Source organism: Podarcis bocagei (genome assembly GCF_964188305.1).
Source record: "Podarcis bocagei genome assembly, chromosome: 16".
Lineage (NCBI taxonomy): Eukaryota > Metazoa > Chordata > Lepidosauria > Squamata > Lacertidae > Podarcis > Podarcis bocagei.
In genome coordinates this window covers 27,358,222-27,497,629 of record NC_138142.1, presented here as the reverse complement: position 1 = coordinate 27,497,629, position 139,408 = coordinate 27,358,222, and the positions used below count along the sequence as shown (strand labels likewise).

At 46.7% G+C, this 139,408-nt stretch overlaps 6 protein-coding genes and 2 long non-coding RNA genes across 11 annotated transcripts; 3 read left to right on the top strand and 5 right to left on the bottom strand.

Moving 5' to 3' along the window:
- The first annotated feature begins 41,120 nt into the window (after positions 1 to 41,120).
- Positions 41,121 to 42,305, top strand: LOC308576278. The gene is made up of 3 exons (XR_014003163.1): positions 41,121 to 41,636; positions 41,868 to 42,037; positions 42,283 to 42,305. It is a non-coding gene; the product is annotated as an uncharacterized lncRNA (long non-coding RNA).
- Positions 42,306 to 45,756: 3,451 nt separating this feature from the next.
- TXNIP (thioredoxin interacting protein) lies at positions 45,757 to 52,390 on the bottom strand. The gene is made up of 8 exons (XM_081175465.1): positions 51,918 to 52,390; positions 50,397 to 50,469; positions 50,142 to 50,289; positions 49,599 to 49,701; positions 49,035 to 49,291; positions 48,321 to 48,480; positions 47,901 to 48,052; positions 45,757 to 47,502 (listed from the first exon to the last, which is right to left on the bottom strand). The coding sequence occupies exons 1-8, from the start codon at positions 52,165 to 52,167 to the stop codon at positions 47,467 to 47,469; spliced, it is 1,179 nt and encodes a 392-aa protein (XP_081031591.1). The 5' UTR covers positions 52,168 to 52,390; the 3' UTR covers positions 45,757 to 47,466.
- Positions 52,391 to 52,550: 160 nt separating this feature from the next.
- On the top strand, positions 52,551 to 58,702 carry LOC308576277. The gene is made up of 4 exons (XR_014003162.1): positions 52,551 to 52,803; positions 54,835 to 54,873; positions 55,052 to 55,128; positions 55,250 to 58,702. It is a non-coding gene; the product is annotated as an uncharacterized lncRNA (long non-coding RNA).
- A 2,631-nt stretch (positions 58,703 to 61,333) lies between these two features.
- LOC308576271 (intelectin-like protein) lies at positions 61,334 to 69,137 on the bottom strand. The gene is given in 9 exon segments (XM_081175474.1): positions 61,334 to 61,722; positions 61,955 to 62,058; positions 63,389 to 63,509; positions 63,976 to 64,134; positions 65,549 to 65,629; positions 65,631 to 65,797; positions 66,850 to 67,014; positions 68,400 to 68,464; positions 68,981 to 69,137. Coding segments are annotated over 8 exon segments (1,011 nt in total). The 5' UTR covers positions 68,461 to 68,464; positions 68,981 to 69,137; the 3' UTR covers positions 61,334 to 61,569.
- A 3,767-nt stretch (positions 69,138 to 72,904) lies between these two features.
- On the bottom strand, positions 72,905 to 75,802 carry LOC308576246 (interferon-inducible GTPase 5-like). The gene is made up of 2 exons (XM_081175424.1): positions 75,599 to 75,802; positions 72,905 to 74,265 (listed from the first exon to the last, which is right to left on the bottom strand). Exons 1-2 carry the CDS (start codon positions 75,603 to 75,605, stop codon positions 72,947 to 72,949), a joined length of 1,326 nt encoding a protein of 441 aa, XP_081031550.1. The 5' UTR covers positions 75,606 to 75,802; the 3' UTR covers positions 72,905 to 72,946.
- A 2,715-nt stretch (positions 75,803 to 78,517) lies between these two features.
- F11R (F11 receptor) lies at positions 78,518 to 109,393 on the bottom strand. Of its 2 annotated transcripts, XM_081175469.1 has the most exons (9): positions 109,084 to 109,393; positions 94,718 to 94,777; positions 92,563 to 92,670; positions 90,910 to 91,053; positions 88,480 to 88,682; positions 87,162 to 87,264; positions 85,201 to 85,312; positions 81,372 to 81,423; positions 78,518 to 79,674 (listed from the first exon to the last, which is right to left on the bottom strand). In XM_081175469.1, the coding sequence occupies exons 1-9, from the start codon at positions 109,376 to 109,378 to the stop codon at positions 79,639 to 79,641; spliced, it is 1,113 nt and encodes a 370-aa protein (XP_081031595.1). In that variant the 5' UTR covers positions 109,379 to 109,393; the 3' UTR covers positions 78,518 to 79,638. The 2 variants fall into 2 exon arrangements, with proteins under 2 accessions (XP_081031595.1, XP_081031594.1); XM_081175468.1 differs by lacking the exons at positions 78,518 to 79,674; positions 81,372 to 81,423 and adding an exon at positions 82,544 to 82,732 and having other exon boundaries at positions 85,205 to 85,312.
- A 2,805-nt stretch (positions 109,394 to 112,198) lies between these two features.
- LOC308575742 (immunoglobulin superfamily member 11-like) lies at positions 112,199 to 124,012 on the top strand. Its single transcript, XM_081174598.1, has 7 exons — positions 112,199 to 112,332; positions 115,316 to 115,476; positions 116,786 to 116,990; positions 119,237 to 119,392; positions 121,038 to 121,160; positions 122,179 to 122,335; positions 122,899 to 124,012. The coding sequence occupies exons 1-7, from the start codon at positions 112,251 to 112,253 to the stop codon at positions 123,203 to 123,205; spliced, it is 1,191 nt and encodes a 396-aa protein (XP_081030724.1). The 5' UTR covers positions 112,199 to 112,250; the 3' UTR covers positions 123,206 to 124,012.
- A 563-nt stretch (positions 124,013 to 124,575) lies between these two features.
- Positions 124,576 to 139,127, bottom strand: USF1 (upstream transcription factor 1). Of its 3 annotated transcripts, none has more exons than XM_081174399.1 (11): positions 138,912 to 139,127; positions 135,444 to 135,531; positions 134,092 to 134,141; positions 133,745 to 133,863; positions 132,000 to 132,101; positions 130,627 to 130,825; positions 130,049 to 130,136; positions 129,802 to 129,860; positions 128,136 to 128,230; positions 126,926 to 127,054; positions 124,576 to 125,623 (listed from the first exon to the last, which is right to left on the bottom strand). In XM_081174399.1, the coding sequence occupies exons 2-11, from the start codon at positions 135,449 to 135,451 to the stop codon at positions 125,537 to 125,539; spliced, it is 936 nt and encodes a 311-aa protein (XP_081030525.1). In that variant the 5' UTR covers positions 135,452 to 135,531; positions 138,912 to 139,127; the 3' UTR covers positions 124,576 to 125,536. The 3 variants fall into 3 exon arrangements, with proteins under 3 accessions (XP_081030525.1, XP_081030527.1, XP_081030526.1); XM_081174401.1 differs by having other exon boundaries at positions 133,745 to 133,857; XM_081174400.1 differs by lacking the exon at positions 138,912 to 139,127 and adding an exon at positions 136,621 to 136,749.
- Positions 139,128 to 139,408: the final 281 nt, after the last annotated feature.

Here is a 139,408-nt window from a genome sequence, read left to right as displayed (position 1 = left end):
GATTGCCATGTGCATTCTAGAAAGAGCACGCACACACGGTCACGCCCTTTGAGGTGGGGCACAGAGGCAGCAATGTTTCCTGCACATCGTATTCCAGGAGCAGTTTATTCCTCCAAGGCGGCATTGTTTCCATAAGGTTACATAACTGTACCGTCCTTCCAGTACTTCTCAGAACTGCCCGGCTGTTTGCTTTCACTAGGCAAAACGCCAGGCTCTTCGTCCCATTGATGTACGATTACAGAGGGAGAGCGGGAGCATTTGCTATCCTGGGCCTAAAGACAGACAGCTATATGTAGGCTGTTCCCTACAAACCATTTTATCAAGCTTCACTCTGTACAGTTTTGCATTAAGTTAGTGCAGATGATGAACATTCGTTCTGAGAGATAGAAGATAGATTAGATAGATGATAGATAGATAGATAGATAGATAGATAGATAGATAGATAGATAGATGATAGATAGATAGATAGATGATAGATGATAGATCAGAACGAATGCTCGATCAATATGTTGCACAACATGTTGCACGCGCACGCACGCGCACACACACACACACACACACACACACACTGTTCATAAAAGGTTAGATCCCTTAACCCACTGTAACTAATGCTAAGAAAAATAATTGCAGATTCCACGCCGCCCCCCACCACTTCTGGTCTGCCTCCCCCCCCCCATCTTTTCCCCCTTTTTATCTCGAGTTTTTATAATCTCCTTTGGGGCATTCCCTTGTCCTCTTGCAACACGTTAACCGCCAGGCGCAGCTGATGGTGCCAAAACAGACAAAGAAGCTATAAAACATCAGGGTGAGCAATAGATTAGGCATGCAGCTTGATCAGGCCTGTCTGAGATAACAGAGCAAAATCCTGAATCAAGGTCACCCAAATTCTATGGAGTGCAAAAGCAGCGGCCTGCGGCTTGTGTTTATATACCACTATTCATTTTTAAAAAGGAAAAAATAAATACCAGAGTGGTATACAGTACAACAATCCTGTGTAAAACCACCCGGTAAAAAGCATATAAAAATGCTGAAATCGGCTAACTTATTGTGGAAAGGTATATTGTTAATTGCCTGCAGAAGCCTGACAGAATAGGAAAGCTTGCAGGAGATGTCTAAAGATGGCACAGAAGTAGGGTTGCCATATTTCAAAAAAATATTTCAGAAATCCCCCCCGGACATCAATTCTGCCTTTGAAATCCCAGTAATGTCCAGGAAAATCTGGACATATGGCAGCCCTACACAGAAGATACCTGCTGAATCTCTACTGGCAGAGTATTCTACAGGACTGGGCACATGACACTAAAGGCTTCTTGTTATTATTATTAATATAATTATTCAAGTAATTTCAATTAAAACAAATAAAGTGATGCAAAAAAAGAAGGAAAAGTGAGGGGGAGGGAGAAAAGAACAAACTAATATATAAGAGAAAATATATTTACAAAAATACAAGATACTCCCATACATCCTTATATAAACTGATGTTGTGTCATTATCCTAATGTTTAAAGGGACCCCTGACCATTAGGTCCAGTCATGACTGACTCTGGGGTTGCGGCACTCATCTCGCTTTATGGGCCGAGGGAGCCGACGTACAGCTTCCGGGTCATGTGGCCAGCATGACTAAGCCACTTCTGGCGAACCAGAGCAGCACACGGAAAAGCCGTTTACCTTCCCACCAGAGCGGTACCTATTTCTCTACTTGCACTTTGACGTGCTTTCGAACTGCTAGGTTGGCAGGAGCAGGGACCCAGCAACAGGAGCTCACCCTGTTGCAGGGATTCGAACTGCCGACCTTCTGATCAGCAAGTCCTGGGCTCTATGGTTTAACCCACAGCGCCACCCGCGTCCCTATCCTAATGTTTATGTAAATATTAATTTACATTCTGTATAAACTCATTTCAAATGTTATCATAAATATGATAGCTAAAGGCTTGTTGATGTCAGATGAGCCTTGGCAACTCAGGGAGCGATAATCAACATCTCTCCTGCACACAATCTCAGTGATCAAGCTGGGATAGAAGGGTATCCTGCATTTGCAGCAAAATTGTATGGCGTTTCTCAGCATTGCCATTATCCCACATTGTCCGGTCACTTTTCCCCATCACTTTTTTTTACCGCAAAAATAATCTGGTTTTAAGAATCCAGGGAAGGTGGGTGGGAAGGAAGTAGGTTTGGTGAGCAAGGGCCCAAACCCACTTTAATTGTGCAAGCTGAATCTGCTGCTAGACAATTTAATGATACCCACAACATAATGACAGTCTGGAAGTGGCCTGAGTCTCTCTCCTCAATTCCCCAAGGAGTAGAAAGCCAGGTCAGCTTTTAGAAGAGTCGAATTTCCTCTGGAGGAGACAGAAGCAGGCTTTATGGCGGGGGGGGGGAGGGGGCTTGCAGCCCTCCAGGGGTCAGCAATCCCTGTATGATCTAGGCCCTCAAGGGTCAGCAACCCGCGGCTCCGGAGCCGCATGAGGCTCTTTTACACCTTTGCCGCGGCTCCGGGGCGGATACTAGCGAGGGGAGGAGGCGCATTGTGTGCCCCGACACTCCCCACTGTTTTAAATGTCGCAATGGTTTTGCGGCTCCCAGGTTGTTTTTCTTCAATCCAAGTGGCTCTTTTTGTCTTAAAGGTTGCAGACCCCTGAATTCTAGGCACTCGCCTGATAAGAGTAAGAGGTGACATGATGGAAGTTTATAAAATTATGCATGGCATAGAGAAGGTGTACATAGCAAAGTTTTCCTCCCTCTCTCATAGTGCTAGAACTCGTGGGCATCCAGTGAAGCCAATGGTTGGAAGGATTCAAGATAGAAAAAAGAAAGTCCTTCACACGGTACATAAACTACAGAACTCCCTCCCACAGAAAGCAGCGATAACTACCAACCTGGATGGCTTTAAAAGAGGATTGGACAAATTCATGGTAAGGTAAAATGTTAAGGACCCCTGGATAGTTAAGTCCAGTCAAAAGTGACTATGGGGTTACGACGCTTATTTCGCTTTCAGGCTGAGGGAGCCAACATTTGTCCACAGACAGCTTTCTGGGTCATGTGGCTAGCAGGACTAAACCGCTTCTGGCACAACCGGACACCATGACAAAAACCAGAGCACACAGAAATGCCGTTTGCCTTCCCGCCGCAGCAGTACCTATTTATCTACTTGCACTGGTGTGCTTTTGAGCTGCTAGGTTGGCAGGAGCTGGGACAGAGCAGCGGGATCTCACCCTATCATGGGGATTTGAACCGCCGACCTTCCAGTCGGCAAGCCCAAGAGGCTCAGTGGTTTAGACCACATTGCCATAAGGCTATTGGTGGCTGCTAGTCACAACGGCTATGCTCTGCCTCCACAGTCAGAGGCAGCAATGCTTATGAATGCTAGTTGCTGGAAGCTGCAGGAGGAGAGGGCTCTCTTCTGTGCGAATCCTGCTTGCTGGTTTCTGTTGGCCTGACCCAACAGGCTCTTCTTATGTTCTTAGAAGGCATAGGTGGTGTTGGGTGGGAGTGCTGGGGGGACAAAAAACAAGGAGCTGGCCCCTCTACTTGCCACCTCCCGATCACTGCACTCCTGTCACCACATACATGTACTGCTTTCTTTCTGATAGCTCAATATGTGGCACGCAACTTGCCTACTTTGAAATAGACTTTGCCCCTTCTGTGCCCCACTCCACAAATTTCTGCCACCAGCACTGAGTGCAGAAGAGCAAAACTGGACAGCATTGCCTCATGGTTGGAGGTGATAGTCTTCCCCACACACCAATCCCTCCTAGTCTTTTTCTCTTCTTATGGCAGCTGTTGGCCAGCTGAATACAGTGGTACCTCGGGTTACAGACACTTCAGGTTACAGAATCCACTAACCCAGAAATAGTACCTCAGGTTAAGAACTTTGCTTCAGGATTAGAACAGAAATTGAGGCGCAGCAGCAGCAGGAGTCCCCATTAGCTAAAGTGGTACCTCAGGTTAAGAACAGTTTCAGGTTAAGAACGGACCTCCAGAACGAATTAAGTTCTTAACCCGAGGTAGCACTGTATGAAGATTAGCAACGCAGCATTTCCAAGAAACGGGAAGCAATCCCAAACACTGCTAGCTCCTGTGTTTGGCTTTCTGCAGAAACCGAGCAAATATTTTGTTCTCTCCTGATTACAAAACCTCTTGCGGTTTGAGACAGGGAACACCACAAACATGTGACTGAGCAACCAGTCGGTCGGTTCACGGTGAGAACAAACTCGAGAGACCAAAACGAGAAGGGAGGGAGAACAGCTTGTGGTGTGCTAAGAAAACAAGAACATCTTATTTTGATGCAGACAGCACAACAGGCACCGACAAGCCTTTCGTGTCAGAGGTTGCTTGCGGGGGCAGACTCCAGAGGCTAAGGCATCTGGCATGGATGCTTCAGTTGAGATTCCTGCATTGCAGAGGGTTCGACTAGATAACTGCCAGGGGTCCCTTCCAGTTCCACAATTCTATGATTCTATGGTCCCAGTTTACAAAGGGCCATCTCTGTTCTCTGGCCACCTGTCCCTGACCCTATTTTCAGCTGTTATATAAGTCTTGTGAAAAAGTTGCTGTGACTCGACTTCTGTTTTTGGAGAGTTTTGCTCCCTTCCCAGGAATTTCTGGGTGGCAGGCAGAGAGATCTCATTCTCTATTGCGTATGCATGAAAGTGCTCACACATGGACATTAAGGGGACAGGGAGGCCACTGTGATTTTACATGTTTTTGGGGATAACCTCCCCAAGTTCTATTTAAAACAATGTTTTTAAAGAAAACAATAAAGTATGGTTTAATTTACCGTATTTTTCGTCCCATAGGACGCACCCAGTTTATTGGGGGGGGGGAATAAAGGAAAAACATTCCCCCTATATTCCCCCCCAAAACCAGGTCGGGGAAACCGAACCAGGTCGAGGAACAGCGGGGTAGTGGTGCTGCGCCTCCCTGCTGTCCCCCGAGCTTGTGGGGCTGGCCGATGTCTGCCCGGCGCACGGGGCGCTCTGCTTCAGGGTGCCCCGTGCGCCGGGCAGCAGGCTGCTATCCGCACTGCTTTCAGCGCGCCTGGCGCTCCGGGAAGAAGGCTGCTTTCCGCAGCCTAGGCAGCCCTGCGGGAACTCCCACAGGGCTGCCTAGGCTGCGGATGCGTTCCTGAAGCGCCCGGTGCTCTGCTTTCAGCGCGCCCGACACTCCGGGAAGCAGGCTGCTATCCACAGCCTAGACAGCCCTGCGGGAACTCCTACAGGGCTGCCTAGGCTGCGGGTGTCTTCCTGAAGCCTGGAGAGCAAGAGGGGTCGGTGCGCACCAACCCCTCTCGCTCTCCAAGCTTCAACGAAAGCCTGCATTCACCCCATAGGACACACCCAGATTTCCCCTTCATTTTTGGAGGGGGAAAAGTGCGTCCTATAGGGCGAAAAATACGGTAATCACATGTGTATATGTCAGGGGTTCAGGAGCAGAGGCAAGGGCAAGGGAGGAAACAGAGAGCGAGGGGGAGGAGGCAGAAGAAAAGATGAGTGATGACGACGGCCCGAGATCTCCGAGCCTTTCCAGTGAATCAGAAGATTCACAGAAAGGGGCACCAGTGGTCAGGGCAAGGGGGGAGCCTAGGGGGACACCCCAGGAAGATAGAGCCAGAGGGGACTCCGAGGGGAGCAGTTGGAAATCGGGACCAGCGTCACAGCCAGAGAGCAGGGAAGAGGAAGAGCGCCAGAGATCAAGCGCTGGCAGCTCGCAACAGGGGGGAGGGCACGAGTCAGGAGTGGCCACACCTCCATCGGGGAGCGAAGAAACGGTCAGACGGAAAGTGGAAGGTTGGGCGCGCGCGCCAAGTTCAAATGCACAGGAAAGTGACGCAGTAGGCAGCCAGGAGAGGGAGCCAGGTCCTAAAGCCCGGCGCAAGGAGACAGGGAGTTCCGGGGGGTCGGCGTCAGAGGAATCCCGGAGGGAGGAGACCCCGGGGGGCAGAGGGACCCAGAGGAGAGCAGTCAGGCGGAAAAGGTGGAGCAGGGCTAGGATATTAAGTTGGTGCACAAGGGGCGGAGACTCAGACGGAGCTTCGCCGATCTAGCCATTAGACGTAGAGTTGCACGTAGCAGCTTGAGAATGGAAACTGTAACTCAATAAAGACTTTTACTTAATGACCGCTGGCTAGCGTGATCCTCTGTGAGCTAGGATCTTGAAGCAGCTCTGACAGTAAGCTCCGTCTCCAAAAATTGTGGGCATCTACAGCCTCGAGGAGAGGAGAGAAGCAGGTGCCTACTAGCTAGCTCACAAACGGCAGACAACATGACGGCTGAGCAGCAGATAGAGGAACTCAGAAAAGCAGTGTCACAACTGACTGCCGAGGCTCTTGCATCCAGGAAGAGAGAGGAGGAGGCAGCTGCCGCCTGCAGGGATCTCCAGGTCAGGTTGGACATGCTTACGAAGCACGGGCAACTGACACCCAAACAGGAGGGAATTGGGTTGGCGAGACGAACAGGCGGGCTGGTCTCTCACTTCGATGGGAATTTGCAACAGTACCCCAATTTTAGAGCAGATGTAATGTGTGCACTGCAACTGCTGGACAAAGACTTTAGAGATGAGCAAGAGAAAGTGGGGTTCATCATGTCCCATTTGCATGGGGAAGCTAAAGCATGGCTACGCAATTTGTGGAGGGATAAGGATCCGGCGCTCCAAAATGCGGATGCCTTTATTAAAGCGATGGATGGGTGTTTCTTATCAAGCATTGACGTGGATCTTGCTCGGCAGCGGATACATGGACTTAAACAAGGAAGGGCCAGTGTAAGGCAGTATCATGCCCGCTTTTTCGCTTTGGTCAGTGCTCTGGAATGGGACAGGGATTCGGCTCCTGTAAGAGACCTGTTTTGGGAGGGATTGCACGGCTCTGTGAAAGATGAAATTGCGAGGGGGGAGAGACCCCGGACCACGCAGGAGATCGTTCAGAGGGCGCTAGCCGTGGGGGTGCGGCTGGAAGAACGTCCGTGGAGCAGGGACGAAGGGCGTGGAGGGCGCGAACCAGCCAGGGGCTCCTCCTTCCTTCCCAGAGAAGCAGCGCGTGCGCAATCCACGCCTCCACAAGGAGGAGGTGGGGAACCTATGGAGGTGGGAAGTGCAAGGGCTCAATCAGCAGCCAGAGCCCTAGCACCGACAACAGTGAAAGCGAAGCCTCCTAGAGGGAACAGGAAGTGTTACATCTGCGAGGAGCCAGGGCATATGGCGAAAGAGTGTCCCCAGAGGCTCCACAAGCACACTGCAGCCTCAGCAATGGTAACTGCAGCAACGCAACAAGGAGGACCACAGCAGGGAAACGACGATGTCTGGCTGGAGGAAGAGGCAATGGGGCCCAGCCAGACGTGTCACTAAAGAAGTCCCCGGAGATTTCACAGCCCATGGACCCCCTCCCGCCCAAACCGGTAGTGCGGCTCACCGCATCGATCCAGCTGCCCAATGGAATCACCATGGACGTGCCGCTCACCATTGACTCCGGAAGCAATGCGGACTTTATAGGGCAGGACTTTGTAGACCGGCACGCTATACAGTTGCTGCCGGCCACGCTGCCCCTGCAGGTGGTCACGGTGGATGGCAGGGAGCTGCTAGGGGGGCAAGTGGTGAAGCAGACGCCACCAATGGTGATGCGCCTTGGGAATCACAAGGAAATCATCAGCTTCAACGTCACTCGACTGTCGGACACGCCCATTGTATTGGGCATGAGTTGGCTGGACAAGCACAGCCCAACGCTGGCTTGGTACCAGAGGCAGCTGACCTTCGGCTCTTCCTTTTGTGCTGAACACTGCATCGTCCCCCGGCAGGACGGGGAGGAAGAGGAGTCACAGCTGCTGCTAGGCACGCTGCAAGCGATTCCCCACAAGTACGCAGAATTTTTGGAGGTTTTCTGCGAGAAGGAGGCGGACAGGCTACCCCCCCACAGACCATATGACTGCAAAATTGACCTGCTGCCGGGGGCGGCGCTACCTAAAGGGAAGCTGTATTCCATGTCTGAGGACGAACTACAGGAACTCAAAGAGTTCATAGATCATAATTTGGAGCGCGGTTTCATCAGGGAGTCCAAGGCAGCGGGGGGCAGTCCGGTATTCTTTGTTAAGAAGCGGGACACGCCCCAAAAAAGACTGGTGGTGGACTATCGCATCTTAAACAGTGTGACCAAGCCATCGGACTTCCCCATGCCCCGGATCGACGACCTCCTCGCAAAGGTACGGAAGGGCAGCGTGTTCACCAAGTTAGACCTGCGAGGGGCGTACAACCTCATTCGCATGCGGGAAGGAGATGAGTGGAAGACGGCCATGTTCACGCCTCTGGGCACCTACGAATATAGAGTTATGCCTTTTGGATTGCAAAATGGCTCCCACGTTTTTCAAGCGTTCATGCATCACGTGTTGGCGGGGCTCCTCTACAAGACGTGCGTCTGTTTCTTAGATGACATCCTGATCTTTTCGGAATCGCAGCAGGAGCATGACAGACACGTCAGAGAAGTGCTAAGCAGGCTACAGCAGCATAGGCTCTACGCCAAGCTGGAGAAGTGCCAATTCGACGTGACGGAGGTGGATTTTCTGGGCTACAAGTTGTCTGACAAGGGGCTCGCCATGGACAGCGCCAAGGTTCGAGCGGTGTTGGACTGGAAGAGCCCACGCAACCGGAAGGAGGTCCAACGGTTTGTCGGCTTCGCGAACTTCTATCGCAAGTTTATCAAAGGCTTCGCTATGCAGACAGCGGCCATCACGGACACGCTTAGCTCCAAGAAAAAGAAATTCATCTGGACAGAGCAGGCGGAGCAGTCCTTTCAGGCACTCAAGCGTCTCTTCGCGTCGGAAGAGCAGCTGCTGCATGTCGACCCCAGCAGGCCGATGAGGGTGGAGACAGATGCCTCGGACAGAGCCGTGGGAGCAGTCCTGCTGCAGAAAGACCCGCAGGGGGTTTGGCGACCGGGAGCGTTTTACTCCAGGAAGCTCAGCAAGTCCGAACAGAATTACACCATCTGGGACAGGGAGTTGCTGGCCATTCATGCAGCATTCAAAGCATGGAGGCACTTCCTGATCGGCGCCAAGCACGCAGTGCAGGTCTGCACGGACCACAAGAATCTGGAGCACTGGCGCACGGCACAGTTCCTGAACCAAAGGCAGATACGTTGGGCTGAGTTCTTTGCGAACTTTAACTTCCGAATAGAGTATGTCCCGGGGGACACCAACATCATGGCGGACGCTCTCTCTCGTAAGCCACAATATCTGGAGGACGCCAAGCCAGCGGCCGCCATGCACATCTTCGCACCAACAGTGTGGGCGTGCGCTGCGGCAACAGTGGACCTGGAGGCGGTGCGGCGAGCGTTGCAGGATGACTCCTTCGCGCAAGCGAAGATGGCAGAGGTGCACAGGGGCACGGCAGCGACCAACGAGTTCCAGCTGAGAGATGGATTGCTCATTCGTAAAGGGGCCATCTACGTGCCGGGAGACGAACTTCGCGCCAAGGTACTGCAGCAGCTGCACGACGCGCCCACTGCCGGGCACTTTGGCAAGGAGAAGACGGTGGAATTAGTCGCCAGGGACTTCTGGTGGCCCGGAATGAGAGGGGAGGTCGCGGACTACGTGGCGCGGTGTGACACCTGCCAGAGGGCCAAACCGGTGCACAAACCGCCGGCCGGACTGTTGGAACCGCTGCAAACTCCGGTCGAACCATGGGAGAGCGTGGCCCTGGACTTTGTCACGGATCTGCCCAGCTCGAGGGGCAAGACGGCCGTGCTGGTGGTGGTGGACTTGTTCTCCAAGATGGCACATTTCATTCCGTGTGCCAAGGTGGCCACGGCGGAGCAAACCGCCAAACTGTTCATAGACCACGTGTTCAAGGTTCACGGTCTGCCACGGTCTATTCTGTCCGACCGGGGGCGGCAGTTCATCTCGAGTTTCTGGCAGAAGCTAATGGGCTTCCTGAACGTCAAGATCAACCTGGCGTCGGCGAGACACCCGCAGACCAACGGGCAAGCGGAGCGGGTCAATGCCATCATGCAGCAGTACCTGAGATGTTATGCGAATCAACAGCCTGCGACGTGGGTGGATTACCTGCCGCTCGCCGAGTTCGCCTACAACAACACGAAGCACGTGTCCACGGGGGTCACGCCGTTCTTCGCCAACAACGGGAGGCACCCCAGAACCTTCCCGGGACTGGAAAGAGTGGGGGAGGGGGAGCCGCAGACAGCAGATGCGTTCGCGTCGGAGTTGCAGGAAGTCCACGATCAGCTGCGGCGACACCTGGAGCTGGCCAAACATGCATACAAGGTGCAAGCGGACAAACACAGAAGGGTTGGCGAAGAGATCCATGTGGGAGACTGGGTCTGGTTAGCAGCCCACGCAGTGCCGGCCAGGTCGTTGGCCAAGAAGAAGCTGGGGCATAAGCAACTGGGGCCCTACCAAGTCGAAGAGCAGGTCAACCCGGTAGCTTTCAGGCTGGCGCTTCCGGAGGGTTCCAGAATGCATCCGGTGTTCCACAGATCGGTGCTCACTCCCTACAAGGCACCGCACAGGTTTCAGGAACCCGGAACGGCACCGAGTCCGCTCAGAGAAGGAACCGGGCACGCGGGAGTGGCACAGAAGGAACGCATCAACGAAGTCACGGAGATTTTGGACTCCAGATGGGGGGAAGAAGGGGTAGAATACCTTCTCGCCAAGGAGGGCACCCCGGCCAGTGCGAACAGCTGGGTGCCGGGCTACGCCTTGGACGAACCTCTGCTCAAAGACGAGTTTCATGCCCTCTTCCCACATAGACCAATGCCAGCAGACTTTTTCGACGACTGGCTTTTCACGCCAACGCTTTCTGCCAGCACGTTCCGGGGGTTCGACTCGGACGAAGACCCGATACGAGACGCCCGTTCCACGGAGGGATCACCCTCGGGATCTGCCTCAGAACCCTCGTATTGGTGGGCCGATAGACCAGAGGAGCAGTGGCGCAGGAAGTGGCAGGAAGGTCCAGGACGAGCAACGCCGCCAGGAGGAAGTGAGGGAGAGACGGACATGGACGTTTTCGGGGACGACCCTGGTTTCGAGCACGGCGGCACAGAGATGGAAGCGGAGGTGACCGTCGTCGACGAGAGCAGGGAGGCAGAACCGGGAGACTTCAGATGGAGGCCCGCCACGGGAAGCGAACTGTATCCGACGTTCGTCCCTCTGACACAGCAGCACCCAGTTCCCGCACCGGAAGGAGGGGAGGGGGGAACGGGGGGCTTCGAGGGGGGGATGGATGTCAGGGGTTCAGGAGCAGAGGCAAGGGCAAGGGAGGAAACAGAGAGCGAGGGGGAGGAGGCAGAAGAAAAGATGAGTGATGACGACGGCCCGAGATCTCCGAGCCTTTCCAGTGAATCAGAAGATTCACAGAAAGGGGCACCAGTGGTCAGGGCAAGGGGGGAGCCTAGGGGGACACCCCAGGAAGATAGAGCCAGAGGGGACTCCGAGGGGAGCAGTTGGAAATCGGGACCAGCGTCACAGCCAGAGAGCAGGGAAGAGGAAGAGCGCCAGAGATCAAGCGCTGGCAGCTCGCAACAGGGGGGAGGGCACGAGTCAGGAGTGGCCACACCTCCATCGGGGAGCGAAGAAACGGTCAGACGGAAAGTGGAAGGTTGGGCGCGCGCGCCAAGTTCAAATGCACAGGAAAGTGACGCAGTAGGCAGCCAGGAGAGGGAGCCAGGTCCTAAAGCCCGGCGCAAGGAGACAGGGAGTTCCGGGGGGTCGGCGTCAGAGGAATCCCGGAGGGAGGAGACCCCGGGGGGCAGAGGGACCCAGAGGAGAGCAGTCAGGCGGAAAAGGTGGAGCAGGGCTAGGATATTAAGTTGGTGCACAAGGGGCGGAGACTCAGACGGAGCTTCGCCGATCTAGCCATTAGACGTAGAGTTGCACGTAGCAGCTTGAGAATGGAAACTGTAACTCAATAAAGACTTTTACTTAATGACCGCTGGCTAGCGTGATCCTCTGTGAGCTAGGATCTTGAAGCAGCTCTGACAGTATATATTAAAGATAAAGACAAAAACCTTTTATTCCAATACGCTGTGATGTGAAATGCTTAAGACAAGTTATCAATTTGTGGCTATTTACACTGATACATTTTATAATATCTCCCCAACATTTTGATATTGATATTTTTGATACTTTTTGATAATTCTGTTTTCAAGATAATTTTAATGAATTTTGATGTTTTAAATGTTTTTAAATACTTTCCCATCGGACGAGGATTAAGGGGGTGGGGGGATATTTGCTGGCTCAGGCCAGTGGCCATCTAATCTAGCCTCCTGCCCTCACAGTGCTAACCAGATGCCTTTTTAATGAGAAATCTACAAACTGGGCCTGAGCACAAGAGCCCTCATCCCTCCTGTGGTTTCCAGAGACTGGTATTCGGAAGCATTTCTGCCTCCGACTACTCCCCAAATTTATCCAATCCTCTTTAAAGCCATCCGCGTTGGCAACCATCGCCGCCTCCTGCAGCAGTGAGTTCAATTTTGCATGCAGTTTTGTGTTTCAGTTTTGTGTATTGTTCCAGAAAGTGCAAGAGAGGTAAGTTCACCTGTGTATTGGAACTTAATCAGATTTCTCCCACATCCCAAACCCTCCAGGTCCTAGAATCATAGAAGGGTAGAGTTGGTACCCCAGTGGGTCATCTAGTCCAACCCGCTGCAATGCTGGCATCACAGCTAAAGAATCCCTGACAGTTTGCCATCCAACCTCTGCTTAAAAACCTCCAATGAAAGAGAGTCTGCCATCCTGCTGGACCATAACTTCTTTCATCCCTTGCCCTTGGTGATCTCAGCAGGTTCCCCAGCCCTGCATTAAGGAAAGGAAATAGTTTTCTTTTTATCATATGGCTTGTAGTGAGGTTAAAGCTTACTGGGAAATGATATATAATGAATTGAAAAGGGCTGTTTAAAATAACATTTGTAAATAATAATAATAATACAAGAAGCTTTTCTTTTGGGAATTATAGGGACAGAACTACCTAAATTCTATAGAAATATATTTATGTATGTGACTACAGTGGCCAGAATACTACTCGCCCCAGAATGGAAGGAAGCAGAAGTCCCAGCAAAGGAAGAAACTTACCAGAAGAATAAGAAATCAAGATAACAAACTCTTTTTTAAAAATAAAGGAATGGAAATGGTTTATTGAATATTTACTGATAAATTGTCAACAGATAAGAACATTGGCAGGATTATTGTAATAACCTGCAGTTTCATAAGAGTATATATTTAAAGTCGAAGAATAAATGAGAAAATTAAGTTAATTTGGATATGCAGAAGGTATTAAAAATAAATTCAAGGAGCCGCAGAAAGAGGGGGGAAGGAAGTCATGTTTTGAAATGTTAAAATGATTGTAAAATTAGTGAAATGTATAAATCTGAAAAGCATAAATATTTATTTTTATTTTTTAAAGGAGAGGAAATAGTTCAGCCTGAAATCAGCAAAAAGAAAAAAAAAGTCATCTGTTTACTGTTGCTCACGCGCTGTTCCATCTTTGACCTCTTGCCTGTGTTTTTTATGGGGCATGTAGGTTAATCGCTGTACTAATAATATGTGTGTTTCAAACAGTATTGACTCACTTCACAGCACATATGACAGGCTGCCAACTTTGCAATCCACCCTTTGTAGCTGGATGCTGAACAGTTCCTTGATGTGCAGACGCGTAAACAGGTGATCATGTTTCTCTCCATGCTGAGCAAAGCGCTTCAAGATGCTCAGATCCGTTAAGTCAGACTCTGGGTTTTTTCTTTTTTGGCAGCAGCAGGTGGGCGGAGTGCCAGTTTTGTCAAACCCGCTGGTTTCCATCCGCTCAGCCTACCCACTGGAATTTGCAAGGATGTTTCACGGGAATGAGATGCATTCCATCGCTACAGAACATCCCTGTGGCAATGATTTTGCTATAACCTCAGGACGCAAGTCACGGGACTTATAGCTCACTTATAGGAGCACCGACAGGTTAATTTCATGCCTGAGGCAGTAGAATAAAAATAAAAATAATGAGGCAGTGAGTTCCAAGGGTGAAGGAAAAGCCAGATTCTGTGCACAGATTTGTAGGCGCAGATCATCCTCTAGAATAAAATACCTGACTAGGGAAATGCTGAAGTTGCCCTTTGGGACGCCTCAGGGTCAATTTTTTATGGTAGCCCAAATCTCAGTTGTACAGGTGTATGTATATATCTCAATTTTAACTCATGAGCTATTGCTTCAATCTGCTCTGATTGTATATTTTATCTTTATGAACACTGTTTTTATTGTGTTATGTTATGTGAGCTGGTCTTTGACCGTAATAAATTATCTAAGACTGTAGATTATGCGTATAGAAGAAGCCATATCTATTCCTTACTTTCCTCATTTCATAAGAAATTTACATGTCCAAACAGGTTGCGATAGAGACAAGTGGGTGGGCCTTTTCCCATCTTACCTGGCTGGATGTCATGGCAAGGAGGGCTGTGTGTGTGGGAATTGTGTGCTATAATTTTTTCTTAGTGATGCTCGAAGCTGGAGACACAGAGACATGTCTGCTCTGTGCTGGATTTTGGGCTCCTCTGGAAACCTAACAGAGAAACAAGGATCTGCTGGGGTGCTAATGCTGCGAGCCCTCCCATGCTATGCTCAGGTTGCAGATATGTGTAAATAAGCAACATATTCTAAAGGTACCACAGACTCCATTGTCCTTCATTCCAAGGAAACAGAACCCCAGATAAGTGCAGACATTCCTGGAGTCTCTCATCACTCGCAGATTGGGGTTGAGAGTAACAATGTATCTCCTCTTTAGAAATGTATTATTGTAATTGATTGCATGTAATTGACTAAACACTTTCTAACTGATCATATTTCATTTTGATCTGGGTATCGTAAAATGTTTTTCTCAAGCGCTATGGCTGCCCTGCTGAATAAAACATACCTTTTATTCACCCAAAACCTGTTTGCCTTTCTTGCAATTTAGTTCTCCTTTATTTGCAAACAAAATAAAACGGCCGACCTTGATGATCTCACCGGATGTTTATCTACATAGAGGCTGCAAGGCTAACAGGCACGTTATTTTAAAATTGCTGCTTAGCTATTGCTTTGGGTGGTGGTGCAAGGTGAGTCATGGCAGGATTCAGCCCAAAGAGGCATTCCAGTCACATCTGGAAGTGACAACACAGCTGTAGTGCAGCAGCAGGTTTTGAGCTGAAGGAGCATCCCCAGCCTGGAGCCTTCCAGATGTTTTGAACTTCCACTCGCATGATCTCCCATTAGCACAACCCTGCTGGCCCAGCCAGTAGTGGCTGGGGCTGATGGGAGTTGGAATCCAAAAAGACTGCTTTGGCTAAGGCTGATGGGAATTGTGGTCCAAAACACCTGTGCTGGCTGAGGCTGATGGGAGCTGTAGTCTAAAATGGCCGTGTTGGCCGGGGCTGATGGGAGTTGGAGTCCAAAACATCTGAAGACACCAAGTTGGAGAAAACTCCATAGCAATCGGTGACATAGTGGCTCCAACTCTGGAACTTTCCTCATGATTGTTGCACCAAGGATGGAGGGGTTCAGCCACACACTGTTTCCTTAAGCACAACTCATTGTCCATCTTCTCCCTCTATCAATATTCATTTATTTATAAATATACCCCCCCTTTCACCATCTGGGTCTCAAATTTACTTCACAACAATAAAAATATAAAACATTCGAGATGTAAAACCTCAGAAACGGAGCAAATTCATGATGCAAAGGCTTCGGGAAATAAAATGGTTTTAACCAGGCAGTTTAAACTCCACAGCGATGAGGCCTGTTCCTCAGAGCTGGGCCCACAGCACTGAAGACTCTTTTTTTGACACAAGTCATGCATTTAATGGTCCATGAGGAACCACTAATAGTGCTCCGATTTCAGCCCCCAGATGGCTGGATCAACTTGGGACATACAGGGTACAGGGGGTCCTGAAAGTATGCCAGGCCTAAATTATTTAGGACTTTCTACACTCACACAAGATCCATGAACCTGGCCTGGTAGCAGTTGGGAAGCCAGTGCAGGTCCTATGTTGGTGATGGTGTGTTCCCATCGCCAGTGTAGCCACAGCATCCTGCACCAGTTGAAGCTTCTGAACTTCCCTCAAGGGCAGCCCCACACAAAGTATGTTGTAGTAGTCCAGCCTTGAGGTTAACCAATGCATTTGTTACATTTTTTCCCTATCCTTGGAATGTCTTCCAAGAAACCTTGGTGCAGGCCCATCTTGAGAGCCTCGCCTGGAATCTGTGTGCAAACCCTGTTTAAGAAACTTGTTACACAATGAGCATTTAAGAGCAGAGAAAATAAAGCACGGATCCAGTTTGAATCAGGCTTGAAATCTGGACAGAGAACCATTTCAAGTCAGTAGTGCAGGGTCCCTTCATGACAATCACTGCCCTGCCCCTGGTAGCCATGCTCCCTTCTAACATTATACAACCTTCAAAGATTATACAATAATAATAAGGTTGCGCTGATTATAATAATTAGACGTGCCCTGATCATTATCAATGCAAATCTCCACGTGTTGCCTTTCAGCTAGATCTACTGTTTTCTTGCAAGCAAATGATTTGGAGTGCTCCAATTATCTTCCTTTGGAGTGACTTAAGTTGTGTTTTCCTTCCAGTCTGCGGCAGAACTTGCACACCCTTCTCTTGAAACTGAAGTGCTTTGCATTTTTAGTGTTCTCTGTGTGGAACCCTCTAGGGCTGAATTATGCCCCTGTTCAACTACTGTTTCCTTATGTAGAAACTAGTTGTTTCTGGCTGTGCCTTTTTCCTAGCCAGTTTGTAGGGGCGATAGGGGTTCCCAAGAAGGAAATTCTGCATTCTGGTCAACCGTGGCTTCCTCTGCATGGCCATCCCATAGGTTTTTGTTGTTGTTGCTCTGGGCAACATAACATTCTTCTCCCTCTTAGTTGCAGCTTAAATGAGTGCTGCATCTTTACAACCATGTCTATGTCCCAGATAGCCCTAGATCCTATCATCATCATTCCTAGCACACCACTTTAACTGTGGGTATGTACACATGGCCAGCTCAAAATGCATTAGATCTGAATTCGGATTGAAGTTGGTTTTGGGGAAACCTATCAAAATGCAGTATATCCTAAGAGGATAAATTCAGAATAGGCGTGGACTGTGACTAATGTAATCTGTACACACTGCTTCCCAAACCACTGCTGTGAGTGCGTACACAGCCCTAATTTCCACCTCCGCTAATACAAATGTGGCCCTCCAGGCATCCCTATCTGGCCCCCCGAACTCTCCCACTCATCCCCCTTTTCTTCACTACTCCACTTAAATTTTTGGACACACTCAGGTGTTACTCCCCCAGCCCGGCCCACCCAAACCTGTGCTATGCTACCTCTTTAAAATGCGTGCAAGTCCAGGAGGGCTGAAGGACTGAAGGACACTTGGAATTTGGCTGGCAAAGTCCCCTACTCCTGAATAGCCTGCCATGAGGCAGTGGAAATCCTGCACCCCTTGGCCTGGATGGTGGGGAAGAGGCAGTTGCTGCTGGGTTGGTGCTGGAGATACAAGGCTGGAGATGCGAGGTCACTAGGCACAGTTGTCGAGTGACGTGAGTCAGGTTGGCAGCCCCTAGTAGGGTCATAACAGCGGGGTGTCTCTGGGGATTCTATTAACAATAAAACCCAGATATTCTGTCTATTGGGGAGGGGGGAAGAAAGTGGATACTTTACAGCAGTGGGGCTTAGATTGGGGGTCCCCTCCCAACACCTCGAAGCTTCAGGGACTGCAACAATTTGGATTTGTTATCCAGCTGTTCTGTAATCTTTGTACTCCTCACCTTTATCAACGGGAAAGTTTCTGCCGCAGCACATTGCAAAGAGAGACAAGAGAGAGAAAGGCAGAGGGCGAGAGGGATATTCTCTGCTTTCCCTATATCAGGTTCCCAAGGCAACAGCTCTGGGCTCTAAGTATAGCTGGATTTTAATTGGATTTGGTGCCCGCCCTCTTGGCTCCACGGCGCTTGCCATCGAGCCAACGACTGTTCCTGCTTGGCTGTGCCAACCCACCGTTTGAGTGAGTAAATAATGATTATCTCTGAGCCATAAAAAAAAAGCTCCACCTGCATGACAAAGGCAGAACAATAGAGGCTAAGGGGGAAAGTTGGCAGCCCAACTGTCAGGCAAGCCAGACCTGAGGATAAAATAGATCTGAATTTATCCAGCTGCTAGATGGGGACAGCGGCCAACCAGATGTCCCAATGGGAAACCCTCAAGTAGACGCCTGAGTGTGACAGCAGCTCTGCCCCCTTGTGATTCCGAGCAAATGAAAAGACTTCTTTGTGCAATGCATAGTTAACCTGTGGAACTCTCTCCCACAGGAGGCAGCGATGCCCACCACTTTGGGCAGTTTTAAATGCATGGAGGTTATCAATGGCTACTAGCCACAATGGTTGTGTGAGCCATTCTTCAGAATACCAATTGCTGGAAACCAAAGGAGGTGAGACTTGCTCTTGGGCTCAGATCCCGCTTGTGAGGTTCCCCCAGAGTCATCTGCTATGCCACTGGCCTGATCCAGGATCTGGACACAATTCAGATCTATTCTATCCTCAGGTCTGGTTTGATCCAGCAGGCTCTTCATATATAAGGTAAAGGGTAAAAGGACCCCTGACCATTAGGTCCAGTCATGGCTGACTCTGGGGTTGTGGCGCTCATCTCGCTTTCTTGGCTGAGGGAGCCAGCGTACAGCTTCCGGGTCATGTAGCCAGCATGACTAAGCCGCTTCTGGTGAACCAGAGCAGCGTACAGAAACGCCGTTTACCTTCCCACCAGAGCTGTACCTACTTATCTACTTGCACTTTGACGTGCTTTTGAACTGCTAGGTTGGCAGGAGCAGGGACCGAGCAACGGGAGCTCACCCCATCGTGGGGATTCGAACCGCAACCTTCTGATTGGCAAGCTCTAGGCTCTGTGGTTTAACCCACAGCACCACCCGCGTCCCTCTTCATATATATACTGTACTAATATGCTCCCTGAGCAGAGCATTCATGAGGCAGAGACGAGTGCAAATTGCGCTTCGCAGGTGTTAGCATCTCCTCTGCTCACCTGTGAAATATTGGACAGCGTGTCACATTTTGATGAGCTTGGTGGTGCTCATTTCTCTGGGGAATGATAACTGTCAGCGACAGCTGCTCCTATCTTTCCTCTTTTCTTTTATAATTAGACAACCTCTCCGTTGCCCATCTCTTTAGGCTGGATCTTTTTAGATTTGCAATATATGTATTTTTTAATTGCTTCTTCGTTTCCAGTTTCTGCCTTTGATGGGGAGGGGGTTTCCTTTCAAAGCCTGAGTAGTCCAAGGGTGGAAAGCGCCCAGACAGACCAAAGCCCAGGAACCCACACGCCTGACGGCAGCCCAGAGGTATCACGCACCCTGCGAGTGGCTGATCATGTGAAGTGGCCCTGCCAGCCAATCAGGGGCGTCCGGGGATGCTCTCCGGCCAATGGCAGGCCTGGGACAGAACGTGACTATTTGGGAGGCAGGTGGGTGGAAGGAAGGAAGTCGCCGGCAGCTGGACGGGAGCCATCGGTTTCCAAGAATGAAAAAGTGTTTAGGGTTCTTGGCGCGTCGCAGCTGCAGACCGGAGCGCACCAAACAACACCGGTTTTGCTTTGTACGCATCGAAAAAACATCGAGGCTCACGTTAATTATTAGTATTAAAATCGATGCACGTTATTTATTGTTTGTCTCGTGAAATTTATGCATCGCTCGATTGTTTTAAAAAACAAACAACACTTTTATGGAGAAACTAACCCCAAAATGGAGAGTTTTACGTGGCACTTCGAAGACAGACGCATTTACCTCAACTTGGAGCTCTGTTATTAGTTGTGCTGATAAGGAAGACAATTCACAGCATCCTCCCTCATGCTATGTAATAATTTGGGACGCTGAACACCTGAATTTTATGTTTTAGTGCAGTATTCCCTTCTGGTTCATTGCACATACTGGCCATGATCTTTCCCTTTTATACCTCGTCATGTAAACAGTTTCCCTGGCCTTATTTATCTTCTTTGTCTCCCACTTGTAATCCAGTTTTGCTGAAGTGTTATTTTGGAGGATACACTGTGTGTGGACTGCTAACCAAAAATAGTAATTTTATTTTGGTTCGGGGTCTCGTGGGGGGATATGATTATTTGTTCTATAGTTAACTTGATGTATTGCGTTCATCAACCTTTGCAATGCCTGTTACTGATTCAAAGATGACACATATCTGTACTTTTGAAGACATTTTTATTATTCTGTGCCTAGATACTCTTGAATATGCATACACCCCCCTTCAAAGTGGTTTACAAAAAGAATAAAACAATAAAATTATCAATAAGGAGAACTAGCAATATTTTAAGATTTTCTAAAAGTTAAAATAATAATAGACTAAAAGCAGCTACTGATAGTAATACCTTGAACTTGTCCTGGGAGCAAATCAGCAACCAGTGCTGATCTCTGTGCAGGGGTGTGAAATAATAACTATTATTATTATTATTATTATTATTATTATTATTATTATTATTACCCCGCCCATCTGGCTGGGTTTCCCCAGCTACTCTGGGCGGCTCCCAACAGAATATAAAAAACTGATAAAACATCAAACATTAAAAACTTCCCTAAACTGGGTTGCCATCAGATATGCTCTCAAGGCTTCCCTCCTGTCAGCAACCTCACTGCAGCATTCTGCGCTAAATGCGGCTTTCCGCTCAAGCGCAAAGAGTGCCTTGCCTGTAGCAGTGTTGATTTCCCTCTATTCTCACTTTGCATTTTTTTTAAAAAAAAGGAGAACCACCTTTCTGCTTCTCTCTGAACTCATTGCCTTCTGCAACAGACTAACGTAGCTGCCCCTCTGGGATTGCCACACATCCCATATTGTTATATAGCTCAGCGGAAGAGCGGTTGCCTTGCATGCAAAAGGTCTTCAGGTTCATTCCTCAGCGCTTCCAGGTAGGACATTTTAAAGCCCGGAGAGCTGCTGCCGGTCAGTGTTGACACTACTGAACTAGATGGACTAATGGTCCGACTCCATATATGGCAGCTTTTGAAGGGCTGTGGCTCAGTGACAGAACATCTCCTTTGCATGTAGAAGGTCCCACCTCCAATCCCAAACATCTGCATCTGGGCCCGGGATGCTCCTGACCCGGTAACTCTGAGACATGGAATTCACCAGTGTGTGGAGCAGCTTCCTGACAACAGGCCTTTAATTGCTGCCCTCTCTCTCCTCTGAATCTTATCAAGCGCCTTATCTCATACCTGTAATCTTATCTCACAGCACTCCTGGACTCCTGTGACCTGGTAAACAAGACTTTCTTCAGAAGGGAAGTTTCTAGAGCTCGCAGTGATTCAGATAAAGGGCAAGAGTATGATGGGATTACATGGGATAGATACCCCCTGGCTGGGGCCAGCCTGCCCATGAAGCATGGTGAGGTGGTTGCCTCAGGGTGGCAACCTCCAGGGATTGCCTCTGACAGTAGAGGCAGACCATAGCCATTGTGGCTAGTAGCCATTGATAGCCCTCTCCTCCATGAATTTGTCCAGTCCTTTTTATTTTTTATTTCAAGTCTTATTTATTGATTTTTCACATTAAAAAACTTGACAATTTTTTACATAGATCATAAGTTATTTTATCCATTGACTTCCCGTCCTCCCCTTCCTCCCCTTCCATATTTGCCCTTAAATGCTGCATACTTGACGTATACTATTCAATACAGTGGTACCTCGGGTTACATACGCTTCAGGTTACAGACGCTTCAGGTTACAGACTCCGCTAACCCAGAAATAGTACCTCGGGTTAAGAACTTTGCTTCAGGATGAGAACAGAAATCATGCTCCAGCAGCATGGCGGCAGGCCCCATTAGCTAAAGTGGTGCTTCAGGTTAAGAACAGTTTCAGGTTAAGAAAGGACCTCCAGAACGAATTAAGTTCTTAACCCGAGGTACCACTGTGCATCCATTTTAACCTATTTGTCTTAATAAATCACGCTGTTTCAAGTCCTGCTCGCATTTTCTTTCGCTATAGTAGTTCCTTCAATCCTCAATAAAAAAAGTCTCCAGTCCTCAGTGGATAATTTTATTTGCATTTTGGCCTGTAATCTTTGCTGTTAATCAATTCTTGCTAGTTCTGCATCCTTCATCATTTTCTAAAGCCAATGTTCCTTTGTTGCAACCTCTCCTTCTTTTGTGTCACATCATTTGTTTTAGAGCCGTCCATTTTCCCTTTGCAAAATAAGAATCTATCCACTGAGGTGCGTGGCTCTTACGCATGGGTAGGAAAACTAAGGCCCAGGGGCCGGATCCAGCCTTCTAAATCCGGCCTGCGGGCGGTCCGGGAATCAGCGTGTTTTTACATGAGTAGAATGTGTCCTTTTATTTAAAATGCATCTCTGATTACTTGTGGGGCCTGCCTGGTGTTTTTACATGAGTAGAATGTGTGCTTTTATTTAAAATATATCTCTGGGTTATTTGTGGGGCATAGGAATTCTTTCATCCCCCCCCCCTCCAAAATATAGTCCAGCCCCCCACAAGGTCTGAGGGACAGTGGACCAGCCCCCTGCTGAAAAAGTTTGCTGATCCCTGCTCTTACGTAAGATCCAGTCCCTGGGCCTTAGTTTTCCTACCCATGAGTAAGAGCCACGCACCTCGGCAGATAGATTGTTATTTTGCAAAGGGAAAATGGATGGCTCTAAAAAAAATGACGTGACACGAAAGAAGGAGAGGTTGCAACAAAGGAATCAGCACCTCTTTGAGTAAGGCTTACTCAAAGAGATGCTGATTCTCGCCCAGAAGAGGAAGCAAGAATGAAACCAGCTCTTTGATCCTAGTGAGAGGATTGCTCACCCTTTGCTTGGGAGTGACTGAGGATGAGCTGGCCCCTGAAACAAAGGTCTAGTTCTCACTGATACAATGCACCTACCACCTGTGTGGTGTAAGCACTCCTATAGCTCACAGGATCGAATGCCCCTCTACAAACAGCTCCCCTAGCTGTATTCCCTGCAGCTAGAACTCTAGCACACGAGTAAGACAAAACTACCCCAGCCATCTCCTTGACATGCTAGATTTCTACCTGCAGTAGCTTTTTTTTGCACAAAGAAGCATTCAGTTCAATAACCTTCAGCTACAATCAGTTGCCTGACAGCATGGATGCAGCTCATTGCCTCGGTGAAAACTACCGTATTTTTTGCTCTATAAGACGCACTTTCCCCCTTCAAAAATTAAGGGGAAATGTGTGTGCGTCATGGAGCGAATGCAGCAATAGCAAAGCGAAGCCTCCTAAGCGCAGAGGGAGAGCTCCCCCCACGCTCCGGAGGCTTCACGTTGCTTTTGCTGAAGCCACCTGAAGCACCCGGAGCTCCCACAGTTCCCGCTGCGCTCCGAAGGCTTGCGGATAGCCGCCTGAAGCCTGGAGAGTGAGAGAAGTCGGTGCACACCAATCCCTCTTGCTCTCCAGGCTTCGCTTCGCTGGAGAGGCGCTGCACAGTTTTCCCTCTCTGCGCAGCGCCCCTTCAGCGAAGCGGGAGGAGAAATGGAAGGGGCTCCGTTTCTCCTGCCACTTCGCTGAAGAGGCGCTGCACAGAGAGGGGGAGAATCCCCCCCCCCCGTTCTCCCCCTCCTATGGTCCGGTGCGTCCTATAGAGCGAAAAATACGGTAGATGCCTTGCATTCCTGCCCTGCAGAGGGTTGGGCTAGGTTACTCTCAGGACTACCTTCCGACTCTAGAATTCTATGCTTCTATGGCTCTCTGGCCTTTATGAGCACCTCAGTGAAGCCAGAGATCCTTTGAGGTGCTTCCTTCCTGCTGCTCTGTAACCTGTTGCAGCAGACTGGGGCCGATGGGAGTTGTAATGCAAAACAGCTGGAAGGCACCAGGTTTGGGAAGATTGAACTAAAAGGCTTCTTGCCTCTACAAAATGCACAGTTGGCTGAGTCACCGGAGAATTTGAATACGGTTCCAGGTAGTGAAAGGGAATGAGATGGGCGATATTGCAGAGCCATGCCAGTTGCTCAGACATGTCAACATATCCGGTGCATTTGACGTATTCCCTAACCTATGCCTCCTCCCTCTCTCCCAGGACTTCTTGAGCCTTTGGCTATTTGAGAAAGACAGATACCTTATACTATGGCTCACTGACGTCAGCAGAGCCAGCTGAAATTCAAAAGAACTGGGCAGCCTATTTTTCTGTGTCCAAGAGGGTTGGGAGGCCCCTATTCCCTGTTCTGCAATATGACCTAGCAGCAGAATACTCTTGGAACTGGGGGAATTGTAACTATACAACCATGTTTCAGGACTGGAAGTTGGGTTTATCCCCTCCTCCTCCTCCTCCTCCTCCTCCTCCTCCTCCTCCTTCTTCTTCTTCTTCTTTGTGTTTTCCTCCAAGAAGCTCAAGGCAGTGCACAGGGTTCTCTGCCTCCTCATGCTATCCCCACAAAAACCCTGTGGGGTAGGTTAGGATGAGAGTAAGTGACTGGCCCAAGGTCACACACCCAATGAGCTTCATGGCTGAGTGCTGGATTTGAACACAGGTCCTAGTCTGACACTTTAGGCCAGGGTTTGGCAAGGCTTACCGGGCATGGGCCAGGTCACTCTTGCGGAGATCCTCCATGGGCTGGACTGGTGCAGTGTGATGCCGGAAATCGCATCTGCACATGTCTGTGGCGCTGGAAATTGCTTCTGTGTATGGCCAGATGCTGAAAATCATGCCTGTGCAGAAGCGATTTTCGGCATCTGGGCACGTGCAGAAATGATTTCCGGCACCACAGACATGCACAGACACGATTTCCAGAGCTGCGGAAGAGAATCCCTGCGCCGCGCTGCACTGGTTTAGTGCAGTGCGGGGGGACTCGCTGAGTGGGTGGCTCAGTTCGGGGGTGTCTCATGGGCCGGTTAAGCGGCCCTCATGGGCCGCTTCCAGCCCATGGGCCTTAGGTTGCTGACCTCTGCTTTAGGCATTATGCCACAGGCTGGCCACCACCAGTTAGGTAGCCTCATGTCTCTCTTTGCAGAGGACTGTCCTCTGTTTGGAGGAGCCCTCTATCTGATGTCTGCCATAAAGAGAAAGAACCATCAGAATGGAAAGCACATGTGTCACAGTTGACCCTCAGCAGGGTCATAGTCTTTCCCTGTATGGTAAGATGTATTGTATGTCTACATAGATTGTAGTCCAAAACATATGAAGGGCACCAGTTGGGCGGCGGCTGTTCTCTATTTTATTAATATTTGATATGGTTAAATAACTTTGACTCTGGATTCTCTGAGGTCCACCTGGATTCCTCGCACCCTCGTGCCTCGCCAAACTTATAAGATTTCTGCCTATGGGCCTGGCTCTTGGTTTATTTTTTATTTTTGAAGCTGAGGCACAGTGCCCAAAGGGTGGAAGATTAAAATAAAAATAAACAATAAGACTGCATACACCCTGCATACCTTTAAAGCATGTTCAAAGTGCATTCATTTCCCCCCTCAGAGAATTCGGAGCACTGTCATTTGATAAGGGTTGCTGGGAACTGTGAGGGGCAAACTACAGTTCCCAGAATTTGATGTGTGTGTGTGTGTATGTGGAAACGTGCTTTAAAAGTATAGTGTGTACACAGTCTTAAAATCAAGTGTGTGGCTTTTGGGTGATTTGAATTGTGATGGGATGTTGAAGCTGCTTCCAATGAACCGGGTTTCAATCAGATTTTGAGAACAGTTGGAAACGTATTGCTTGCCCTGTTCCAAGAACTATGTCTGTGCCGCTAGGATTTGTAGGGAAAGCAATAAGCTCCGGTCTCTTTTTCAGAACACTTTGAGGTTGATTATCTTGAGAATGTGGCATTTCTCACGGGGAAGACAAAAGGAGCACAGGGCGAGACTCAGCCTTTCCCACAGGCAGGCTGGATTTCCTGGCCTCAGCGCTTTGCTAACACTGAAGCCAGCTCAGCAGAGGATGCTTGGGAGAGGCAAGGGGGCTGATTGGCTGGCTGCAGGGATCACGCAGCACCTGATTGGCCAGAGGCCTTTTGCACACAGCAGCCACGCTCCCTGCGCCTGATCCCTCCTGCCTGTGCCTCCCACTTACTCAAGATGTTTCATGAGCGAGCCCCGGTCCCTAGAACACACAGTGCCTTGCCTCATCTGAGTCATAACCAGATGAATTATTGCTATCTTACTGCTAGCTCCAGAAGAAAAACTTTGGGAAACTCCAGGGCAGCTAGAAGAACCAGTTTTAGACCTGACTGAAGTTTAGCAAATGCGGTGAGCAAGCTCCCCTCCACCCCAATTCGTCTCACATTTAAAGTCAGCTTTTGAGTCACACAGGACGCTTCTTCAGGCCTTGATGTTTAAAGTGTATTTATACTTACTTTATCAACAGTTAACAGAGCTTTTGCTGAATTCTGCTGGCTTCTTTTCACACTCAACTCTCTGTTTTCAGAATATGACACACCACAGGAGTGTAGAAGGTGGCCCACTTTCTTTATCCAGGCCAGGCACGCCTTCGGAAATGGGTTTGAGGCATGACTAAATAAAGGAGTTGCAAAATTTACTTGCTTTTCAAAGAAAAAACACAGTCCCCAACAAACAACCTTATTGTTTTCATTCAGATAAATTAGGCAAATGATTTGCATCTGAAGGAACCTTCCTTAACATTAATTTTTCTGAGGGCAAATGCTGGAATTTCATATTCCTGAATATTTTCTGAGTAGCTGAGGGTTGCCTGAATCTCAGGGTCTGGTCTGAAGTTTCAGGATTTTATCCTCTTTCTCAGGGGTTTTTGTTGGGGGGCGGGGAGAATAATAAAATCACAGTTAGCCGAAGTCAAGGGTGCAGGTTATTTTTCTACTTGGCTGTGTGTTCAGTTATGTCTTTATTACATTTTATATTCTGCCTTTTTCTCCAAGGAGCTCAAGGTGGTGTACATGGCTCTCCCCTCTCCTCATATAATCTCCACAACAACCCTGTGAGGTAGGTTAGGCTCAGACTGACTGACTGGTCACCATGGTCACCCAGCGACCTTCATGGCTGAGTGTGGATTTGGTCTCCCATGTCTGAGTCTGACACTCTGACCACTACACCACACTGCACCTCAACTTTACAAATACCTTGCTTTCAATGGTCATGTAGCTTTAGGAGCAAGAAAGAGATAGGTCCTTGCCCTGAAAACCTTACAATCTAAGACTTTGCGCAAGGAAGGTAGTTGGTGTGTGGCAGGGGGTTAGATGACAGCGTGTGTTAACTGAGAGAAGATGCATTAAAGCACACCCAATGCACACATATCAAGCACATGCCTTCTCCCAAAGAATCCTGGGAGCCATAGTTTGTTAACTGGGTGCTCAAGTTGTACCTCTGTGAGTGGAAAACTACAGGTCCCAGCAGTCTTTGTGGGAGTCATGTGCTTTAAATGTGTGTTGGATGTGCTTTAAACACTGTGAAATTATAGAGGTGTATACACACACACACACACACACACACACACACACACGGTAGACAGATGATAGATAGATCAGGCATAGGCAAACTCGGCCCTCCAGATGTTTTGGGACTACAATTCCCATCATCCTTGACCACTGCTCCTGCTAGCTAGGGATGATGGGAGTTGTAGTCCCAAAACATCTGGAGGGCTGAGTTTGCCTATGCCTGAGATAGATAGATAGACAGATCATATTTTCTGCCCCAGAAAAGTAGCAACGCCACACGTTAGAACACCTCCCTTTTGCTGGTGAGAGGGGGGCATTCCGGTGGCAGCGGAAGTGGTGGGGAAGGTGGGGTCCTGCCTCTCATGGGCCGGCTCTGTTTCACACATTTATGGAGGAGAATAAGCCTGTCAAGGGCTACTAGCCTTGATAGCTCAATAGAACCTTCAGGCTCAGTGGCAGTCTACCTTCAAATACCAACCCGGGAGAGTTGTCGCTTTCCTGCCCTGCTTGTGAGTTTCCCAGGAGTAACCAGATGAGGGCAGAGATGATGTACCAGAAAGATCTCATGGTCTGGCCAGTGCTTAACCACAGCTTCTTCCCAGCCAGTGATGTCCCTATCTTCATCGGAGAAATGTTGGAGGGTATGCAGCTCTGATGTGGAGTAACAGCTGAAGAGGGTCTCTGAGCATGCACCAAGTGCCTTGGGGGGGGATCTCTGCTGAATACCCACAGCTCGACTTCTCCTTGTGGGATCCATGATTGAGCTTCAAGTGAGGGAGTTGCTGACTCTGGGACTGAGAATGTTAGTCACCGTCCTATTCAGAATTTTAAAAATAGAATTTTTCCCCTGGAGGGGCAGTTCCCCGCCCCCGTAGGAAGGGTGGGGGTGGAGGTGCTGATGCTGATGCTGATGAAAAAAGGGGCCAAAGGATACCCTCAAGCAGTGCTGGATTTCCTCCTCACCCTCCTTAGTCAGAGGAGCATGCTGCTGGCGCATGGATGTGCACATGAAAACGGGCCTCCTCCAATCGCCAGCCGGCTGTTATCTCTTCCAGCCAATCAGGGCGACTTCCCTTTACTGTTGAGAGCGTGTGTGAAATTGCACTTCATCATAGCCTCATGTTAGGAGCAATAAGCAGGAGTGTCAGTTTTCAAGGAAAAGAAAACGGCCGGCTGTTTTGCTACCCTGTCTTCCTCTTGCAACTGAACCCTCGCCCCCACAATTTCTGGTTCCTTATTTTCAATCCCACCTCAGCATCTCTGCACACCCCACCCGCCAGATCTGGTGCAGGGCTCAATTTGACCTGGCTGCCAGCCAGTCTCAGCTCCAGAACCTCTCTGGTTGGGGGAAGCTGATGACTTGGATCCATTTCGATCTAGCTCTTCAGGCCTGCTTGAGGTACTGAAGCTGCCTTGGTCATGGATTCACAGAAGGGACCCTGGTTGGTGGCATTTATCAGGGGACAGATGTGGGGAGGGTGACCCTGCCCATTCCCAGCATCTCCTGATCTCTAGCCACTGCATTCTGTGCTCTAATAACTTCCAGACTGTATTATTTCAATGTGTTCCTTGTGGGGCTGCCCTTGAAGACAACTCGGAAACTTCAATGGGTCTTAAATTCAACAGCCAGATTACTGGCCAGGGTTCCATTTAGATCTCATATAAACACTGTTTTGAAACATCTGAACAGGTTGCCAGTTTGTTTCTGGGCCCAGTTCAAGGTATACACATTGGTGTTTAAAGCCCCAAACAACTCAGGCCCCAAATACCAGACCCTCCAAGTGCCCCTATTTTCCAGGGACTGTCCTGGATTTACAGAAGCCGTCCCAGTTTCTGATTTGATCCTGGAATGTCCTGCTTTTCCTTAGGACATCCCTATTTCCATCGCAGAAATGTTGTTGTAGCAGGGTATGGAATTATCCGATTCCCGAGCCACCTGAAGGCAGCACTGTATAGGGAAGTTTTTTTAAATGTTAAATGTTTTATTTTGTTTTTATATATGTTGGAAGCCACCCAGAATGGCTGGGGCAACCCAGTCAGATGGGTGGGGTATGAATAGTGAATTTATTATTATGGAATAGGATGTCCCTGTTTTCATCGTAGAAATGTTGGGGGGTATTTTATGCCTGAAAGACGCCCTCCTTCCCTACAGCCTCTCCTGGGTGCCCAAATCAGCAGAGGGAGCCCTCTTGGTAGTTCTCCCCCCCCCTCGGAGATTCAGGGGGTGGAGGGCCTTCTCTGTAAAGGCCCCTAAGATGAGAAGTACCTCCCCAAAGGGGTGCATCTGGCTTAACCATTTTTTCCTTCCCCACTGTGTTCTCCACAAAAATGTCCACCTCCAAACTGTTAGCTACCACGTAAACCCTGGAAGGGAATCTGGAATATTAGGGATGTTCCTCTCCCCAGCACTAATAGGATCCGTGTGTGTGTGTGTGTTCCTTTCCATTGTTGGGAAGGAAAGAGTTAAACCTCTTTGTTGGGAAGGAAAGAGTTAAACCGCACGGGCTGCGCAGCCCCAGGTGCTAGAGAGGGTTTGTCTGCCACTGGACAGTGGATATGATTTTCACTACTCGACAGCTTCAAGAAAAATGCAGAGAGCAAAACCAACCCCTGTACCCCTGTATATGGCTTTTATTGATGTGACTAAGGCCTTTGACACTGTAAATTGTAATGTCCTGTGGACTATCCTTCTGAAAATTGGCTGCCCAGATAAATTTGTGAACATCTTTCGGCTCATCCATGATAATATGACAGCAACAATCGCAGATAACAATGGCTCTCAAAGTGAACCATTCACAGTGGGATCAGGTGTTAAACAGGTTGTGTTATTGCCCCAACTCTATTCATTATTTTCATTGCCATGATCCTACACTTTGTCGAAGGGAAACTCGCCACCGGAGTAGAAATCATATATCAAACAGATGGAAAGCTCTTTAATCTGAGTATGCTGAAAGCAAAGAGTAAGGTTACCATAACTTCCATCATAGAGCTTCAATATGTTGATGACAACGTAGTGTGTGTACACACAGAGGATGACCTCCAAACCATCCCAAATGTCTTTGCAGAAGCTTACGAAAAGCTTGGCCTGTCGCTCAACATCCAAAAAACCAAAGTGCTGCACCAACAAGCACAAAACAACCCCTCTGCAGTGCCACAAATCCAACTCAATTGGAAAGCGTGGCTGGGGTGGCTGGGGAAACCCAGCCACATGAGTGGGGTATTAATAATAATAATAATAGCATCAATCACTTCTCCTACCTGGGCAGTTATCTTTCTACAAGGGTTATCTTTCTACAAGCATCGCCTGAGCTCTGTGAGTGCAGCTTTCTCCCAATTGAAGTGCAGAGTTTTTGAGGTCCAGGACATTTGCAGGGAAACCAAAATGCTTGTGTACAAAACTATTGTACTACCAACCTTACTGTATGTTTGTGAAACATGAACCACTTATAAACACCATCTCCAGCTCCTCGAAAGATTCCTTCAACAGTGTCTCCTAAAAGTTTTACACATCACTTGGGAAGACAGGCGAACTAATGCCAGTGTACTGGAAGAAGCAAAGACCATCAGTGTCGAAGCAATGATTCTTCAACATCAACTTCATTGGACTGGTCCTGTTGTTTGGATGTCTGATTATCGTCTTCCAAAGCAATTACTCTATTCTGACACCTTCCCCAACCAAGGGCCTGCCAGATATTTTGAACTACAGCTGCCACTGGCAGCAGATGGAGCACCAAACAGCCATGCTCACTGGGGCTGATGGGAGTTCTGGTCTAACATGGCCGAGCTGCAGCTATGGAATCTGTAATCAAATATTTGGAGGGCTTGGGGAAGGCTGGTTCTGTGCCATATCTGCCTTGGCATTCAGAAAAGTAATTACTGGCTACGTTAGGGTGGGAACTAGGCTGGCACCACTAGAAAACTCACGCAGACAAAATTTCAAGAGTAGTTTACCATGGACAGAGGACATAGACAGGCGGCTGTCACTTGGTTCCCTGGTCATTTGGGACAGCTGGACATCACAGTGGTCTTTTAATTATGGGAATAATATAAGATGAAAGATGGAGCAGCAACTTCCAGTAAAAACTTTTGCACACGAAAGCTTTCCCCCCCAGAGGGAATTTGTTATGAATCGTGCCATGAGACAGGGAAGGGGAAAGGACCTTCGCCTTTCAAGCAAGGGCTCTGGGGGCTGAGGAAGGGAATGGTCACACAGTTGGAAAGTCTTCAGCGATTGAGTGCTCATGAGGAAAGACAATGTGCAACCTTTATCCTAGTTGGCCTGGCGACAGGAAAAAAGCCTGCAGGAAAACAACTAATATTAACTCTGACTCTGCGCCACGGCACATGTGCTCTCCAATTTTCTTTCTAGCTATCACCTGCCTAATTTATTCTGCATTTTATTTTATTGCCACCTCACTCTGGCGCACCATGTGCAGCCTCTTACCATGCAAAATGGTAAAAGCGGCAGAGGCTGGTGTCACCCCCAGACAACCTTGTCCTTGGAAGCATTCATACCAATTTATTTACTTATTTATTGGATTTTTATCCCACCTTTTTTTCTCTCTCCAGAGGGCGCATGTGGGTCTCCTCCATCTCATTTGATTCCCGCAACAACCCTGTGAAGTAAATTAGGCTGAGAGGAATAGTGACTGGCCCAAGGTCACCCAGGGAGCTTCATGGCCGGGTGAGGAGTTGAACCTTGCCCTCTCCCAGGCCCTAGTCCAACATGCTAACCATTGCACCACCACTGACTCTTGTTTGCATCCTGATTCATGAGTTTTGAAAAAACCTATGCAATTAAAACAATTTTTAAAAACAACAACTCTAGGAATGCATTAGCTGTTTACAGACTTTATTCTGCAGCTTGCTGCTTTGATGCTCTGTGAGCAGGAACAGTGACAGGGCCGTCTTTACCTGGGGTTGCAAGGGGTGCGGGGCACCCGGGTGCCGAATTCTGGGGGGCCTGGTGCCCATCACTATTCCTCTCAGCCTAATTCAAATCAGGGGAAGTAAATACAGTAAATGGACAAAAGTACAAAGATTCACAAAACGTTTAGGGGTATGCGTCCCCCTGCATCCCCCAACAAAAAAAGCACTGAATGTATCAAAAAAAGAGAAGATGGGACCAGAGGCTAGGTTCTCTTAACAGGAAAAGGCAACCTTCAGGATTTTGTCTACTTCATTGATATAATCTTTGCCTTAGACAGTCCTGAACGTGCAAAAGATGTACAGTTTGGTAAGCAGAAAGAGTTTGTTGATGCCTTAAGGTTTTCCTCATGAATCTCACCAAAGTCTGCAGATGCTGGAAATCATGCAGTTCCTTGATTTAATCAAAATGGACCACCCTACTGAATGGGGAAACTTGCAGAACAAAAAGTTGCTGGAATCTACCATATATTTGAGAAAGTAGTTTGTCTGTCTGTTTGTTCTCCATAGGTTTGGATGCCTCTTGAGATATCACCGCCAAATTCAGCACAAGGCTACCTGAGATGGAGGCAGCAGCAATTTTCATCAACATCTTCACTCCAAGCACCATCTTGAATCAAGATGGTGGACTGAAACATGACTTTAGTGTGACTTCACATAATTTTTGGCATAAGGGGTCAAAATTGCACAGATTTCAAAATTGGCAAGAGGGTTCCTGAGGTGGGGTGGGGTGTTTATTTATGTCAAAGTTGAACCATCAACTGCCATTTTGAATCAAGATGATGGACCAAATTAGCCCTAATTAAACAATAGCTCCTCCCAAAAAACATGATTCAAGGCCAAGTGAGGTACTCTCTGGGTCAGGTCAGAGCCCTGGGTTAGTGTTGCTGTGTGTGTGTGTGTGCGTAACTTATTTAAGTTATGCACAATATGTTGTCATTATGTTATTCCACCGCATTCATTTCAGTGCAAAGGAAACACAATGCAAATGGGGGCAGGTGGGGTGGATACATAAACATGTTTTGTTTTCATTCAGAAAGCAGCAACAGCAGATAACAGTCAATATTCACTGGACTGATTTCTGTTCTGGGCATTTGGACAAATAAGCAAACACTAGCTATTTTTTCCATGCCCATTTCCATCAGAATTCTCTGACTCAAGTACGGTAAGTCTGAAGGATTTGCTTACAAGAAATAAAAGTGGAATTTATGTATGGATCTTTAGCGGCGATTCCTCTTTCGAACTGCAATCAGCTACTTTGGGGGTGGGGGCAACTTGCAGGGTAGGTTAGGTTGAAAAGCATCACCCAATGATGTAGAGAGCCATGTATGCCCACCTTGACCTCCTTGGAAGAAAATGTGGCATATGAATGAAATAAATGATGATGATGATGATGATGATGATGATGAGAGAGAGAGAGAGAGAGAGAGAGAGAGAGAGAGAGAGAGAGAGAGAGAGAGAGATGATAGCACTGGGGGCAGAGCAAAGAGTAAAAGCTGATCAATAGCTTCCTACACAGTGGTGCTGTGGGTTAAACCACAGAGCCTAGGGCTTGCCAATCAGAAGGTTGGTTCGAATCCCCGCGACAGGGTGAGCTCCCGTTGCTCGGTCCCAGCTCCTGCCAACCTAGCAGTTAAAAAGCATGAAGTGCAAGTAGATAAATAGGCATCACTCTGGCGGGAACGTAAATGGCATTTCTGTCTGCTGCTCTGGTTCGCCAGAAGCGGCTTAGTCATGCTGGCCACATGACCCAGAAGTTGTACACCGGCTCCCTCGGCTAATAAAGCGAGATGAGCGCCGCAACCCCAGAGTTGTCTGCGACTGGACCTAATGGTCAGGGGTCCCTTTACCTTTTACCTAATTTTTTTACTCTTCACCAGTGCCGAATTACCAAATAGGCAGAGTAGGTACCAGCCTATGGGCCCCACAGTTCCTGCCCAGAAACCTATGTCCCCACTGCTGAAGGATGTGTGAGTTCAGAATTGGCCTCCACAGTCACTTATGGACACACCATTAAGACCATATTCACAGAAGACAGTCTTACTCGGCTATGAGTGATCGCCAAAGAAGGAGCCCCACAACAAGGGATCAAAATAATATTGATTTGATCTTGGAAGAATATTGCAAAAACGCATTAGGAGTTAATTTGCGAGGGCCCCACCCCCTGATTTTGACTGCCTAGCAGCCTCCACAGGGTTTAATCCGGCACTGCCCTGAGCTTTTAGCCTTTCCCTGGAGACAACCCTGCACATGTTTACTCTGAAGTAAATCCCTCTCTGTCCAATGAGGCTTCCTTCCATCCTTGGCTGCCATTGTTGCTGACTCTTCTGGGCTTATGTAGGGCACTGTTTAATGTCAATAACCAAGGGCATCATTTGCCCTACATTTCCTGAAAAACAAAACAGGCAGGAAAGTTATATACCTTTTGAGTCATTTGTTTTTAAAGAAAAGTCCAAAATAAAACAAGTTGGAATTTCTGATAAGTTTAGTATACAGTGGCCAGTGCTTTGATTTCCAGAAGAGATACAGATGACAACATCTCTTTTTAAGGTTGGACCAGCTTTTATGATATAGCAATGGGAAAGCTTTTGAGTGCCCTTGCTCTGTCCTGATAAAGAGCTCTGTGATAGCCCCAAAGCTTGCATACAGTGGTACCTCGAGTTAAGGACTTACGGTAATTCCTTCTGGAGGTCCATACTTAACCTGAAACTGTTCTTAACCTGAAGCACCACTTTAGCTAATGGTGCCTCCTGCTGCCACTGAGCCGCCGGAGCACGATTTCTGTTCTCATCCTGAAGCAAAGTTCTTAACCTGAAGCACTATTTCTGGGTTAGCAGAGTCTGTAACCTGAAGCGTATGTAACCTGAAGAGTCTGTAACCCGAGGTACCACTGTACTTGGTACTGCCAGGATTTCTTTCTAGTGTCCAAATTTTTACTGATGGGTGGACAATTAAGCATGGCCTTGATCCATCAGCTAATTACTAGGTGATCTTTCATAAGCTCCCAGATTGGTAGCCAATAGTCGTATTAGCCTGTGACCGCAAAAACAATCAAGGCAGCAGATGAGCGTGTCTCCACACCCACCCAATGACCTTGTGGGTGGGCAGATACCAAGATCACAATCACCACGTCCTTCATTCACCTGGGGCATGTCCAGGGAGAGAAAGACGTGGGCGAACTAATAAAGGGGAGCGTTATCAACTGCCTATCAAGTAACCACACCCACTGCAGGCTTTCGACTCAATCTAGGGCGAACGCAGCTGGTTGAATCATAGAACTGTCGAGTTGGCAGGGCTCCCAGAGGCCATCTAGTCCAACCCCCTGCAAGGCAGGAATCACAGCTAAAGAATCCCTGACATGTGGGCCATCCAACATCCGTTTTAAAACCTCCAATGAAGGAGGATGGTTGAGGACAGGCATGAACTATTCTAGATTGAGGAAAACTGTATTTTTTTGTGCTACAAATAGGTTAGTGTTTTTAGGCAGCTAGGGACAAAAAATATGTAATAGGTCACCTGCTCTGAGACCCCACAGCTAATTCTCCCCTGGCCCAAGTAGGACCAATTCAGCCAGCTAGCCCTGGGGATTATCTAATGCTTATTTCCCCTAAATTGATTTTTGATTTTTGAATTTTATTGTTAGCCATGTTTTTATACTGTATTTTATGCTGCTTTTATAATTAAGTGTTCTAAATTTGTTGTTAGCCGCCCTGAGTCCGGTTTTTGAACCGGGAAGGGCAGGGTATAAATAAAAATTTATTATTATTATATTTATTACATTGTGTGCAGACTCTATAGAATAAAACAAGTGTTCAGTCTCCATTTATTCTATAATAAAATGTCTCTGTGTGTACACAACACGTCTTGCGGCGTTTTGAAGACAAACAGATTTGTTATAGCATAAACTTTTTGGACTAGAGTTCACCTGATGAGGTAAGCTTCTACCCTGAGCAAACTGTCGTTGCAGTAATTCTGTCTATCTTCAGCGTGCTGCAAAACTCTTGGTTGTTTTTCATAAGCTTATATAAGAAAATGTTGGTCTATAAGGTGGGGGCAGGGACTTCAGGTCCTCAATTGAGCAAAACCTTGATTAAGACCAATCTGGCGAGCTCCTGAGTTCTCCAAAACTTCATCTGGAGAGTCAGTGTGGTGTTGTGGTTGGAGTGTCAGACCAAGACCTCAGAGACCAGGGTTCGTATCCCCACTTGGCCATGAAGTTCACTGGGTGACCTCGGAGGCCAGACACTGCCTCTCAGCCTAACCTACCTCACAGGGGCGTTGTGAGGATTAAATGAGGGTGGGGGAAGCATTGTGCCACCTTGAGCTCCTTGGACAAAAGGGTGGGTTATAAATGAAATCAATCAGTAAAAAGATGTTAAACAAAATAGGGGCATGTTGAATAATAATAATAAACAAAGGTAGGGAAATAAATAAGATGGCATGATAGCCACCTGGGGCTGCTCATTTTTTTAAAGAGGGGGTTTCATGTTTTTCCGAAAGATAGAGAGAAGGCTTATTCAGCATCAAGGTACAAGTTTTTATTGGGGCAATATAAAAAAAATTAATTTTACTTAAAAATAAAATAATTTTTAAAATAAAATTTAAATTTAGCCTTCATGTTATCCCTTGCTAAACTTTGCCCATAACCACATTCTTCTTTATTTTAAAAGTAAAATTTCGCCTGTTTGCTGTTAATATTTCTCATGGGACAGAAAATCAGTGAATATTTTTTTTGTAGAACACTCCCATTTGATTTCACTGGCATAGCAGGTGGGGAGACTGTGGTCCTCCAGTTGTTGCTGGACTACAACCCCCAAGATCTCTCCGGATTGGCCCTCCTGGTTGGGCCTGATAGGAGTGGTAGTCCTAAACATCTGAAGGGCATCAGGTTGGTGAATGCTGCTGCCAACTGTTTATTTATGAGCGAGTTTTGCCTCCTTTGGGCTCGGATACATACTCTTTGCTATGACTGCTGAGGTGGGATCTGCATTGACAGGCCCAAAGTCAAGCCAAGCCCTTCGCTGACCTTCCATTGCTACAGCAACAAGCCAGGATCTTGCCATGCCCCTTCACCACCACGGCTATTTCTTCCTCGCTTTCAGTCCCCAGTTAGGCAGGGAGCTCTCAACTCCATCTCCTTGTAGGGTGGTGGGTTCGTGTCCTCCCCAGATCTCCCTAATGCCTCCAGGGTGGTAAACAACTTCCAGGAAAGATATCTGGATACATATCCGTGCCTGTGTATAAATTAACCCCCCCCCCTCCCAGACAGCTGGTATGTGTAAACAGCCGCCACTGGATTGTGAGAGGCTTCTGTGTGCTGAGTGATCAAGCTTCAAAAATATCCACTCTGAGTCTGGCTGGGGAGGGGAGAACCAACATACTCCTCCTGGCTTGCCTCGTGAACCTTTTTTTGGGAGGGAGGTATGAAATCACCAAGGGATGCAGGTGAAGCTGTGGGTTAAACCATAGAGCCTAGGACTTGCCGATCAGAAGGTCGGCGGTTCGAATCCCCACGACGGGGTGAGCTCCTGTTGCTCGGTCCCTCCTCCTGCCAACCTAGAAGTTCGAAAGCACATCAAAGTGCAAGTAGATAAATAGGTACCGCTCCGGCGGGAAGGTAAACGGCGTTTCCGTGCGCTGCTCTGTTTCTCCAGAAGCGGCTTAGTCATGCTGGCCACATGACCCAGAAGCTGTACACTGGCTCCCTCAGCCAGTAAGGCGAGATGAGCGCCGCAACCCCAGAGTCGGTCACAACTGGACCTAATGGTCAGGGGTCCCTTTACCTTTACCTATTAAATCACCAGGTAAGCTATTTAAAAAAAGAGGGGGCCCCACTGAGTTCACCTGGAAGATGGACCCGTGGTCTATTCACAGCTGAGTTATAAGGTAGTTGGCTTTTCCTGAAACTATATAGATGATGTGATTCTGCAAGAGTGCAAGAATATTATGGTGTTGGACATAGAAAACAGCTTCCTGATAATCTAGTACACACACACACACACACACACACACACACACACACACACACACACATCCTAGGGGCTCTGACCCTCTCCACTCTCCTTGCCAACCCCTGCATTAACCCCCTTGAAGCTTCCCCTTCCCACCCCATACAACTCCTAAGCTGGCTTTTTTCCGTCCCAACCCTACTGTTGATTCTACTTCTCTGTTCTCGTCTGCAGCACTCCTGCTTTCACCCTCCATGTCGATGTTTCCTCCCTACTTCTGTGTCTTCCCTTCCTCTTTACTCAGAGATCCGCTGTTGTTTAAAACTAACATTTTCCTCTGTGTCCTTCCACCCCAGCTTTATTAAAATATCCGCTGTTGTTTAAAATCACCGTTGCCCTCTGTGTCACTCTATCTTCTGCCTTCTCTCCTGCCTTCTTCTCCCACATTCCCTACAAATCCAGGATTATGATGAGGCAGTACAAGGTCTCCAAGTTTCTAGTCCTCATGCCTCATGGCTCAGAAAATGTGTTTGGGAGTATATGGGCTTTGAAGCCAGAGCAGCAGTTGATTTACATTCCCGGTATCCCAGAGCAGGACTGTTGTGCCCTATTCATCTCCTTGTAGGAAAGACACTCTGCACATGCACAAAGGAGCCCTCGCTTGCCATAATGCTTTTGCCTTGGTGTGAGAAGCAGACTGGAGAGGGCAGGAAGGAGGAGGAGGTTACCATTAATGAATGCATTTTGAGAACGGTCTTTTACTAGGAAATTCTGTTAATTTCTCAACCATCCTTTGTTTGCAATACTTTTATTTCGGTCATCAAGGGTAAGAGAGAGTCACATGAAAGTCGTAACCGTTCTCCTGGACCATAAATGCCTCAGGGTGTCTGACCTTGAGATTTCCTGAACTTGAAATTTTCACTGGCTGCAGGAAAGGGAGGCCAGCTGTTAAACTTTGCTCTATGGCATATAAATGCAAAGAAAAATAAGGATTTTCAGAGGCTGTGATTTGCAGGTAGCTCCAGTGCGAGACAGTGAGTAGCCAATTCAATGGCAATCTGTTATGCGCATTCCCTTTCTGCAAGCATTTCAGAGAAAACAGTGAGATATAAACAATGTGTTTTTTTCTAGAAAAAGAGGTGCTCACCATGAACGCCTCTCTTGTTCTCTTATAATGGTGCTCACCTGAGAGGTGCCGTGACTGAGTTCCGGAGAGTTCTGGCTGAACAAAAGCCCTGGATATAAATGTAAGAAATTATTTTCTTACAACAACAACACCAACACCAACACTGTGCTGGCTGGGGCTGCTTTTAAGCCTACTATCAGAGTACAGAGTTTTGTAAATGAAAACGGGGGGAAAGAACAGGTCCCAATGTGAGAAACTTAACAAAATACCGGTATATTTCCATAGTAAGTATGTGCAATTCATCTTTAACTAACTTTCAACTGCCCAAAACGAAACAATCCCAGCAATTTTAAAATTAAGATTTGGGGTCCTTAAAGAAAAAAGACATTCTGAAATCCTCAGCAAAGCGAATTCTGTGCATTCATCACATGTGCAAGGACACTACTTAATATCTGCAGCTAGTACTTTAGAGCAGCCCTACTCCCCAACCTGGTTCCCTCCAGATGTTTAGTCCTCAGCGAGTGCTGACTGGAGCTGATGAGAGTTGTGGTCCAAAACATCTGGAGGAGGGCACAGGTTGGGGCACAATGCTCTAGAGATACTGGCCACAGACATGGATCTTATGTAATTTTATCAGGGCTGCTTATTTAAGACTTACTTGGTGTTGGCAGAGAACCCTGCTATTTAGACTGATATACAATATGGCTAGCTCTGGTTGCTGGGCATGGAGTTCAGAGGAATTGCCTTGCATGGTCTGGTGGGCAAAGCAATCTGGGAGTTTTGACAGAGGTTGTATCACTTCTAACAGATGTCAGTACCTGTAGGCTCCTTTACATAACACGTCCCATGCTCTTCTGTTGTCTCTATGTGATAGGCCTTCAAAATGGACTTCACCAGCAAGGCCAGAGGTCAGGGGGGAGATGGAGTCCAAGACCATCTGTTTTATCCCTGATTTTAGCTTTCCTCCTAGGAAAGGTGCTCTCACCCCCCACCCCCACCGCGACCATCCTGATCCTCTTTTCCACACGTTTTCCAGCTCTCCAATTACAGATTATTATCAGTGGTTCCCAGTTTTTCTGGCCACCGTCCCCTTGGTTCCATGAACTCATCCTCAGTGCCCCTTGCCCTGTGAAAAGCATCATTCAGAACAGCAGTTTGCACAACCCACTAAGGAACATGAAAGCACGACGAAATTCAAAACACTAACAATTAGTTGCACGTTTATTCAAAATGCAATGAAAACGATGTAGTTTAATTCAACATAGCTGAGGAGAGGAACTCGCTTTTCAAAGCCAGAGAGTCATCAATGTCTCCAGTGCCCCTCTGCCACCCCCTTGCCTCTAAGCGCCCTCCCCCCCCCCGGGTAATCCCCTCAGGAGGGCAATACCACACATTTTGGGAACAACTGGAATATATCCTTCTGATCTCTTAACAATTACCATCATTTGTCTGCAGACTCTTCACCCATGAACACAAAAATCTGGAATCGGGGTGCTCCCAAGAATGGCTGCTAAGCGGACTTGAGCCCCCAAGCCTATTTCATTTTTTTAAAAAGCACTTCTGAGGAGCGTATCAGGATTTGCTGCTAGGTCTGTAACTTCATCCAGCCCTGCTGGACTCAGATTGCTCTGCCCAAGCAATCTTTGCAGAGGCAACCACTGACTGGCAGCTGTCTGCATGGCAAGTTAAGGGTGACCCTTAGATCAACCTTATATTCTCCCTCTCTCCCCAGCCTACCCTCCACCTCCTCCCTCCCTCTCAACTTTACCCTGGTTGGCCTGTTGGTCCTTTCCCACCTGTCCTGCTAGGCTGAAGGGGGGTCAAGAAGGGTTGGCTTATTTCAGCAGTGGTGTCGGATAAGCCCTTTGGCAGAGTCCTCTCTCCAAAGCATGTTGTACAAAGGTTACCATCTTCTCTTGGCCCAAAGTCTCTTCTCCTGCTCTTTGAGATGCTGGCAAGAGCGCCCACCAGCTGCACTTTCGCACCCTGGTTGCAATTTTGGTTTCTTTGCTTTTCATATAATTTTTACTGAAGTTTTAAAATTATAAAGACCAGGACAAAATGACAGGAGGGAAATAAGAAAAAAAGAGAGAGAAGGTATTGAAAGAAAAGCCTTGCACAGCATCCTCAGGGCAAGCATGGAACATGAGCACAGCAGAATATTGTTGAGGATTAACAAATATTTCTACATATTTGAAAAAGGAAATATCACGGAAATATGTTGAAAGCAAGACGGAGCAGGCAAGGTGGATCAGGCTCCCTCTCCACAGTGCAAGGTGAAACTTGGCTTTCCTAAAAAAATCATTTGTCTCTTCCGTATATGCTTTCCTGTTTTTGTTGTTGTTTCTGTTATTTTTTGCTGTGTCTATTTGTTTGATTCACTTCAGTAAAGCCCCCCCCCCCAAAAAAAAAGATTATTGCACACCTAAATCTCAATTCTTTTTATGAAGCATCAAGATGAGGTGGAAGGAGGTTAGATCAATGAGTTCTCTGGGTGGTCTTTTCAGATACCTGGCCAGGACCTCTCATGTCAGGGGCAGAGGAGTGGGAGAAGGCAGAAGTGGAGCCCGCAATTCACAGAGCAGCTCTGTAACTGCACAGCAGTTGTTGCCCCATCCTGCTGGGGTCTGGGGTCATGGGAGAAGCAGGAGCAACAGCTGGCGCCTCTTCCACTCAGGTAGAGCAATACAGGTGAGGTCAGGACCCTGGGCGGCTCTCAGCAGATCCTGCAGCCTGAGCTATGAAAGATGCCCTCAAGCAGTGAGGGAAAAGGAGCCTTTGCACAAATTCAGAGGCACTTTTCCCGCCCAGCAACGTGAGACGGGTTTTGCTTGGGATCAATTTTTTTGCAAGTGGGCGGAGATTCCTCACTCCATTTTGCTTGCCTACTGACCAGTGTTTGTGTTTTATTGTCTAACTCAGAGCTTTCCAAACTGTGTGCTTTCCAAACTCAGAGCTTTCCAAACATTAGTGCGTCGGCTGCAGTGTCTGCAAAGGAGCACTGCTGTCCTGTTGTAATGTGCTGAGCAGCAAAGGAGCCCATTTCGTGGAATTTTCAGAGTCTGGACTGTTTGGAAGCAGAAGGCTTTATGAAACCTCAGCTGCCCCGCTGCTCCATGCACAGACGGGGCAATGAGAGACAGATAAGACTCTACATGACATGCAGTCATCTTTATCTCACGTATGCATGCTTCAGCCTCCTCCTACCCAGCCCCATCTCTCACAAGCCATTAGAACAAACACTGCCAGACCTCTCTTAGGGCAATTTAATTGTAGGCCACTGCCCTCTGTTCTGATTACAAGATTTCATCTACCTTATCTGGGGCACCTTTGTGATTATGCTTGTTTGTGTTTCCCTTACCACCATGGCTGGCGGCTTGCCCATTTAACACGGTTGCCAGGCTGAGCCAAGCAGAGATAAGTTTTTTCTCCATTTTTATGTACCCTTTTAACTTTATTGACTCCTCTGAGTGAAGCTGTTAATGGCAGATGCTGACATTGCTTCCAAAGGAGAAGAGATAAAATATATTAATTGAAGAAACAGCATCTTTCGCTGGGCTGGTTAAGGTTCGCATTGAAGGATGTGAGCTTTCAGCTTTCACAGAACTCTTCAAAAGCTCCTTTCATGAAGATGAGTTCTGTTAAACTTGAAAATGTCCTTGCTAGGTTCCAAAATGGCTAAACCTGTGTGATTGTTTGCTGTTCATGAAAATAGTGTATGTCTGCCTGTGCATGTATTAAACATTCAAACCAATCCATTTTTAATGGATTGGGGGGTGGGGAATATGGTCAATTATGATAAAGATCAAATTAACATATCATAAGAAATTACAAGTAAATATTTGTGGATAAATTAGCCTTTTTTCAATTTTGAAACTGTAAGTAAAATGATGGTGTATAGGCATATGCTGATTTTAATTTATCGTAGTTCTCATCTATTTCATCTTTATGCATTCCTGCATTCCTGTGTAAACATGCTAACGGTATAAATAAATGTATATAAATGGGGGCGTAGGTATAAAAATGGAATGAACACAGAGACAAAAAGGACAAAAAGGAGTGTGTCTGCCAACATTGGTGGGTTTCCAGGGGGAAAGGGCTGTAGCTCAGTGGCAAAATAGTTGCTAAGCTCACAAAAGGTCCCAGGTTCCTTTCCTAGTATTCCTGGTATCTCCAAGCAAAGTCTAGCAAAGTCTCCTGCCTGAGATCTTGGGGGAAACCACTGTCATACGGTGTGCTGACCAGCCTTAAGAACATAAGAAGAGCTTGCTGATTCAGGCCAATGGCCCATCTAATTCAACATCCTGTTCCCACTGTGGAAATAAAAATAAATTTTAAAAGGTTGCTGTTGTTACTTACTGCCAAAAAAATAAAAAATAAAAATTAAGAAACTAACAAAAAAATTAGGAGCCAAATGATCCAGAAAAAGACCCAGAAAAAACATTAGCAGTAGGAAACATTTTCTTTGGTAAATAGCAGAACATTCATGAGAACTAGTCACATGCTGCCCTGGGAGAAGATAAAAGGGTTTTACCTGGAGTCACGAGGACGTTCAGTGCTGGCGCCAAGCAGGCTTGCTGGGATGTTCATTATAATGTCTCTAGGCAACACATGTAATTAAAACAAACCGGCCACCAAGTTTAACGATTCAAACAATACCGTCCCGAAAATGCACAACATAGAAACAGCAATAAGAAAGATCGTCAGAATCATTCAAAAGCCTGGGAGAAGAGGTACATCTAAACTTCGCACCAAAAGAGTGTTCATGTTGGCACCTGGCAGGCCTGGCTTGGGAGAGCAGTCTATGGAGAGGCCACCACTGAAAAGGCCCTGTCCCTCGTTGCCACCCTCTGAAACTCTCTCAGAGAGGGCACCCAAGATCTGAGTATGTATGGGAGCAGGGTGGGGGGCATAGCTGAATGTGCAGATGGTTCTGAGTTTTGAAAAAGGTGGTTCGAATCCCCGCAATGGGGTGAGCGCCTGTTGCTTGGTCCCAGCTCCTGCCAACCTAGCAGTTTGAAAGCACGTCACAGTGCAAGTAGATAAATAGGTACCACTCCAGCGGGAAGGTAAATGGTGTTTCTGTGTGCTGCTTTGGTTCGCTAGAAGCGGCTTAGTCATGCTGGCCACATGACCCGGAAGCTGTACGCCGGCTCCCTCGGCCAATAAAGCAAGATGAGCGCCGCAACCCCAGAGTCGGCCACAACTGGACCTAATGGTCCCTTTACCTTTACCTTACCCAGGCAGAAAGCTCACTGATGCAAAGTCAGAAGAGGCAGAGCTGGGTTAAATGGATCAGTGGTCTTGACAACTTCCATCGCTCAGCTCAACAGCAGGTTTTATCAAAGTTGTGGCGATTTCTGTTCTGCTTCCTAAAGGATCCCCCACAAAGCAAGTGCATTGGCCATTGGCTTTCACATCTCTGCCAGTGTCCTAAACACATCCATGCCAATCACCTCCTCTAGGGTATCAATAAGACCTCAGGTGCTCCCAGCAATGGTTAAGTTAGCAGCATTAGGCTTCAAGTTCTCTCAGAGGTCCTCTCATCCCCATTTCTTGCTGCTATACTGATTGGCCAAAGGGAAACAAAGTGCCGATTTGCAACCTACACACCCGAGAAGCAAGAGGCACAAATGGAACTGGCTACATTTTTGCAAGTTTTTGAGATTTAATGCAGCTGATAGGTAGGTGCATTGCCCCAACAAGAGTCTCCAAATTAGTTGCTCGATATATATTTTTTAAATCTTCCCATTAGGCAAGTTCAGTGGGTCTCACACAAAAACATCCAGCAGGAAGACTAGAATTACAAGCTCCTGTGAGTGAAGTGCCTTTCCCGTATTTTGGATTTAACAGGGCCCTGAGTCCATTTGAAATAGTCTTTTATATTATTGTTTGGTACTTTTGTTACATTAGTCTACCACCTCAGTCTAGGGAGCTGAGGGCAGAATATATGAATACCTCTTTTATTGCCACAAGCATCTTGAGTTAAGTTAAACCAAGTATCCCAACATCATCACCCCTTGAGCATCATGGCAAGGTGGGAATTTGAATTCCTACAACACAGGCTCCCATTAGCATTAGAAAACCCATTTCTTTATATGCCATCAGCTGCAATTCCTGCTGATGGGGTTGGACTAGATGATGCTTCTGTGTTCCCTTCCAGTTCTATGAAGATGGGTTTTTGGTTTCATTCACATGAATTTAAAGATTTCCCTTCTTACGATCCTGTTATATCCAGTTCACCATGTGTATTGTGCAAATTAAGTTAATGCAAACCCACTTACAATTGCATGGTCACATGCAGAATTTGAGGATGTAGTGAGAAACTAACCACTACCACCCCGCCACCTACCCTCCCTCCAGAACACCTAATCAGATAAAGCGAAGACACTGGCATTTCAATTTTTGAACATTTATTAGAAACATGACCCCAAAAGGGGGATTCTGCAGAACTGCAGTAGTACAAAATATAATTAAATTTTCAAACCAGTACAAAATAAAGCAAAACGGAGCAACAAAATACACAATAGGAAAACAAATCAGTACACCCAAATTTATGTCCAACTGTCACTTATATAGTATCTTGTGACAACATATTTGGAGTGACAAAATCTGGGATCAATTAACACTTTAGATATGCAGTGCTGTTTTTCAAAAACTGTTTAAAGAAAGTGCATTTTTCCATCAGTGGGGAATAAACCAAGTTATTTGCTGAAAAATATAAGGGCGGGGGGTGAAGAAGAGCAGCCCAGAAATAGATATGCTTCCTTATTTGATTTCACACAAATCTAAAGCCATGCCCGATTTTATTCTGCTTGTGTCAGCTTTGTGGGAAAGTACAAAGCTGTTTGGCACCATTCAACAAAATATATAGAGATTTGTCTTTAGATTTTGCTGGGCTTTTGATAACCAAGGAAGCAAGGGAATGCATGAGAAACCTCTCAAGAAGATGGTGGGGGAAAGTGCTGCCCCCCCCACCAGAGCCTCAGATCCTGCCCTTGCATCATTCAAGGCTGCCAACAACTTGCCCCATACCCCAAATTATCAACATTGGTTTATAGTCACACAACACTAAAGATTCAAGATAAGAAAAAAATAGGCATATAGTGATTTTTCTCCCTTATACAATGTTTGCTTGTTTACCTACTAAGGAGAACATAGAATTAGACAAAAACAGAACAAAAACCACAGAAATTAAGTGCCACAAAAGTCCATTACAACAACACTTGAGACTGTTTTAGAAAGCTAGACTTCTAAACAGTGTTTGATTTGCTCGATAGGCAAACACAAAAGAACACAAAATTATTGCTTCATAAGAAGTTGGGAGTTATTCTCCCTGGGGCTTTTTTTTTTGCCCCTTTGGATGGAGTGTTTATTACAACCTAACACTTAACAGCACCTGCTATACTTTTCTATTCTCACCTCATTCCTTCACTTAATGCTACTGAGAGAAACCCCCAATCCCATCCAGCATCTGCAGCAACACCTACCAACCTACCACTGTCCATCTAGAAACTCTCTCCACACTTTTTTCCAAGTGTCCCAAAGATCAGGGTGTTAGGTTTTAAAACCTGAGAAAAGAACTTTTACTCAAAAAAACCTGTAAGAAACAAACTACCAAAAGCTTGCTTGTCCTATTGAAAAAACTTCAGACATACAACCTCATGTATCTAAATCACCACATTCAAAACAATTTTGAACAGATACAAATGGTCGTTGGTTGTCATTCAGTAGTATTTCTTCCAAACTGTTGATCTGTTGTTGGCCTTTCACCTCCCCTCATTCAGAAATGCCTGCCCTACCCTACAGTCCCATCTTGAAAGTTTCACTTCAGCACCTGGCTATAGGGGAGAGCCGAGGCCTGGGTCCACCACTGACCCACATAGCTTCTCTTGGCCTGTGGCAAGTACACAAAGGCATAAAGATAGCCATTCAATTCAGCTCCTTGCCGACAAGTCTTCCACGAGATGTGCTGACACCATGAGGTCTTCCTTCCCTTTTCATCAGGGAATTTCTGCCCGGTGCATAATCTCTGGGTGCAATTGTTAAAAGTCCAGAAAAAGCTGGATAAAAGACAACTGCATAAATATGTCCTTTGATTGGTGCTCACTGGACATTGTTGTTGATAGTGCAAGGATCCACCTGGAAAAGAGGGAAGAACAGAGGGTGTGTGTAAGATGAAGGTCTATCAGCTCCAGAAGTCAGCTTGCAAATATTCTGTACTATTTATTTGCATTACTATTTTTAATTGCAAGACCACCTTGGGGGACTTGGCAGAATGATCCCATAGAAATGAAATAAATTTTAAGGCTTTGCAACTGAATCCATTCCCCTTCATGTAGAGTGCAAAAGCTGAAGTTTGGAATAGAACCTACTTAAGCCACAATGATATTCACAAAGCTTGCTTTGCATGGCTGCTCTTCAGTGAACCCCACACCCCCATCTCTTCGCCCTGGTTTTATTCCTACCACTTGCAAGCAGTGTTTATTGGTCTGTGCTGCAGTCACATTTTATTGTGTGACAAGAGTCGGATGTCTCACCTCTGTGTAGGTAGGCGGTGGCATGAACTTGAACTCTGGAGCATACATGAAGATGGGGCTGTCAAAGGAGTTGTCAAGCTCATCTAAGAGAGGGGTGGTGGGACTCTCCAGGCGGTGGTCTTCAGGGACAATGTCCAGGTAGCATGGAGGTGCTATATTGGAAAAGAAACAGATACACGTCAGTCCACTCTTTCCTAAATCTATCAAATACTTCTGGTGTAATGTGTTTGCAGCAACAGATACTTGATGGAATTTAGAAATCCTAGCTCTTCCCAGGTTCAAACTGAGTGACAAGGCTGCTTCTTACCACCCACTTTCTAAAGACCTCCAACCCCTGCAATTGTGTCCTTCCAGAGGCCAACCTTAACTCTGAAGGCTACGTTTTCAATAACAAAAAGGCAGCAGGGAAGCTCAGCTCACCTTCTGGGGCATCTGGGATGTTGAGGTCCACCCAGCTCATCTCGGAACTGGTCTGGCTGGCCATGCTAGAGCTGCGGCTGCCAATGCCAGAAGACTTGCTGCCAATGACGAGTGGCAACTCCAGGATGATCTTCTTGGAGCCTGGGACACTGACATAGATCTGCAAAAAAACAACAACAGGAAAATATGTGGTGAGATGTAATGCGGTGCCTTCTTGAGAGAGATAATAGTCTGTGGGGAAAGGAGGGCTACTCCATGCCTACAGGGATATGTTTCAGGGCTTGAAAGCAGCTGCCATTAAATGCAAGCTCTCTCAGACAGAATATTTCAGAAGTATGGTGTTTTCTGTCTTGGCTTGCTGGGAATTAAAGAGGTCAGCCACCTTGCAGTGAAGCTCTTTAATCCAGATCAAATGTCCTGTCCTTAAAGTTGTCAGGGCTTAAGCATACTGGGATGTATCTCCCTTGGAAGTCTTAAGCCCGGAGGTATCTTAGCCAGTTTTGATAATGATGTAGGAAATGCCTTTTTAAAACATTTCAGGTGACAGCCTAGAATTCAAAAAAGATTCTGGGGCTATGCAGTTCCCAGAATTCACCCCTGAATATGACCTCAGTGCTTGAATTCAGTAGGGATTCTGTAAGCCCTCAACAGAAGCCAAGAACAAGGAAGATTTGGGGTGGGGGTAGGGGAGGGTTGCCTTTCTAAGCCCCTCACCTGCAAGAAGTACTCCACACGCAGGATGTTGCAGCCTAGAATGGACGGTTTGATCTTCTTGACCCGGAGGGTCTTGCCACGCCATGATTCAGACATGCCAGAGACAATGTGGTTGCCTCGGACGCATGAGAGCTTCTGGGAGAAGATCTTGGTCTGCCCATTGGCCAGGTAGGTGTGCTTAGCAACAATGGCTGCCTTGGGCATCACAATCCGGGAACAGGTGTTCTCAAAGTCGGCATTGATACATATGTCATCACCTGGTAAGAACAACAAGGAGAAGAAGCTTAGTTGTGGAAGACCTACAGAATTTGCCCACTGGAGCAGATCTTCATTGAGATCAGTTAGGTGCCACATTTTTCAATGATGACTTTCCCTGCTTGCATCCAAGCTCCTCATTAAATCCCCAAACCACACCTATATCTCCAGCCCTTGAACTATGCTTGGCTTGCCAGGAACAGCTAGCAGTTACAGGTCTGACTACTAGCCATTTACATCATTTATTCCAATTTTTCACCCTTCCTCATCAACTCCCGTTTCCTGAAGAGGAAAAGAGCCAGGCCTCACCTTCACAGAATCCTTTGCGGTCAATCCTGGCACTAACAGACACATGCCCATCAGGGATAAACATACAGGACACTTTCTTTTCCTTCTTGGCAGCTACAGGTGACTGAAAAGAAATGAACAAGAAGATATTGTTACATACATACATACATACAACACTGACTAATTTCCAAAGTATTGCTCCTGTCCATATGTACTATCTATAGTCTCAGGAGTTCAGCCTTCGGTACCTTGTCAGACCTTCAATCACCTCTTGAGTTATAACTAATTATTCACAAGTATGTTGCTTCAACAGATAGTAAATGAGACAACTGGACACATACTATTAATTTCAAGCTAAAGATGAACAGAGATGCATGTCTCTGTGAAGACTTTGAACCAACTGAACAATAATTGGGAGAGAGAGAATTCCAAATTCTGAAGCAAAGTTCACTAAAAAATGCTGAAAGATGGCCTGTTTCAGATTAGCTGTGGCGCTAAATCTATCTAAGCTGATGACTGACAACTGACCAAAGCTATCAAAGGACAACCTCAAGTGGTAATTACCATCAGGTCTGGAGTGTTGACGTCAATTTGATCCATGACCTCAAAGCGCTTCTTTACATCTTGAGTCGGGAAGGATGGACGGTCCAAGAAAGCCTTCACCCAATAGTCAACGCAGCCATATTTGCCCTTGAAAGTAGTACCAAGCGGCCTGAAAGAATACAAATGTCTCATTAGACACAGGAAAGGCAGGCAAGCGGTGATAAATCCTGTATTTTAATACTAATGTATCAGTGGCCATGTCTGGCCAATACCTACCCCTGAGGTAGCTCAAATCCAAACTTGTACTCGTAGGTGTTTCCTGGTCTCAGAATCACAGAACCATCTGCATCTAGGAAGACACCACAGAAAGAGAAAAAGGTGTTAGGCTTACAGAGAAAATATTTTAAGTATTTTAAGATGACTAATAATGCAAGGTGTTTTTTATCAATGTCAGTGCACTTTCAAAAAATTAAGCAGGTAAGAGATTTAAACTTGAGTGGTGCCTAAGGAACCCCCATGTTCTGTTTTACCAACAAGTCAGCATTTCAAGAACCGCTGCTTTTCTCATCCTTAATACTAGCTGCTCACACATGCAATTAAGGTTTCAACCGTTAAAAAAAAATTCAGTCTCCTTTCCTATCTGTGCATCTGTCCAATTACAAACCAAAACGTCCAAGTTACAGAAGCCAACTGTCTAAAGAATTTCACATCTTCCTGGCTCTCCTCACTTGCTCTGATCTTCAGCCAAAGTGACGACTATACCCCTCTCCCAGGGAGAGGGACTCCCCGTACTGCTAGGCAATCACTACCTATTAATACATCCACTGCCAGAAGTCCCAACTGGCCAGTTCCCTGCTGCGCCAACTGTTGCTGGGACATACTGTACTCTCGGAAGTTTGCTTAGCAAGGGAACTACAATGATTTGAAGTTGCCGCTGGCCCTTTATTCAGAGGTGACCCATCACCCCGGACCCTTTTGTTCAAGTCCCTAGTAGTTCTCTGCTTTAGGTTATTCCCAAGCCTGAAAATTATCTCTCTCTTCTCTGCTGGCGCCTATCTGATGCTAATCTTTTGCTTGCATCTCAGACCTGCAAGGCTGCAATCTTAGAAGGGCTTACCGTACTTGGTAATCAAGCCCCATCAAGCTCATGGGGACTTAATTCCAAGTAAACACACATAGGGCTGGGATGCAAGTTTTGAAAGCCAGTCTTTAAATGGGGTAGAGTTCCATTCCCATCCCATTCTGAGCCTGCGCTAGGTTTCCATACCTAGACAGAGAGCCCAGAAAACACAGGAAGATGCTGTACCCAGTACAAAAAAAAATATATGCCCCAAAAGCCAGTTTAAACAAGAAAAAGCAGAACTGGACCAAGTATTTAGAGCCAAGTATATATACGCCACTGAAGAGGACACCATTCCAACCAACTCATTAGCTTTGCAAACAGAAGTGTCCCAAGTTCAAGCCCCATTAGCATCTCAAAGAAAGGCTGGAAGAGACCCCTGCCTGAGAACTTGGAAAGACACCGCTGCCCGTCCATGCAGAGAAACTGAGCTAGAGGAATCATTGGTATGACTCTATATAAGACTGCCTCCGATGTTCCTATGTAAAGCCAAAGGTGCCATCCTAAGTCTCCTTACCCTACAGTCAAGTCCCCATGCATAGGACCAGGCTGCAAAAGCTACCCACTTGTTGGGCTCCTCAAAATTCCAGGAAAGGCTTTCAATTCTTTTGCAAAAGCGGAGACACAAAACATACAGAGACACCCTGCCCCCCCCCCAAAAAAACCATGATGCTTACCAGCTGGATGGTCGTCCAGGGTGAGGACATCTTCATAGCGAAGGTATTCCATCTCCTGCTTGCACTGCTGGGGCCCTTTGATCCACAGGACCTTGGCCACCCCGCAAGCCAGAACTCTGACCCGGGTGACCCGGGTGACTTCGGCCACCTCCACCACGACACGGCCAGCCACCTTGTCCCCGCTGCTGTGGACTTTGTCAGGCTCACTGAAGGCCACTTCGAAGGTCTTGATCTTCTTGAACATCACCATGGTGATCCAAGTGTTATTAGTATTCTCAGGCAAAAGGGTCAAAGTGGGCTGAGTTCCGAAAAGCTTAGCTTTTTATGCCCAGAAATATTTTAAGGGGACAAAACTGAAAAGGCAATTTTTTAAAAAAAACAAAAGTTTTCCTCCTTTGTCTTCTCGAAATAAAAGGAGTAATAGCTTAGTAGAGTGCTAAGGAACTCCTGCCTCCTCTCTGTCCCAAGCCTGCCTCGGCTATTGGCACCGTCATCCGGATGCGGCCGTTTTATATGCGGCCCACACCCACCTTCCCCCTCCTTTACGCTGTTGATCTCAAGCAGTTCCATGCGGCCGGCTCGTGTACCCTCGTGCTGCCCTCGTGCACAGCGCTCCGATTGGCCGGTTCGCCGTGTTTACAGTCCCGGCAACCAATCGGAGGCCGGCCTGCGGCGCGTGGACAGTGTGTGTAGAAGAGATGCCGGCTGTAAGAAAAAATGAGAAACAGGCGGTTGGGAGGGGGGGAGTGGGAGAGCGGAGTGGCAGGAGGGTAGCCAATCGAGAGGCGAGAATGGTGGAGGAAAAAAGCGCCGCTAGCCAACGAGGCGCGGAGGGCGGGATTTAACGGAGTTGTAGTAGCTGTGAGAAGTTTCGCTTAAGCGGGGTGTGTGAGGGAAAATTTGCTTAAGTTATTCAGGGATATATTGCACATCTCTCTATATATATTTATTACCTTCTCTGCCAAGTTGTGCAAGGGGAACTCCAAGCCTCCACCCCTCAGACCTCAATATGCCCCATTACTTTGGATAAAGGGAGGAAGGAACTAATTGCTTCATAAACTTTTTAATTAGCTTGAGGAGAAAATATGTTTCCTTTCAATATTTACATGTTTCGTTTTTTAAACCTTTTCCTTTTACAAAGCACAACCAGTGCTAAAAGATATTAAAAGAGGCTTGTGAACAAATATTTTAAAATTCTTGAAAGAGCATGGGGGTGACAATTGAAAGCTTGTGGCTCAAGCAGCATGTCACTAATCCAGCCCCCCCCCCCCCCCGCTATAATAAGAGGTTAAATTGGCAAAGGAAAATTGAAGGGACAGTTCTAAAAAGGAGAAGCCCAAATTGAATCTGACCGTCCTCTCAAGATGGTCTTGGAAATCCAAAAACATTTCTCAGAATGTGAAAGAGAAATTGAAAGAATATAATCAAATGATAACAAAGGTTAAAAGGAACACGACCAGTTAAAATCAGATTTAAATGGCAGATGCAATGCCCCAGGCATCAAAAAAAGCTGAAGTTCTTAAAAAAGTTACAGGCTAGTAAAACTGGTGTTTATTACACAAAAGTGTAGCAGATCCAATTAATCTTTAATTCCTAAAATGTAGCATTTAGTCATGCTTAGAAGTTCTGATTTCCTTTGAAGCATACATTTATGTAAAAACTCACTGTTTGCAAATAAACAGAAATACCAATTTGTGTGGCACACACGAGCTTTTAATTCACCACACTCACACTCCATTACAACTGCTTTACTTTGGGAATAGCCCTTTTCCTAAGAGAAACGCTGCTCAATGACATCCTTTACATTGAAAAAACTTCCAACCTTGTCCACGAATATGATGCTTTGTCTTATTTTTCCAACTGCGTGCACACCATACATTTAAAGCACCCCCCAAAAAAATCATGGGAACTGTTGTTTGTTAAGATTGCTGAGAATTGCAGCTCTGAGGTATAAACTACAGTTCCCAGGATTCGGGGGGGTGTGTGGAGGGGAGAGTGTGCTTAAAACGTTTGGTGCATACGCAGAAGAGTCAACCTTAGCTGGTCTCAGCTGGGTCAGTCTGCATCTCAATTGCTGCTTTGTTAGTTTTCTCTCGGGCGTCAAATGCATTCTGCAAATGTCAAAGAAGTTTTTGCCCTGCTACGGGCTTACGGCCAGTGGTGGTTGCAATCCAAGGCACGTTCCAGAAATAGTATCCTTCTCAAGTACTCTCTTCTCTGCCAGACTGCTTTTAACCTTTGGCTCCCTGACCTCAATTCAGCCATAAGCATAGCACAGTGTTCCTGAAGGTACGCTGAAGGAAATAACAATAGGGTTTGCGTGTTTTGAGCCATACACACCCAAGATCACCTCTTTGAATTCTGTGTTAATCTAGATCTGCCATCACCCAACTGGGGCCCTCCGGATGTTTTGGACTATAACTTCCATCAGCCTCAACCAGCATGTAGCCCAAAATGTCAGGATGGCATCAGGTTGCTGAAGCCTGATCTAGAACACTGTCTTCTTTAAACTATATTGTGGAAAGTCCTGGGGTTCCTTAGAAACATATCAGGGGCTACTGAGTGTGAAGATTGATCATGGCTGACAAGCTTCCCTGAAATACACTGCTTGGTCATCCCACTACCATACTTCTGTTGCAAGGCATCATCATCACACAGGACTGTTGAGCATGTACTAAATTCAGCTGCACTCTCAGTTCACAATGGTGAGGCCCCCAGGCTTGTGCAGAGTGAGGGCAGCTGGGTACACTTGCCCCAGGCCTCAGAGGACTCAGCTAGCTGTATGGTGGGGGCCTGCCAGGGACTGGTTGCTTTTTTGTTTCCGTTTATAACTTAATTCTAACAAGACTCCTGCCCCGGGCCCTAGAAGCCCTCAGTTCCATTTGAATTGACTTATATGCTTCCATCTTCTGCACAGCAAAGCTGTCCCACGACAGCTAGCAGGCAAGTCACTGCGGTAAGGGTTCCCTTGAGATATAATTTAAAAGCAAACATCCAAGTGGTTAGGAATTGTTGGATTTATAGGGAGTTGGGCTGGATGATCTCTTGGGAACTCTCCAACTCTGCAGTTATGTGCTTCTATTGCATTGCTAGCTCTGCAGTTCTCACTTCTGGGTTTCCATTGTCTTGCTTAGAAACAAACTCAGTGCCTCCTTATGCAGCAGAATCACTGACTAAAATGTAAGCAACCATACCCAAAACAGGATTTCAGGTCAGATTGGAAAAGGAACTTTATTTTTATTCCATAACAAATAGGAAGAAATTGATAATACAGGCTTGGGTTTCAACTGACTGGTCTTTTATTTTTATTTATTTATTTATTGGATATATAGCCTACCGTTCCTGCCAAATAAGTCCAAGGCAGCAAACGACAAGTGAGAAAAAAGTAAGAGCAATTTGAATACCGCCGCAGATGGGGACATTTCTCAACTTTCTTGTTGAAAGTGGAAAATTTTCAGTAGGTACCGAACAGACAACAGAAGACAGCACCTGTCTATTATCCAGGGAGAGAAAATTCCACATGGTGGGCGCCACAACACTAAAGCCCCACTTTATGCATTGTATGGAATCCAGACCTCCTGATAAGACAGTATTTGCAGAGGAGTGCAGTGATCAACTGGGTATTTAAGGGATGAGATGCTCTCTAAAGTATCCTGGTCCCAAGCTGCATAGGGCTTTATTCGCCAAAACCAGCACCTTGAACTTAGCCTTCAACTGCAGGGTAACATGTTGGCGATATTCTGCCCCAATGAATCATCGAGCTGCCACATTTTGCACCAGCTGCAGGTTCCACACCAACCTCAAGGGCAACCCCACAGAGTACATTGCAGTAATCCAGTTATTATTAAATGCAGTTATGAAAAAATTACATGTGGCTGTAGGAAGACAGCTGTTATTTGCCGTTCGTACTTGACAGATGTACGGGGCTGGAAAGGCAAATTTTATACTTGTCACAATGCAGAAGGTGAATATTCACTCCTTTCTAGAGCTTCTGGTACTTTCTGTTATTTCCCCCATTCCACCCAATCTGGAATGCCAGAGAGAGAGAGATCCCAGCTGCTGAAGTGCATTCTTCTGGCAACTGTTTTTCCTTGTGTTTTTCCTCTGTTAACAAATACCCTTCTGGTCTGTTTACACAATATATAAATATATAGCCATATAAGGTTTCCTTCACACCATAAACTGCTCCTACTAAAGCCTGCTAAAGGGATCTGCTCTGCTTGAAGTCAAATTGTTCTAAAAAATCTTCCACTCATTGTGGATAGGAGAGGGTAGGCAATTCAAAGGACTGAGAATATGGTTTTTCTATTTCAGGACCGGGTGCAATGAGGGAAAGTTCATCTTTAATAGATTTGCAAACAAAAAGGTCAAACTGGACATAATATTATATACATTTTCCCATTTACTCTGCATGCTTTTTCAGAATCCGAATAGCAGCTGCAGGGGCGATGGCTGGTAATTATTGAGATTGCAGCAGGCAGGGAAATGTAGCTTTCACCCCCTGCAATGGTTTGGATGGAAATACTGGAATGTGCCAAACTGACCTGAACAAAGAACTGAAAGCAGGGGTTTCTCCTTGTTAGATTGTGGACACTCATAATATGCAATGCCTATTCAACATCTTCCTTAAAGTTGTCTACACAAGTAATTAGATTTATATGCAAGATAGAACGTTTTGGGCCAGTTCCTATTACAGTATAAAAGATGTTCAGAGACTTATTTCCCACTCCACCCTCCCATCTTACTATCTAACTCTTCCTCACACACACTCACCTATCTGAAGACAACAGGATCTTTGCCTATGGCACTGGCTGGATAACTGTGGAATTTATTACAGAATGCCAGGGAACTTAGATGGTAAGATACGTTAGGAAAACTTAAACATTGTTTAAAAACTGAGATAGGCTGGAGGAAGTTAGGAGCCTATATTTTCAGTTAGGGTAGGAAATCTAATTTTCTTATTAATGCAATTAAACTGCTGTTTGCATAAATTATTTTGTTGATGGAATTTGCCCTTTAGCAGTTATTTATAACTAGCCAGCACGACCAAATGGTTTGAATAAGGGTGAAAGCTATATTTTAAATTGTGCATTGCCTCTACCATCTCCAAGTCTGTTCCAAACTGATGCTTGTGGACATTTACTGATATTGCTAGCTTAATGTTTTGGACATGGCAAGATTGCTTACTCAGATATTGTCAAGCCAAAAGGATAAAAAAAAAAAACAAGACAATTAAGGCTGTCATGGTGCACCACATGTGAGGGAGAAAGGCAGATCATCCCCTTTATGTGAACCAGATCCCTTCTGGGTTCAAAGAAGAAAAACTTTCACAGACTGGAGGAACAGGGGATATTCTCCAGTGCTAGTCCTTATTTGATGCCTGTAGTGCTTGCTCCAGCGGCTTGGGGGTGCTTTGGGCATGACAGCCATAGTTGGCCTCTCTAGACTGGAAGAGGTGGGGACATGCAAACTGAGAATTCGCTAAGGCCACATCACACCTTGGATATTTTCTGTTAGGTAGCACTGTTAAGTGGTAGCACTGTTAGGGTGGAGAGCCCTCTGCTGGTCTCATCCAGCATTGCCATTCCCCTGGAGCCAGTTTTGGGAGTTCATGATATGTATTTGTATTCCTCTTTTCCAGTAGCATGCTGGAGGAAGCTAACAAAGTACTATTGCTCTTTGAAACAATTCAGTACAAATTAATAGCAAACATAAGGAATGCCATGGTGACTTCAGGATTAGATTACTGCAACACATTCTGTGTGGGGCTTCCCTTTCACCTGCAGTTAGTCCAGAATGCTGCAGCATGCTTGCTAACAGGAGCGAGACTCTGTCAACATATAACACCTCTGCTCAGAGATCTGCACTGGGTGCTCATTTGCTTCTCAAGGCCAAAGTCAAGGTGTTACTATCAGTATATAAAGACCTGAACAATTTGGGACCAGTTTGCTTCCAGGATCACCGTACACTATAGATGCCCAAATGACTGCTTCAGCCTGCAGAGCTAGCACTGTTACAGGTGCCACATAATACTTGTTCTGCGCTTGTAAGAAATCAGTCTTTTAGTATGGCAGCACCTACACTTTATAGCTCCCTGCCCATTAACATCAGGCTTCCATTGTACTCTTTTCGATGCTTGCTAAAGACATTTTTGTTCAGGCAAACCTATCCAGACACACAAAACCTGAGATTAAACACGTGCCTTTTTAGCCTATTCTTGATTTTAATTATATTTTGAATGTTTTAAAGTATCTGCTTTTTACCGTTTTTATCAGTAATTCTGTTATATTTTTATTGCGATCAAGCAGTATATAATTTTTGTTAAATAAATAAATGCAGCATTGCATCCAGAACTATCATAGGCATTGGAGGCAGGAGGGTAATTCTATCAAGCTCCTTTGTATCAGAATCAAACCAGCTATCTTTCAGAAGAACCATGTGTCATTTCTGACCCCTCTAGCCCAATGTTATGTACTCTCCTGCAGTGGTGTAGCATGGTTTGCCAGTGCCCAGGGCAGGGCAAGTGTTACTCCCCCCCCCCCCCCGTGGACTGGGCAGCTGGAGTGGAGGCATGCTTGCACTCTGCTGAAATAGCAGGACTCCACCAAATTCTACTGCCTCTCTTCTGGTAGGTCTCAAGTACAGGATTATACCTTCAGTGATGCAGCCAGTAATTACGTTTAGCATAATTACGTTTAGCATTATGTGCAGTGTTCAGAGTATGAGTGCTTCACAGGCTGGGCACATGAAAAATAAATTCAAAACTCAGCTAAATGTTTCTTCCTCAAAATGCAGTATTTCATAAGAAAGGGCATAATAGATGGATATATATGGATTGCAGCTGGTGTGTACACTGCTTCCCAGACCTGTGGTGGTAGTGCACTGCATGCAGAGTCAACGGGAACATGTACACAGGCACGTAATTATCTTGAAATCTTTACAACAACCCTTTAAGTTAGGTCACTCTTATTATCTCCACGTTGCAGAAGGGAGGAAGGGCTGTAGTGGAGATTGCAGTTTGCCTAGGGCTACGTAATGAGTACATGACAGAAGTAAATGTTGAACCCCAGGGTCTTCTTGAGTAGAAGCTCCAGCAGCTAAATTCCATAAATTTGGCATTAATTTGTATTGCTTACCATCCATTTCTGCCTGCATTTCAAGACTTTGCTACTACAAACACTAGAAACGTATGCTTTCTTTTAAAATTTCAAACTTGAGATTCACAGAAAAATGCAGATAACCTCATGGGTAGCCTACCAGTTGCTATTCGATTGTTTTCACAAGGAAACAAGCAAACCCTCAGATATCCATGTGGTTGATTTGTCTGGTGATTTTTCTTTCTTTTATCCCAGATCTTAGGAGTGGAGAATGTACTTGATGTGCATCTTCTTTCCCCCCTGGAAATAATTCTACGATTTAAACTTTCAACTCTGTATCCCAAACAAAAGGTATGTTTTTATGTCCCAAAATTACAATACCCCAGATAGACTTCTGTGAGATAAGAGGCCTCAGAAGACCTGTTCTTTTGAGCATTCATTCTCATTTGTTTGCAAAGAGGTTAGACAATGTTGCTTAAAGCAAACTTTATCCCACACTTCCCAGTGCATTTTTCCATCACTTATTGCAAAATAAAAACAACAAATATCTTCATGAAGATGGTTTGTTGTGCAATACCTCAAAATTGTTGGTATTCTGCTTGTATTTTGGTTAAAAGGAAGATGGCTCCATAACTGGTAGGGTTCACATGGTGGAAGTGTGCGAAAACGAAGAGTCATATTCTATGGTCTTAACTGCTTCATATTTTAAATAAAGCATGTTGGTTATGTGAGGCTAGATATCCCACAAAAATTTGGCAAAAGCCTGAGAAATATTGCTTTTATTGATGGATCCTGCCCTCTAGAGGTCACTGGTTTGCTTGCAGGGTGTTTACACACCTTCCCATTAATCATTTGTTCACCCTATACTTTCCCCATACATATTGCCATCACTTCCAAACAGCAAAAAGTCCCTTTTCTTTTTTTTTAAGGATTTGTTATGCTGGGCGGCAGAGTGCATTCATGTACCTTACATGCACAAATATAAAGTTTTGGTATGCACTTTAATTCTTCCCACAGAATACTGAATGACTTGAAGTTCCCTTAAGGACTTTTCTCTTTACCCAGGCATTTCCTGTTGATATGAAGGGGGTGGGTGTTGTTCTGCCTGCTGTAGCCATTGAAATTACATGGCTGTTCGAATGTTTTTAACTGTTATTTAATGCTTTTTGTGTACATTGTGAACTAGTTCAAGGTTCATGAATGAAAAAGGGTGTTAAAAATACAAATGTAAAGAGTGCTCTTGAGCATGTGCTGAGTGCCTTTCCCTCCCCAATGAATAATCAAATCACAACCAGTGTTAAACAAGGGCACAGGCTTTCACAGGGCAGAGTGTAATATCCAGGGACTTTCATGTCTGGAATCAACCACTGTGGCTTAATTGCTTACATGTAAGGACAGCGGCTGAGCACAGCAGCCAAACTCTCCCCCTCTTAATGCATTGACAGGACACAGGCACTGATTCCTACCCATCTCCTTCATATTTCCCATCTGTTTTCTTTTTGCATTACAGAACATCTTCCTCCTACTCAGCGTGGGGGAGAAGGGCTTATTTGTCTTTCAAGTAGTTAGTCATGTTTTGTCACAACCTAAATGCTAATTTGCTGATTCGATGCTTCATATAATAGTTGGTGTTTGTAACTGCCATGGAGCTGTGAACAGAGGAAACATGGCTGGGCACTCTTGGATCTGTGGTTCTGAGGGTAAACATGATCTCAGGGCCATCTGCGAGTGTATCTGCCATGAGAGCCAGTGTGGCGTAATGTTGAGCCATGACCTGGGAGACCAGGGTTCAAATCCCCGCTCAGCCATGAAGCTCACTGGGTGCAGGACCTGAGTGCAACAGCAACTCTCCCCACTTGTGATTCCCACGAACTGGTATAATATTCAGAAACATTACTGCCTCCGACAGCGGAGACAGAACATAGCCATTGTGGTTTGCAGTCATGGATAGTACATGTAATGAAATAATAAGGCTTATAAATGACTATCTTATCCAACTATCTTCCAATCGAACCAAATGCTGAAACTGCTTGAGAGGGGTTAAAACATTCATCCCACATTTGATAGGAGCAGTAATAGATTATCCCACTGGGAATAACGTTGACCTCTGTGAATGAGGTCAAAATCAATATTCTTTCAAACACATTATGGGCTTCTACAGCAGAAGGAGATATGGTTAACAGCCTTCCTCACCGTATTTTTCTTATAAAAATAGTTCTTTAAATTTTGAACATACAGAAAATAAAACAGAAAAAACAGGTGATCATTTGGATCACCTGAAATGCATCATACAGCTAATTAGGGGAGAAAACAGGTAAGTTAAGATTCACTCATTTTTTAATATTATTGTCACATCAAAAAATATAATTCCATTCTTTTTTATTTATTACAGGGTTCAGATTGTGCCCATCAAAAAATAAAGGGTTGTGAAAGCCAAACTATGTGAACCAGGGGTAGTGGGACTGCTCTATTACATGCCTTGTTATGTGAAAAAAAATAAAATCATGCCAAATTGCATACAGATCGTCATGTTTACTTTGACCTCCTTCCTCGCCTTAGTGATAGAAAAGGAGCATGGCAGATTCCAGTAACTCTTTGGAGACACTAAAGCCACTGTGTGCACCATAGCCATTCCAATCAAAGGCAGTATAGTCGCCACACTGCCTCGGATGTCCTTCAGGAAAATACCCTCCGCCACCAACGCAGGTCTGGAAGAAAAGAAAGAAGCATAAGCCAGAATTTTGAGTGCACAATCTAAAAAAATTGAGGGGCCGGCCCGGCCCAATACATTTTGCTGCCTGGCTTATTGGATCTGCTGCCCTCTGCCCAGCCACCCCCAGCCTGCTGCTTGAGGTGGCTGCCTCAGCAGGGCTAATGGTTGGACCGGCCTGGCTGTTGGGACCAGGATATGCAACACTGGCAATTGAAGAAGCCACTCACATATTCTGTATCACATCCTGTGACTTTAACCCCAGCACACAGAGCCATGGCAGCTTTCTCGTTATTAAACACCCGGAACTGAATGAAGCCAGGTTCAATCTTTGCTGGAAAAACAAAATCAGAGGCGGGGGGGGGGAGGGAGAGGGATATTATGGAGTATCCAGCATATAGACTGTCCTCTATCCCAAGAGCTTGGCAGCTGCTAGCTGTTAATTTGAACACAGTACTCACAGCTCAGCTGAGGCAGCATGCCAGGGTGCAGAGCAGCTTCTTGGGGTGCAAAAGGCCCCAGGTTCAGTGCTTGGCATCTCCAGTTTTTGAAAAAGAAAGAGTATCAACCTATACAGATACCTTCTGGAATGGGAGTTGTGTCTTACTTTAGCACTTGCAACAGTGGACCTGAGAGCAGCTAACTTTCAGGCAGTTGTGGAGGGTGAAGAAGACACAATGGTCTGTCCCCAACATAGGGGAAGCAACAGGGCACTCAGGAGGGAAGCTCAGGAGGATACCACCACACCTGCCACTGAGGCAGTTGCCTTATTTTGGCTAATGAATCAAGAAACATCTCCCGAAAGTGGTGAAAATAATTGGGAGAGTCCCATCATTTTATATGCCGAACAGCTAAAATTCAAATTCAGAATGAGGATGGGTGGGTTCACTCATTCTTTCTTTTATTCAGAACAGGGTTACCAGACCTCCTGGGCTGGCCTGAAGTCTCCAGGCTTGTCTGGATGCCTCCAGGTGGGGCAGGGGGTATTGAAGCTCCAAGTGGGCATGAATGCCAATTAATAATAATAATAGTAATACAGTGATACCTCGGGTTAAGTACTTAATTCGTTCTGGAGGTCCGTTCTTAACCTGAAACTGTTCTTAACCTGAAGCACCACTTTAGCTAATGGGGCCTCCTGCTGCCGCTGCGCAATTTCTGTTCTCATCCTGAAGCAAAGTTCTCAACCTGAGGTACTATTTCTGGGTTAGCGGAGTCTGTAACCTGAAGCGTATGTAACCCGAGGTACCACTGTAATAATAATAAAGAATGCAGCTTGCAAGCTTCAGCCTGGCAGGAGCCAGATGCAAATTATTGCACAGACTCTCAGTGGAGTGGGAATCTGCCCTCCTCTGCTCCCTCCTCCTCTCTCCCAATTAACCTCCATCTCCAGGACTCAGTGTTGGGAGGGAGCACAGAGAAAGAATCTCTGAAGTCCGCCCCATGACATCACCAGAGCCTATTCCTAATTCTCGGGATTGGGCCCTGAAATCTCAGGGTCTGGGATGCTCCTGACCTTGCAACCCTACTTCAGAATCAAGTTTCAGGTCTTGGGCTGGATACTTTGGTAGGCTTTAGCTTCCCCACCAAAGCCATCCAAGCAAACTCCATGAGAGTTTTTTTTTTGCGCTGACACTGAGCACTAGCTTCACGGAACTAAAACTTACATCGAGCATTTGGGGAGTAGAAGAAAGACGTCTGCTGCACATTGCCAGTATCATAGATGACAGGAACTGCTGGGCCGTTGTTATCTGGGCAGGTGCCAATCCCATATGTTACTGGGTATTTCTGGAAGGAGAAGAAATGCAAAAGAGCTGAGAAAGGCCTGTCTGAGAACATATATGCTGGCCTCTAAAAAAGTGATGCTGACCAGTTGCTGCCTCTCAGCCTTACCTACCTCACAGGGTTGTTTGGGGGATTAAATTACATGGGGAAGAACCATGAACACCCTGGAGAAAAAAGTGGGATATAAATGCAATAAATAATAACAAATGTGAGAAGATAAAAACAAAAGGATCACATTTGTTTTATGCTAGCCTTTAACTTGGTCCAAAACAGATATAACATGTGATTAGATATCCCAATTAAAAACAAAATGTCAATGCAAATGCAGGGGGTCATTCAAAATGGCCGTGCTGCCTGGGGCTGAGCTGATAGGCGTTGGGAGCCCAAAACAAGGAGAGGGCACCAGGTACTCCAAACTAGTCACAGCTATCAATGCCCAAATATTGAGTCACTAGGCAGCCATGCTTACCTGGTAGAGCCTGAGAAGGTTGCCTCCTTCTTCAGCCAAGAATCCATTTTCAGTGTGGTACCTCAAGATGGCGGCATCCATCCATTCCTTCATGGGGGTGTTGTTTGGGACATGCCAGATTGCCAAATCCCGAGCTTCAAGATCATAGTAGCCAGGGTTCTGAAAAGCAAAAAAGTCTGAGAGGAAAATCTTGTATGCTGGGGGTAAGAACCTTTGGGCCCAGGGGCCAAATGTGGCCCTCCAGATAGCTTTATCTGGTCCTCAGTCCCACTCTTTATGGGACTTGCTTTGCAGCATCCTTGACAACTTTTGCTTTCATTTTTGTATTACTTTCCCCATAATGACCGCTGCCCACCTCAGATGGGGGGGGGGCGCCTTTTGCAGATTGCAGGCAGCCACCTGATCCTACACGACCCGGCAGTTCAGCCTGGCTTCGCCTCCCCAAACTGGATACCTGGAGGTTCCCGCCTAACCTCGGGCAGTTAGCCAATCCCAGGGGGGGGGGTGTTGCCAGGGGAGTTGACCAGGTAGGGTTACGACCACCCTGCACACACAATAGAGGGTGGAACTTACCTGGGAGTCCTCCGTCTGCTCCAGAGCTTCTCCCACCCTGCCCTCCCTTAGTTTATGCCTTCCTTTTGCAGGTTAACCTCTTCTTTACAGGTATGTGGGCGCTGCTGCGGTCATTGATGGTTGCTGTTGAAGGACCGGGAAGGAATTTCCCTGCATTGGCAGGTTTTGCCTTCCCCGTAGCAAAAACGTCACAACTTTGGCAGTTTCAGGCCTTGGGCGGAATCCTTTAGTCTCCCCTAAATGGGCAGGGGGCGTGAAGCAGTGACCCAATCCCCCCAACCCCCGCGGCAGCGATCCCAGGGTTCCCTGTTAAAGGGGTTGTGTGGAAGGGAGTCGCTGGCCATACACCATTTTGTTGTCAGTGCTCTCCCCTGCATTGCAGCAAATTGGGGGGGCGGCCTCTCTGCTTGAACAAACGTTCTCCAGAGCCAGCCCAATCCCCACACAGTTTGGATAACCCTGATGTTCCCCAGATCCCTGGATGGGGAGGGATAAACGCCCAATGCCTAAGCCAAGGTCTCCCTACATCTGAAAATTTGATAAAGTTGTGGCCAATTTTAATCCCATAACACGTTGTCATGAGTCATTATTCCTCCCGGGGGTCGAGGGGGGGGGGTCTGCACCTGGCCACGCAAAATACACATTGTGTCTGCATTTTTGTTAGCTGTCTTCTAATCCACATGTAAGTCCAAGCTCAGCTGATGAGGTCAGTTCACTTCAAAATGCAGACCCATATTTCTACTCCGTTCCCAGTTTAAACTAACCGCAGTTTGTCCCACCTTGGGGGGCGAAATGACAAACTGGTTAGCTGGAAAACAGAAGCAAATGGTTCCAACCGCATTGTGGGAAAGGTGAAATCAAGGAAGAGTGCAAAAGCCCAAGACTTACATTCGTTTGGTGCTAAACCCTGGTTTAGGATTTATATTCAAACACAACCTATGTTGCGTACGCTTCCTAATCAAGAAAACCCACCATGCGCAGTACGGAAAGCAAAGCTGACCTTGTAATCATCGCTTGTGCAGCCCTTTGCTGACCCGAAGGTGGCGTTGTTGGACCAGTTGCCTTCTCCATTAGGCCATTTTGACGTCATTGCCCTGCTGGCTAGACCAGCGGTCTCCCTGGGTGCATTTCCCATAAATGTTGTTCTCGTGGATACTGGCCACTAGTGTCCAACCGCCTCCATTCGTGGTCATGTCGCAGAAGGTTTGGTAAACCTCGCCATCTTCTGTGGCCAAGTCATACAACCCATCTGCAAGAGGAAACCAGGATATCAGGAGAGCCCTGCCTGATCAGGTCCTAGCAGTCCAGCATCCTGTTCTCACAGCGGCCAAACAGATGCCTGTGGGAAGCCAGCAAGCAGGATCCGGGCGCAAGAGCCCTCTCCTGTAGTCTCCAACTGTGGAGACATGAGCACAGCAATCAATAGCCCTCTCATTCACAAATAAAATATACAATATTACAATAATATCATAGGCAGCGGCAGCAGTGGTTAGAGATGGATATTTCTTACACAATAACCCCACATTCTGCACACATTTGACTTGCGCAATTTCAGCCGCTAAAGAGGAGGGGTGCCTGTATTTGCTGTTCTCAGTTTCACCATATGTGGGGCACAAACCTGTTAGTTTGCATTTCTTAGTGCAGAAAGTATTGATCTGATGTGTAGAGATCTTTCCTATTCTAATTAATTGAAGAGGGTTCTAGAAGCTTCTTTGTGTGAAAGAAACAAGTAGAAGGTTCATGTTGTTTGGGTGATTCCTTCAGAGAAGCTGAGTACAGCTGGTTTAAACTAGTTCTCTTATCTCTTCTGTCAAGGTCATGCTGACTATAATAGTAAGGACAGAAGGAGCCTAGGTTTCTCTTTCTACCTCTCTTCCTTCTGGTGTGGTGTTCTGCACATAGTATGCTTAGTGTTAAGGTTTAGACTTATAAGTTATTGTATGTTTAAGTTAAGTCTGCTGCAACTGGATTTCATTTGTCTTCAGTAAAGCTCTGATGGATAAAATATTAATTGCCTCTGGTCTATTTTTGGGGAATCCTGCAACGTGTTTAAGTTTTTACTCTGCTAACTATACACTGGAATCTATTCTGGATCAACACTGAGTAGAATTTCACTAACAAGAACCATCCCTGCATAGTTTGGAATCACTTTGATTCCTGTCCACAACAGCCAGCTCAAGGCCCCGCCATAATGGTCACATGGGCAGAGACATGCAGAACTTACCTTGTGGCCGTTGCACTCAGCTCATCGCACCCCCTAAAAGTTCTGGACCGAACATGCCCCTTTCCCGACTCACCCACCTGTGGCTCCTTCCAGTGCTGTTTTGATTTCCATGCAGCTTCGGGGCAGAGACTGAAGGAGATTCGGGGGCAGACCTTGATGGTTCTGGAGACAGGTCGCATCTTCCCACTTGACCATCAGCTTGAGGATGTCTCGCTTCAAGGAAGTGACACAGCCATTGCTCTCTGCACAGAATAAATTCATCAGGGCCCTGGTCTTCAATTAGTGGGTCGGAAACCCGCAAGCGAGGGAGGCCAGTGGTGGTTTAGCGGTTAGAGCTTTGGACTGCTAGGACCTGGGAGAGACCAGGGTTCAAATCCCCACTTGGCCATCATAATGCTTGCTGGGCGTGACTGCCTCTGCCTCGCAGGGTTGTTGGGATTAAATGAGGGAGGGGAGAACCATGGTTGCCTCCTTAAAACTCCTTGGAGAAGAAGGTGGGGTGCAGATGCAATAAAATAAGGGTCACACGAAGTGGAACCAGAACACTTGCTTTTTAAACAAAGCAGAAAGGGTGGGAGGAGAGAGAGGGAGAGTATGGTTACATCTACACTTTTATGCAGATTCTACATAGTTCTCCTTTCTGGAGAAGAAGGATCTTGGACACAGATGCACTAGGATATTCCAGGCTAGACTGCTGTAATGTACTTAGCATGGGGCTGCCTTTGAAGATGGTTCAGAAACTTGAACTGGGGAAAAAATGTGATTTCCCAGCTGCTGGTTGGAGCCAGGTGATCAGAACACATGGTTTTATTTAATTACTAAATGCCTATCCTGCTTTTGCTCCCAAAGGGTGGCAAACACCAAAGTGGTTTTTTTACAACAACAACACAAACACAGAAATTAAATGAAAAGAAAAACATTTTGAAACTATTCAAAAGAACACACTGCAGGGTAATGCCAAATCAACATGCAACAAGCTTTCTGTTTTCAGAATGAAACCGTTTTCTCAATAAGTGCATTTCGGCAGCAAAAAAATAAGCAACAGATCTAGATGCTGTGTGGATTATGTTGAAAAAGCAAGTACTCAGGTCTGCACTGAGCATAGAATCAAAGGTCTTGCATACGCAGCCAGAACCTGTGAATTTTGTTTCTTTCCAAAGGTCTCATTCATCTGCCACACAAGCCTCCTGGTTAAAGCAGCCATATTTATTTTAAGACCATTACAGTGGTGCCCCGCAAGACGAATGCCTCGCAAGACGGAAAACTCGCTAGACGAAAGAGTTTTCCGTTTTGGAGGTGCTTCGCAAAATGAATTTCCTATGGGCTTGCTTCGCAAGACTTTTTCTAAGCTGCTAAGCCGCTTATCAGCTGATCCGATAAGCCGATAAGCCCCTAAAAGCCCCTAAAAGCCGCTAATAGCACTAATCCGTCAATGGGCTTGCTTCGCAAGACGAAAAAACCGCTAGACGAAGAGAATCACAGAACGGATTCTTTTTGTCTTGCGAGGCACCACTGTATATATTATAATCTACCCAAAGGTCCTTTGTTTTGTCAGGATTCAATTTTTTTTTTGAAGCTCATTCGCCTATTACTGGCTATTATTTCACCAAGGGACCCACACGCTTACCGCACCGTTGGCCTTCTGGAAACACAAACGCACACAGCAGAATAATCACAAGTTGCTTCATCTTCCTAAAGTGAAAGACCAAAGGTTCATTATTTCAGAATCACTCCGCTCCAGAACTCATCATGCACTCTAAACAGAAAGCGAGAGCGAGAGAGATTTGGAAGGAAGCAGAGCTAAATTGCAATTGAGTGACGGCTGGATCTTTGGCAAATCGGATGGAAACCAAGTGGTGGAAATTCAGACCATTGAGGAGGGTCAAGGAAGCCACCCTCAGGCTGTTTGCACTAAACCAGACCCACAAGTACCTGGGGTTCCCCACATGGATTGGCAGGGGGCTGCAAGGCTAAATAAAGATGCACTATCTTGCTCGCTCACTCTCGCACACACACACATTCATTGTGGGTAGTAGGCTGTGGTTGTGTCGTCTGGCCCTCCATGAAGAAACTTAGCAACCCCTCACACTCTAGGCTCCTCTTTCTCTGCTTGAAAGGTGGGCATCCATTTTGGGACCTGAAGCCAAAAATACTTCTGCCTTATTTTACGCGGGATAAATGGTTGGGGAGGGGGACTTTTCAGCTCACCTGACTTCAAGATCACAGCTTCCTCCAGCTGTTTACTACAGGACACTACAGAGGCAGCAGCTCAGACAGGAAGAAAGGCCCGGCCCTCCGACCAGACGGGTTCAGTCCTCTTCTCGTCTTCATTAACAATGAAATGGACCTCGGTCAGCAAGCCAGGGCAAACAGCTCACAGTGGCCAGTGGCCAGAGGTTTGTTGACATAAGGACACACAGTGACCAAGAGGGCACTGAAAAGATTGCAGAGAGATTAATTCACTTACAGGGCAAGGCTATGTCCACTGAGCTCAATGGAATTTATTCCCAGGCAAGGAAGTATAGGATCACACCTTTATTCTTCAAGGGACACAAACACACACTTCCAATCTAGATTAAAAGTCTCAATTTACACAATAGTTTGTACTGGGAGGGCTACATGCGTTCAGTTCACAAGTACCGGCTAAGCACAGAGTTCAGTTTAGCCATCATACCAAGCCACCATTGCACTAACCATCATTTAAAATCACAAACCGTCGGGTGAGTTGCTGAATGCTCAACAGGCAAATCAGGGTTTAGAATGGCATATCTTCGTTTTCTGTCCTCGTAAGTTTGTTACGCCCACACGTCCACTTGTCTCCATGGTAGCCATAATACTATGGGGATTGTTATGGTTTAAACCATAGAAAAACGTATGTACATGATTCCACCTTGCATCAACAAAGGCTGCACTTAAAAGTTTGGAGTAATTGCTCCCCTAAACTGGCTCCAGGGTTATCCCCTCTAACTTCAGTTATAACTAATGGATTTATGGGAAATAAAAAAAATAATCGGAGGCTTGACAGCCTGCGAAGATGGACACGTAGAACTTTAGCTCTCTAACCAGTAGGCCTATGACAGCTGGGGAATTGATATCTAAAGAAATAGAAACGTGAAACAACCGTACTTTTTGTGTATGTTTTTTTACTCTAAAATAATGTTTGAAATCTGGGCTCGTTTTATACACAGATAGTGCACAGTGGGGAGTCCCCAAATTGGAGTCCCCCCAAATAGGGGGCATCTTATACATGGGGGGCGTCTTATAGACAGAAAAATACGGTAAGTAGAGCATCTCAGGGAATGAAACAAGGAGCTGCTCTCTCTCCTCACTGGGACAGATGGCAATGGCACCAACCCCAATCTGTAAATGTTCTGAGACTTTGAAAGGAGGCTGCGCTGACGTCTGACCTCATCAGCACCTTCTAATACAGGATTTCTCTATTTCCTCTAGTTGAGTCAAATCCTATTTCTCTGTCTACTTTGTTCTCATGACCAAATAACAGTGATTCTGCTATGGGTAACATTACGGTCTCTTACTAGGCTCCTGCCATAACCATGGTGAGAGTCCTTGGTTTAATCCTTCTAGGATGCGTCAACTTAATCCACACCTCCTACTTTGCCGATATCGAACAGTGGCTAGCTAAACATCCGTTAGATTATTTTCAGCTCAACGACACCCCCGAGGCTTGAGCCGCCAGAGCTACTCAACACTGAGTTCAGTAATTAAATGAAGGATTTGAGGGGTGTGATTTAATTTCAACTGAATTTCCTCTCTATTAATTTAATAGAGATTAGCTCAAAATGGCTCCCAAACCATTTTTGGACCACCGCCCTCTTGGTTCCACAAACTCACTCCTGGCACCCCCAAACCACCCTACAGTATAATAAACCATTATTCAAAATAGTGGTTTGTGGTACCCACAAGATAATAACACAACAGAGTTCAAAACTAACAATTTATTGCACATTTATTCAAAAAGCTATTTAATTCAACAAAATGGATGGACTTGAAGCAGTGATGCCAACTTTTCAAAGTGTGAGAGTCAATTGCGCCTCCAGTGCCCGCTGGCCATCCTGCCCCTTGCCTCTTAGCACCACCCCCACCCACCCAGTAATCTCACAGCTTCCCTGGGAGTAGTCCTACCCACTTTGGGAACCACTGAACTAGCTTGTCCCCCATTTATGAAGTGTTGAAATTGTTAAGTTGTGGGTGAACATATCAGACGACACAGCGATTCTTCAAACAGCTCTTGTTTATTCAGAGGCTAGAACAGAACTGAGCTGAAGGGCTCAGTCAGCCTGCTTATATAGAGCTCCAGTACAATGTTACTGTAGCAACTTTCTAAAACTATCCAATCACTGAACGTCACTTTCGATCCTTCATTTGCATAACTATCTACAGTATCCCCCTGCTGGCCCAGGGTGAGAACTTCAGTACATAACAGAAATCTATCCACCTTGTGTAATTGAGGATGACTGCAGATCAGGGTCATAGGAGAGATCAGGGGGGTGCTTATTGTTCTGACCAGTTTTTCCCATACCTGGAGATCATTAGCTAAAAAGGCTAGTAATTTTAGCAGTTGACACATCTGGAGTGGTTAAGACACACACACCCCGTCTCGCCTTCAAATTCTATAGATAACCAAGAAAAGTGTGGGCTATGAATTATTCTATATGAATTTTTAAGAGCTGTGGCATCAGGGGTACCAGTTTCAGTGCAGTCCACCTCAGGGCTGGATTTAGGTTTGATGAAGCCCTAAGCTACTGAAGGTAATGGGGCCCTTTATATGTCCAGCTGTCCTTTGTCAACAACCAACTGTCACTGTTTTTTGTGTTGAATATATGCTGTATGGTAATTTATGGACTTAATAGGTATCTAAAGCTATTTGCACATGTTGCCATGTAACCAGTCCATGCAGAATGTAAGCAATCTGTATACAGAAATGAGCAAACCAGTGATATTTTAGGGAGTAGGCTAGTACTTACATCATAGGAGCCTACACAACACAAAACACTGTTGCTGTATGTAGGTTTTATTTTATTTGTTTTTTATCTTATATTTTGGAAATGTACATCCAGGTGTGTTTTTTCTTTAACCTTTTTGGGGGGCCCCAAGAGAGTGAGGAATAAGGACTCTGGGGTATCTAAAGTATGAGGTACACAGTTTGAGGCCTGACTTTCACTGTATGTTTAAGAAGCGGTGGGAAAGTTAACCATCACTGAGGGTTAACTTCAAATACCGAGGTTATACAAATACTGACAACCTCTTTCTTGAAGTCAGTCAAGGAGGAGGGCTGATCATTTGCTCAATGCTGTCCTCTAAAAGGTTTTTAAAATTCCTGAGATGTATTCTACTCCTTGTAAATTTAATTACATTTATATCTTTTCTCCTCTGCTTTCTAATTTTTGGGGTTCTTAATTCTATTTCTTCCTTGCTATCCGCCAATTTCCAGTGTTTACCACTTTCAACACTTCTCTGGTTTCTAGCAACCCCTTTGCTCTGAATTGGAAAATTAATAATGGTGAAGGCTGTGTACTTCATCATCTTAAGAGGAAAATAGACACCAAAATAGAGGCTGATGAGTAAAAAGGGATCAGTATAGGTAATTTGAACAGAACACCCAATTTCTGAAAACAAGCACTGCAATTTCCTGGGTGGCACCTTTTTAAAAGGTGCTGGAGGAGCATGGGTGATAATTAACACTTCCATTTTGTGCCTCCATTTCTAGGCACAGGTTTGTGATGTGTGGGCACGGGATCAAGCCAGGAGTGGGGTATTTCTTTTGTCCCACCACTTTCCACAGGAAAACCCACTTTTTACCTCTGAATCAAAACAAACACCAGTCTGTGGAACTAGGGGCCTCCTAAAAACCTCAGAACCCTGACCAAGCTACAGCTCCCAGAATTCTTTAGGGGAAGCCATGATGGTTTAAAGTGGTATCAGCGTACTCTAAATGTCTGGCATGAATGTGGCCCTGGTTGCCTTATTCATTTCGGGCTGAGAGATAATAACGTATTTCTGTCTGTTTCTGAGAGGGAGGGAGTCGCTCCTGCTTTAACCATCTCAAGCAAGAGCAGGAACCTTCTGGGAGAGGAACCTTCTGCAAGAAGAAGCCACAGAAACAGGGAATACTTGAGTGTTTGGACCATGAGCTTTCTTTCTCTGCTCTAGACATTATGTTTCTGTGTCCGTGGGTGAGAAGATCCCTCTGCTGCCTCCAGGGCTCACAACATGTTGGTCTGACTCACTTCGAGGCCTGTGGCTCATAAACACTTTGAGCAGCACCCGGTGGGCATCTGCCGCCGCCTCGTCCACAAAAATCTTCAGCATATTGTACACCACGGTGAACGACGGGCCTACCTCAGCAACTGGCACCAGGTCTCTGGGCAGCTTCAGCGCTTTGCTGGCTGCCTCCATCAGCAGCTCCACCACCTGCTCCTCGGTGATGGCCACAGCCAGCGGTGACTTGACCAGGGCTTTGAGCTGCTCCAAAGGCTGCCCCGTATGCTCAGCTGCTTTCCTTAAGGAGGAATCATCCAAGCCGAAGCTGACGCAGTAGCCCTGCAGGGTCTTGGCCAGGAGGTCCACGTTGCACGCGATCGAAAGTGCCGGGATGGGCACAGCTTGTTGGCCGCAGGCTACTGCCGAGACCAGCCACATGTGCTCAACCATGGCGGCCTTCTTCTTCTCCAGGATGCGGTGGGAGATGTTGGGAGTGGCTAAGATGAAGGAGCGGCTCTTCTGCACACCCTGGGTCTCGCTGAGGCTCTCCCCAAGGAGGGGGAAGTCGTACTTGCTGGCCACAACGCTGGAGATCAGGAATACCTTGGGGGCTTTCACTCGCTCAGCCTGGAGGTCTTGCACACAGGCCTCTCGGATCTTCTGCAGGGCCACCGCTTCGCTGAAGCCAGACGGTTGGCTCTGGCGGGCAGCTTCCAGCTCCGCATCCACCTTGGAGAGGACAAAGTAAACGTCCTTGCCAGCTTTCTTGATGTGACGAGACAGTTTGGCGTGGGCAGAGGTGAAGCGCTGAGAGGCAAGGATGATGAAGCAGTCATAGCGGGAGACTTTGATCTCCTCCAGGTAAGTTCTCACGCTGAAACCAGGAGCACTGATGCTTGGCAGGTCCCACAGAACCACGTTGGCGTACTTGGGGTGTGAATAGGCCACAGGGTCCTTACTGGCACCCGCCCCACCGGTAGGAGCAGCACCCTCATCCTCCTCGTTCAGATCCCGGAAGGTGTTGATGAAGGTGGACTTGCCTGCTCCAGGTTCACCAGCGACACCCACATCCAGGCAGATGTTCTCCAGGAAGTGAAGAGCGTCTTGGAGCCTCTCGGATAGGTCAGAAAAACTCCCTTTCTCAAAGGCCCTTTTGAGGTCCTCGATCTGCTCCTTGGACAGTATGGCTTTGTCGTTGTCGTCATTGTTGTTGTCGTCGTCCTCCTCCTCTGCCCTTGAGGCAACTGTTGGCCAAGAAGACCGTGGTCGGCCTAGAGGGAAAAGACCAGGCGAGCAACACTGAATTAATGGGAGCCTTGTAATAAAACACTGATTGGTATAGCACGGACTCAACTTTATTATGGCAAAGTTACTATAGACTGTCTGTTCAGCAGAGCAGGCCTGTCAGCTTTGCCACTGAGATAACCATGGTGGAAGTTGCCCATGCAAAGAGTACCACCGATTCCATGCATTGGTCACCCACAGAGACCTCTGTGCAATTCATGCCCCTTTTGCCACAACTACAGAGAGCAGCAACATTATAGAGGGATGCTCGCATGAAGCGCACAACTTCACATGACTTGAGCTATTCAGTTGGACCACACAGGGACACTCTCCGTCTCCTCTGTGGACACACAATATATTTCACCCACACACCCCAATTCCTTCCTCATCACAGTCAGCTGGAGGAATGAAATTCACTTAAGGAGTTTCATATCTCTGTTGCAATAGAGTGCCAGCTCTATATAGTTCTTTCAGATCATTTTGTTTGATCAGGTCAATCTGAGTATTTCACACACAGGATCAAAGTGTTTGTGTGCAGCTTAGTGGCTAAGAGACTAACTTAGCAACCCTGGATCCAGCAGGGCTCAATAGCAGCTGGTGCCCATTGAGACTGATAAGGCAAAGACAGAGAGGCCAATGATAGGTGGGGCCAGAGCCAATGACAGGTCGAGCCACACTGGCAATAGGCTTGCAGGCACACTAATATGCCACCATAGGGCAGAAGTTGGGTAGAGAGGGGCTGCAGCTACACAATTATGCCACCAGATGGCAGCAATGGGGAGAAAAAGGCTGCAGGCACACAATTGCGCCACCAGATGGCAGCAGTGAATAGAAAGATATGCCATCATAAGTATGCATGTATGTACCGGAATGTATGTATGTATGTATGTATGTATGTATGTATGTATGTATGTATGTATGTATAAATAAATTCATTCATTCATTCCCCATGCATCTGACTGGGTTGCCCCAGCCAATCTGGGTGGCTTCCTAGAAATAATAGCCTAGAAATAACTGAAAGTCCAAATCTAGCACCTAATCATAAGCCCCAAACATTAATCTTTTGACCCTTAACCCCGACTCTCTACCTAACCCTCTAACCTAAAGACAACTGTGAGGGAGTCAACTTTGTGAAAATGTCGTATGTTCTTTAGCAGCGAGTCCTGCCTTGTAGGGGTTGGACTAGATGACTCCTGGGGGGTCCCTTCCAACTGTACAGTTCCAAGTCTACGCCAGGCCTTAATCACTCCAACCTGTCCCCATCCATAATCATGGAAGCTCCCTTCCCAGAACCTCCCCACTAGGGCTGCTGTCTCTCACCTCCCATCACCTCAGAAATGTGGAGGCCTTGCCACGATGGCCTTCCATGGTTCCACGTTTTGATGGTGTCCTAGTTCCCTGTACTCTAGGGCCACTGTTTGGGGCAGCAGCCGCTGCAGATGGCAAGCATTCTCCCAAAGGGCTTGGGGAGCTCACATTTGTTTTCCAAGTAGTCTGGCCTGGCCTGGATGGTGCTATAGAAACCAGCCTTGGCCCAGAGCCTCCTCCCAATTGGCTAAATTGGCTTCCCCAATGTGATGTCAGAGGCAGGTCTGGGATTATCTAGTTTGATGTGCTGAAAGTAAAGAGTCCTGTGAAGGGATGGAGATGTTTGCATACTGGGAGGCACCGAAACCTAAGAACATAAAATGCAGGCCAGTGGCTCACAGTGGCAAAACAAATGCTCCAAAGGCATGGGTAGGCAAACTAAGGCTCCAGGACCGGATCCGGCCCAATCGCCTTCTAAATCCGGCGCACGGATGGTCCGGGAATCAGCGTGTTTTTACATGAGTAGAATGTGTGCTTTCATTTAAAATGCATCTCTGGGTTGTTTGTGGGGCATAGGAATTCATTCATTTTCCCCCTTCAAAATATAGTCCGGCCTCCCACAAGGTCTGAGGGACAGTGGACCGGCCCCCTGCTGAAAAAGTTTGCTGACCCCTGTCCAAAGGGAAATCCTCAAGCAGGACCTGAGCACAAGAGCCCATTGCTGCCTCCAACTGTTGGGGCACAGCATAGCCAAAAGCCTTCTCCTTTTATGAATTTGTCCAATCCTCTTTTAAAGCCAGTCTAGTTAGTGGCCATCCCTGCCTCCTGTAGGAGCCAGTTCCTTCTTTTAACTATGCTCTGCATGAAGGAGGACTGCCTTTTATCTGCCCAGAATCCTCTGACATTCAGGAGGGTCTTTTACCAGCTTGAGTTGGTAAGACCGCTGCGGCCACCTGGAGCAGGGTAGCTTAATCATGCGTTTGTAACCTCATGGCTGGACTACTGCAATGCACTCTATGTGGGGCTACCCTAGGGGTCGCTCTGGAGGCTGCAGGTGGTGCAGAAGGTGGTGGCTTGGTGCCATAGAGACTTAAGTTGCTAGAAGGCCTGCACATGACACCCTGCTTGTGGGATTCTCACCGGCCGCTACCAGGCCAAGTTCCAGTCACATGTATTAATGTGCATCTCAGGACCAGCTTACCCAAGAGACCGCTTTATCCCTTATACATCCAGCAGATTGCTGTGGTCTACGGGAGAGTCTCTCCTGGAAGGTCCAAAGATCTCAGAAGCCCATTCCGCAGTAACTCAGATCAGGGCGTTTAGTGTGGCTACTCCTGTCCTGTAGAATAGTATCCCTATCAAAATACAACAAGATGCCCATGCTCTGCACTTTCCAGAAATAATTGAAGATATATTTATTCCAACAGGTTTTCCTAGATGGATAAATGGGTCTTTGTCACAAGAGTCCGTTTGTTAGGGCCTTAATCTCATTTTAAATGTATTTGTTATTTTTGTGTTTTTAACTTTTTAATTGTCTTATGTGTAAATTGCTTAAGATGGTGGTTTAGAAGGTGTTCAATATATTGCAATAATAATAATATATAATTGTAACAATAAATTAAGAAGACTGCAGTCACTCAGGAAAGTGATGGGAGTCCTTACAGTTTTATAGCTAGGCCAGCAGAGGGCAGTGTGTCACTTTTCAGTGCTCATTTATGAGCCAGTGACAAACACACACACAATTCCCTAATACAATTCCCAGTGTACTTGTTTAATTGAAGGAACATTTGAGGAACAATAGAGAAATTGCGAAAAGGAGGGAAGTTCACAAATCTCTTAATGGGAAGGTGTGGGTGCTATTATTTGCATATCAGCCAGATATAGTGCAATTTAAGTGCAACAAACAAACAGAAAGGGCAGCTCTCTGCCCCAAGGCGATTACAGTTTAAACTTTGACCCAGAAGGATCCAGCATGACATCCACTGCTATATTAGTTCCATAGACAAAGCAGGCCCGTCTGTGGTTGCTGCAGAGTTCCTGTTTCCCTGCTTGGTAATGTTAAGTCTATACATGTTTATTCAGAAACCAGCGCCATCGGCTTCAAAAGGGATTTGGTAAATCAGCAGAGGACTGCAGGCTTGAAGTGACTTGTGGGATTCATTGTGGCATCGTATCTCACGTGTTGCCGTTTTATTGCAGTTTGTTCCTTTTTATTATTATGAGCTGCCCAGATGCCTTCAATTACGGGGTTGCCTTCTGTGAACAAAATGCATAAATCTAGAACAACCTAAACTGCAAGCTTTCATTCAGGGATAGGGAACAGGTCGCTATTAGCCAGGTTCACGGAAAGGGAATCTGTGGAGTTAGTTGAAAGCAAAACTTTCCAACCTCTGCCACATCAAGAGAGGAACCAAGAAGCCCAAAGTTTCACATTATGCTGAACCAGACGTTCTCAACCTGGCGCCCCAATAACTGCCATTATTCCCACCTTGCACAGGCCTGTTTGGGATATAAGCAAACAGGAACCCATTAACTGGACTGGTTGAGATGTATGTTTGTGGCAGTGTTTCCCCCCTCCACTTTCCTTCATTGGGTAAATTTTGAGGCTATTCAGAGGTAGCACCAAACCACAGTTTGCCGTTTCAAGATTCCCACGCTCTCCCCTTCCTCCGTGCACAAGGATTAGGGAACGCATTGTTTGGCCAAACAATGGGTTCTGCAAACCAGGCTTACAAGCTGCCTTGAAGCCCCCTGCAACACACAAAATCAAACCACCACTTTTCAGCCTCAGCCCAAGGCTTACACCCGATCACAGTCGCAACCCGACTGGTTTGGAGTTACATCTGCATAGCCTCGTACCCCTGAGACATCCGCTGCCCGCTTGTGACTGTTACTTGAAGCGCAAAACATATTTAAACACAGAAGACAGGGTTCAAACGGAAGGGCAATGTTTATTTTCAATTCTGTTCCCAGCATACAAAATGATACAAGAACGTCGCAGCAGTATTTATAAAAGGCACATACGATAGCACTCTCAAGTTTGAAGGCCAACTCTCTAACGCAGCATAAAAGCCACCACTAACACCGGGCCCAATCCACCCCACAGCTACGCATGCAGGAACTCTCAGATTAATGGGCCACAGCTGCAATCCTGTACCTGGGAGTAACCGTGACTTAATGCAACAAGACTGACTTCCAAGCAGATGTGGTTAGGACTGGGCTGTAAGACCCTATTCTAATTCTGTGCTGGATCGCAGCTACAGGACAATACAAGTTTGCACTGTGTGGCGGTAGATTTATCGATATCCTCTGGCCCCTCGTTGACTCTTCCAGGAAGCATCCAGACACGATTATTAATTCTGCTCTCAAAACCAATTCTCTTCTTTTTTGGAGGCCAATCTGAGGTAGAAGGGGTTCAAGGCCAGGAAGGGATTTCATAGGTACAATTTTGACTTAAGCCATCTCAGATTGTGGGATGCCACTGACATCCCAAAAGGCAATGCCCTACAGGTCAAACCTGGGCAGCTTGCAAGGGTCAAAAGGTAAGCCTAGGAGCCCCAAACTAAGTTTTCCAGGCTGCAATCCTAACCTCACTGAATTCAATAGGACTTGGTGAGTGATATTCAATGAAGTTTTACAAGACAGCAATAGTCCCTTCACAGTTAATTCCACCCAAACGGGAGGCACTGCGGTGGCTGTTTGCATTTGCTATGACTGCAGCTTCTGAAATTTGGTCTCTTAATTTCAGTGGTTCTCCTCTGTGTAAAAACTTCATTGCATATGACCCTCAGAGTAGGCACGGATAGGATTGCACTCGATGGCCAGGCCCCTAATGAGACCGCCATAAATTGATGCTCTTCAGGTGAGTAGTGACCAAGGGTTTGAAGCATTAAAAACAAAATTCATAACAGCACACTTCATCTTTTCTTAAAAAGTTTCTTTAAAAAAATCACACTTAATTACAAAGATTCATAAGGAACATTTACAACAGCCTCAAGAGGAGGGAGAGGTTAGACTTTAATACATGGTGGAAGGCAACATGAGAGTGGAGATCAGACCAAGAAGGAAGACGTCTGTTTAAATTCACCCTGGAAAAAGAGAGAGAGAGAGAAGAAACCTCTAAGTTACACAGCATGAGAAAGCCAGCAGGGCAGCCTTCCCCGCAGCGGGGGCTTTGGACTACAAGTCTCATCAGTCCTCAGCCAGCTTGGGGGAGGCTGCTGTAGAGAGCCAGACCGCATAAATTCAGAACCCCAAAGTTTCAAGGTGCATAATCCTCACAGCTCTTAGCTGTACGCCTGCGTCTCCTCCCGCCTTTGAGAGTGATCTTGCACCACCAGCATGCCACGATTGCTAACAATGGCCATGTGGCCACAAAAGGATGGCAGAGTGTTTACTAATAAACACTTTGCCGTGATATTGCACTTTCCATGCGTTCAAAACTTGTCACACACATTGGCTTCTTCTAATCCTGTTAAGGTGGGCTTGCTGTCGCAGGTGTGTGCGACTGTGTGTTGAAGCTGGGGCACTGAACTACTATGTTTTTAGATATGCTGCAAGCCACCCAGAGTGGCTGAGGAAACCCTGCCAGATGGGCAGGGTATAAATAAATTATTATTTATTATTATTATTATTATTAACCTTTGGATTTTTTCTGTAACAGGCCAAGAACAGCCACCCAACATCCAAACTTGTAGCTTGGACACAGCCAATACTTTCTCTCCAGAGCAGTGATTCCCAAAGTGGGCAGGACCACTCCTTGGGAGGGGATTACATAGGGGGGGATCTAACAGGCAAGGGGGCGTTGCAGGTGGGCCCCTCCAAGCACACAGATCACTTATTTAACAAATGACCAGGCTAGAGCCTAGAGCAAAACACCTCCCTTGCTTCATATGTAAAGTTTTACCGCTCTTATCACTTTCAAAGCTATTTACTTTGGTCACGTTTGTTTGTATCTATGATGCTGAGTTGTCACAATAATAGCTATTTATTTTCTTATAAATTAGTTATTGTACATCTGTGGTAGGTGAGGGTTTGTGCATGTTTGGTAGTTATAAATAAATATTCTATGCTATAAACTTCATTCACCCCTTATGTTTTTGTTAGTAAGATTGTGTCAAAATATTTTTCATGCAATATTCTTTGCTGCGATCTATCTATCTATCTATCTACAAGCTTAGATCAGATCATATATTTATTTTGGCATGTATTTATTTTTCATATAAGCACACAATCAGTTTGTTACTGTTTTGAACTTCAGTTCTGAAGAATTCATTTTACTGGGTTGGGTAGGGGGCACTGGGGGTGGGTTTATGGCACCAAGGAGGCAGTGGCTCCCCAAAAGTTTGGAAACCACTGGCCTAGGAAATCACCCGAGTTGGTGTGTGCTGTCCGAGAGAACCTACATAGGTACCCTTTAAACCAGGGGTTGTCAACCAGGATTCTAGGTGGGCGGCAGGGGGTTCTATGGCACAAGCGGAATCCTCCTTCCATCGAGCATTGGTGGGCGGTAAGGAAATTTCACCATCAAGAAAGATGCATTAGTGGGCGGTAGGTATAAAAAGGTTGACTATCCCTGCTTTAAGCAAAATCATGTCCCACCTTTTGCTCTTCCAAATAAAGAAATAAATTCATGAGCACGTTTGCAAAGCCACCAGAGACTCGAGTGGCCCCATCATTCCTCCCAGTCGGAGGCTGCCAAAAACACCACTCATTACATCATTGCCACGCCTAACAAAACCAGCTTTTCTGGGGAAAGAACAGAGCAAGTTCCTGTTCTACTTACATCACTTCGGGTAGAAGGTTGGCTGTAAATGACCTTCTTATTGCTGGTGGTGCTAAAACAGGTGGAGAAATGAGAAGTTAGAGGCAGGGACCTGGCAATAGAGGAAGATATCCCAGAAGCGTAGGCAGAAGGCGGAATGCTGAGGGTGCCATTCAGCTAAATCCCAGGCCATATTCACACCATACAATTCACAGCTTGCAGAGTTGGAAGGGGCCACCAAGGGTTATCTAGTCCCACCCTCAGCTCAAGAATCCCTGGCAACCTCTGCTTAAAAACCTCCAGTGAAGGAAAGTCCACCTTCTCAGGTAGTCCGTTCCATTGTCAAAAGGCCGTACCTTTGGAAAGTTCTTCCTAATGTTTGGTTGGAATTTCCTTGTCATTTTAATCCATCAATTTGGGTCCCACCCTCTGAATCAACAGAAAACAAGCTTGCTCCATCTTCCATGTGACAGCCTTAAAATATTTGAAGATGGCTATCCTATCACCTCTCTAAACATCCCAAACTTCCTCAACCATTCCTCATAAGGCTTGGTCTCCAGGCCTCTGACCACCCTGGTCGCCCTCCTCTGCACACTTTCCAGCTTGTCAACACCTTTCTTAAAATGAGCCACCCAAAACTGGACACAAGAATCCAGGTGGGGGGGGGGGTCTAACCAAGGCAGAACAGAGTGGCACTTTGGCTTTCCTTGAGGTGGACACTCTACTTCTATTGATGGAGCCTGGAATCGCATTTGCTTTTGTTTGCTGCTGCATCACACTGTTTGGCTCTTAAGAGGAGTCAACAGAGTTCCCTGTGAAGCAAGATTGAGTGCTAAACCACTCTGATAACTGTAGCTCTGTGAGGAGAATACGGGTGTCCTATCAACTCTCAAACTACAGTTCCCAGGATTCTTTGGGTGAAGAAGCCATAACTGTTTAAAGTGGCACCACAGCGCTTTAAATGCATGGCATGAATGTGGCCCTATTTAGAGCAGACCCACCTTAACCATGCTGGTTAATTTCAGCGGGTCTACTCTTGAGTAGGGCTAACACCAGATGCAACCCCTTTTGGCATATAAGCAATGTATACAAGTTCGTTAATAAATAACTCTGGGCACCTGATACCCAGAGGCTCCCATCAGGAGGCTGGTGCACCAGGGCTCTTTCCGCAAGTGCCACCCTCTTCGGTGGTTAGGAAAGAGGCCAAGGGGAGCCCAGTGGCCCCCAAGCCTCAGCCAACATATAAGAGTTTTGGGGGCAGGAGGAATATGTGGGGAGAGGATGAGAATGGAAGGCAATGTGGGCTGGGAAGAAGGGTTCTGGTGGAGGAGACACCAACGCCGCCAACCCAACTGGCCAAGCTTCTACTCACTCTCTTCTTTCTGAAAAAGAGGGAAAAAACAAAACTTTAGCCAACAAGGCAAACTTCAGTTTCCTCAAATCATTTGGGCAAATCTTCTCCTTCTGACAATTATAATTCACACTATACATTCAAAGCACAGTGACACTCCTTTAAACAGTCATGGCTCCTTCCCCAAAAGAGTCCTGGGAGCTGTAGTTTGCTAAGATGCTGAAGAGTTCTGAAGAAACACCCGTATTTCCCACTTCCAGAGCTACAATTTCTAGAGTGGTTTAACAGTCAACCCCTCTTCTCAGGGAAGTCTGGGAATTGTAGCTCTGGGAGGAGAATAGGGGGCGATCTCCTCACAACTCTCAGCACCCTTAACAAACTACAGCCAGGCCGCATTCACACTCTACATTTAAAGCAGGATTGTATCGTTTGAACAGTCATGGCTTCCCTCAGAGAATCCTGGGAAATGTAGAATTTGAAGAGCTAAAATAAAATTGGGTTAGGATCTACTTGGACTTCTTTTGGGGGCACTTGACTAATCCCAGTAAACTCTGTTCCTATCATATTTCTTGAAAGGGGTCAGACACAGGAGAGAGGGAGAAGATGTGATGTTTCGAGCTTTTCAGAAAAGGAGAAGGAAGGAATGCAGTGGTATCTTCTGAAAGTACCTCAGATGCTCTACTGTCTAGACTGCAAAAAGTCACATTCAGCTGATTTGCTGATCAACTTCCCTTTCGTATTGTTCCAAGTCTAAACTGACTGCTTGCGGTCATATTTGTGACACTTGCTTTGATGCTTTGTAACATGTCTCTAAAAGGCTATCCTCTCTGCTTGTATGCAGAGTTTCCTGTGAGGGGCTAGGCCAAGACCTTGTCCTCTGTGCAGCTCTCAAAGCTACCACTTTTTAATAAAGAAGATTCTCAACAGTTCTTAATCCTAAAACTTCTGTCTGGAGACTATTTCTTAGACTCCACATTTGGGAAGATGAAATAACTATTAATCCACTCTGGAAATCGTAGCCCTCTGAGGGGAACAGGGCACCCTTAAGAAACTTCCTTTCCCAGGATCCTTTGGGGGAAGCCATGACAGTGTAAAGTGATAGGATACTGCTATAAATGTATGGCTATTTTTGTTAAGGGTGCAGGGTTGCTAGGAGACCCACAATTCCCCTCAAAGAGCTACAACTGCCAAAATGGAATAACAATTTTAATGGGAACTGTAGCACTGGGAGAGGGACAGAGGCCTCCTAACAACTCTTAGCACTCTTAATAAACTATAGCTCCCAAAATTCTTTGGGGGAAGCCATGACAGTTTCAAGTTCATCACAGTGCGTTAAATGTTTAGTCTGTAGCCTAGGTCAGCCTTTTGCCAGCTAGGTTCTTTCCAGAGGTTATTGGCTACAGCTCCCCTGAGCCACCAGCTGGCACAGCTGCCTCACAGGATTGTTTAAGAGCCTTACAAGCACCTCACCTATGTCATTTATGGCCACGATTCAACAACCATGTAAGGGAGTCCAATGTCATCCCCATATTGCAGGCTCCCACCTACAGTGGTGCCTCACAAGACGAACGCCTCGCAAAACGAAAAACTCGCAAGACGAAAGAGTTTTCCGTTTTTGAGTCGTTCCGCAAGACGAATTTCCCTATGGGCTTGCTTCGCAAGAAGAAAGCCCATAGGGAAATCTCTGGGGACCTCTTTTAAAATGCTGGCGGTCGGGAGCAAAGACTTTCGCCCACCGCCGGCCTTCAGAAGAGATCCTGGACCTTTTCTCAAGGCTGGCGGGGGGCAAAAGTCTTTGCTCCCCCTCCCCCGCCTGCCTTCCCGGGACAGTGGAGACTTCTCCGCTGTCCCGGGCGATCTTAAAATGCTGGCGGGCGGCAGCGAAGCCTTCGCTGCCGACCCCCAGCATTTTAAAATCGCCCCGGGACAGCGGAGGCTTTGCTGCCGCCCGCCAGCATTTTAAAATCGCCCCGGGACAGCGGAGGCTTCGCTGCCGCCCGCCAGCATTTTAAAATCGCCCCGGGACAGCAGGGGCTTTTAAAATGCTGGCGGTCGGCAGCAAAGCGCTCCTGTCCCCGGAGCTTGCGGGCCGGGAGGTGGGGAGAAGGGCTTTTCTTCCCACCGCCAGCCTTCAGAACAGCCTTCTGAAGACTGGCGGTGGGAAGAAAAGCCCTTGTCCCCCCCCCCCCAGCCTTCAGAAGAGGTCGGGGGACAGACTGTCCCTGGACCTGGTCTGAAGGCGGTTTCCATAGGAACGCATTAATTGATTTTCAATGCATTCCTATGGGAAACCGTGCTTCGCAAGACGAAAAACTCGCAAGAAGAAAAAACTTGCGGAACGAATTCATTTCGTCTTGCGAGGCACCACTGTATTTGGGGAAGTGCATGGGATATTAAACCAAACGCCAAGCCCAGAAAACCTTGCCAGTGGAGGAAGCCGCATATATAATCAAACTAAACATTGCATGACATGATCGGTTCAGGTGCATAGCCTGCTACTTACTGCTGAAGAAGCCCCGGCTGTAGGCAAACCAGACCCCAAAGATCACCAGGCCTAGGACGATGAGAAGCACCACCACAGCAGCAACAATGCCGCCCACGTTGACTTCACCTGCACAGAAAAGGAAGATGGTATTCAGCTCTTCTGAAAAGGAGCCTGTCACACAGCAAGACCCTACACAGTCTGGCAAAACAGCATGGAATCATAGAATTGTCGAGTTGGAAGGGACCCTGAGGGTCATTCTCGTGCGATGCAGGAGTCGCAGGTAAAGAATCCCTGGCAGGCGGCCATCCAAACTTCTGCTTCAAAACCTCCAATGAAGGAGAGTCTGTCTGGTGACACCTGTACACCTGTATACCTTGGACCGACTCTAATTCACTGGAGGTTTTCTCCTTCAACTTTGGCTGAAGTGGGGCAGCAAACCTAACACACAGTGAGATTTTGTTTCTTACTCATTTCTCTCTTTACAGCAGGAGTGTCTAATGATGGTTTTTCCCCGCCTGAGGCCTGTTGTCACCTTTGGCCAACTGCCTTGGAGGTGCCACCCCACACTTGTAATAACTTTCCTCTTTATCTGGCAATTCCCCATTCCTACTGGGCTTCTGCGGCCTTATCCTGTTTTTCCCAAAGACAAATACAAGAATGTATTTGGAACGCCAATTAATGGATTAGTTTCAGGTGTCTTTTCATCATTCCTGCCCTGTCACCAAAATCCTTTTGTTCGTGATCTTACTTCCACTTCTCCAATCCCATACTTCAGCCAACTCATCTTGGGAAATTCCTGACTTTTTTCCCCCAATAGTGGAAAGCACCTTCTAAATCACTATATCCTAGTATCGATCAAGGCTGTAGACAATGAGGGAGGGATGTTAAGCTCCCTCTGAGAGCACCAAAATTTCATATTCGGAATTTCATTATTCATAAAAAGAATACTAGAACATAATGAAGTAATAACTGGCTATACCTTACCCATGGACCCTCTAATTTTACCATCTTAATATGTTGAAGAAACTGCACCAAGGGGACAGGGAATTAATGCAAACATCTCTTAACTTGCTGCCAGAATGGTTACAGCATTTGTCAAAATTGGGGGCGGGGCAGAAATGAGAATACCATCCTCAAGAGAATGCATAACTAAAATCTGGGACACAGTATATGCATGGTTAAGCTTACAGAGATGGTAAGAAACACAGAGGGGAGACAAGAAGATGCCTTTACAGTATTGAGAAATGGGAGTCTTTTTATAATGTACTGGAGGAATAAGGTACAGGATAATGTACACATTTGCAAGCTTGTGATATTAATTTATTTTGTTTGATTTTGGAAATGTGCTCCTTTTTTTGAAAGTTTATTTTATTTTATTTTATTTATTTTATTTAAATTCATCATTAATACACATATACAAGCATACAAACATACATTTCATACAATCCTTAAAAATGTTCAAACATACTTACACTCAATCCCACAAATAGTTCCTTTGTGCTCCTATTATGTTTATTTCTAGATATCCCCTTCTATTTTTATTTTAATTGTCATCTGTTACTAGTGCCATGCTGTTGTTGTTGTTTGTGTGTACACACACACGCACACACACACTGAACAAATTACAATGTAAGTGAAAAGTGGGCAACTGCAACAGATAATACACCAGTCAAATCTAAAATTGCAATTAACTCTTTCACATCATTCCAGGTATACACATATATTTAGGCACAAAAGAGAGAGCTAACGTTATTAAGTAAACTGTTTCCAGTGCCTTCATCCTCCAAAACCCCTAAAACCTAAATAATATATAAGGGAAGCTCTGGAATATTATGTATTTATGCATTTTTCATAAATATCTGTAAAGGCATTTGGGTTCAGGTTGCAAAGATCTGCTCTCAGGTGTTCATTCCCTCCATAACCAAACAGTAGAGCCGGCCATTAAGGCAACCCACCACCAGTCGGGCCTACTTACTGGTCTCCATGCGCACCGTGTCGGACTTCTGGGGGGCCCCGACTTTGTTGTCTGCCTGGCAGTAGTAGTCCCCAGCGTCATAGGCCATCGCGGGCTCAAAAGACTGAAAGAGAGGGAGAAAAAGAAGGGTCTCAGCAGCACGCAATTCCCAGGGGTCAGGAGACCTCTCTTGTCTACTCGAAAGCCAGAAGTAATGGGGAAGGAGGTACAAAGAATCAACAATTTCAGCCCATGCCAGCCTGCTGTGTGTTCACCTTCAAACCATAGTTTGATTTAAAACAGCACGCAAGCAGAACGATACAGTTACTTCTTGCCCTTTTTGTACTTAGTATGGGGCACTATCTTCAACCCCACTTTCATGTTCTCCCAAAGAAACCTAGGCCCCTTTAAAATGTCTTGGCTTCCCCCTCCCAAGAAGGATCCCTGGAACTGTAGTTTGTTAAGAGATTTGTTAGGAGATCCCCTATTCCCCTCGCCGAGCTACAATTCCCAGCGTGCTTCAACAGCCGACCACTCTTCCTAGGCAACTCTGGAAACTTGGTAGTTCGGTGATGGAAATAGGAGGGCCTCCAAAAAACTCTTAGCACCCTTGAAAATAACATTCTTTGGGGGAAGCCATGACTATCTACAGTGGTATCATGGCGCCTTAAGTAAGGCAGTGAGGAGTAGTGGTTAGTGTCTGACTAGGACCTGGGAGACCAGGGTTGAAATCCTCACTCGGCCATGAAGCTCCCTGGGTGATCTTGAGGGCCAGTCAGTGCCTCTCAGCCTAACCTACCTCAAAGGGTTTTTGTGGGGAGTTAAATGAGGTGTGTGGGGGGAAAACCACAAAAGCCACCTTGGGAGAAGAAGGTGGGACATAAAGGCAAAATAAAATAAAGACTAGTGTGCATGTGGCGTTAAGGAAGCATAACTGAGAGTAGAAGACTTACTATTCCTCACTACTGGCCTCCCCTCTCAACAAACCTCATGCCCAAGGACCCCTTATTTTCCAACACACAAGGCTGCCAAACTTTTCAATAGTTCCCACTTGTCGACTCTCAGCCAAAGGCCTTCAAAAGCTTGCCAGAGCAGAATTACACTGTGTTACCATCTCAGTGTGAATAATGCAGTAAGTGCTTTGAGGTGTTTTCTACAGTCAAGCAGTGTATGTTACGGAATAAATAAAAATAAAAAGCGAGTTGCAGAATGCAATGGGTTTCCCCCCTCTTCTTCTTCTCTCCCCACCCCCAAAACCAAAGTCAGAGTAGCACCACCACACCCCCCCCCCAAATATGACAGAATTCACAAAGCTCAGAGCCTGTTTTCAAGACCCTACCAGAAGCCCCGTCTTGGGGTCCATCGTGTAGGATGAATTCCTGAAGAGGGAGTTGGTTTTGGGGTCTTGGGGCATCGGGATGTTGTCTTTGAACCAGGTGAAGGTGGGAGGCGGGGAGCCGTCTGTCTCCACGCAGGTGAGAACCGCTTTGGTGCCAATGGTGACCACAGAGGGCACTTGGGCCTTGGGCTTCGAGGGCGGGACTGCAAGGCCAAGAGACGTCCGTTAGAGAAACAAAGGTGGTGGTGTTGTTGCAGGAACGCTCAGTTAGTTTGTGAAAGGCGAGCAGCTGTGCAGGACAACTTGAAAAACATGCACTCCACTGGTTCTAAATTCATTTGCTCTAAACCAGAGGTTTCCAGACTACTTGAAAATTGCTGGTGGATCTAAGTGGATCACTTAAACGATTTTTAATGGGAAATGATTTATACTTAATTGAATAAAATGTTTAAAATAACACTTACAAAAAGAAAACAAGAAGCTTTTCTATTAGGAATTCTAGGCGCCGAAATTCCAAAGGAACAGAAAAGACTGCTTATGTATGCAACGACAGCTGCGTGGATGCTGCTAGCCCAGAGATAGAAAGAAGACACAAGTCCCTACCAGAGAAGAATGGCAGATCAAGTTGCTGGACTATGCCGAAATGGCAAAAATGACCAGAAAAATCAGAAATCAGGAAGACCAACATTTCAATAAGGAACGGGGGAGATTTATAATTTACCTTGGGGACCACTGCAAACAATTAAAAATGTTACTGGGATTGCAATAACACTTGTAATGTAACGAGAACTATGGATACAATGGAGATATAAAATTTTCGGATTATCATATAAGATGCCGTTTAACAATGGGACCCACAGAGGGGAAGGAAGAAAGTCTAGAGATTCGTGGGAATATTGTACTTATGGAAGGTATTGTGGTATGACTGTAAATTGTAATATGGAAAATCAAATAAACAAATTGGGCAGGGGGGATTCTGCTTGTTGTTGCAATTGCATTGCCCGGCGCTAGACCCTGGATCATTTTTTTCGTTGTACAGTGGTACCTTGGGTTAAGTACTTAATTCGTTCCGGAGGTCCTTTCTTAACCTGAAACTGTTCTTAACCTGAAGCACCACTTTAGCTAATGGGGCCTCCTACTGCCTCCGCGCCGCCAGAGCACAATTTCTGTTCTCATCCTGAAGCAAAGTTCTTAACCTGAAGCACTATTTCTGGGTTAGCAGAGTCTGTAACCTGAAGCGTATGTAACCTGAGGTACCACTGTATTTTTACAGACACACCACGGACCAGGGGAAGGGCCACAGCTCAGTGGTAGAGTGTCGGCTTTACCCCCAAGAAGCTCCTAAATTCAATTCCCAGCACCTCTGGGTAAGGCTGTTAGAGGCTCCTGCCTGAAACCTCAGAGAGTCGCTGCCAGTCAGTGTAGACAATACTGAATTGGATGGAGCAACAGTATAAGGCAGCTTCCTATGTGCCACCTGAACAAAGCTTGTGCACCACTGTATGGGAAGCCTGACTCTGAAGGGGAAAACACCCCACTATTATTTTGCCTTTGAGGAAACATCCCATCAAAATCTTGTTAGGGCAACAGCTAGCCTTCTTATTATTCTCCGTGTTCTCTAGTTAGATCTGGGTGAGGAATACACACAGAGAAACCTCCTCAATATTGCACTAATAATATTGTCATCATTGTTGCCATCTTCTAACTAAGGTCCATTTCGCACCATAAATTAAAAGCACAGTTATATCACTTTGGACAGTCATGGCTTCCCCCAAAGAATTGTGGGAGGTGTAGTTTCTTAAGGGTGCCGAGAGTTGCTAGGAGGCCCCACTATTCCGCTTACAGAGCTCCAATTTCCCAGAGTTCCCAGGGATGAGGAACTGATTGGCATATCTTGGCAGGAATGTTCTTCCACAGAACAGGGGCAGCCCTGCTCTGTGGAGTGGGATTCTGAGATCTTAGGAACTTGGAGGAGAGATTCTCCTTCAGACCACAGCAATCTTCCTGGCAGTATTAAGGGGCAAGGTGGTTTCTCAAGTAAGCTGGTCGTGAGCTGCATGTGGCCTTTTACTGTATGTATATAGCTTGGCCTGGTAGCAAATGGGAAGCCTGTGCAAATCCTGCAAGCAAGGCGTTCTGTGCTGATGGTTGTTTCTCCCCCAAAAAGCAACTAAGCCGCCACATTCTGTGCCCACTGGAGCCTCTGAATCAACCCCCAGGGCAGCCCCGCACTGAAAGTATTGCAGTAATCCAGCTGTGAGGCTACCAATTGCTGTGGTTGAGGTATTAAAATAATTAATTCCTCATTAACGGGCTGTTTGACACAAGAGCGCTGAGAGACCTTTGGACCAAGCTGGTTGGGCCGTTGAGCTTCTGGAGGCCACTGGTCAGGGCCATGAAAGATTCTGGACATAAAATGACATTTTGTACCTTGAACAATGAGCCGCACAGAGGAATGTCGAAAGTCCTCTGGAGGGACAAGCACCTCGCAGATGTACAGGCCCGTGTCTTTCCGAGTCACCGATTTGAAAAAGAGTTCATTGGGATAGAACTGGACGCGATCCTTGTAGGGGTCTGTGGGGGGGAAAAGAAGGCCCTCAGAGCATGAGAAAACACCAGGGAATAAGCTCTTCCGGGGAATACTTCAGCACAAGTGGTGATAATTTTACCTCAGTACTGGTGGGATCGTCAGACTGCAGGGCCTAATTCTGTCTAGCAGGGGCCCTGAACAAGGCTGTTTTCTCCCAACTTAACATGGGAACACTCCCAGAAGTGAATTTAGTCCATATTGGTTTTTAAAAATGGGTCTAGTAGACCCAATCTCATCATTCTATGATGCATCACGCGTGTATATAACATTTCCCTAATTTTTATCCCCCATAACTCAATAATAATATTAATAACAATATCCCGCCCATCTGGCTGGGTTTCCCCAGCCACTTGGGGTGGCTTACAGTACATATAAACTGGATTAGTTCTTTCTCTCCTTGACGTCTGATGGGAAGGCATTCCACAGGAAGGAAGAGGAATTTTTTATTCACTTTATTGATTTTGACATGTGAGATAATCCAGTACAGCAATTTTAATCAAAATCTGAGATGTGGTAGTTAATTTTTTAAAGAAAAATTTGTAGTGATCTGCTGTGGAACGACCCCATTGAAGTAGGTAGCAGCTGTTACCCAGACCTTATTGCTGGTTACAAAGGCCCCCCCCATAACAGATCAAGCTTCAGGGCCACAAAATGTAGGCCCCCCACTGCCCACACCCAGTGCTAGGTGTGGGGCAGATAAAGACTGTTGCGAAGGATCCATTGGGAGGCTTAAAATTGGCTTCTGATTGTTCCTTGGCAAGAGGGGTGTCTATCTGATGACATTTAAGTCATTAAGGCCCCTTTCTATGTGCTACCAGCACAGGGAGGGTGGCAGCACAAGAACGTGCCTTTTCCGTGGTGGCTCCCTGCTTGTGGAATGGCTCGCCTGCCTTTTATTTGTGCATGGATGAGTTTTGATTTTACTGATTGCCTTTACTGTAACTGGCTAGTATTTTTATTGTGTCTAAGTCACTGTGAGTCATTTCCATGAGTAAAGCTAGCTAAATAAAATAAAATAAAATAAAATATCTGGCATCAAATAGAAGCCCTGCTAAAATCTGAGCAATGTAGGAAGATCTTGAAAGGTCCTAGGAAAGCTAGCCAAGAAGGCCAAATCCAGCTCTGGAAGGGAGACTGTTAGGCAGCTGGTATGCCAACAGCATCCCTACTCTGCCTTAGAGGCTCAGTTTCAGGTACTACAAACACTGGAAACAAGGAGACAGCAGGACAAACAACCTAGCAAGGCAGATGGATGCTCAACAGGGAAGAGGGACAAGCTCCCCCCCCCCGCCTTGAATCAAGGAAACGGATGTACACCTCTCCTGACCCAATTGGTTTCTCCCTATGACCTATCCAGGTAGGACCCATACAGCAGACAATAAGAATAAAGGGTTCCAGCTTCAGCAGAAGTTATCTTCTAGGACCCCAAAAGTCCCCTTTTAGAATTAACTCATCCTCCAAAACATGAACGCACACACAGTTAAACTACCCACCTGTGAAGTGACCGTCAAAATAGAAGAGTGTTGTGGCGCCATCCCCCTGGAATTTCCACTCCACACGCTTTGGGGAGCCCTGGTATGCCTTGCAAGGCAGTCGTGCTTCTAAAAAATGTTAAAGGGGGAAAACAACACGGGTAAGCGGGAAGGCAGAAAAGCATCACATTGGGACACATGGATTACCAGGAGAGTCTGGCACAAATTCCAAGAGAAGAAGCATCATCCAAGCTCCAGGAAGTTGCCTGAGACCTGGGTTGTGGGCACCGAAACAGAATGCCCTTTAAACAGGCCCAGAGCCACTGCACCAAAGCCCCAGGAAACAACTGGCTATAATTTTGGCAAAAGAGGCTTTTCTCATGTACTGCAAAGGTTAGAATAATGCTTTTTCCAAAAAATGCACTCTCTGTCTCTCTCTCCCTCAAGGACATTCTTTGGAGTATTCTATTTACAGGGCACTTTTGAGATGAAGATTCACTAAATCAATGGCTTCGTATCTGTGGCTCCAGATAAGTAGATGAGGGTAACTATTGGGGACAAGCTGTCATTTGAGGGATGAAAGTTTTGTTAAATCTGAATCCATCATGTAAAAGAAAACAGCATGGCCTGTGTTTTGTATCACCACATGCATTAATACTTACTGGAAGGCTCATCTGAATTAGTTTTACACTTTTCCTTTTTTTATCCGTACTTTTTGAAACACAAGGGAGATAGATACCCAAGTGAAATCTGCATACGTAAAATCATACAGTAAAAACATGGCTAAAAATAGACATCAATTAGCCATTGTGGAAAGATAGCGGTTGGCATGGAATTGGCCTGGTAGGCAGCGCTAAGGTTGATTGGCTCCCCTAATTAGGCACATACCTAATGAGCATCAGTCATTTTATTATCTTTACCTTAAGGGTATGTTATCATTTTCTACACCCCCCAACACATATATACCATCCTGTCAAAATATCAGTATCTCTTTCAATAATAATAATAATAATAATAATAATAATAATAATAATAATAATAACAACAACAACCACATATCAGGGGGAAGTCAAACTGCTTTTGCCTGTTTTTTGCTGCAACACTTCAGGATTTTAGAAGCAGCTTGTAAAGCATGGAATGGTGAGGGGGAGGGGGACAATGAGTGAAGATAAGTGTTAATTACACGCTTCAAGAATAAACGAGCACACATGGTTTTGCAAAGGGGTGGGGGTGCCATTAAGTCCAGGCTCTAAAATTATCCAGCTGACAAAATGAATTGGAGAAGGTGTGGGAGAGAGAGATCAAAAAGAGGAATACAACATTTTTAAGCATTAGGAATTGGGAAGAAGGAGCCGGAGCTCAGAGGCAGAACATCTGCCTTGCATACAGAAGGTCCTGGGGTTCAATCCCCATGCAAAGCTGTGAATGTCCCATTGCCCCAAACCATTGGAGAGCCACTGCTGCCCATGAGCTAGATGGACCAAGGATCTGACTCATTACAAGGAAGCATGGGCTGGGGGCTTCCCCTGCCTGACTCAGTATAAAGCAGTTTCCTGTGGGGAGCGAGAAAAGGGTTGTGGGCAAGGAAATCCTGCTGTGGGGTCGTTCCAGAGGAATGGAAGCAAACGGGTGTATTGTTGTGGAAGCGGGGAGCTGAGTTGTGAAGATGTTCCTTGCCATATTTGAATGTTGGGGGGACAGGGGGAGGAGAGGGGGGCACCTTGCCCCACCCTGGCCTTGCAACACAGCCGACTGAAGCCACCTCCTTCTACCAGGACAACTGAAAAGCTCTTGCAGAGGGGGAGAAGGGCTGAAGGCAGGAACCGGGGCCTGAGCAATTCAGCAGAACTTTTGCAAGTGAGGCAGGACCAGGGCGGTATCTGGTCTCCACTTCAGGCAGCAAAATGTCTTGGGCTGGCACCCGACACAGGACAGCCTTCCCAAGCCTAGCAACCGTCAGATGTTTCGGATTCCAACCCCTCGGCCTACACGGCCATTTTGTACCAAACTCCCATCAGCCCTAGCTGGCAGCCATAAGCCCAACCAGCATGATGCCGAGGCTGATGGACATTGTAGTCCAACACGTCTGGAGGGAGAAAGCTGCTGTGAGGTCCGACCAAAAGAGCACAGAAACCCTTCGTTGCAAGAGAAGACAGCCATCGTTTTCGGGACTTACCGCTGTTCTCAGGAACTTGAATGAGTGTCTCCTGGCTTGACTGGCCTGATATCAAGGACCCTGTAGCAAAGAGGAAATTTCAGTTATCAAGGCCGTCTGCACTATCCATTTAAAGCGGTATCGTGCCACTTTAAAGCTTCATGGCTTCCACCAACTATTCCCCGGAGCTGTAGTTTGTTAAGGGCGCTGGGAGGTGTTCAGATACCCCTCTTCTCTTCTCAGAGCTACGGCTTCCAGAGTTGCCTGCAAAGGGGGACTGACTGTTAAATCGCTCTGCGAATTGTAGCTCTGTGAGGGCAACAGGGGGTCTCCTAACAACTCTCAGCACCCTGAACACACTACAGCTCCCAGGACTGTTTGGTGGGGAGCCATGGCTGTTCAAAGTGGCATGCTATTGCTCTCAATGTACTAAGAGAGGATTTCCCTTCAGTATTTGAAGACAACAGCAAGTAGCTTAAAGACTAAGTCAGCTTTCCCCCCAACTTGGCACCTCCCATATGCTTTCAAACTACAGCTCCCACCATCCCAGTGGTCATGCTGGCAGGGGCTGATGGGAGCTGGAGTTCATGATGTGGAAAGCCCTTTGATGGGGAACGCTGGATTGAACCTCCCCGGTCTGATCTACCCAGGTTCTCGTGGTCAGCTGGCGTACCCTCCACTGCCCCCCAAAGCATGCAGACATTTCCTAAACAAAATAGGTTGGGAGGAGGGAAGAGGGAAGGCTTAGGAAGACATTAGGAAGAACTTTTGGAGGGTAAGAGCTGTCTGTTAGTGGAACAGACAAGCTTCTAAGGTGGTGGACTCTCCTTCGCTGGAGGTTTTTAAGCAGAGGTTGGGTGGCCATCTGTCTTGGATGAGATTCCTACATTGCAGGGAGCAGGACTAGATGACCCTGGGGGGTGTGTGGGGAGAGGTCCCTTCCAACTCTACAATTTTACAACTTCCTTGCATACACACAAGACAGTCGCCAGCCTTACTCAGGCAGAGAAAAATTACTTTTGCCTACAGGAAGAATAGAGCAGTAAATACTATGACTCAGGGTTTAGTACCGCAACATGAGCTTGGCACAGGTGGGCGGAATCTGAAGTGGGAAGGAAAGGAGAGAGAAAAGGCGAAACCTGATGCAAACGCGTGTTTGATGAAGGAGTGTTCAGTGGAAACAGAAACAGCCCCCGTATGACCAGGTCTCTAGATCCTGTGTGATGCTGGGAAGATTGCTGGGACATGGGCACACCCCTCCCCCTGCCCTGCTACAGGTACATTTATTTCTATTAGGGCAGCTTTCACCAAGCTGGCGCTCTCGGGACATTCTGGACCACAACCCCCCTTCACACAGTGCATCGTTAAACTATGGAACTCCCTGCCACAGGAGGCAGTGATGGCCACCAACCTGGGTGGGTTTAAAAGAGGACCGGGCAAATTCACAGAGGAGAAGGCTACGCTTTGCCTTCACAGTTGGGAGCGTTAAACGTTTCTGAATGCCTGTCACTGGAGGCCACCGGGCGGGAGAAGGGCTCTCGTGCTTGGATCCTGCTCGGGGGTTTTCACACAATGGGCATCTGGTTGGCCACTGTGAGAACAGGATGCTGGAGGAGATGGACCACTGGCCTCTGCTTGGGTTCTTATGTAGTGCATAAGACCTACATATTGTAGATGTCAAAGGCCAGCGTTCATCATCATCATCATCATCACTTTTAATTTGTATTTTAACCCTTTCTATCTTACAATACTCAAGGGGGTTTACAAGCTGAAGAAACAAAAAATGTACAACTTATAACAATCTAATGCAATACAAAAATGTGATTATAAAACTTTAAAATAGGCAACCTACATCAAAAAAGTAACATTCAACAATCATTAGAAAAGTATTAAATAATAATAACATATAAAAGTTAAACAGAAATCCACTCAACAGTTACAATAAATAATTTATAAACTATAATCAATAAAACAATGGCAAGCCACAGTACAGTACATAAAATGATAAGGTTCATCTAGGTTCAACCTCCAAACACTCTCTAATTGACAGGGTGCTCCAACAAACCAGTTCTCTCACTCTGCACCTTCTGTTCAAGAGCATTGCAGAGCCGTCGCACTGGTTCATGTAAGGTAAAAAGGTAAAGGACCCCTGGATGGTTAAGTCCAGCCAAAGGCGACTATGGGGTTGTGGCACTCATCTCGCTTTCAGGCAGAGGGAGCCGGTGTTTGTCCACAGACAGCTTTCCGAGTCACGTGGCCAGCATGACTAAACTGCTTCTCGCGCAACGGGACACTGTGACAGAAACCAGAGCACACGGAAACGCCATTTACCTTCCCGCTACAGCAGTACCTATTTATCTACTTGCCCTGGCATGCTTTCGAACTGCTAGGTTGGCAGGAGCAGGGACTGAGCAACGGGAGCTCACCCCATTGCAAGGATTTGAACCGCCGACCTTTGGATCAGCAAGCCCAAGAAGCTCAGTGGTTTAGACCTTCTCTCAAGCATGAATATGCCAGCCACTGCTCACTTCCAGAAAGTGGGTGGGATGGGACTTTAAAAACAGCAATAACTTGCCAAAGGGCCATGGATGGAGCAGAAAGAGGAGTCAGGAGGAGGTTAACTGGTCTTCAACCCACCTGGTGGAATTTCTGGCTTTGCTAGTTTCAGCTTCACTCCCCCTGCCCCTGGGCACCCACGCACTCATTACTCACTTCACTCACTTCACTCCCGTGTCAGAAGAAACTGACTCAAACCACTGGCTCTGCAGAATGACCTCATTTCCATCCTCAGCTGCTTTTATCAGGTAATTTAGCTGGCAGGCAGTAATTCCCAAGCCAAATGCACCCATGCCCCACCCCTGGGCCCATGAAAGTGCTCAGTTCTAGATAAACATTGTTGTTTTAACAGTTTTCCGGGTAGGGGGAGGAATGCAACAGAGTTTGCATTTTTTCAAATAAATAAGAGATTAGATAGCACAGGGGGAAAAATAAAAGCAGCAAAACACATAATGAAACGAGTGTTTTACAGGATTTACAGAAGCAGTCTTGGTTTCTGATTTGATCCCGGAAGCCTCCTTTTCCTTAGGACATCCCTATCTTCACCAGAGAAATGTTGCAGGGTATGGAGTTATGCAACCCCCCTGAGCCAAGGGAGAGAAGTAACTATATCTTTAGAAGACATCTGAAGGTAGCCCTGTATAGGGAAGTTTTTCAATGTTTAATGTTTTACTATGCTAGAGAGAGAGAGAGAGAGAGAGAACCGCCCAGAGTGGCTGGGGCAACCCAGTCAGATGGGTGGTGTATGAATAATTAAATTTATTAAATTATTAAATTATTACTATTATTATGGTGTTGGAGGAGACTCTTGAGAGTCCCATGGACTGCAAGAAGATCAAACCTCTTCATTCTTAAGGAAATCAGCCCTGAGTGCTCACTGGAAGGACAGATCGTGAAGCTGAGGCGCCAATACTTTGGCCACCTCATGAGAAGCGAAGACTCCCTGGAAAAGACCCTGATGTTGGGAAAGATGGAGGGCACAAGGAGAAGGGGACGACAGAGAATGAGATGGTTGGACAGTGTTGTCGAAGCTACCAGCATGAGTTTGACCAAACTGCGGGAGGCAGTGGAAGACAGAAGTGCCTGGCGTGCTCTGGTCCATGGGGTCACGAAGAGTCGGACACGACTAAACGACTAAACAACAACAATGGGATAGGACATCCTTATTTTCATCGGAAGAATGTTGCAGGGTTTCTTATGCACCTAATAAATTAAATCCAACTAAATGGCATTAGAAACGTTCTTGGTCTTCCTTACCCTAAGAAACACACAACACTCTTGGTTTTTAAAATATTTTGCTCTGTTGATTGCACCCAAGTATCCTGCTCAGGATTTGTTGGTTTTTGTTTTTTTTGCAGGTGTGCGTGTATACATTTAAAAATGTAACAAGAATTGGCTGGCAGAACTGCCTTGCATTTGTTTTATAGGGGTGGGCTGTGCATCTTTTAGAAATAGATGCATTGGTCATTCAGGAAACTTGAGCCAAAGGTCCTTTGGTTCTAAGGCAAGCAAATGGCACACAATGGAGACCCTGTTCTCCAAAAGCAAACGTTCTTAACAGAATAAAGAAGTAAGGGGACAACCAGTGAATCTCTGTTGCCATTTGAAGGGCACACACATTCACAGCTTTGTTAACTCTGCCTGATGCTTTAGTTCTAAAAGCGGGAGGGGGAGGGCTTCTGGCAAAACAAGGTCCAAAAAAAAGCAATCTGTCCCTTAGATAAAATTATCTCTGTAATGCCACAAATGCAAGCACGCATTTCCAGGGGAGAATCTGCAGGCAGGAGCCTGTAACCCCTTCGCTCATTGAGGAGTCCCAAACAAAGTGGAGAGAAGCTAGACTGCATCATTTTAAGGAAATGATGTGCAGCACTTTCTCGTGACTCAGCACCCCACAAACAGCCACACCTGAACTGCCCAGGGATTCAGAGGGTGCCAATTTCAGTTTTGAAACTGGTGGTCCCACCACGATTCCAGAAACAAGAAGCTGGACCATGTTGCTCTAAATCCACCCATCCCTACCAGAAATTGTTTCCCTTGCTTCAAAAGTCACTGCGGCGTTGCAGTTGGCCCAGGATCTGCAAGGCCAGGGTTCAATCCCTACTCAGCCATGAAGCTCACTGGGTGACCTTTCGGCAGTCGCTATCTCTCAGTCAAACCTGCCGGGGAAAAATGGTTTGTGGGAGGACCCTTTTGGTACCTGGAGGAAAGGTGGAATGTAGATGTGATAGGAAATAAGTTTAAAATCATGTCAAGTCAGTTGCAGCACATAAACAGCTCTGCGTCCATCTGAGCTGCAAAACATCTAAGCTGCAAGACGACTTTTGGAAGTGATCTGTGGCACTAGTGCTGGACCTTAAGCCCTAGAAGGGGATTTTATGATACAGAAGCCATTTCCCTGCAGCTGCTTAACTTTGGACCTGGCCACTGTGGAGGAAGAGGCAGAAAAGAGCTACCTATTAACTCACAAGATTGTGAAACAGGAGCCTCTGGAAGCCAGGACTGTCACTCAGTAAATCACAATCCGCATCTACAGTTTGCTGCTGCTTTTCTGCAAGGGGAGGGCACCCACAAAGGCCTGTTGCAAACTTGCAAATTCACTGGGGCAGGTGTAAAAAAGCCCAGCTTGGAGAACCAACATCAGATATTAGTGCAGAGATTAAACTGAGAGACAACCACAAGGATTATACCACCTAAGTTGAAATCCTACAGTCAAATATTTGAATATGGCTTGCAGCTTGCTCCTTTCATCTATCTAGGGCAGTGTTTCCCAACCGGTGTTCCGCGGCACACTACTGTGCCGTGAGACATCGGCTGGTGTGCCGTGGGAGGGAGGCGGGCGAGTCGGGCGGCGAGGATCCGCGTCGAGCCGGGGGCGGCTCCGCGGTGGTGGTGCCGAGCGGCGGGGCAGCGCGCGCAAAAGGGAGGAGCGCGAGACAGCGGAGGAGGAGGAGGCCGGCATGTCCGGGCAGCAGCAGCAACAGCAGCAGCAGCAACTCCCGCCGCCGCCCCCTCCTCCGCCCGCTATCGCCGCCACCACCACAACAGCCGCCGCTGCCTCAGCTGCCGCCGTCCCTCAGTCCCTCGCTCTGCTGCCTCCTCCCACCCCGGCAAGGGGGAGGGAAAAAACTTTCACTTTTGTGCGTCCCTCCCGGCGTGACGCTGCGCGCTGACGTCACGGGGCGGGGCTTTAATGGTGGTGTGCCGCGAGATTTTTTTCCGGTAAACAGGTGTGCCGTTGCCCAAAAACGTTTGGGAAACACTGATCTAGGGTTAAGGGGAAGGGAGGAATTTGGGGTGAGGCACAAGTTCAGTAGTAAGAGAACTTGCTTTGTTCCAGATACTGTCAGCAGCATCTCCAGCTAAAAAGGTCTCTGGTAAAAAGTTCAGCAAAGCAACTTTGGAAGAGCTGCCATGTTATTAGAGACAGTGACCTGGTTCACAGGTAATGCCAAGCCAAATTATGGCTTAATGTGAACAAGCAAGCGTGGGGGATCCCAGAAAAAAGTTTGCAGCTGCTTTGCTCCTCACCTCTCATAGTAGGAGAGTAGCCCATGGGTTGACAACATTTGAGGCCGGGCTACTCTATTTTTGAGCCTTTGGATCTGCTTAAAATGGGGCAGCCGAGTCACTGTACCTCCAGAGTCAATGCCTGTACTCATCCTGAGGAAAAAAACGAACTACGGAACTCCCTGTCACAAAGAAATAGCTGTGGCGAAAGAACTGAGATATTTCCAAAGAGGGATGAGACATAGAAAACTATGTCAGTAACTGGCTTTAAGGGGATTACATCAATTCATGGGATGGGAGTACATTTTTGGCCTATAGCTCCTCTGATGGCTGGGGCTGTTGGGCGCTGTGGTTTAAAGCATATGAAGGGCAGCATTCGAAATTTGCCAGGCGCATTTTGTACCTGGCTATCGGCCATTTGTGATGTAGGGAAGATGCCTAGGCAACAACAAGATGGTCCCTAATGTCTCCACCATCTGGAGGTGGATCCTTGGATCTTTCCTGTTTTCACATAGTAACAACACATCCTGTAGAATTCCATCCATGGTATTTTATCTGCACAATCATAACGACTTTCAGGAACCAGAAAGCCCTATTGAAAAATACGACTTTCGAGCCGTTTGGTCCCAAAATGGCAACTAGACATTCCGTTTTGGAGATTATAACCCTGGTTTAAGGACCCATTTGGCACCTAGCTTATACAGTATATCTGAGTTTCTAATATTGCTGAAGGGTGTCAGGTGGATAAAGGCCGACTTAAGGCCTTGTCAGCCATCTTGAAGCAGCCTTTCCCCCAAAGAGGCAAGGTATAACTATTTTAGAATGGGGGGGGAAATGTTGTTGAAACAAAAAAGGTGTTCTCTTTGTACTTGGCTAATAGGAAATATAGACCACTTCATTTAGTGTACATTTGTAGCTGTCAGCAGGTGGTCAGCTGGAAACTGGATGGTAATCCCTTTGGTAGGGTTTTGATTTACCTCAAGGATAAAGACCAGCATGGTCAGGAATGATGGGAGCTGGAATCCAGCAAGACCCCATAGATTCCTCATTAACCATCTCTGCTGCCCTACAAACCCTTCCTTTACAGAGCTGAATATTTTTAAATTAGCAACGACCAAAACAGCGAAAAAATGAGGCAATCCTGGTGCCCTGACAGGACTTCTTGGAGTACTCATTCAAGTCTTCAAAACCAGTTTCCCCAGAGTTTAAAACTCCTTCCGACAGCGACTTTATAGAGTCGCACCCTCATGCTTTCATGGCATTAGAAGCACTAAGAGTCACCAAGGTTTGGAAAAGGTTTTACTCTGCCTTTCATAGTCAATTAAAGTACTTTTGATTTTGGGTCGTGGAATGAAACTCCCAGCCTGGGTTTTAAAGCCGAGTCACAGTAAGCCTAACTGCTTTGCTCGATGCCCTGGGCAATAAAAGGCATGGGGAATGTATGCAGCTCTGGGGTAGGGCAGATCTGCTTTGGATGCGGATGGCTCTGGGTTCAATTATCGTTATACACATTTTTGTGCAGATGCGGCACCCCCAGAACATAATCGCCCCCATTCAATACCCATTAAAAGCGCCAGCAAACAGCACAAACAACTCTGAATCCAAATGGGAAGGAAGGATCCCTAAAGGGAAGGGAGGAACATAAACATTGTTAACACAGCTGGATGGTCCCTTGGCTACTAAGGCCAGATCCAGTGGAAGATCAGTCAGCTAGCTAGCCAGCCCTTAAACAAATTTGAAGTGGGGGGGGGGTACACCTGAGGCTATTTAGTTAGGGGGGGAAATGGAGACAATAGAAAACCTTTTTTGAAAGAGAGATATTTTTATTCCTTAAATCACATCCACACCATACATTTAAAACACATAGCCCCTGCCCACCCCCCAGCAGGAATCCTGGAAACTAGTTTTTAAAAGACGCTTCAAATCGTAGCTCTGTGAGAGGTAAGCTACAGCTCTCAGGATTCTTAAGAAGAAGCCATGTTCTTTAAACATACAGTGGTACCTCAGGTTAAGTACTTAATTCGTTCCGGAGGTCTGTTCTTAAGATGAAACTGTTCTTAACATGAAGCACCACTTTAGCTAATGGGGCCTCCCACTGCCGCCGCGCCACCAGAGCACAATTTCTGTTTTCATCCTGAAGCAAAGTTCTTAACCCGAGGTACTATTTCTGGGTTTGCGGAGTCTGTAACCTGAAGCGTATGTAACCTGAGGTACCACTGTACAGTGTAGATGTGCCCACAGAATGAGCTGCAATTCCCAGAGTGGGTTAGCAATCAATCCCTCCTCCAAGGGAACACTGGGAACTGTAGCGCTGGGAGGGGAACAACCCTCAGCAAACTTAACAAACTATATTTCTTAAGGTTCTTTGTGTTTAAAGTGACATGATACTGTTCTAGAAATTTATAGTGCAGGATGCTGTATTGCAGCGATGTTCGCGGTCGGCCACGATCGACAGGTAGATCTCCTGTATGTACCTAGTAGATGGCGCATTATTCGTGGTTGATCGTGGGCAAGTAATGTCCCCGCCTCCTACGAAGTATTAGGAATGCGGAAGTAATGCTTGCTGTAGTGCTGTGTGCAATAGGGATCGTTGCTGTTTGTGGCGAGCGTATTTTCTCATTCTCCCCAACCCCCAGCTCAACAACTCTGGGCGATCCTCCCTAAGAAACACACGCTCCTTCTCCCTCCAATGACAATGGGTAGATCACTGCCAGTTATTTTATACTGGGAGTAGATCGCAATCTCTTGGGAGTTGGACGTGCTTTATTGGATCGGTCGGATGGGCTGTCTAGGATGATGGTCCAACACTGGCAAGACCAGCTCAAATATTTGATCAGTGATACAGCCCACAATGAGAGAGAGAGAGAGAGAGAGAGAGAGAGAGAGAGAGGGAGGGAGGGAGGGAGGGAGGGAGAGGGAAAGAGATCCTTCTCTGTGTAAAAAACAACCAAACAACCCTCCCCAGACTCAATTGCAACAGAGGAGCTTGGTAGATAATTAATCCACGGTGTTAAACAGTCCAACCCAGGCTATTTATTTATTTAAAATATATCCAACCTCTTGGACCAGCAAGGAAGAAGAAGAGGAGTAAGGCTGAGGAGAGTCACGATCCGGGAAATGCAACTCCTCTATGAGGAAACGCTGCTGTATTTGGGACTTTTTAGTTTAGAGAAAAGGCGAGTTAGAAGTGACGTTTATAAAATTATCACAACATTGAGAAATTGAAGAAAAGTGTTTCTCTCTCTGTGAACGTCCAATGAAGCTGAATGCTGGAAGATCAGGACGGAATAACGTAATTCTATGAAACTCACTTCTGCAGGAGGCAGTGATGGCCGCCAACCTGGATGGATCTAGAAGAGGATTGCACAAATTCATGGAGAGGAGAGGAAAGGGCTATCAATGGCTACTAGACACAATGGCCAGGCTCTGCCTCCATGGCTGGAGCCAAGCAATACTTCTGAGTCCCAGTTGCTGGAAACGACATGACAGGGTATTTGCTCTTGGGCTCTGTTTGTGGGACAAACAGGTCCCACTGAGGCATCTGGTGGACCACTGTGAGAACAGGATGCTGGCTAGATAGGCCACTGGCCTCATCTAGCAGCCTCTTCTTATATTCTGTTCTAAATCCAACTCCACACTGTCCCCAAACATAATCTTGGGCACCAATTCTTCTCCACTCTCCAAGATGCAGAAAACCACTAGATATGGCAGAAATTCAACTATAAGCAGAGCAAATGGTGCCCTCCAGATGCTTTATTAGACTACATCACCCACCAAACCCATCCAGTAACAACTGCACTGGACTACCTCCTAAGGGGAGGGGGAGGCTGATGGGAACTGTAGTTCAAAAGGGCCAAGCTGGCTGGAGGCTGTACCCCAAAACATCTGGGGGCACCAGGCTAGTGCAGGTTGAGCCCCTGTAGTTTTGCATTCATCGTACATAACCCCAGAAAACTGCCGTGCTGCCTGACTAAAGAATGAGTGAGCCATACTGTGGAAACACCTAAAACACAGAAAAAGACTCACTTCCTCTGTAAAGGACAGAAGGAATCTATCCCAACATGAGCCTCTGGAAATAATAGCCTAGTCTCCCAAACAGGTTTTCACTCATTCTGAAGAATCCTTTGCCCATCACCAGCGGAGAGGGCCACACCTCCAAGGACCGGAAGGGATATTGAGAAGGCAGCAGGAGGAGGAATTGTGACTGAAAAGTGGGGTGGGACGGCCTTTGTGAACTGGCTTACCTCATAGGGTTGCTGTAAGGCTTGCTGAGGTCATGTATACCTGGCCATTTTTACCTACCACAGGCACATTGCGTTTCTCTTTCAATGCATGAATCATCAGACTGCTTTGTTTTATATTTTAACATTCATTGAGGGGGGCTGGACTAGGTGACTCTCAAACTCTACAATTCTGTGATTATTTCCTTTTTTATTTCAATCCCAAAGGAGCTCAAGGTGGTGGCATCCATAGCTTTTTTCCTCCTCCCCATTTTACCGTGACAACAACCCTGTGAGGTAGAGTTTGGCTGAGCAGCAGGGAATAGGCCCAAGTCACCCTGTGAGCTTCATGGTCGAGTGGGGATTAGAACCCTGGTCTCTCAGATCCTGGTCCAAACACTACACCACACTGGCTCTCGCAGATTAACATTACACCTAATAGTCAGGTGCTTGGAGCAAAACAAAAGATGGATAGCTTCCTTGCCATTGTTTGAGCTTCCTGGAAGTAAGGGGTGCCAAAGCCTGCTCTAGAATTTGGAGTCAGGCTGTGGGAGGAGGCTGAGAATGGCATCAGGCTCCAGAGACCCACCCCCACTGCCAGGCAGAGTATGGTACCCCGAAGTCTTTAGAAAACATCCTGTAAAAATAATATCAATTACTTGTTTCTCTCTCTGGAAGGCGCTTCATGAGGGGCTGCCTTTAAGGTCTACTCAGAATCACAAGCAAGCCCAGAATGCAGCTGTTGACACAGACTGGTGGAAAAGGCACATTCTGCCAGTCTAAAACAACTCCACTGGCATCTAGTTCTGGGCAAGTGTTGAAGTTGTTTCCTAGAGTCCTCGCTCCACATTTTCCTGGCCTTCAGAGCTCAAGAGGTTGGTCATCCGAGAACAGACCTTTTCTCTTCTGGCAATCACCCTGTTGATGGAATGATATCCTCCAGCCTGTGGCCTACTCTGGAAGCCAGCAAAAGACTCTTTCAGTTGCCCCATCCTTTTATAGTTTCCCAATACCTTAAACATTATCAGACGCAACTGTTGGTTGCAGAACCATTTTATTGCTATTATATTTTTACCTTCCCTATGATGCTGCTTGTGTGTTCCTTTTTAATAAAAGATCATTGTAGGATTTCTGATTATCTTAAACTACCCCGAAAGTTTTTAATTGATTCCCTGCCTGCAAACCCAGATTGAGGATTATATGTTTATTTTACTTATTTATTTTTATTTCACAGAATTTGTATACTGCCTGATTGTTTTTTTAAAATAAATAAATAAATAAATAAATAAATACCAAAGCAGGTTACAAAAAGAATCAATCAATACAACTGTTTGTAAAATCAAATAAAACACTCAAAAGGTTAAAATGAGCGATGAACTAAAAACACATCAGCATTCTATGTATCTGGGTAGACACGTGTAAACAAAGATGTTTGCAGCAGGCGCAGGAAGGCCCCTGCCTGAAGTCAATAGGCAGGGAGTTCCAAAGTGTGGATGGTGTTGCAGTAAAAGATCGATTTCTTACAAATGCGGTATTATGTAGCACCTGTAACAGCGCCTGTTCTGCAGACTGAAGCAATTGCATGAACATATATGGGGCAAGGCGATCTCACAGCTAAATCAGTCCCAAGTTGTTAAGGACTTTGTCTACCAATAGCAACCAGATCCAAAAAGCAGCATTCAATAAATAATTCTCAATTTCCACATCTCATCTCTTCCAGATTTAAGAGAGCCCTCTGCAGTCGCCTTTCCAGCATCTCCCCAACCAGAATATACAGAAACTTTACAAGCACCCCCCTGCTTGCTTCTAAAACTGATCTTTGCTTTTGCTCTCTCTCTCTTTGGTCAATAACTATGCCACACACACACACACACACACACACACACTCTCTGCAAAAGCACTCAGCGGGAGTCTCTGAGCCAACAGATAACAGGCATCAGGTCCTCAGAACAGATCACGCCTTTATTAAAAGCTTTTAAAGCCCAGTGCAAGATGGACCTGTTTGGGTAGCTTGAACTGAATAGATCAGGGCATGGGGCACCCTGCCAGCTCACCGCTCATTAAATCCCGGGGTGTGGTTTAAAAGAACACAGAAACATGATTCTGCTTGCCTTTACACCTCCTCCTGACAATCATTTTGTCAAGAAGGAACAGAGTATAAAATTCAGGGCTGTACATACTAAGTAACAGCCAAGACAGACCAGTTGTGTCTGCAATTCCAGCCTGCGAAGGAAATTAGAAATAGACAGCTTAGGAAGAAAACAGTACATTTTGGTGCCAACACCACACACCAGGAGTCCTAGGCCTAAAGAAGTAGGAATAGCAAAGCAATCTACTCCTCCAAACCTCTCCCAAGGCCAGCCCTTGAGAATTAAATATATTTGTACACATACCAGCACAGGCAAGAACGAAAGGAACAGCAAGTCTAACTTTCAAACAATGATTCAACAAGGAAATAAATTCTCTCATATTGGAAGCACGGCAGGGCAACCACCATTTTAAGGCTTCAGCAACCAAGAGAGAAAAACCGAAACACCTTTGGAAGTTTACAATTGAAGTTCTACGAACTCACATGGCATCACTATCTAAACACGAACTCAGCTCTATATAAACTATCCGTCCATTTATCTGAAGCCAAAAAAGAAATGGGCGGTTGTGTGAGTAATTTAGCTGAATTAATATTAAAAAGGTACAGTTTCTATAGGCTCAAAAAACAAATAACTTTCAGAACAAATGATAAAGGACCACAGAAAGGCAGAAACCCAGGAAGATATACAACAAAGAGTTTAGTGCTTTTTTAAAAAAATTGGCCGTTTTATTACAGCATAAAGGTTTTTGTGGACTTTATCAGATGCCTAGAGCATGACCCTCTGCTATTAGGACAAAGGTTGAAGGGAAAAAGCAGTCAAAGGTTCACCTTATATTTACTCAGGATTGCTAATATGATGTTGGGATGATCAGCTACTGCTGCCCTAAAGGGTCCTTCTGCCTGCATTTAAGCACTCACTGAATAGTCACAAACTGTATTTTTATATTCCACAGCTATTTAAATCCAACATTTATTTTTCTCCTCTTTACATCCGTACATCTGAGAATCACACACCATGCACTGAGGTGAACTGTGGTCCCCAAATCTAAGCACCGTAACAAAAGGTGTGATTCTTTAAGGTACCACAAATCTCTTGGGGCAGACCCACGACATCATACATTTAAAGCACGTGGTATCCCCCAAACAATTCTGGGATCTGTAATTTCCATCTCCTGGAACCACAGTCTCCAGCACCCTGAACGAACTGCAGTTCCCAGGATCCTTTGCTTGCACTGTTACAAATGCACACACCTATCCCTCTGGAGAAGATAACAGAAAGAAACGTCACACTGTGTATTTAACAAAACTACACAGGCTTCTTTCCAACCTACAAAAGGGGATTAACACAGATGATTTAAATACAATTTCCCTGTCTCTGGATGCAAACTGGGGTGTGCATACTTTGTTGAGAGAGCATCCCTCCCCCACTCCTGTTTTAACTCTATGGCTCTTACTCCTGAGTAAACAGAGAAGATGGCTGGCTGGCACAACCTGCAACGAACCATGGTGGGGGAAAATAAGCACTTCTGGGAAATGTGGGGTGTTGGCTTGAGCCAGAGAGAGCCTGGCAGTAACTCTGCTTGCTTTCCCTTTCCAAGATCTGCTCGATCTGTTACACAACCCACAGGCAAGGTTTCTTTTGCCAGGGGGAGGAAGGGGACAGAAATAATTAATATTTAAGAAATTTCATCCATACAACCACAGAGGTCACCAACAGGAAATGGCTAGGAGTGGAGAAAGAGGAAAATGGTCAGTGTAAGGACTAGAAAACTAAAATTTTTTTGCTAGTTTTCCGGGCCCGATCTCCGCAGCGTCCCGAGAGCTGCTGCCAGTCAGTGTCGACAATATGGAGCGAGATGGACCCCAAGGTCTGGCTGCAAGTATAAGGCCGCTTCCTCTGGTCCTGAGCCCCACCTGGGAGGCTGCCCCAAATCTCCTTGCAGCCCCACTCACCTGGGAAGTTCCTTCCAGCCCCCCAGCCCCTCCTGCACCCACTTCCTTTGCCTACTCACACAGCCCGGCGCAGAAGCAGCCCCACCAAAGCCAGCCCGTCGCCGCCACCGCCATTGCCTCCTCCGCCGTACAAACCGACTGAGCAAGGCCGGAGCGCAGCGGCGCCCAGGTGAGCAGGAGCTCCTCCCGGATTGGCTGAGCGGGACGCCCCGCCCCGCCCGCACAGGTGAAGCGCACCGCAAGGAAAGGCGCGCGGAGGGGGGCGTGGAAAAGACTCGCCCCGCCCTCCTGGCCTCCTCCTTGGAGTTTGGAGGAGGGGGAGAGAGACATCCTTTCCACGCCCACCCCCAGCATCGTCAACTTGGGCTTTCCCGTCCTGCAAGGTAGCAAAGGAAATGCAGGATTCAACCCCCACCCAACCCCACCAGCTTTGGGGCAGGTCTACACCACGCCTGCAAAGTGCATCCAAAGCGCATTTGGAGCGCATGACCTCCATCAAGCAATCCTGCGAGCTGTAGTTTGTCATGGGTGCTGGGAATTGTAGCTTAGCGAAGGGGAAACTACAGTTCCCAGGATTATTTGGGAAACCTCGGGGGGGGCGGATTAAATGTGCAAAGGTGAGACAACTCTTTTTTTTGTTTCCTTATTAAGCTGATGTGGAGGAGGGTTTCAAAAATCTAGGCGCCCCGATTCTTCCACAACCAGGAGCAAAAAATAAATTATGAAAATCTTTTCACCTAGCCGCAGAGTTTAGGATATTGCTCCAAGTGTGCGTGTGCACTCATATTCAAGTACAGTATATTCCAAAAGCTTGCTTTCATAGGTGTAGCCAGGATTTGGGGGGAGGGGGAGCTGGACACCCACCTGTCACCATGGCTGGCTCTGTCTAGCTGATTTCGAACGACGTATGTCAACAACAATGTAGATTTGTATTTTAATCAGTTTTCTGTTCAGTGGTGATTTTAATTTTTTGAAAGTTTGAAATGGTTGTTTATAGCTGTTTCTACCAATATTTTTACAGTAATTGCTTTATTCTTTTTGGAAAGCAGTTTGATGTTTTGTTTGTTACAATCAAACAATGTATGTATAAGTTTTATGAAATAAAATGAGTAACCACCAAACCAAAGGGAGGTGTTGGTTTTTTAAATACTGGTCTACAGAAATCCATGATTTATATGCTGACTTTTCTAAAAGGTCTCTTTCCCAAATCTTTGAGATTGTAAGTATTTTAGGTTACCAGTAATAGCAAATTCAGCCAGGAGAACTATTCAGGTTTGGAGCCTCACAGGTGTGGGAATCTTAAACCCTTCACCCCTATTGCTGCCCGACTCTGGATTGAGGGTGAGGTGCCTGCTATTTGCATCAGAAAGACCACTCCAAAGGGACTCAGTTCCCCCACCATGGTATTCATGTTTTACTTAAAATCCAATTTGGTGAAGAATTCTTAATTTGCTCTTAGAATCTATCAATCGGGATTTGCTGCCCTCTGGTGGCTACTGTCAGTCACAGGCCACTGTGAAAAATGAAACCGTGGGCCAAATCCGCAGCCCTCGGAGGTGGCGTGCTTTCTTTTTTAACATTCGCTTATCGAGGTTTTCAAAGTACTGACAAAATAAAATACTCCAGGGGTCCCTGTGCTCAACAGATCTTGCTTCCCCACTAGGATTTCCAGGGAAGCAGACACGGCTCTGTATCTGCAGCTTCCAGTATCAATCCCCCAAACTCTCACACACAGTTCTTCCATACACAACCCCACCTAGGATGATGTGCCATCCTTGTCTCTATGGTAATCCCTTGCACATCTTATATTTCTTGGAAGTCACCCAGAGTGGCCAGCGCAACCCAGTCAGATAATAAAATTGTTGCTGTTAGTATTATTATTATTTTCATACTTAACTGGTCAGCTAAGGCCATTACCTTAACAAAGGGACTGGCTGGGCTGGTTTAGCAGCCTATTCTGCTAGATTCTACTATGCCCTGAAGATCAGGTAGATTAGAAGAAGCTGGAGACCTCTTGCTTTAAACAAAACAAAGCATAGGAACATAAGATATGGCCCGATCACTGGTACATCTAGCCCAATGTTCCCTACACTGACTGGTAGAAGCTTTCAATGGTTTCAGACAGGTATCATCTCCACCTCAAGATGCCAGGGACTGAACATGGGACCTTTTGCATGCAAAACAGATGCTCTATCCCTGAGCAATAGCCCTTCGAGGGGAGCTGGGTTAATCTATGACACCATGCCCACAAATTCTGAGGATTTGTGGGCATGGTGGCCGGGGCTCAGAAAGGCAGGTTTATGCCATGATAAATATGCTTTCAGGTGACACAAAATCTACCCCCTCCCGTTTTTCGCAGTTGCTGCAGACTAGCATCAACTATCCCTCCAGAACTGTTATCCTTTTCCAGCAGCATGACTGCAGAACCTAATACTCATTCTGCATTTGTATGAAATTAGGGTTGCCATATTTCAAGAAGTAAAAACCAAGACCCCAAAAATGTTGAGCTTTTCCCTCCTGCCTTTGAAATCCTGGTAATGTCTGGAAGGAACTGGACATATGCCAGCCCTATAAAAAATCAAGTAAGAAAGTGAATTTTTAGCATGACAGCACTCAAACTTTGGAATCCCCTGTCTGCTGACATCAGAAGAGTGCTGTCAAAATACTCTTTTCGGCCCCCTGCTTAAAGCGCTTTTGCTAAGGCAAATCTGCCCAGATACATAGACTGTTGACATGCATTTTAACCTGTTTTTAGTTTGCCGCTGGCTTTAATTACTTTTTTTTGGAATGTTTCACATTGCTGTTTCTACTGATAATTTCAGTTTTTTTCTTTCCGTAAACTGTATTAGAGAGCTGTTGGGTTTTGCTTTTTTTATTCAATCAAGTGGTATATAAAGGTTTTGAGATAACTAAATATAATCCTTTGGTCCTTTTTATTTTTAAGTATCATGCCAGAGGTATACACCTAACTTAGGAAAAGAGACCAGTCCTTGCCCCAAGGAGCCTACAGTTTAAATGCCTGTCAGATGCCATTGGAGGGATAGCCCAGGCAGACTAAGCAGGTTTTGAGTCTCCGGCCAAAGAGGGATGGGCGAATAGAGAAAAGCGGGGGGGGGGGAGAGAAAAGGGATGAGTTGTGGGGGGAGGAGGGTGTTTCAAGGGTTGCAGGCTGGCAGAAGGCACCAAATGAGCTGCGCTGGTGGACTGAGCTGACCGCTGCAGAGCTATGAGCCCTGGTAAGAAGGGCAGAGGCCGCCCCTGGCCCAGAGCTCTACCTGTCTGGTGGATTCTCCTTGGCTGCATAACAGGTACCAGGCAACAGGGATGGTGCAAAACAAGGGAGGTGTGTTTTTTTCTTTCCAGGAGTTCAGGGGGAAGAGAAACAGCCTCACTGGGGGAACAAACCAAACTGGGCAGGCAGACCAAGCGGGGATATTTTTGGGGTCCCCGTCCATTCTGCTTGGGTCAAGTACAAACCATTTAAAGCACTTTTAATAGGCACAGTTGGTGCTAAGAACTATAGGTCTGAAAGGTCAGCACCCCCTTAACATACTCTGGTTCCCAGGAATCTTAGGGGGAAGCCATGACTGTTAATAGCAAGTTGTACTATTTCTCCTCCCCCCACCCCCGGGTCTGTATTTTAATAGATTTGTTTTTTTTACACTGTTGGAATCATAGTTCCATTACTTTTCAGCTACAGTGGTACCTTGGGTTAAGTACCTAATTCGTTCCGGAGGTCCATACTTAACCAGAAACTGTTCTTAACCTGAAGCACCACTTTAGCTAATGGGGCCTCCTGCTGCTGTCGTACCGCCAGAGCACAATTTCTGTTCTCCTCCTGAAGCAAAGTTCTTAACCTGAGGTACTATTTCTGGGTTAGCAGAGTCTGTAACCTGAAGCGTATGTAACCTGAAGCGTATGTAACCCGAGGTACCACTGTATAAGCTTTTATGTTTTTAGCTATGGGTGTTTAACGGTGTGGGTTCCCCACCCATGAGTTGCCTTGAGTCCTGGAGAAAAGGCAGGGCGTAATTAAATGAATAAATAAATGATTAAATACAATATTGTGAAATAAGAGTGCTTAAAATAAATGGTGTGGTGGGTATCACCTCGGTCTGCCTGTCTGCTTGCAGGTTTTACAGTGTTGGGGCTGGGGGCTGGCTTACAGCCAAGGTAGTCCTGATAGCATTTTAAAAAAATTTAAAGGGTGGCAGATTTGGATCAGGGCCACAGTACTGAGAAAATTCAGGGTTAAGCCTTTACCCGATAGAAATCTTGCTTCTTCATCCATACCAATTAGCAGCTTGGGAGGGTGGGTACAGTCCCTATTGGGAAAACAGTAGAACAATAATGGTTTGTTAAAAAGGCCCATCCCTGCCACTGTGGCCCTAATCCAACCCACACCCCTTATTTTTACCAACAACATGGTCACAGAGAAACAATTGGTTGTTGTGACTGGTGGGTTTTTTCCCTCACACACACTCAGAATCCATTTGTTGAAAGCTGTGAAGGTGCCACACACAGCTTAGAGCCAGTGTGGTGTAGTGGCTAAGAGCGGTGGACTCGTAATCTGGTGAACCGGGTTCGAGTCTCCGCTCCTCCACATGCAGCCGCTGGGTGACCTTGGACTAGTCACACTTCACTGAAGTCTCTCAGCCCCACTCACCTCACAGGGTGTTTGTTGTGGGGGAGGAAGGAGAATGTTGGCCGCTTTGAGACTCCTTAGGGTAGTGATAAAGCGGGATATCAAATCCAAACTCCTCCTCCTCCTCCTCCTCTTCTTATTCTTCTTCTTTGGGGGCCACCACAGAGAAGGCTCTCTCTGCTTGAACCACCCCCACCCCCTGAGCATATGAGGGTGGCAGAACTACCAAGAGGGCCCCCTCTGCTGATTTCAGCACCCAGGAGGGTCTGTGGGGTTAGGGGGATAGGAAGTTGCTCCTGAGGAACTGGTACCGACTGCTATCTTTGCAAACATGTTGCTCAGAGATTGGGGGGGGGGGGTAATGGAAGCTGCCTCAGCACCCAAAGGCTCTCACCGCTGTCTCTCAGGCACGTCCCATGACATCACTGGGTCCTTCTCAATTATCACCAATTACCTTGAGGAGATGTCACTGTTTCAGGCAGCTCCAATTAATTATCTAGCCTGAGAATTCAACCCGGGGACAGTTCCCATTCACTGCAATGCCTTCACACTTCGCCTGGGGGAAGGAGAGAGGCAAAAAGAGAGAGATCCCTTGGGAGTGGGACACACAGTCCCATTGTTCAGGAAAAAGCTACCGCCCCCACCTCCCACCCAGCCGCTCAGTGCTCAGGCCTTTGGAGAAAGGAAGTGAAAAGGTCAGGAACAGAGTCTCCCAGACTCCCCTTGGCACCATCTCTAGAGTGGGTCTTCAAGAGAAAGGAATGAGCTGTATCTGTCCTCTCCCCAAAAAGGCATTCTGTTGCCCCCAAAGAGCCCCCCACTGTCATTTTTTAAAAATCTACTTACATTTCCCCCCCATTGGCTTCACCTGTGGGTCTTCCACTGTGATGCCATGGTGCCAAAAGTTTGGGGTGGTTTAGTTGTCCCCAGCATGTCCAACAACATTTGGAAGACCAGAGGTGTCCCACTGCTGTCCCTTTATAACATCTAGTTATAGGCCTTGCCCCCAACAAGTCTCTTTTCTTGCAGGAACTAATGACTTCTGAATTGAGCCGCGAGAAAAAAGGAGGGGGAAAGGAGGGGGAATGATAATCTTTAAATGTACAAAGTTGAGAGTGGTGTGAATTCCAGATCTTTAAACACAACCTTCGCCAGCCAGATGTTCTTCCGATGTTGTTAGAACCAGAATGACCATTAGCCCCGACCAGCATGCCCCAAACCCAAAGGGCACCAGGTTGGCAAAGGCTGCTTAATAGCTTTAAAAGAGCCTTGCCGAATCGTAAGAACGTAAGATGAAGATGCTGGATCCAACCAGCCGCCCTTCCAGGCCAGCATCCTGTTCTTGCAGTGGGAAACTTTCAAGGAGGACCCAAGCATAGTCTCTCCATCATGGCCAGCAGCTATTGATGTCCTTCTCTGTCAGTACGTCCCATCCTCTTTTAAAGCCATCCTGTGCCAGGGAGTTCTACAGTTTAACAATGTGCTATTTGTCCACGAGTTCCAGTGTTAGGAGAGAGGGATAAATGTCAGATCAAGCCTTGTGTAGTCTAGCCTTCTATCCAAGGCATTCAAAAAGCCAGCAAGGCCCAGGGGCAGTGGAAAGGTCAATTTCTGAGCATCCCTGACCCTCCTTCTCTCTTTCTCAGTCTCAGGCGCTGTGAAGGTCTCCGTGGTAGCTGATAGCATCCAGGTTGTACAGGGAGGAAGTGCCCTCTTGCCATGCTCTTTCCGCACCACAGCACCCTTGAACCACCTCAATATCATATGGACCATCATTCCATCTGCGGACCCCAACCGCCCTCAGCAGGTGAGATCAAGCTGGGGGGAGGGTCTTTCCCCAACTCACCCCTTTTGGAATTTGCAGAGGTTTCAGGTGCCTGTGATATTTTTCTAACATACATCATTGAGGGCAAAGACTTGAATCTCGCCATGATGGCTCTGAGGCTGATGGTGGCCCTTGGAATAGTATAGTGGTACCTCGGATTAAGTACTTAATTCATTCCGGAGGTCCGTACTTAACCTGAAACTGTTCTTAACTGGAAGCACCACTTTAGTTAATGGGGCCTCCTGCTGCCGCCGCTGCACAATTTCTGTTCTCATCCTGAAGCAAGGTTCTTAACCCGAGGTGCTATTTCTGGATTAGAGGAGTATGTAACCTGAAGCGTATATAACCTGAAGCATATGTAATCCGAGGTACCACTATATAACTATATTTCTAATCATGACAAAAGGAGAGGCAGCGTCATCTAGTGGTTAGAGCAGCATGTGCCAACCTGAAGCTCTCCAGATGTTTAGGACCACAAGTTATTCCTAACCAGTATTTTGCAGTATTTATGCATTCCTCCCAAGTAGGAAGTACTCTGTCTCACATACATCCCACATCTCCAGAGAGCAGGATCAATGTCTCCAAGATGCTCTTCCAGCCTCTGGGTTTCTCTGTCTGCTTCTGTCCCAAAACTGCCTCTTCCAACCTGAGACATTCAAATCACTCTCCAGAGAAACTGCCAACTGTTTCCTAACCATTAGGTCCCCTTTGGTGAAAGATCTGCCAATCAGCCTTGGTAGGGTTGCCAGACCTGACCTGAAATCTCCAGGTTTGCCTAGCCCCCTTCAGGTGGGACGGCTTGAATCTCCAGGTGGGCAACAGTGCCTTTAAAAAAAACAACACTTTTTAAATTATTTGGAAGACTGTGCATGCAGCTTGCAAGCTTCAGCTTGGTAGCAGCCAGCTGAAAATTGCTGCACGGGCTCTCCAGGGTCTTCCCTCCTTGCCTCTCCCAGTTAACCTCCGTCTCCAGGGTTCAGTGGTGGGAGGGAGTGCAGAATCACCAGGTGCCACCCTAGCTCTCAGGTTTGGGCCATAAAATCTCAGGGTCTGGGATGCTACTGACCTAGCAATCCATTGACAAGCAACATCCTGAACAAAAGGTAGTTCAAGTCCTCTAACAGGTGCCCAAGAAAGCCAAGGCCCAGCATAACCAAACAGAGAGTCTAGACTTTCACTCATCTGCCCACCTTGAAACTGCCTCAATGTACTGTCCTCTTAACTTCACTCTCTTCTCTCGCTCTGAGCATCCTTGGCCTATCATCTCACTTGACCTTCTTCTGCTCTGCAGGTCCTTGCCTACGAGCAAGGCGAGGTGGTGGAGAGCATCTCCCACTACACAGGCCGGGTGGGCTTTGCTTTCTCGCCCACCAAGAGCGCCACCATCATCCTGAATGACACACGGAGCTCGGACAGCGGCAGGTACCAGTGCAGTGTGATGAACCCGCCAGACGCTGCCACGCCCAACATTGGAGTCATCCAGCTCACTGTGTTTGGTATGGCTGCTCCCACATCCTTACTCTCAGCTCCTTCACAAGCACGAGACTAGGCTTGTCTCTTTCCATAAACAACAACAACGGTATTATTTATACCCCGCCCATCTGGCTGGGTTTTCCCAGCCACTCTGGGCGCCTTACAGCACATAAAAAATGGTAAAACATCAGACATTAAAATTTCCCCAATACAGGCCTGCCTTCAGGTGTCTTCTAAAAGTCAAATAGTTGTTTATTTCCTTGTCATCAGATAGGAAGGTGTTCCACAGGGTGGGCACCACTACTGAGAAGGCCCTCTGCCTGGTTCCCTGTAACTTTGCTTCCCGCAGTGAGGGAACCGCCAGAAGGCCCTCAGATCTGGACTTCAGTGTCCAATGATGGAGGTGGGGACGCTCCCTCGGGTATACTGGGCCGAGGCCCTTTAGGGCTTTCAAGGTCAGCACCAACACTTTGAATTGTGCTCGGAAACGCACTGGGAGCCAAATGTCTCAGATGTGGGGAGCAACCGTGCTGTGTCGGTTCTGCCATGGATGTCAGTTAACCTAAATCTAATGATGAATCACCTGACCCTCTTCAAGAAAACCTTTTGGTGAAATTTATACCTGGGTAGCTAATTGTGATGCTAGAATACCTCCCTCTAAAATGAAATGGGATGACATTATAAATTAACTGGTCCCTGAAGATGCTTGGACTTGGCTGTTGAAGAATGTACCCAGTTGGTCTATTAGGGCAACGCACCAACCTTTGGTCCTCCAAACCCACCTGCCCTCTTTCTCACAGCCAGCCCAGTGGTTGCCTTTGGGCATCTGCTTCCTTCTCTGTTGTTGCAGTGTTGCCTTTGTAGATAAAACTCAAATTAGACCACGTTCTTTCTCCCAAAGAATCCTGGGAAGTGTAGTTTGTTAAAGGTGCTAAGAGTTGTTAGGCAATCGCAATTCCCCTCCCAGAGCTACAGTTCCCAGAGTGGTTTAACAATCAACCCCTCCTCACAGGGAACTCTGGGAATTGTAGCTCCGTGAGGGGAATAGGGATCTGCTCGCAACTGTCAGCACTCTCAACAAACTATAGCTCCCAAGATTCACTGGGGGAAGATATGACTGTTTAAAGTGGTGTCACAATACTTTAAATGTATGGCACGAATGCGGCCTCAGTTGGCTCCATCTACCACTGGTCTCCTTGCTTTCTGACCTCGCTCCCACCGCCCTGCAGTGCCAATGTGCACCAGGCACCGGACTAATATGTAGTCATTTGCAAGAGAGCTATCTTCATAATATATTTCAGTGGTGTCTCAGCCCTTGCAGATTTCACAAGATCTATCCCAGGCTTCCTCAACCTCGACCCTCCAGATGTTTTGAGATTACAATTCCCATCATGCCTGACCACTGGTCCTGCTAGCTAGGGATCATGGGAGTGGTAGGTCAAAAACATCTGGAGGGCCGAGGTTGCGGAAGCCTGATTTATCCCAATGCCAGTAGTAAATGCCAGAGATGTACAGTAATTCTACTCATGCAGATGTTAATTTATATACTTTGGTCTTGTCTTAGTGTTAACAAGTTTTCTGGAACATAATCTTAGACAAAATGAAAGAAATAACTGGATAAATTTTTTCCCCAACCAAACAAATTCAAATAATTTTTTTATGGGACACCTGAGCTGTAAACCGTTAATACCAATTTATTATTTATTTGCTATAGTTAGAATTTATTTGCTATAGCTAGAAATTGCACAACTCCTCACTCCCAAATCACAGGCTGGTTAAGAAACAGCTCCTGATCAAGCCAGCATTTTCCTGGAGGTTATCAAAATGAACAAATCAATTGAAAAATGGTATTGGCTGGTTAATGTTTAGATAACGAATTTCAAAACAAAAGCAAGCGATATGTGTTCCATCTGTAATATTTGTTGTTGTTGTTTAGTCGTTTAGTCGTGTCCGACTCTTCGTGACCCCATGGACCAGAGCACGCCAGGCACTTCTGTCCTCCACTGCCTCCCGCAGTTTGATCAAACTCAACTGTAATATTACTTTGGGTTTTTATTCTGGTTAGCATATCAAACATTTGGTTTTCATTACCTTTTATTTATTTCTATTTCTAAATATTGCTACGCCTCTACATCATCTTCATTTGGAACGACTTCATTATGGTCATCTTTAAAATATTTGCGTATTTAAAATATGAGCAGAAATATCTCAAGAAATGTGGCTTGTGGGTCTGAACTGGACTTCCTGTTCTTCTGTGTCCCTCCCCCAGTGCCTCCCTCTCGCCCCAGGTGTTCCAGCGAGGGCGATGGCGAGGAGGGCGGAAGCCTCCAGTTCTCGTGCACCGTGGATGAAGGGATGCCCACCCCCACGTTCACCTGGGAGAAGATCCCACCGGATGCGCAGCCTCTGATGATGAGCTATGAAGGTAACAAGAAGCCGAGAGAGGCGGCATTCAGCCTGAGACAGCTTCTGGTCCCAGTACGAGTAGGGCAAGCAGAAAAAAGATGGGAGGCCTTTTAATTAATTGAAGGTTTGTAAAGGGATGTTATATATTGTTGCATGCACACTAACGGCCAGGCTACAAGACTCTCCAGGGGTACCTGTGCTTAGCCAGGGTTCAGTTTCCTTGGAAAGGAGATGGTGGTATCTTTAAGGTGCATGGTTTTCTTCACACATATATGCAAACCCCAGCGTAGGAGGGAGGGACTCGCAGCATCAACACCCCAACAAATCTTGCTTCCCCATTAGGTTTCCAGGGGAGCCCCCAAGTACAGCACGGAGCACATACCTCTGAGTCTCCAGCTTCCAGCATCAGCCCCAAACTTGTGCACACAGCTCTCTCAAACGCAGACCCTTTTTCTTGGCCTATTGTTCCCCATTATTTTCCTCTTTTTTTGGTTTTTCACATTAAAATTTTACAATCACATATCCAACATAAAAACAAGATTCCAATGAATCTCCTGGACTTCCTTCCTCCCCTTTGTGGGTCCTATTGTTAATAATTCCCTCCTGAATCTTTTATAATAATCCAAATATTTTACCTCTCCATTGTGTCCAAAATTCACCATTAAACTACAATATTTTAGCTGTTTGCAATGGCTTATAAGATAAAATATAACTTTTCCCCATTCTTTATTAAAATTTTGGTCTCCCCGATTTCTGGTTCTTCCGGTCATTTTAGCCATTTCAGCATAATCCATCAAGTCAATCTGTCATTATTCTCTGGTTGGGACTTCTTTCCATCTCTGGGCCAATAACAATCAGGAAGACCAAAATTTTAATAAGGAATGAGGAAGATATTATTCTCCATTCGAGGATGATGTGGTATCCAGCTAGGTGAGTTGGGAAAAGACCCACCCATTTGTCTCTTCGATATGGTAAATGGCAGCATTTAACTGGCCACCCTAAGCAAATATCCTTAAAAAAATGGGATCTGGTATTGGTTGGTCAGCAGCTATTAGCTTCCAAGGATTACTGGATCTCGGATCACAGGCTTAGAAGGGACCAAGGGAGTCATCCAAACAGACTACACCCCCCAAAAAAACCTATAACAATATTTTTGTTGTTGTGATGATTATTAGTTGTCTAACTCTATTAAAAATCAATTTAGAGAAGTACCACACAGGGATTTTGTATTGGAGCTCCCATACACCCCCACCACTGACCATGCCAGCTGGGAGTTGATGGGAATTGTAGTCTAAAAAACATCAGGAGGGCTGCAAGCTAAGGAAGACTGATTTGGAAGATGAAACGTCCAAAAGTGCTGAATCCAATCTATGCTACAGATCCTCCCTTGTTCTTAATACATACATGCACACACACAAACTTCCCATTGCCTCATTATTCTGGGAACAAGAATGCATCTGTTGCCATTTTTAGACATACATCCATCTCAGCCAAGCTTTGAAGAATTCTCCTAAGGGGACGCAGTGGCGGGTCAGCTCCTGTTCACATTCATGTAATACAGATGAGGGTCCTATGCTGATTGTGATTGGGGGTTGGGGGGGAGGAGTTACTTCCCATTGCTAATTTCCCCTTTCTCCTCCGGCTCCGGCCCTCTCGTTGGGCAGATGGCAAACGTGCCCTCCTGACACTGCAAAACCTGACGATGCAGGCCTCGGGCCTTTACCGCTGCACAGCCTCCAACATGCTGGGCTCCACCTCCTGCGTCCTGGAGCTGCGTGTTCATGTCAGTGAGTATCGCCAGTGTCTGGAAAGGGCCGGGGTCTAAGCTGGTGCCCTCAGCTGCAGATCCAGAAGATTCACATGGCATGGCTTCATTGTACCAAGGCGCCCATCTCTGAATGTGCCTAGGCCTTCCCCCGATGTACTTGCCTATATTATTATTAACTACTATTGTTGGTGTTATTACAATTTATTACCTGCCCTTCAACCTGGGGTAAAGGGAACCCTGACCATTAGGTCCAGTCGTGACCGACTCTGGGGTTGTGGCGCTCATCTCGCTTTATTGGCCAAGGGGGCCAGTGTACAGCTTCCGGGTCATGTGGCCAGCATGACCAAGCCACTTCTGGCAAACCAGAGCAGCGCACAGAAACGCCGTTTACCTTCCCGCTGGAGTGGTACCTATTTATCTACTTGCACTTTGACGTGCTTTCGAACTGCTAGGTTGGCAGGAGCTGGGACCGAACAACGGGAGCTCACCCCGTTGTGGGGACCGACCTTCTGATCTGTTAAGTCCTAGGCTCTGTGGTTTAACCCACAGCGCCACCCGCGTCCTTCTCAACCTGGGGTGGGTGACGACAACTTAAACACAATTCTTAAAAACCATTTGGAATAGGTCCTAAAAATATGCATCCCAGGTGTTAGCTCTGCACAGGTAAGTGGAGTTAAGATTGCAGACAGAGCTATGGATCAGGCAGGCTCCCAGTTCAAGCTCTGCTGCCGCTATCCAAAGGCCCCCATCTTTTTCCTGCAATAAGGTGGGGAAGTTCCACTCTCCAGAGTTTAGGACCATTCCCAGTTACCTCTTCTGTACAACTGTGAACTCGGTCCTCCTTGAGATCTAGAAACCCTACTAGGCTTGGTTGTTGCTAGCGGCAAGACAGTGGCCTTCAGCCAGCCTTCCCCAACATGGTGCCCTCCAATTGCTCTTGACTACAATTCCCATCAGTCTCAGCCAGCAGGGATAACAGGACTGATGGGTGCTGTGAGTGGCCATTCTCTCATCCCGTTTCCTTTGCTGTATTCCAGCCTCACATGGCACCACCTCCCTCGCAGTGGGGATCAGCCTCATGCTCACGATGGGCCTGGTGCTGATGATGCTCTTTGCACTGGTATTGTGGCTGCACCATCAGAGCGTGGAGAAGCAGAGAGAGCTGGAACAGGACAATGCACGGAAAAAGCACAGGTAAATCAATGCAAGGGCCAATGTGGGCTAGCATGCATCTTGCACTAGGATCACTGCAGACCTCTGAATTGCAGCCAGGAAATACCTACCATGTGGGGTATTATACACAAGGTGCATTCGTACCATACATTTAGGCCACTACAATACCACTTTAAACCATCAAGGCTCCTCCCCCCCAAAAAAATAATAATTCTGGGAGCTATAGTTTGGGTGCCGAGCGTTGTTAGGAGACATTCCCCTCACAGAACTGCAATTCTCATAATTCCCCTCTGGGAATTGTAGCTTTTCAAATCCCCTCCACACCTTTCAAGTGCCTCTCCCTCAGAACCTCAGGCCTGCACCACTCACCTCCAAGCTGATAATCCTCTCCACTCCTTTTGAAGTGCCTCTTCCTGCATCTCACCCTGCTCATCTTCTAAGCGGTCCACTAGGTTCCAAGAACAGCCACTGCTCTTGCCATTCTTCAGACCACCTGAATAAAGCTTGTGAAACAGTTTTGGGGGAACCCCCTAGACTGAGCCCTAGTGTTTCAAATGTGGCTAACCTTGGCTGTTGCTCCACAGGACAGACAGCTTCACGTTGGGGCGGCTGATAGTTGTCAAGAGTCCTTCTGGAGCCAACCCTGCGTCCAGCCCCATCACCAAGCCCCTCTGGATCTTCACCAGCTCCACTCCCAACACCACCTATGCCCATCGTGAATGGAGGCCCGAGCAGGGGAACCTCAGCCAGGCCACACTTCCAGGCGGCCCACGACAACCCTGGGGGAGATGGAGAAGCAACAGCCTCTCTGAGGAGCAGGGATCTTCGTCCGGAAGTGAGGAAGGGAAACAGCCAGGTCCTTTCCCAAAACCCAGAGGATTCCTGGTCTAGGAACACCCACAACAGATGACCCTCTGCGTGGATAAACTCCACCTGAGCAAGGGGATAGAACTTTAGGGCTGGGGATTGGAAATTGCCCTGGGAGAGCCCTACCCCAGAGATCTGACAAGTTTGGGGCTATGTGTGGATTCTGTGCTTTAATAGCAATCATCATCCCCCCAGACCTTGCGCTTCGAGTTATTTTGATCATTTGGCTCAGGGAAACGGCATCAGCTGGGTTGGTGCACCTGCAGAAGCACTTGGTAATGGTTCTCCCATTTTATGCAAGCCAAATTATACTGGGTGAGAATATAATTAGCGTAAGACACAAACACACAAGTACTTTGTATGCTCTGATCTCCAACAATTTGGTGCAAGGGTTGTGTGAAATTTCCACGTCCTTAGCTAGTGTCCTGGAGTAGAGAACGGCTGTGGGGAAGGACACATGCTGCGCATGCAGAAGGAACCAGTATCAATGTCTGGCCTCTCCAGCTAGAGCTGGGAAATGTATTTGTTTACTGCATTTATAGCACACCTTTTTCTAAGGAGCTTAAGGTGGTATACATGGCTCTCCCCCTCTCCTCATTTGATCCCCACAAGAACCCGGTGAAGTAGGTTCGGTTAGGCTTAAGGTGGCCCAGAAAGTTTCATAGGCAAGTGGGAATTTGAACCCTGGCCTCCCAAGGTTCTAGGCCAACACTCTAACCACTATACCACACTGGTGTATGGTGTTATAACAACAACACTGTTGCAACCACTTTGGTTCAGACCATGACCTGGTAGTGGGTCATACAACCAAGGGTTGTCTAGTCCAACCCCCTGCAATGCAGGAACCGCAGTTAAAGACAGATTGCCATCCAACCACTGTTAAACTTCCAGGATAGGAGAGTCCACCACATTTTGAAGGACTGTTCCACTGTCAAGCGGCTCTTTTTGTCAGAAAGTTCCTCCTGATATTTAGTCGGAATCATCTTTATTGTCATTTGAATCAGTTGGTTTGGCTCCTGTCCTCAGTGGCAGCAGAACACAAACTTCCTCCATATTCCAATTGGTAGCCCTTTGGATGTTTGAAGATGGCTATCACATCACTTCTCGGTCTCATCTTCTGGCAAAACATCCCCAAACTCCCTTGGCCATTCTTCACAAGGCTTTGTTACCTTGATCAGTTTGATTGCCCTCTTCCGCAAATGTGCCGACTTGTCAATATCCTTCTTCAATATCCCAACCCACCAGTTCAAGGCCAGTGCTCTAGGGCAGGAGATCTCTCCAGCTGCTTCACCAGTACTGCCCCATATTTTGGCATGGCCAAACTCAATGTCCTCTCTACTGCTGCAAGAGGAGACTTGACACTCATCCGCAAGCCAGAAGACAGAACAACCCCCTGCTTTTCCGTTACTTTATTTTTTTAATCCAGACTTATTTTTAAAAAAAAAACCAGGGGAAAAAACAAAAAAAGAGAGAGAGAGAAGCATCACCCCAACCAGCTGTCCAATCACCTGAGATGGGAGGACAGCTACTGCTGCTCTCAACCCACACTCACCTCCTTGGCAAACAGCTTCCATGGCAAGAGAGCAACGTTAAATCACCTTCCAGGGTGTGGAGCAAAGAAAGGGGGAGGCTGTGGCAGGCTTGTCTTCAGTGCAAGCCCAGACTCTCGGGAGGGTTTTGAGGGCCACATCAGACCTGCAGCTGTTTGAGTGGAAGCCCAGAGGCAGAACTAGGTGGCCAGCCTTGAAGGGGAAGCGCGTGTGAGGCTGTCACTGCAGTGTAAAAGTTTCCTCCTACTGGCTGGTTTGGGCTGGAGAGCCACAAAGCAGGGTTGGGGGAGAGGAAGACTCTCAGCTCTCCACGCTCACAAAGAGTAAAGTGCCCGGAGATGGGCAGTGCTGTGGAGGCAGGGCCTATAGGCGGTGCGAGGGAGAAAGGGGGGACGTGCAACATGTCTACATAATATCGCATGCACGGACACAGCGGGAGGTGTGTCGAGCGCACAGGTGGGAGGTGCTGTTCAAAGGGAGGAGAGAAAGAAAGAGAGAAAAGGCCGCGACCCTGGAACTGATTAGGGTCGTATCAAGACAGAGGACTGTGTCGAGAGGCAGCGTCTAAGCTCAAGGGGGCAAGCCAGGTCCCGGGCCGTGAGGAAGAGCGCTGGGCAGAGGCAAGTGTCCTGAGCTGAGCCCAGCCCAGCTCCCTGGCCCGGGAGCAACAGCGCTGCTCACTGGGTCTGTACAACAAGGACAGGGGCCTGGCGTGGAAGCACCGGCGAGGCACAGGACCCCCGTCGGCTGCTGTGCCGGAGGAGGAGGAAGAGGGCGAGGAGGGCCCTTGGTCAGTGGTGGCTTATCAGTGGCTGTCCTTGATGATGACCTCCACGCCGTGCTGCCGCAGCTGCGCTCGCAAGATCAGGTTCTTGTTTTTCAGGTCTTCCACCTGCAGAGGGAGAAAGGAAGCAGGGAAGGGCCTCAGCTCCGTGGCAGAGTGCCTGCCTTGCATGCAGAAGGTCCCAGGTTCAATTTGAAATCATTTTTTTAAAAAGCATTTTTATTTGGTTTTACATGTACAAAGTTATAAAAATCCAAATATATGTCCATATACAGAGATTCCCCCGAATATCAGGACTTCCCCCCACCCTCTCCATTGGGTCCCATTTTGAAAATTTAAAACTGCATATTCTTCCATATTCTATTATATCAATCCACATTATCCATGGTAATTGTTGCACTACAAGTGAAATCAAAATCCTGCCAATGTTTCCATCTGCTTACAGTGGTCTCTTAAGTAGCTTATAAATTTTTCCCATTCTTTTATAGAGTTTTTGCCCTCTTAGTTTCTGAGTCTTCCCGTCAGTTTTGCCATTACGGCATAGTCCATCAGCTTGGTTTGCCATTCCTCTCCAGGTTCAATTTGCAGGCAGGGCTGGGAATATCCTCTGCCTCAAACGCCTGAGAGCTGCTGTTGCCATCCAGTGTAGACAATACTGAGCTAGATGGACCAATGATTTGCCTCAGTATATGGCAGCTTCCTATGTCCCTACATGCTAAAGGAAGGGCTGCAGCTCAGTGGAGAGCATCTGCTCTGCATTGAGAAGGACCCAAGTTCAATGCCCAGTAGCATCTCCAGGGAGAGACGCCTGCCAGAAATCGCTGCCAGTCAGTGTAGACAATACTGAGCTAGAAAGACGAGTGGTTTCTCTCCGCACAAGGCAACTTCCTATATTCCTACACATACATAAAGGTAAAGGGTCCCCTGACCATTAGGTCCAGTCATGGCTGACTCTGGGGTTGTGGCGCTCATCTCGCTTTATTGGCCAAGGGAGCCAGTGTACAGCTTCCGGGTCATGTGGCCAGCATGACTAAGCTGCTTCTGGCGAACCAGAGCAGCGCACAGAAGCGCCGTTTACCTTCCCACCAGAGCGGTACCTATTTATCTACTTGCACTTGGACGTGCTTTCGAACTGCTAGGTTGGCAGGAGCAGGGACCGAGCAACGGGAGCTCACCCCGTCACGGGGATTCGAACCGCCGACCTTCTGATCGGCAAGTCCTAGGCTCTGTGGTTTAACCCACAGCACCACCCGCGTCCATACATACATACATACCGCTGCAAGCAATAGGCAGACTCTTCTGGAAGAGCCCCTGCCATGCCAGTTCCATCCCCTTAAGGAGCTCCCCCACTACTTCTCCCCTTCTGGTAGAAAAATACCCACACCCCGCCCCATTTCTAGCCAACCTTACCTGCTGCCGCAAGACCTCATTGTCCATCTGTAGCTGGTCCAAGCCCTGCAGCTCCTCAGAGAGACGAATGTTGCTCTGCCGCAGCTCCTGGATGTAGTCACAAGCTTTGGAGAGGATCCCTCCTTTGCTCTGCAGTGAAAGCGAGTGATTGAGCTGGGGGCCCAGGGGGGAGACTCCAGGGTAGTACCAGCCCCTGACACTTCAGGTGGGAACACTTGGCAGCTCATGGCTGCCTTCTCTCTTCAACCCCCTCCCCCTTCCACCCATCCCAGTGTGCTATTTCCTTGAAGACCGGAAAACTGCCTCCTCCTGCCTAGAAATGTTAAAACCAGCACAACTTTTGTTGCCAGGTGCTGCAACAAGTTAAGGCAGGTGTAGGAGAGGAAAGACACCCCTGAGCAAACAGGGAACCAAACAATTCCAGGTGAAGATGGAAGCAGGGGATTCCTTCTGATGGGGGGTGACAAGACAGATCCTGGGGTCGTTTTTTTAATGATTCTATTCAAAAGCTCTTATAAACCACTTACATGTTTTAAAAAGCTTTGAGTTGTGAACAACAGAAAAGCAACAGAATTAACAGAAAAAATACAACCCAAAACAAACAAAGCAGCAGCAACAAACCTTGTAAAAAGGAATTTTAAAAGGCATTAAAGGGATTGAAACACACAAAACAGGGTACAATATTCTGGGGTCAGGGAAAGTCTGGGCAAACAGGTCTGCTTTTACAAGGCATCCAAAGCAACTGATGGCTGCTGCTTCACCCAACGGCTCCTGTTTTGCACCTATATGTTTTTTAATCCATGCACATGCATACAGACTGCTTGATATGGACACCAACATAGGTTACTAAATGCCAAAATGAATGATTTCCTTGATGTGCAGAGTAGAGTTCTGGATACAAGATTTTGAAGTTTGGTAGGCAGAATGTTTGAGAGGGTGCTGAGCTCAGGTAAGCTCCCTCAGGCAGCGCCCCTTCTGGCCTTTTTGATCCCTCAGTGATGTGTCCACCATTTTAAGATTACCCAGAAAACCCTGGTGAAGTCAACATGGCATCAAGTACTGTGGAAATTAGAATGGCAAGCAGCTTCACAGATGCATCAGCTGACACTGAGCGAGCCTGAAGTCAAGGGCTGGCACCCTGCTGGGGCCTTTCTGAAACTAGGCCCAGACTGTCTCTGCTCCTACAGAAGGCCAGTTCAAGCCCCCTTACCTGCCCAGACTTGGTGTTCTCCATGGAACAGTCAGGGATAATCTTAGACAGCTGCACAATCCAGTTGTTGATCTTGTCCCTGCGCCTGCGCTCCACTGGAAGAGATGGAAAGATAAACATCATAAACAGAGCCTGCTGGATGAGACCAAGGGCCCATCTACTCCAGCATGCTGTTCTCACAGCCGCCAACCAAATGCCTCTGTGAAACTTGCAAACAAAAGAGTACTCTCCATTCCTGTGGTTTCTAGCAACTGGTATTTGAAATCATGACAGCCTCCCAGCATCACTATCATGCTGAGTACCCATTCGTAGCCTTCTCCTCCATGAATTTGTCCAATCCTCTTGTCCAGTCATACAATTTGGTGGCCGTTACTGCCTGCTGCGGGAGTCAGTTCCATAGTTTAGCTATGCCCTTTGTGAAAAAGCACTCGGTATTCCTCAAGAAGAGCCTTTTGGCCAGCCCAAAATGACTCCCTGCCTCCTGGCCTACCACCGGTCATTCTACAAACACAACTCTCCATTTAAGGTGGCCAGCCGGGTCCCACCTCTTGACAATTATTACCTGCAACTGAACACAACTCAAACGCTTCAAACGGCCTTACTAGTTTTTCCAGAATTTTAGCCAGTGTTGGAAATACTTTAGAACTCAGAATAAAATCCCTGGACGATGAGATGTGAATATATAGTGGCATATGCAGTGACATCTTTACACCCTTAGAGGATTTCTTTAGAGGCTTTCTCTTTTTTTAGAACATACCAGACAAGATAATAGATGCAGTGGGGGAGAAACAGGGTATGCTGAAGAGGTTGTGAGCAAGATAGTATATATGGGGGTCAGGAGAGAGAACACGACTCTCCTTTAACTTCAAAAGGAAAAAGAGAAAGAAACTGGGTTGTCAACCGTTAAAACAAATAATTAAAAATTGCAAGAGGCAGTAAGTACAGCAGCTAGGAAAGAGCAATTCATCACTAAAACCATACCAGTCAACCTTGGCCATTGCTGCCCTCACCAAATTACTTCAGACAGGGGAGATCCTCTGGTGCACAGGAGCACATTGCTGCTGTGTTAAACCTAGAGCCCAGCAAACTTTACCACCACCCAACTTTACTTTCCGAAATGAAGAGGAGAAGGAAGGCAGCACCAAAGGTGGTAGGATTCAGAGCATATGGAGAAGTACAAGCCTAGTTTGGAAGCCATGGCACATGTAGAATACATCACCAAGTCTGCTCCCTTTCCCTTGTGTTTCTAGATTGTGAGCCTGCGGGCACGGACTGCCTTGTTTTGAGTATGTAAACTGCTCTGGTAGTCTTTCTGGCTGGAGAACAGGCCACAAATACTGTCTGGTTTCACATGAATTTTCTTCTTCTTAAATATTTCTGTTGTGCGCAAATCTATCTCAATACATACAAGGTCTCAGACCTGCTAAGAATTCAAACAAAATAATAATTGAGCATGAAGTGGAAGAATGACTGGCATACTAGAAATGTGGGATGTGGACCAGTCTCTTTCAAGATGCTGAACAGATTGCAAGGCTGCAGTACGCCCTGCAAGAAGATCCTCCTACAGAGGGTTGCAAGGCAGTCAGCACTCCAAGCAACCTCTCCTCATGGAACAGCGTGGCTAAATTCAAGGATCACGTTTGTTAGCAAAACAGTTCCCACTCACCTTCATTGTGCTGCGCCCGACGTTTCTCATCTCGGGTCGTTCGTGGAGCTTCAGACTTCCTAATGGAGTCAAAAACACAGAGTTTGGCACTGGGTTTCCCCTTCAGATTTTCAGAGACAGGAGGAGACCCTCAGGAGCCCCCCTTCCAGGCTGGGAAGCCATCGGACACTCAGGGAAACTGTGCCCCACCCCCGAATAAAAGAGGAACTTTAGAGACTGGTATGTGACAGGGAAAGAGAGCACTCACGGTGAGTAAGGGTGAGTCCTGGGTGCAATGGACCTCTGTGTCCCACTTTGCAGAACCTCCTGTGGCGACATCATGACAAAAAACTGCCCTGTGCAATTCAAAACAAGACAGAGTTGTAGAGAAGAGCAGCACAGCTCTGAAGGAGCTCCCATGAAACCAAACAGGTGGCCAAGCTGCTCTAGTTCTAAAGGGGTGGGTGGGAAAAGTGGTGGTGGTGAGGATAATAACATGACTGCGTAGCACCTTCACATCTGAAACTGGGTTTCCCCGAGCTATAGAAATGGGAGCTTGTTTCCCGAAATCTGTGTCCAACCTGTGTAACCTAGACTCCTAACTTCACCACTCGTGCTCTGCGACAACAGTTTTAGATGCGCAACGTCGTTCCGATTCATTTGCACAACCTGAGATGGCCAAAACGGCTCCATCTTGACATGGAAAATCTGTAGCGAGCACAGAGGTGGGAGCAACTCCATTTCCCAGGGAAAGGGGCTAAGTAAGTTGAACTTGCCAGCTGGCTCCTGGGAAGGGGAGGGGAGGGGTGGCTCTAGTTGTCTCGCAGGTAGCCCAACCCAACTGACCTGTGCCAGTTGGCGTCGCTTGCCCCAGCAGGGCATCTGAGTTCTGGGTCGTCACCACGGCTGTGGCTGTGGTCCCTGCCCCGGCAGATGTGCTGGTGTCAGCCACTGCAGTGGCAGGGTAGTACGTGTAGTGCGTCTCCGTGGTTGCAGCTTCTGTCTCGACGGCATCTTCGCTGGTGAATGCGCCCTGGATGACAGCCTGGGAGGAGGAGAAGAGAGGAGCCTCCTTCAGATACATCTACCTCAACAAATATTTGGGCAGGTATCCATCTCAGGCAAAGACAGAGAGAGAGAGAATGGTGTTATTCTCTCAGGATGCTCCTCCCTTGAGATGCTCTTCCTACATTGCTTGTGTATTGAAGCCCAAGGCACAAGTGCAAAATCAGCGCAGGAGGGTTCACAACCTTCAGTCTAGCACAGTGGTTCCAAAATCTTCTCAGGCAACCACCCCCTTGGTTTCATAAACTCATCCCTAGTCTCACTCTACCCTACTCTATAAAAGCATCATTCAAAACAGAAGTTTGGACAACCCACTGGCGAAGATAACACACACAAAATTCAAAACAGTAGCGATTAATTGTACATTTGTTTTCCAAAATCCAATTAAAACTTATTTAGTTGAATTAATGCAACAAAATTGAGGAACGTGATCCAGTGATACCCTTCACAAACACCCCAACAGCATCACAACTGCCTGGATTGAGCTGCTTATACCTTCAAAGGTACCTTAGATGCAAGAAGTGAGGGGCAGAGGCAGTTATTTGATATTCAGCAGCCTGGTTTTATGAAACAAGCTTCTAGTCCTTATGAGCTATGGAAAAGCCAAAGGGAAGGGGAGGAGCTAAGAAGGATTCCTTGTCACTCTTTGGGTGCTTCCAGGAGGGCTCTTTCTGTTGGTCTGGGGGTGCCACATGCCTGCAAGATTTTGAGAGTCCACACAATATAAACAGCGAAAATATGCCAGCCTGTATCCCCACCCCCTATTTTAGTTCAGATATACTATTTCCAGGGAAAACCCAGTAAGAAGAAAAACTTCTCTTGCCAATGACCTGTTTGCAAGATCTCAACAACCCATTTATGAATTAAGCCCCACCTGGAATCACCCTTTGGCCCTACGTATTGACTAGCAGATGCTGAATGCTGCAAATGCACTAACTACATGCAGCCGTACCTAAGTTATTCAAGCTGCAGAATTGGGGTGAATGTGCCTGCAGAATATCCACCTCCTGCCCATAAGCCTCAAGGAGCCTGTTTCATCAGCCACAAACCATCCGGGGCCAGAGGAGCAGAGCTAACAGCTCAGCCAGAAAGGATGACTGCATAGAGCAGATTGGCAATGTCACCATTTCCTCCGCTGACTCAGCAGAACCCACCTGTGTCATGGACTGCGTTGCAGGATAACCGCTGATAGCCCCAGTCCCCTCGGTCTGCCCATCCAGCTGCCCCTCAGCTACCTGAATCACTCTGTACATCAGCTGGTGAAAAGAGCAAAGGGGGGACATTGTTAACAGAGCAAGTGCTTAGTGGTGAGAACAGCCTTTGCCAATCTGCCCCCCTCCAAACCCTCATCAGCTCCAGCCAGAAAACGCAGGTTCAGAGTCCTGCTGAACCATGAGGTTGACTGGGTGAGCCTATGACACATGATTTCACCTAGCTACTTTCTTGCAAGGGGGGAACATAGAAAGTTGCCTTACACTGAGTCATGCCATTTGGTCCATGTAGCTCAGTACAGTCGTACCTTGGTTCTAAAACAGAATCCGTTCCGGGAGTCCATTCGACTTCTGGAACTGTTCGAAAATCAAGGCATGGCTTTCGATTGGCTGCAGGAACACCCTGCAGCCAATCAGAAGCCATGGAAGCCATGCCAGATGTTCAGCTTCTGAAAATCATTCCAAAACCGGAACACTCACTTCCGGTTTTTGATCGTTCGGGAGCCGAAACATACGAGTTCCAAGGCGTTCGGCAACCAAGGTACGACTGTACTGTCTAAACTGACTAGCAGCAGCTCTTCAGAGTTTCAGGAAAGGGTCCTTCCCAACCTTGCCTGCAGATTCAGCCAGGAATTAAATCTGGGACCTTCTGCATGCAAAGCACATGTTCTACAACTGAGTTATGGCCCTTCCCAAATGTGCAGGGGAGCAGAAACATCTACACCATGCTGAGCATTTTGAAGGAGGGGCTGGGATATTACAAATGTACTGTATTTTTCTGTGTACAACACAACCCCTATTTTGGGGGACTCAAATTTATGAAAATGGGGGAATATGACCCCCATGTAGAAGACGACCCCCATTTTTTAACATTATTTTAGAGTAAAAAAACCTAGTCTTATACACGGAAAAGTATGGTATTTTTCTTTAAAAATTAAGACCCCCATCACTTCCCTGAGCCTTGCTGGAAATAACCCCAAGAGCTAGCAGGACCATTGCAAACCATTTGGCTTGGCCTCTTTCTCCAGGATGCAGTCCCGGGATGCCCCCATAACTGCATTTGCACAAGAGGCAGCTCATGCATACAAGGGGGAACACACAGGCCAGGCTAATGAAGGGGCTGGCAGGACCAGCCTGAGAGGGTACAAGTCCCTGCATGCCAGAGACAGGGAGATACCCTGTGCTAAGTCTCTTTATGCTTTGGTCACCTTGGACTTCCAGAAGGTGGAAGGATGGAGCACTTCAGCAAAGCAAAGATGGGGGTCTTCCACATACCTCTGGACACACTGGACAAGGCAACACAGGCGACCCATCCCCATTTTTATGAACACCTGCTGTTTTAGTCTATTTTTCAGAAATGCTGGGACACGAGATGGGGTGTGTGTGCTGAGTTAGGGGTGACGTAGAGAGAATAGATAGTGGGAAGAACATGAGAATAACAGTACTGGATCAGGCCAACGGTCCATCTAGTCCAACATCCTGTTCTTGCAGTGGCCAACCAAATGCTTGTGAAGAAACCCGCAAGCAGGAGACAAGCACAAGAATATTTTCCCTTCTTGTGGCTTTTGCGGGGGTACTGCTGCCTCTGACTGTCAAGGAATAACAGAGCCACTATACTTCACACCCACCAACCCACCCCAAAGGAAACAAAACCAGCGGCACGAGGGGGATTCGATTAAGTGTCTTACCTGAGTGCCCCCATTTTCTGTCCGGAAGACATATTTGATGTTGGGATCTGGGAAGGTAGCAGCTGATTGAATGCTAGCAATGGCCACACTGGTGGGATCTTCGCCTGTCGCCACTGCCCCTTAAGGAAAGAAGGGAAGGGGATGCCGCCCAGGGAAGAGAGATGGACACATTTGCTCATTAAGCGTTGCCCAGGCAGGAACATTCTCCACCCACCCGCACAACCAGCGGAGCACTGTTCCAGAAGATTAGAAGGGAGTGGAGGGGAATCTCCACTAGCAGATCACCGTTTAGCTTTTGGGGAGTGGGAGGCCGGAAGCAAGAGCAGCAGGTGTGGGTGGGTGCTCACCTTCCTGGATTTGCACAGTGCCCTCTTCCGTCTCTACTGCTTTCTGCTGTCTGCCAAGAAAGAGAAAAAAGGAAGGCAAATGAGGAGAGAACCCAGGAGCCCCGAGACAGTATTTGGGCTGTGTGCACCCGCCTTTCTGCTTCTTTCTCGAGGGTGGGCAGCTACAGAAGGAGGGAGGGGCTCCCTTATTTAGAAGAGACCTTCAGCAGACACCCTGCTCCCCATGCACCAGACCTTGGAGGCTAATGCTATTTAATGTGTTTATATCTCGCCTTGCTCTCACGTTGGGACTGAAGGGGGCTTACAGCATTTTAAAACAGTATCAGAAAGTGCAACGTAATTTATTTTATGTATTTGTTACATTTACATCCCACTTCTCCTCAAAGGAGCTCAAGGTGGAGCACATACTTCTCCCCCCACCCCACTTTCTCCTCCCAACAACCCTGTGAGGGAGGTTAGGCAAGCAGGACCTGAGCTCAAGAGCACTCCTCCTTCCTGTGGCTCTGACCATGGAGGCAGAGCATAGCCTTCCTGGCTAGAAGCCATTTATAGCCTTAAGAACAAAGATGAAACTTGAATAATATTATGTCAAATATATCTAAATGTTTGATAACAAGAGGTAAAATTGGAGACATACTTGTTGAAGTATATAATTTAAAATAACTTTTAAAAGAAGGTGAAGTATTGCGGAATATGATTTTGTAATCAGGGAAACAGAAAAGGGAGACGTGAGGGAGTCATGAAAGAGGGTTATGAAAGCGATAGTTAAGAAAATGAAGTATTTTCTCTTTTATGTTTTTTCTATGCATTTCTTATCTGTATTTTTGTATGTTTTCTATGTTTCTTTTTTATTTTATTTTTTATTTTTTCTGATTTAAAAATGTTGTATTGTTTGAATTCTTTAAAATCGTTAATAAATATCTTATAAAAAAAAATAGAAGCCATTTATAGCCTTATGCTCCATGAATCTGTCCAATCCTTCAAGGAGAGAGGCAATATGCCTTTTGGCTGAGGATGAATGAGGGGAGGCCTGCTTGTGGGTTCGACAGAATCTTTTGTTTGGCCCCAGGATGCTGGACTCCCTGGCAGGGCAACTATCCTGGGAGCAGGAGGAAAAGAGAACTATCAGCCACTAGGCCTAATAGCCCTGCTATTGTTTACAAACAGAATTTATCTCAGAAACTTGTGGGGGCATTCACTCACTCTCATAAGAAGAGCCCTGTGGCTAGCACCCTGAAGCAACGAAGATACCCCCAGGAAGCCCCCAAGCAGGGCCTGAGACTAAGAGCCACCCCCCACTGCTCCCCCCCCCCGGAAGCAAAATATATTCAGAGGCATCCTCTCTCTCTCACCCCTTCATTTCTTCACTCCACTATGCATCAGAAGACAGATGCCTGGGTTTTTAGTCTTCCACTGCTTCACAGCTGCTTCATCCAGATCCTGGGAAGAAAAACACAGATTCGTGAAGATGATGCCTATCATTCTGCTGCATTTTCTCACACACTAATAATAATGCTATTACCAAAGCTAAGCAATTTTGCCCTAATTTCAGTGCCCCAGAGTGCTTTCAGATTTTAGCTTTTGGTTAAAAAAGCTCTCTGTAATATTCATTTATTTCCACTATTATGGAATTGCCTGGGAGGCTCAGAATTCTAAGAACAGAAGCACCAAACAAATCTGGCCATCCTTAATGCAAAAAGCAAAAGGACCAACAAGCTGAACAGTCAAAAGCTAGAAGAATTTCCATGAAATGCCCAGAAAGCATTTCGACTTGTCACTAAAAGGCTTTAAGTGGAAAGATGGATCTTCCAATGTTCGGCCTGGGCACCACTGATGAAGATGCTCTATCCCAGGTCCTTAGTTTCCACATGCCTCACAGGGATGCAGAAACCACCCCGCAAGCTGGTTCACAGGGTGGAGATGCACTTAAAGGTAAAAACCAGTACCTTGTACTGAGCCAGGCAACGAACTGTGAGGCATTGCAACTGATGTATCATGCAACCAAGTTCCCAGCAGCACTCCTAATTTTCTGGGACCAATTGCAAATTTCAGACCTTTCTCAAGGGTAGCCCTATGTAGAGCACCTTACAGCAGCCTAACCTGGAAATAACTGCTACATGTGTATCTGTGGCATGAATTTTTTCAATCCTCTTTTAAAGCTATTCAAGTTGGTAGCCATCACTGTGTCCTATGGGAGGGAGTTCCACAGTTTAACTACGTGTTATGTAAAGAAGAACTTGCTTTTATTCATCCTGCTCTACACCCACTGTGGCAAAATTCAGACAGGTCTTTCCCAGCCCAACGAGGGCTGTGCTCTACCACTTAGCTATGGGCATCCCATGTACTGTCTAAATAAATCAGTAACAGAGATTACGGACATCCCACAAGTGCAGACGGTGAGAAGGTACATTAAATTATAGGGATCAATTTGCATCACAAACTTCCTCCCCCGGGCACCAGAGGGGAGGGAAAAGAGCAACCAATGGAGACAAACGTCTTATTGCTCTAACCACTCATATGAACACTTACTAGTTTGCAATGTCCTTCGGGTGGGGACCCATCCAGTCCTTGGGTTTTTAAATATTATGTGCATTTCCGTGAAGTGTCATGTACAGTGATGGCACCATGGTTCAGACTGACCTGCACTCAACACAACCCCACAACTCGGAACGAGAGGAGGCACTTCTCTTGCATCCCATCATCACTTTTAAATTTTAGATTGTAAGCTTATCAGGGCAGCAACCTTTCCCATTTTATGCTCCCCTGCAGAGGGCTATATACACCGATAGCACTATATAAACACTCACACAGATATTTAAAGAAGGCAGGGTGGTGTAGGGATCAGATTCCATACACATCATACCAGGGTTCGAAATTAGTAAGGCGCCAGGCGCATTTTGCACCTAACGATTCTCCGTTTGTGAGCTCCTCAAAACATCTAGGCGCCGTTTTTTTGCGCCTGGCCAACACTCAAGGATTACTGAAATGTAAGTGCTTTGAAGCCTCAAAGTATATGTTAAGGATATTAACAATAAAGCATGTTTTGAAAACTGAAGTATGGTACCAATATTTTTTTATTGTAAACACTAAATTAAACATGCATTAACAACGCAGGTCCCAGAAGCCATTTGGCTCCAAGCTTTTCTATCCCAGTTTCTTACACTGCATCACACAGGTGGGGGTTAGACGTGCAGCTTTTCCAAGGAAAGCAACAACCCACAAAGTCACGCCACTCCTTTGATCCTCCGAGCTGATGGCAACCAAGCTTGAATGATGCATACAGTGGTGCCTCGCAAGACAAAAAGAATTCGTTCCGTGAGTCTTTTCGTTTTGCGAAGCACGGTCCGTCGCAACTGCGCCTCTTCAAGTGGCTTTAAAAAAAAGCGCAAGACGTTTTCGTCTTGTGAAGCAAGCCCATAGGGAAATTCGTCTAGCGAAGCAACGCAAAAACGGAAAACCCTTTCGTCTAGCGAGTTTTTCGTCTTGCGAGGCATTCATCTTGCGGGGCACCACTGTACCTTCCTGTGTTCATACAAGAAGGAAGCTGCCTTCTATCAATGATGTTGTTTTACTACATGTTTATTCATTTTTGCCAATGAAACTCTAAGATACTGTACACAATACACAGGTGTTGTAATGCTATAAATATTATATAGCAGCACATGCGTTGGTACTCACTGTTGTTATTAGTATAGCAACACTAATATTTTGTATGTTTTTAAAACCTGATTGTGGGTAACTTAGGGACCATGTTGTGCAGCTAACAAAATAAACAATATTTATATTTATTAACTACTTTACTCACAAAAGTGAGTTACAACACAGTATAAACATTAAAACCTGTTACAACAAACCAAATAATTAAAAAAACCACATCCATACAAAACAAAGGGCAGGCCTTATGGATCCTGTGCCACTAAGAGAAGCCACAAGTACTTAGAACCCCTCAAATTAAGGGCCAAAAGCCCAGGTAAAAAAAGTTACATTTCTGTCTGGTGCTCTGGGGAGAACATTCCACAAGCAGGGAGCCACCACTGAAAAGCCCTATTCCACCCTCTGGACATCTCATGGGGGAGAAGCACTTGAAGGAGGGTCTGAGATAAGGACCGCAGTGCTGCATTCACCACCACCAGCAGCTTGCACCCAACGTTAGTCACATTCAGAATAGACCCAATAAAACTGTTGACGGGAATAGAAGTAGCAGTAGTAATACTCGGCTGCACTCAACCATAGCCACCCTCAAGAGCAGACCAATGCAAATAATAACAACGAGAGAGAGAGAAAGCATGCACCCAGCGTTAGTCACCCTTTGGATTGGAGCCGACGAAACTCACAACAACATGACGGTAGTGATCATAAGAGCCGTCGTGGTAATAGCTTGCTTACTTAAACGTTAGTCACACCCAGAGCAGCCCCAACGAAACAAACTGACTTGGCTCACTTGACATCCCCAAGTGCAACTGAGCTGGACACGAGCCCATAATAATAAAAGCAGGCCTCGCACGTGTGAAGTCCCAAAAAAGCAAGAGATATCGGGAGAGGCCTGGGAATGGGGAGGAGCTTCTGTGGGAGAAGCCCCGCCCAGTCTCGTCTGAAGAGCCGCCTCGCCTTGAGAAACTGAGGCCAGAAAGACACCCACCCGAGCACCCGCCCCCCACCCCGGGCCCAATCCTGCGCCCCTCCTCATTGCTGTCCCCCGCCGCCTCCCGCACCACGGAGCCTCCAACCGTCCAACCCTATCCTGTCCCCCGCCCGCCCCCCGAATTATCCCCTCCTCCTCCTTTGCCAGAGGTGGGGTTGGGGGGCGGGCGACTGTTTACCTGGCCTCCCCTCCGTCTCTCTCGCCCCCTTGTCTCTCCATGGAGATCGGCGCATGCGCACCGCGGAGCCTTTCTCTTCCGTCCTCTCTGCCTCTCTTCTACGTCGTCGCCGCCGCCGCCCATACAGCTCGATGGGGAGGCAACCACGGCAGGCGGCGCAAGCCCCGCCTCGCCGAGCTTGGTTCCTGGACCCGGGGCGTCGCGGCTGGAAACGATATGAGGGGAAAGGCCGCCGCTTCCGGCCGCCGCCATCTTAGGGAGGGATCCGGCCATTTTTTTTTCTTACAGGCGCCATCTTAGGGAGGGACTCGGGCCTTCGTTTCTCGCCGGCGTCATTTTGGGGAGGGAGGGGGGGGAGGATGGCGGCTCGGGTCTTTCTCTTCTCGCCAGCGCCGTCCTGGAGCGGCTCTTGGTCATCTGCACTTACGTATAGTGCAGGTAGACCATGAGAGAAGTGTTTTTAAATTCACTTATGTTATGCAATGCCATGAGTGGGG

What these genes read in the sequence shown, in the direction of transcription:
- TXNIP (XM_081175465.1), bottom strand. Translation starts at nt 52,167, where the DNA reads ATGGTGATGTTCAAGAAGATCAAGACCTTCGAAGTGGCCTTCAGTGAG. An exon ending in CCTGGACGACCATCCAGCTG is followed by an intron (nt 50,470 to 51,917) that starts GTAAGCATCATG and finishes GTGTCTTCCTAG; the next exon opens with ATGCAGATGGTTCTGTGATT. An exon ending in CATCCCAGATGCCCCAGAAG is followed by an intron (nt 48,053 to 48,320) that starts GTGAGCTGAGCT and finishes TTTCCAATATAG; the next exon opens with CACCTCCATGCTACCTGGAC.
- F11R (XM_081175469.1), bottom strand. Translation starts at nt 109,378, where the DNA reads ATGCTGGGGGTGGGCGTGGAAAGGATGTCTCTCTCCCCCTCCTCCAAA. An exon ending in TTTTGACGGTCACTTCACAG is followed by an intron (nt 91,054 to 92,562) that starts GTGGGTAGTTTA and finishes TCCCCCCCACAG; the next exon opens with ACCCCTACAAGGATCGCGTC. An exon ending in CACGGTGCGCATGGAGACCA is followed by an intron (nt 85,313 to 87,161) that starts GTAAGTAGGCCC and finishes TTTTCTGTGCAG; the next exon opens with GTGAAGTCAACGTGGGCGGC.
- LOC308575742 (XM_081174598.1), top strand. Translation starts at nt 112,251, where the DNA reads ATGAGCCCTGGTAAGAAGGGCAGAGGCCGCCCCTGGCCCAGAGCTCTA. An exon ending in TCTGATGATGAGCTATGAAG is followed by an intron (nt 119,393 to 121,037) that starts GTAACAAGAAGC and finishes CTCGTTGGGCAG; the next exon opens with ATGGCAAACGTGCCCTCCTG. An exon ending in AATGCACGGAAAAAGCACAG is followed by an intron (nt 122,336 to 122,898) that starts GTAAATCAATGC and finishes GTTGCTCCACAG; the next exon opens with GACAGACAGCTTCACGTTGG.
- USF1 (XM_081174399.1), bottom strand. An exon ending in AGGACTCACCCTTACTCACC is followed by an intron (nt 129,861 to 130,048) that starts GTGAGTGCTCTC and finishes TGACTCCATTAG; the next exon opens with GAAGTCTGAAGCTCCACGAA. An exon ending in ATGAGGTCTTGCGGCAGCAG is followed by an intron (nt 125,624 to 126,925) that starts GTAAGGTTGGCT and finishes CTCCCTCTGCAG; the next exon opens with GTGGAAGACCTGAAAAACAA.